Raw genomic sequence first — 113750 nt, 5'->3', positions numbered from 1 at the left:
GGGTGGCTGCTGCCAGTGATCTTCTTACTAAAAACAAAACTTCAAAGGCTGTTAGCATCTTTCCAAATGTGCCTATCACTTATCAGAGCCATTCAGAGCGGTCTCCAAAAGCGCTCTGGAGAAATGGAGTAGTCACAGCTTATTGCTTCTGCCAAAGTTCAAGATGTTTTGGACTGACAAAGCTGATGTCACCATAGCCAGTATGATTTCTTTACTCCTAAAGGTTTTAACCTCATTGTCCATATGATGATATATTTTGGTCTTTGAGTCTTTAATTGTTTGTTTTTCTTTTCCTTCATTATTTAAGTTGCATTACAGGTGCTGGACAACAACCTTTGCGTATAACTATGTTTGGGTACAGCCAGACATTGACTCACCTCAACATAAGAGAATTAGTTAGGTCTGAATGTATTTGAACAAATCAATCTCAGTATCTGAGAATAACAAGTGTGTACGTCTGTGTTAGAGCTATTGCAATGTCAATAATATGATTGTGTGTTGCCAGCCACATACAAAAGAGTTTGCTGAAACACTGAATATGTGAACGTTGTGTTGTTTCCAATGTAAAGGTATGGCGTACCTGAAGAATCATCTTGACACAATCCACCTTTATGGATTTTGTTGTGTTTCTTGGTGATTTTTTTGGTTGTTTGCTTTAGCATCTTTCAACACCCTGCATTATCACATTCATGCATGCAAAACACTCACTTACACGACTGATTACTGATTACACACACCATTGTATATTATACTTAGCATCTTATTTATTAAATAAGTAACTAAAGCCAACAACCCAAAATTCACCAAGAAACACAACAAAATCCATAAAGGTGTCTGCATGGAGAGAGTCTCCCCCATGAATGGGGAAGTGGTGTATTTATCCTGGGAGACACCGGGCCCAGGTGTTTCCAATGTAGCTGACGACACTCCCAACTCCGCCCACCTGCATCCTAATAAGGAAACAAGAACAAAGAGAGAATACGGCAGACAGAGTGGGAGGGTCGTCACATAAGTGTTCGATAGGTAGTTCCACATGAAATATGCCTTTTGAACATTTGTGTATGTCAAGTTGAATATTTAATATTAAAATCAGCTGTGCTGGATCTTATCTTTGTCACGTTCTGGCCTGGCTACGGGGAGCATTCGACCAGGTAAGGTTGGGCAGGTTCGGTGCCCAAGAGCTCCAGTGCGTCTGCACGGTCCGGTCTATCCGGTGCCACCTCCACGCACCAGCCCTCCTGTAGCAGCCCCCCGCACCAGGCTGTCTCTCCGTCTTCTCCCTACAGGTGCTCCCGCCTGTCCAGCGCTGCCAGAGCCTTCCTCCTGCCCAGCGCTGTCAGAGTCTCCCGTCTGTCCTGAACCGCCGGAGTCTCCCGTCTGTCCTGAGCCGCCGGAGTCTCCCGTTTGTCCTGAGCCGCCGGAGTCTCCCGCCAGTCAGCCAGGAGCCGCCGGAGTCTCCTGCCAGTCAGCCAGGGACCCGTTGCGAGGGTCCCCAGTCCGAGGTCGTGGCGAGGGTCCTCAGTCTCCCGCCAGTCAGCCAGGAGCCGCCGGAAACTCCCGCCATCCATTCGGGACCCATGGTGAGGGTCCCCAGTCCGAGGTCGGCGGCGAGGGTCGCCGCTCATAAGAGGCCACGGGGGCGGTTGAGGAGGCGGACAAAAACTATGGTGAAGTGGGGTCCCGCGCCAGAGCCGCCACCGCGGAAAGACGCCCACCCAGACCCTCCCCTATAGTTTCAGATTTTTGCGCCTGGAGTCCGCACCTTTGGGGGGGGGTTCTCAATCAGAGGCAGGTGTCGTTAGTTGTCTCTGATTGAGAATCATACTTAGGTAGCCTGGGTTTCACTTTTGGTTTGTGGGTGTTTGTTTTCGTGTGAGTGTTTGGGCCTCACGGTACTGTTTCAGGTTTTGTAAATTCACGTCATCGTTTATACACCACTTCCCCATTCATGGGGGAGACTCTCTCCATGCAGACACCTTTATGGATTTTGTTGTGTTTCTTGGTGAATTTTGGGTTGTTGGCTTTAGCATCTTATTTATTAAATAAGTAACTAAGTATAATATACAATGGTGTGTGTAATCAGTAATCGGTCGTGTAAGTGAGTGTTTTGCATGCATGAATGTGATAATGCAGGGTGTTGAAAGATGCTAAAGCAAACAACCAAAAAAATCACCAAGAAACACAACAAAATCCATAAAGGTGGATTGTGTCAAGATGATTCTTCAGGTACGCCATACCTTTACATTGGAAACAACACAACGTTCACATATTCAGTGTTTCAGCAAACTCTTTTGTATGTGGCTGGCAACACACAATCATATTATTGACATTGCAATAGCTCTAACACAGACGTACACACTTGTTATTCTCAGATACTGAGATTGATTTGTTCAAATACATTCAGACCTAACTAATTCTCTTATGTTGAGGTGAGTCAATGTCTGGCTGTACCCAAACATAGTTATACGCAAAGGTTGTTGTCCAGCACCTGTAATGCAACTTAAATAATGAAGGAAAAGAAAAACAAACAATTAAAGACTCAAAGACCAAAATATATCATCATATGGACAATGAGGTTAAAACCTTTAGGAGTAAAGAAATCATACTGGCTATGGTGACATCAGCTTTGTCAGTCCAAAACATCTTGAACTTTGGCAGAAGCAATAAGCTGTGACTACTCCATTTCTCCAGAGCGCTTTTGGAGACCGCTCTGAATGGCTCTGATAAGTGATAGGCACATTTGGAAAGATGCTAACAGCCTTTGAAGTTTTGTTTTTAGTAAGAAGATCACTGGCAGCAGCCACCCCATATGCGTGTTGTTCTCAGACTGTAGATGACTGTAGATGAAAATGGACAAACTAAAGGGTGTGCAATATAGAAGGGTAGTCAGGGGACATTCTGAACCTTCTTTGAATCCAGTAAGTGACATGACCAAGGAGCTATTGAAATGTGAAAGTTTACCATTTTAATGCAAAAACGTGTGAGATGAAAATGGACAAACTAAAGGGTATGAAATGTGTAAGCCCACGGAGTGGACATTCTGAAACTTGTTTGAAGTCAGTAGGTCATATGACCAAATTCAAAAATGTAAATAAATTATTTAAAATAGTGCGAGATGTAAATCGACCAAAAAAAAGTGTCTAATGTATGTCTATACCATCAGGTTAGCTACAACCAATTTAAAATTTTAGGAGTAATGGTTAAAGAGCTATTGAAATTTGAAAATGTGATTTATCACTATGTTGATGGTCCATAACTGCTATTGGTGGAGGTGAGGAAACTACAGGCGAATATCCAACCTGAAACTGTCTTTACCTCGGTTCAGCATCGTGGCTAACTTGGCCAGGTTGGCCTATGAGAAAACCTTGTAGCTAACCATTTTAGACCAATGTTTTTAAAACCATGGTCTCTAAGCAAACGTGCTCCTTGGGATGTTTAAAGCTTGGGAAATCTTTGTATCCAAATCCGGCTTTAAACTTCTTCACAACAGTATCTCGGACCTGCCTGGTGTGTTCCTTGTTCTTCATGATGCTCTCTGCGCTTTTAACGGACCTCTGAGACTATCACAGTGCAGGTGCATTTATACGGAGACTTGATTACACACAGGTGGATTGTATGTTATGAACTTGAGTGAAGACCCAAAAGCGGTTTTAACAGAAAACAGAGTTCTTTAATGAAAAACAGGAATGGCATAAATCCTCTTCCAACGTTGTCAGCGGAACAAAAAGAACGTTAGTATAGTGCAGGATGCACCTGCCAGGCAGACTCCGACAGGACAGGACAAGGTGGAAGCAAACGAGACGACAGCTTGCTTCTGGCATCAAAAACACAAACAAGAATCAGACACTGAAAGTAGCAGGAACAGAGAGAGAAATAGAGACCTAATCAGAGGGGGAAGAGAGAACAGGTGGGGAAAGGGTGAATGAGCTAGTTAGGGAAGATGTAGAACAGCTGAAGAATGAGAGACAGAGAAGGTAACCTAAAAAGACCAGCAGAGAGAGACAGAGTGAAGAGAAAGGACAGACATAACAAGACATGACAGTACCCCCCCACTCACCGAGCGCCTCCTGGCGCACTCGAGGAGGAAACCTGGCGGCAACGGAGGAAATCATCGATCAGCGAACGGTCCAGCACGTCCCGAGAGGGAACCCAACTCCTCTCCTCAGGACCGTACCCCTCCCAATCCACTAGGTACTGATGACCACGGCCCCGAGGGCGCATGTCCAAAATCTTACGAACCCTGTAGATGGGTGCGCCCTCGACAAGGATGGGGGGGGGAGGGACGAGCGGGGGCGCGAAGAACGGGCTTAACACAGGAGACATGGAAGACCGGGTGAACGCGACGAAGATAGCGCGGGAGAATAAGTCGCACTGCGACAGGATTAATGACCTGAGAAATACGGAACGGACCAATGAACCGCGGGGCCAACTTGCGAGAAGCTGTCTTAAGGGGAAGGTTCTGAGTGGAGAGCCATACTCTCTGACCGCAACAATATCTAGGACTCTTGGTCCTACGCTTATTAGCGGCCCTCACAGTCTGCGCCCTATTACGGCAAAGTGCCGACCTGACCCCCTTCCAGGTGCGCTCGCAACGCTGGACAAAAGCCTGAGCGGAGGGGACGAGGACTCGGCGAGCTGAGATGAGAACAGCGGAGGCTGGTACCCGAGGCTACTCTGAAAAGGGGATAGACCGGTAGCAGACGAGGGAAGCGAGTTGTGGGCGTACTCTGCCCAGGGGAGCTGTTCTGACCAAGACGCAGGGTTACGAAAAGAAAGACTGCGTAAAATGCGACCAACAGTCTGATTGGCCCGTTCGGCTTGACCGTTAGACTGGGGATGAAAGCCGGACGAGAGACTGACGGAAGCCCCAATCAAACGGCAAAACTCCCTCCAAAATTGAGACGTGAACTGCGGGCCTCTGTCGGAAACGACGTCAGACGGAAGGCCATGAATTCGGAAAACATTCTCGATAATGATCTGAGCCGTCTCCTTAGCAGAAGGGAGCTTATCGAGAGGAATGAAATGAGCCGCCTTAGAGAATCTATCGACAACCGTAAGAATAACTGTCTTCCCGCTGATGAAGGCAGTCCGGTGATAAAATCTAAAGCGATGTGAGACCACGGTCGAGAGGGAATGGGAAGCGGTCTGAGACGGCCGGCAGGAGGAGAGTTCCCAGATTTAGTCTGCGCGCAGACCGAACAAGCGGCGACAAATCGACGCGCGTCACGTTCCCGAGTGGGCCACCAGAAACGCTGGCGAATGGAAGCGAGCGTACCCGAACGCCGGGGTGGCCGGCTAACTTGGCAGAGTGGGCCCACTGAAGAACGGCCGGACGAGTAGGAACGGGAACGAACAGAAGGTTCCTAGGACAAGCTCGCGGCGACGGAGTGTGAGCGAGTGCTTGCTTTACCTGCCTCTCAATTCCCCAGACAGTCAACCCGACAACACGCCCCTCAGGGAGAATCCCATCGGGGTCGGTGGAGACCTCAGAAGAACTGAAGAGACGAGATAAAGCATCAGGTTTGGTGTTTTTTGAGCCCGGACGATAAGAAATAACAAACTCGAAACGAGCGAAAAACAGAGCCCAACGAGCCTGACGCGCATTAAGTCGTTTGGCTGAACGGATGTACTCAAGGTTCCTATGGTCAGTCCAAACGACAAAAGGAACGGTCGCCCCCTCCAACCACTGTCGCCATTCGCCTAGGGCTAAGCGGATGGCGAGCAGTTCGCGATTACCAACATCATAGTTACGTTCTGACGGCGATAAGCGATGAGAGAAAAACGCGCAAGGATGGACCTTGCCGTCAGAGAGAGAGCGCTGAGAAAGAATGGCTCCCACGCCCACCTCTGACGCGTCAACCTCAACAACAAACTGTCTAGAGATGTCAGGTGTAACAAGAATAGGTGCGGATGTAAAACGATTCTTAAGAAGATCAAAAGCTCCCTGGGCGGAAACGGACCACTTAAAGCACGTCTTAACAGAAGTAAGGGCTGTGAGAGGAGCTGCCACCTGACCGAAATTACGGATGAAACGACGATAGAAATTAGCGAAGCCCAGAAAGCGCTGCAGCTCGACGCGTGACTTAGGAACGGGCCAATCAATGACAGCCTGGACCTTAGCGGGATCCATCTTAATGCCCTCAGCGGAAATAACGGAACCGAGAAAAGGGACAGAGGCGGCATGAAAAGTGCACTTCTCAGCCTTCACATAAAGACAGTTCTCCAAAAGGCGCTGGAGGACGCGTCGCACGTGCTGAACATGAATCGAGAGAGACGGTGAAAAAAATCAGGATATCGTCCATGTAAACGAAAACAAAAATGTTCAGCATGTCTCTCAGGACGTCGTTAACTAGTGCCTGAAAGACAGCTGGAGCGTTAACGAGGCCGAAAGGAAGAACCCGGTATTCAAAGTGCCCTAACGGAGTGTTAAACGCCGTCTTCCACTCGTCCCCCTCCCTGATGCGCACGAGATGGTAGGCGTTACGAAGGTCCAATTTGGTGAAAAACCTGGCTCCCTGCAGGATCTCGAAGGCTGAAGACATAAGAGGAAGCGGATAACGATTCTTAACTGTTATGTCATTCAGCCCTCGATCGATAATCCACGCATGGGCGCAGGGACCCGTCCTTCTTCTGAACAAAAAAAAAACCCCGCTCCGGCGGGAGAGGAGGAGGAGACTATGGTACCGGCGTCGAGCGAAACCGACAAATAATCCTCGAGAGCCTTACGTTCGGGAGCCGATAGAGAGTATAATCTACCCCGGGGGGGAGTAGTTCCCGGAAGGAGATCAATACTACAGTCATACGACCGGTGTGGAGGGAGAGAAGTGGCCTTGGAACGACTGAACACCGTGCGCAGATCGTGATACTCCTCCGGCACCCCTGTCAAATCGCCAGGCTCCTCCTGTGAAGAAGAGACAGAGGAAACAGGAGGGATAGCAGACATTAAACAGGTTACATGACAAGAAACATTCCAGGATAGGATAGTATTACTAGACCAATTAATAGAAGGGTTATGGCGCACTAGCCAGGGATGACCCAAAACAACAGGTGTAAAAGGTGAACGAAAAATTAAAAAAAAGAAATGGTTTCGCTATGATTACCAGAGACAGTGAGGGTTAAAGGCAGCGTCTCACGCTGAATCTTGGGGAGAGAACTACCATCTAAAGCGAACAAGGCCGTGGGCTCCCTAACTGTCTGAGAGGAATGTCATGTTCCCGAGCCCAGGTCTCGTCCATAAAACAGCCCTCCGCCCCAGAGTCTATCAAGGCACTGCAGGAAGCAGATGAACCGGGCCAGCGGAGATGGACCGGAAAGGTAGTGCGTGATCCAGAAGGAGAGGCCTGAGTAGTTGCGCTCACCAGTAGCCCTCCTCTTACTGATGAGCTCTGGCTTTTACTGGACATGAGGAGACAAAATGACCAGCGGAGCCGCAGTAGAGACAGAGGCGATTGGTGATTCTCCGTTCCCTCTCCTTGGCCGAGATGCGGATACCCCCAGCTGCATAGGCTCAGCATCCGAGCCGGCGGAGGAGGGTGGCAGTGATGCGGCAGGTGGCAGTGATGTGGAGAGGGGAGCAACGGAGAACGCGAGCTCCTTTCCACGAGCTCGGCGACGAAGATCAAACCGTCGCTCTATGCGAATAGCGAGAGCTATTAAGGAGTCCAGACTGGAAGGAACCTCCCGGGAGAGGATCTCATCCTTAACCTCGACGAGGAGACCCTCCAGAAAACGAGCGAGCAAAGCCGGCTCGTTCCAGTCACTAGAGGCAGCGAGAGTGCGAAACTCAATAGAATAATCCGTTATGGATCGATTCCCCTGACATAGGGAAGACAGGGCCCTGGAAGCCTCCTCGCCAAAAACAGAACGGTCAAAAACCCGTATCATCTCCTCCTTAAAGTCCTGATACTGGTTAATACACTCAGCCCTCGCCTCCCAGACTGCCGTGCCCCACTCACGCGCCCGTCCGGTAAGGAGAGAAATGACGTAGGCGATGCGGGCTGCGCTCCTGGAGTAAGTGTTGGGCTGGAGAGAGAACACCACATCACACTGAGTGAGGAATGAGCGGCACTCAGTGGGCTCCCCAGAGTAACACGGCGGGTTGTTGATCCTGGGCTCCGGAGACTCGGAAACCCTGGGAGTGGGCGGTGGATCGAGGTGGAGTTGGTGAACCTGTCTTGTGAGGTCGGAGACTTGGACGGCCAGGGTCTCAACGGCATGTTGAGCAGCAGACAATTCCTCCTCGTGTCTGCCTAGCATCGCTCCCTGGATCTCGACGGCGGAGTGAAAAGGGTCCGGAGCCGCTGGGTCCATTCTTGGTCTGATTCTTCTGTTATGAACTTGAGTGAAGACCCAAAAGCGGTTTTAACAGAAAACAGAGTTCTTTAATGAAAAACAGGAATGGCATAAATCCTCTTCCAACGTTGTCAGCGGAACAAAAAGAACGTTAGTATAGTGCAGGATGCACCTGCCAGGCAGACTCCGACAGGACAGGACAAGGTGGAAGCAAACGAGACGACAGCTTGCTTCTGGCATCAAAAACACAAACAAGAATCAGACACTGAAAGTAGCAGGAACAGAGAGAGAAATAGAGACCTAATCAGAGGGGGAAGAGAGAACAGGTGGGGAAAGGGTGAATGAGCTAGTTAGGGGAGATGTAGAACAGCTGAAGAATGAGAGACAGAGAAGGTAACCTAAAAAGACCAGCAGAGAGAGACAGAGTGAAGAGAAAGGACAGGAACAGACATAACAAGACATGACATTGTATTTATCATCATTAGTCATTTAGGTCAACATTGGATCATTCAGAGATCCTCACTGAACTTCTGGAGAGAGTTTGCTGCACTGAAAGTAAAGGGGCTGAATAATTTTGCACGCCCAATTTTTCAGTTTTTGATTTGTTAAAAAAGTTTGAAATATCCAATAAATGTCGTTCCACTTCATGATTGTGTCCCACTTGTTGTTGATTCTTCACAAAAAAATACAGTTTTATATCTTTATGTTTGAAGCCTGAAATGTGGCAAAAGGTCGCGAAGTTCAAGGGGGCCGAATACTTTCGCAAGGCACTGTATATAGAATGGTGTCGTCTGCGTAGAGGTGGATCAGGGAATCGCCCGCAGCAAGAGCAACATCATTAATATATACAGAGAAAAGAGTCGGCCCGAGAATTGAACCCTGTGGCACCCCCACAGAGACTGCCAGAGGACCGGACAGCATGCCCTCCGATTTGACACACTGAACTCTGTCTGCAAAGTAATTGGTGAACCAGGCAAGGCAGTCATCCGAAAAACTGTACACTTTATGTTCTTCTTCCTCCAATCAAATAACACATATGTGACAAAGTAGATGATTATAAAAAATACATTTAAAATATTGTAATATGTGTACACGTTCATGTAATATAGTCCATGTAATATAGTCCACGTAATATAGTCCACGTAATATAGTCCATGTAATATAGTCCATGTAATATAGTCCATGTAATATAGTGCACGTAATATAGTCCATGTAATATAGTCCATGTAATATAGTCCATGTAATATAGTGCACGTAATATAGGCCATGTAAAATAGTCCATGTAATATAGTCCATGTAATATAGTCCATGTAATATAGTCCATGTAATATAGTGCACGTAATATAGTCCATGTAATATAGTCCATGTAATATAGTCCATGTAATATAGTCCATGTAATATAGTTTATGTAATATGATTATTAGGCCATAGCAGTATGTTTGTCTGCAAGGCTGAAGAAAGAGGTATCTCCTTATTAAATTAATTAACAATCTTCCTTTTCAAGCTGTAGGCTACGTCTGTTCTCAACACACGAACACAGTAAATGTATAGCTACATTTCAACAGCGGACAAAAACTTGAGTGAGATTTGAACCCTTGCCACAAATCTACACAGAGAGCAATTTGACCAGTCATTCAAACACTCGTGATGTAGTTTCTTTGATTATCTGTAAGCGCTGTTGTACTTCTGTCAAGTGCGCTTCCATGAACAAGTGTTGGAACACGTCCAACTACATCAACGATTTGAATTGGCTGATAGGGAATGTCCTACAGGTAATTATCACGATGACCTGGTGAGGTTAGCATAGTGCAAAATGTGCAAAGTTACTGTATGTAATGGGAACAGTTAATATGTAGCCTTTGATCACTTGCCACTATGTCAGAGATTTTAACTGGCTGAAGCTTCTACCTAACCTTGAACTTAAACTTTTTCCAATGTTCACAAGTATGGCCTGTAGTGTTTATGCAGTTTAGCCTGAAAAATAAATAACATATTTTGCCCAAAGATATGTGGTCATCATTTTATTCAAACACTGTTTGGGTTTTGTGTTTGGAACAGAAATACTTCACACATACAGTAGCCCTGTATGTATTCTGAGTTACTTTATTACAATGGTATACCATAGATATGCCTCAATACCCTAAGAAACAAGAGTTTTTCTTGAGCAAAATACCTAACTAGAACAATATTTACATAGTAATATCAAACGATTAACCTTGGAGTAGGTAAGTGTGCGTACAGCCTCTTATCCATTTACTGGTGATGCATGAAATGTATTTTCTATATTAACTTGATCTTGTGATTTTCTTGCGCAATACTGACCTTTGTCCCACTAGATGATGAACAATGGGTTAACTCTTTCATTAACCCAACAACTGGTCACAGGATGTCTTGTTTTGTGGTTAACCGTTAAGACTGGGGTTATGTTGCAATGGATACAGTATAAAGAAATACATCATACCATTCAGATAATCTCATATACATTTGCTTTAAAAAAACAACAACTTTATTTTGTAAATATTCAGATTATAAGGTTCAAATCAATGCTTCATCAGGAATAGTCCACAAACTGTGTTCTCAGCTTCAGAGTAAACTTCTGTAAGAAACAGGACAAAGAGAAATAAAAACACTCAAACAAAGGAGAAGAAAAGGAGAATCATTCCCACCACAATGACAGAGCGGTGACTGAAAACTCACTTTAAAGTCGTGGATGTAGGTGAAGAAGAACAAGATGAAGCTGAAGGCCACGATCCACTCACTCACAGCACTCACCAGATGGAACACATTGTCCTGTAGTGACAGGGAGAGTCGGATAGAGACTGATATGGTCACGTATAGATTATCTGGCCTATGAAGCCTATATGGATCCAGAATGTCGTCCATCTTTGTTGTTTAAGTGAGTGGTCTTCTTGGTAAAGATGTGCTCATACTGTACCTCATCTTCTGTTTTTCTATGCAGTGTGGTTTGTGTCACAAAGACAGCACAGACAACAGCTGAATGGTAAATGAAGGAGATATTTTCTTTGATAAAACAATGATCATTCATGATTAAAATCCTTCAGGGTTACTATTGTTTTCAAGGATACTGGGGAAAACTGCCAGGAAGGCAATGGTTGCCATTCCTGTGCGCACACGACACAAGGCCAAGGAACATCCATAGGGGAAGGCCTTATAGGATATGATGGACTGGAGGATGGTGTACAGAACACCAGAAATGAAGAAGAGTAATGCACCTGCATCATGAACTGTTGTAATCGTTGTCTCCTGGGAAAAAGAACACGCCAGAGAGATCATGTATAGAATATCACACTGTCACTTAATGGTACCCCCCCCCCATCTTCTCACTAAAGGGGTGACAACCCACTGGGCAAAAACTGGTTGAATCAATGTTGTTTACATAGAATTTTAACAAAGAAATTCAATGTGATGATATTGAATAAACATGGAAAACTGATTGGATTTCCCCCAACTTTTATCTTAAATCCTATTACATCCTACTGGGCACACACTGGTTGAATCAAAGTTTAATAGGCTAATTGAATTGACGTCTGTGCCGTGACATTTCTTGTTGAATTGACGTTAATTGACAACTCAGCCAAATGTGAATCAAAATTAGTTGTTGAACTGATGTTTGTGCCTTCGTGGCAACCTACCTGGAAGGTAGCGACAAAACACATCCCCAAACAAGAAAGCATTCCAATCCAGAAAGCAGCCTGGTTCAGTGCTGGGGGCACACCACCCGCCTTCTCATTGAGCTTCTCCACAAACTTGTATCTGGCATACATGGTGGCCATACCTGTAGAGGATTTGGCATGGCATATGGAGTGAATGTTTTTATTTGCACTTTTCACATTTAGACAGTATACGCTCACAGTAGGCTATTGTAGGCCTATGTGAAACCTGCTGCAATATTTATTTATTTGCACCTTAAAACAGAGGTAACAAAGAAAGAAAAATATAGTGAAGTGAAATGTAATACTCAGTCAAATGCAATATCATATCATTTATCGCAGCCCTGGCTGACCATGCATTTTAGCTTTCATTTTCTAAAAAATGGGAAGTGTGAATAAAGCTCTTGGCACTGTCTCTGACCTGGAAAAACCCATGAGGTTTCTTACAGGAATAGTTCACCCAAATTACTAAATAACCCTGTAAGCAGTCTATGGACAAGCTATGGCAGCAAATTATGCTTTGGTTTAGTTTCGCTAGCACAGTTTCCACATGCTAACATTTTAGCATTTGTGGCACAAATCCCATTTAAATCATGAGACCAATATCAACATTTTTTTGTTGTCCAAATCATCCAAAAGTATCTCAAATTAAGTGTGAAGCTCAACAAAGTCAAATAGATGATTTGAACATGATGCATGAAAAAATGCTAACATCATCCCATGACATTAGCATGTAGAAACATTGCCAGGGAAACTAAACCAAAGCATGGATTGCTGTCATATATGGTTCATAGACTGCTTAAAGGGTAAGGAAACCAAATATATAATTTGGGTGAACTATCCCTTTACATTAAGACAAAAAGCTCTTTCATGGTTTTCGTGTCTTTCTGTGCTCACCTGCAAATGCAGTGATGACCGTCATCAAGCCAAAGACACAGCTCTCTGGGGGTTCAGCCCCAGTGTCACTAAAGAAAGAATAGTTCAGGGTTAATGTGTGTATTAATGCCATGTCTGGAAGTAATTTTAAATCATCTGGATTTAATTTAAACAATACATTATATTAAAAATTATTATACACATTAAAGTATAACTGAACAGAAAGTGATACAATTTGTTATTTAATGAAATCAAAAAATGTAATCAAAGCAAAATCATACCATTGGCATAATCTATTAACCAAATAGATAATTGCATTTCAAACGTAAAATCATACAATTTGATGACAAACAAATAATCTACGGAACATATTACTGAATAGAGGGCTTTAATTGTTTGAATAGAGCGCTAATTAGTTAAACCCTTATTACTTATCTATGCCTATTAATGTTGAGTTTGCATATGTGTTAAATATCTATCTGCTCAATAAATAAGCTGTTTAAATGTCAAGTGAGGTCACACACCGGACATTAAGTAGTTCACAGGCCCCTACACTGTAGACTACACAAGTGGGAACTGGGAACCAGCCAAGTACAGCGTTCAACTGTGGTGCGGAAAACGAAACTGAATTATTTTTGTTGCAAGAATGCGATATGATTTACGTTAATATCGCCGGTTTTGATGAGTAGAAGTAAAGAAACATTATTTCCATTACCCACACGGATTTAAATAATAAGAAGTAAATGTTATTATCACGGTTTAATGAAGAACGGCAAGTTCGTGGAAAATAAAAGTTCGTGGAAAATAAAAATGCTCAAGCTGCTGATAAATAATTATAATCTTACCTTATATACGGGAAGATAACATCCACATCATGCTCGAACAATGCAATTAGGTAGGAAACAATAAACGTGCTAGATGACATGATTACCAAAGAAATTGGTAAAAAGCATATTCCCTCCATGAACCAAAGCATTTTGTCAGCAATAAGGAAAAGTTACCACGCAGACAGACCGACCTAAGTGCAATTAATAAAGAATAAATACGTTGCAGAATATTGACAGGTAAAATCCCACTGTCAATATTCTTCAGAGTTGAGATTTGAAGTAGGATTATAATTTGGCTAATCGGCCACCTAAAAAGTGACATCCCTCACTGAAAACTATACCGTAAATTTATATTTTGCAGTCACGTGGTACAGACAGTATTGAATTTCAGTCATGTTGAGTGTGGGCTGACTTCGGTACCTCGTCCCATAATTTCTGCATGTAACAGAAACTAAGACGCAAAGCTTTACATAAAATGGCTACACATCCTCTTCTGAACCTAAATGTATTTCTTTATTTCTAACTTCATTGTTTATTATTCATTCTAATCTGTGTTGTAGGCCTGCAGAGGGATGCAACCATTCTACACTGAGTATACAAAACATTAAGGACACCTGCTGTTTCCATGACATTGACTGACCAGGTGAATCCAGGTGAAAGCTATGATCCCCTATTGATGTCACTTGTTAAATCCACTTCAATAAGTGTATATGATGGGGAGGACGCGGGTTAAAGATGGATGTTTTAGCATTTAGACGATTGAGGCATCAATTGTGTTTGGATGCCATTCAGAGGGTGAATGGGCAAGACAAAAGATTGTGTCTTTGAACTGGATATGGTAGTAGGTGCCAGGCGCACCAGTTTGAGTCAAGAACTGCAACGCTGCTGGGTGTTTCACGCTCAACAGTTTTCCGTGTGTGTCAAGAATGGTCCACCACCCAAAGGACATCCAGCCGACTTGACACAACTGTGGGAAGCATTGGAGTCAAAATGGGCCAGCAGCACTCTGCGGAATGCTTTCATCACCTTGTCAAATCAAATCAAATTGTATTGGTCACATATACATATTTAGCAGATGTTATTATGGGTGTAGCAAAATGCTTGTGTTCCTTGCTCCAACAGTGCAGTAATATCTAACTATATACAACAATACAGACAAATCTACAAGTAAAAGAATGGAATTAAGACATTTTGAAATATTAGGACGAGCAATGTCGGAGTCCGGAGTATAGACATTATGGACAGTATGTGGAGAGAATATGTAGTATATCTGAAGAATATGTGGATAGAATAGTATCTGTACAGCACTAGTTGAATAGGATGGCCTTGACTAGAATACAGTATATACAGTATATATGAAATGGGTAGAACAGTATGCAAACATTATTAAAGTGAACAGTGTTCCATTATTAAAGTGAACAGTATTCCATTATTAAAGTGAACAGTATTCCATGATTAAAGTGAACAGTATTCCATGATTAAAGTGAACAGTATTCCATTATTAAAGTGAACAGTATTCCATTATTAAAGTGAACAGTATTCCATTATTAAAGTGAACAGTATTCCATTATTAAAGTGAACAGTATTCCATGATTAAAGTGAACAGTATTCCATTATTAAAGTGAACAGTATTCCATGATTAAAGTGAACAGTATTCCATTATTAAAGTGAACAGTATTCCATTATTAAAGTGAACAGTATTCCATTATTAAAGTGAACAGTATTCCATTATTAAAGTGACCAGTATTCCATGTCTATGTACATAGGGCCACAACCTCTAAGGTGTAGAATTGAGTAACTGGGTGGTAGCCAGCTAGTAACAGTGACTAAGTTCAGGCCAGGGTACTGGGTGGAGGCCAGCTTGTGATGGTTATTTAACAGTCTGATGGCCTTGAGATAGAAGCTGTGTTTCATTCTCTCAGTCCCAGCTTTGATGCACCTGTACTGAACTCGCTGGATGATAGCGGGGTGAACAGGCCATGGCTTGGGTGGCTGAGGTCCTTAATGATCTTCTTGGCCTTTGTGTTGTTGACATAGAATCAGCAGCATACCATCCTGCATCCCACAGCTGGCTTGCCTCTGAAGCGAAGCAGTGTTGGTCCTGAATGGGAGACCAGATGCTGCTTGAAGTGGTGTTGGAGGGCCAGTAGGATGCACACTTTCCTTTGTCTAAAAACATATTCCAATGCCAGGTGTCCTGGCTCTTTGTGGTCGCTAAATTCTCCTCTCTAGCCCTCATGCCATCATGGCCACCTAATCAATTTCAATTGGCTCATTTATCCCCCCTCCTCTCCCCTGTATAGGACACACCACGCTAAATGTAGAGCACAACTCCTCCTCGTCGATAGAGGGCGGTACTGAGTTGTTTTCTTAAAGCAGCACCCGGAACATTTGAGACAAGGCGCATATCACCATAAAGGAAGTGCAATGGTTGGTCATATGTTTTGACAGTTTTTGCTAGTTGTCATGTGACAAAGAAGACGTCGTTCGTTTTGTAGTGTTTATTTTATATTAACATCCGATATGCTCCCGCGTCTTCGGTGAATGACTGAAGAGATATGGATTGCAAAGGAGAACCATGGTGATAATCAATTCAGTACTGAAACTCTTGCAGAGACAGACCTACACCTGTCTGTCCCATCGCTATGGACTGTACCTCTGCTTTGGAGGGATAGTCCTCATGATCATCTCTGCCTTCCAGTTTGGAGAAGTAAGTAGCCTAGTTAGCTAACAAGCTAACCCTTGTCAAACGCAATGATGCAGCAGTTAACTTATCCCTCTCTCTCTCTCTCTCTCTCTGTGTGTAGGTGGTGGTAGAGTGGAGTAGGGATCAGTACCATGTACTGTTTGACTCGTATAGAGACAATGTAGCTGGGAAATCATTCCAGACTCGGTGAGAAACCCTCCCTGCCCAAGTGCTATCCACTACAGGGATAACCAGTGTTTCACTGTCTCAATTCACTATTCCAAATGGTGCTTTTGTCTGTCTACTGATTTGAAATGGATGTGTATCTTCTCTATGGTGTTGTGCCGCTGTAGGCTGTGCCAGCCCATGCCCATAGATGTGGTGTACACCTGGGTGAATGGCACGGACACCGACCTGATGAAGCAGCTACGTGGTGTGAGAGAGCAGCTGGAGGAAGAGCAGAGAACATTGCGGTACTTCACATGGTCACAGAGACTTCAGTTACACGTCACACACATTAGGCTACACAAATAGTATTACGTGAATGCACGCTGAACATATTTGTTTTGGACGGCGAGAGGGTTACTGTGGTCCACTGGGTGTTCTGAGAGGCGGTCATTAGCACGTTAAGGAAGCGGGTGCTTCTTCACATTACATGATTACTGTGATTGAATCATTCCCATTCATCCTGTTGTGAAGACTAGGGGACACCAAATAAGTAGTTAACTAATATTGCCAGTGGGAGATTGTGTTAGCTCAAAGGTCGATTGTCAATCACAATACTAGAACATTCCCCAACAAAACATTCCATGCGTTAACGGATCAGTGCGTTGACTTTCTGGACTGTTTCTCACCATAGGGAACGGCTGGGGAAGAATGCAAGTGATCCGACTGAATTGCCAAAGGACAGGTGAGTGACAAGATAGAAACACCTGTACATTACTGTAGATTTACTGTGGTTTTCATACTGATTCTTTACATCTCTAGCTCAATATGGATGCTTCCAAACTCTTAAGGGCAGGGAGCTGATGATGAACCATCTTATTGAGACACAAACTGCGGTCGTCTTAGATCAAGGGTTTTGACATTTCCTGTTTCTCGCTCAACTAAGTGTTTGGGAGAGAGGGTCTCAGTGTAGTCGACCAACCTGCAACAACAGTTGGCTTCTGCCAACAAACATTAAGGCATGAGATGCAACCACAGCACAAAGGAAGCCTTGTGCAAGGGGTGCAAATTGCAGCAAGACGGAGCGGGGTTTTTCACAAGCCATAGTGGTTCGGTAGAAGTAGAGACGTTGGATTGGCGTTGTTGACACCATCTTGGTGTTTTGTGACCTTTTTTTGACTGTTTTATCTCCCTTTTTCTCCTTAAACGTCTGTGTTTCTGTTTGCAGCGTGAAGCTAGAATGTCTGCTGTCCCATTGTATCACAGCGCCCATGCTAGCCCTGGACCCGGCTCTGCCAGGCAACGTCACTCTGAAGGAGCTGCCGTCGCTCTCGCCCTCCTTCTCCACCGCCAAGCTGCTGCTGCAGGTGGCCAAGCCCCTCCACCCCTCCACCACGGTGTCTGTGGTCGTCTTTCACTCTCAGGCTGATGGTAAAGAGTCATTGAAACTAACACTCCTAACTGGCACTCGACACACATGCTATTTCAGTTCACAGTTCTGCTACCCACTCAGTGCGAGAACACCAATCATGTCACCACAGCAGAATCTCTCACGGTCTCTCTCTTTCTCTGTCTCTTCTCCCCCCTCCCTTCCATAGCGGACAAGGCCTACACAGACGCTCCCCGTGAGGCTCTGAAGCGCTCTGTCTCTAGATGTTACTTGGTGAGTTACCTGACTCTGTATGCTATTAGAAGTTCTGTTGCACCAGACGCAATCAACACTTCCGAGACCTTTCTGATTCCAGCACAATTATATGATTGAGCATTTACCCCAATTGGATACACTGGTCCTTAAGGATGAATAAGCAAATGGACACACGGTCATGTGGTAACGATAAGCTACTGTGCTGTTGTTCATCCTGTAGACCACAGATAAGGAAGCACCGGGACTGGTCCGCATGCAGAGCCTGGCCTACCTCAGTGGCTTCCCAGCATCCTTCAAGGAGACCGAGCAGCTCAGAGTCAAACTGCCATCTGTTGTCACTGGCAAGATCAAGCAGGTAAGACTAACCTGGATGGAAGAAGGAAAACAAATGGCATAATCTAGCAGGAAAACACAGTGCTAAGTCAAATACTGTATTATTTTAGACAGGGAGAAGGTATCTGTTATTTCACTAGAGGGCAGTGTTTGACATGATACAGTATGCCATTTTATCATATGAACACGTTCGTTGTTTTCTTAACCAGGCACAGATATGCCACAATGTATTTTATTTACATTTAATGAGAAATGCAGATTTTTAGGAAAAAATATACAATTCCAGGAAAAATGAATATAATATGTAACTATATGCATATAGCCACAAGATGTCACCCTTGCTGTACCTCAGAATCATGACGTGAAAGATGGGCTAGTCATTGCCGTGCTCCAACCGTTGGTATATCAGACAGGATCAAGACAGAATCTATTGTGTTCAAACTGAACACGGACACTGTCTGTCTGCCATAACCACAGACCTTAAACAATATAATTATACCGGATTAAATAAGTAATAACACTTCAGCAGATGAGGTCTCCATCTATTTGAAGTTATTATGGTAGTAAAGAGCCCAGGTTTAGTTTGGCCACGGGTTGTCTATCTAATCATTTTCTCTAATCAGAACTGAAATGTTTCGGGGGACGAATGCCAGTAACAAGCCAGATTACTCTTGAGATAATCAAAGAAAAGAATCCAGTCATAGTTTACTGTAAAATAAATAACTGTAGTTCTGTCTCACCGCAGGCATTGAGACAGGCTATTACAAAGCTACACGGAGTGTACAAAACATTAGGAACACCTTCCAAATATTGTGTTGCCCTCAGAACAGCCTATTAGTCAGGGCATGGACTCCACATGGACTCAAGTTGGATGGATGTCCTTTGGGTGGTGGACTATTGTTGATACAAACGGGAAACTGTTGAGCGTGAAACACGCAGCAGCGTTGCATTTCTTGACACACTCAAACCGGTGTGTCCGGCACCTGCTACCATACCTTGTTCAAAGGCACTTCAATATTTTGTCTTGCCTATTCAATATCTCAATTGTCTCAAGGCTTAAAAATCCTTCTTTAAACTGTCTTCTCCCGTTCATCTACACTACAATAGAAAGTGTCTGTGATCTGCAGACTCCTGACTACAGTGAGCCCTCCTTATCATCCTACTGCCTCTCCTTCTCTTTTCTCTGTCTCTGTCTCGCTCGCTCTCTCTTCTCTCTCTCTCTCTCTCTCTCTCTCTCTCTCTGTCTCTCTCGTCGGGGGTCATGTGATAACAGAAGGGTATTAGGGTGAAACCCTATCTTGGGGAGCGGCCATGAGGTGGTTCCAGACAGCACACTGAAAGGTCACCAGGATTTTACTGACCTTCCCTTCTCTATCCCCCCCCCTGTTTTATCTTTCTATTCTACCCACTCACCCCCTCTGTCTCACATAGACCTTTCTACAGCCCCACAGGTGAGGTAGCCTTTATAAGCAGAGTGTATGGGGACAGGAGGTTCGGGGGGGGTGTCCATCCATCCATCCATCCATCCATCCATCCATCCATCCATCCATCTGTCTGTAGCACAATGCAGGGATCCAGTTTCAGAGAGGGGCAGAGAGAGAGGCGCAGAGAATGTGGAGAGGGGGAGAGAGAATGCAGAGAGACGGGGGAGAGGGAGAAAGAATGTAGAGAGATGGCGAGGGGGGGCATGGGGGAAGGGGGGAGAATGCAGAGGTGGCGAGGGGGTGGAGAGACAGGGAAAGAGGGAGAGAATACAGAGAGAGGGGGTGGAGAGCAGAGAGACGGCCAGGGGGGCAGCAGAGAGACGGCAAGAGGGGGGCAGCAGAGAGACGGCCAGGGGGTGGAGAGCAGGGAGACGGCCGGGGGGCTATAGAGAGACGGCTGGGGGGGGCAGCAGAGAGACGGCCAGGGGGTGGAGAGCAGAGAGACGGCCAAAGAGGGTGGGGGAAGCAGAGGGACGGCCAGAGGGGGGGGGCCAGAGAGGGGGGAGGGGGATGGCCAGAGGGGGGGGAGCAGAGGGATGGCCGGGGGGAAGAGGGATAGAGAGACGGCCGGGGGAGCAGAGAGACGGCCGGGGGGGGCAGAGAGACGGCCAGAGGGGCGGGGGGGGGAGCAAAGGAACGGCCAGAGGGGGAGAGACAGGGGAGAGGGAGAGGTGGAGGGAAGGGAGACGGCTGTAGAGACGGCGGGGGGAGAAAGACGGCGGGGGAGATGGAGAGAGAGCGGGAGAGGGGAGAGAAGACGGGGGAAAGAGACGGCGGCAGGGGGGAGACGGTGAGAGGGAGACGGGGGAGAGAGAATGCAGGGAGACAATGCAAAGACACGGCGGGGGAAGGGGAGAGAGAGAATGCAGAGACACGGAGGGGAGTGGGGGAGACTGCGGGGAGGGGAGCAGAGACACGGAGGGGGAGAATGCAGAGACACGGAGGGGAAAATGCAGAGACACGGAGGGGGAGAGAATGCAAAGACACGGGGGAATGCAGAGACATGGAGGGGGAGAATGCAGAGACACGGAGGGGGGAGAATGCGGTGACATGGAGGGGGGGAGAATGCGGTGACACGGAGGGGGGGAGAATGCGGAGACACGGATTGGGGGAGAGAATGCGGAGACACGGAGGGGGAGAGAATGCGGAGACACGGATGGGTTGGAGAATGCGGAGACACGGATGGGTTGGAGAATGCGGATACACGGAGGGGGGGAGAATGCGGAGACACGGAGGGGGAGAAGCGGAGACACGGATGGGGGAGAAAGCGGAGACACGGATGGGGGAGAATGCGGAGACACGGAGGGGGAGAATGCGGAGACACGGAGGGGGAGAGAATGCGGAGACACGGATGGGGGAGAATGCGGAGACACGGATGGGGGAGAAAGCGGAGACACGGATGGGGGAGAATGCGGAGACACGGAGGCGGAGAATGCGGAGACACGGAGGAGAATGCGGAGACACGGAGGGGAGAGAGAATGCGGAGACACGGAGGGGGAGAGAATGCGGAGACACGGAGGGGGAGAGAATACGGAGACACGGATGGGGGGAGAATGCGGAGACACGGAGGGGGAGAATGCGGAGACACGGAGGGGGAGAATGCGGAGACGGGGAGACTGCGGAGACGCGGAGGGGGGGAGACTACGGAGACGCGGAGGGGGAGACTACGGAGGGGGGGAGACTGCGGAGATACGGGAAGGAGAATGCGGAGACACGGAGGGAGGACACGGAGGGAGGGAGACACGGAGGGAGGGAGACTGCGGAGACACGGAGGGAGGGAGAATGCGGAGACACGGAGGCGGGGAGAATGCGGAGACACGGAGGCGGGGAGAATGCGGAGACACGGAGGGGGGAGAATGCGGAGACACGGAGGGGGAGAATGCGGAGACACGGAGGGGGGGAGAATGCGGAGACACGGAGGGGGGGAGAATGCGGAGACTACGGAAGGAGGGAGAATGCGGAGACAACGGAAGGGGGAGAATGCGGAGACTACGGAAGGGGGAGAATGCGGAGACTACGGAAGGGGGGAGAATGCGGAGACTACGGAGCGAGGGAGAATGCGGAGACTACGGAGGGGGGGAGCATGCGGAGACACGGAGGGGGGGAGCATGCGGAGACACGGAGGGGGGGAGCATGCGGAGACACGGAGGGGGAGAATGCAGCGGAGACACGGAGGGGGAGCATGCGGAGACACGGGGGGGTAGACACCGGAGGGGGAGAATGCGGAGACACGGAGGGGGGTAGACACCGAGGGGGGAGAATGCGGAGACACGGAGGGGGGAGAATGCGGAGACACGGAGGGGGAGCATGCGGAGACACGGAGGGGGTGCGGAGACACCGAGGGGGAGAATGCGGAGACACGGAGGGGGAGAATGCGGAGACACGGAGGGGGGGAGAATGCGGAGACACGGAGGGGGAGAATGCGGAGACACGGAGGGGGGAGAATGCGGAGACACGGAGGGGGGAGAATGCGGAGAAACGGAGGGGGAGAATGCGGAGACACGGAGGGGGGAGAATGCGGAGACACGGAGGGGGGAGAATGCGGAGAAACGGAGGGGGAGAATGCGGAGACACGGAGGGGGAGAATGCGGAGAAACGGAGGGGGGAGCATGCGGAGACACGGGGGAGGGAGACACGGGGGGGAGAATGCGGAGACACGGAGGGGGGAGAATGCACGGAGGGGGAGACACGGAGGGGGAGAATGCGGAGACACGGAGGGGGGAGAATGCGGAGAAACGGAGAGAGGGAGAATGCGGAGACACGGAGGGAGGGAGAATGCGGAGAAGACGCGGGACGGAGGGAGAATGGGAGAATGCGGAGAAACGGAGGGAGGGGAGAATGCGGAGACACGGAGGGGGGAGAATGCGGAGACACGGAGGGGGAGAATGCGGAGAAACGGAGGAGAATGCGGAGACACGGAGGAGGACACGGAGGGAGGGAGACATGCAGGAGACACGGAGGGAGGGAGAATGCGGAGACACGGAGGGGGGAGAATGCGGAGACACGGAGGGGGGAGAATGCGGAGACACGGAGGGGGAGAATGCGGAGACGCGGAGGGGGAGAATGCGGAGACCACGGAGGGGGAGAATGCGGAGACTACGGAGGGGAGAATGCGGAGACTACGGAGGGGGAGACTGCGGAGACTACGGGGAAGGGGGAGAATGCGGAGACACGGAGGGAGAATGCGGAGACACGGAGGGAGGGAGACACGGAGGGAGGGAGACTGCGGAGACACGGAGGGAGGGAGACTGCGGAGACACGGAGGGGGAGAATGCGGAGACACGGAGGCGGGGAGAATGCGGAGACACGGAGGCGGGGAGAATGCGGAGACACGGAGGGGGAGAATGCGGAGACACGGAGGGGGGAGAATGCGGAGACACGGAGGGGGAGAATGCGGAGACCACGGAGGGGGAGAATGCGGAGACTGGGTTGGAAGGAGGGAGAATGCGGAGACTACGGAAGGGGGAGAATGCGGAGACACGGAGAGGCGGAGAATGCGGAGACGCGGAGAGGCGGAGAATGCGGAGACGCGGAGAGGCGGAGACGCGGAGAATGCGGAGACATGGAGAGGCGGAGAATGCGGAGACACGGAGACACGGAGAATGCGGAGACGCGGAGGGGGAGATGCGGAGACACGGAGGGGGAGACACCGGAGGGGGAGCATGCGGAGACACGGGAGGGGGGAGAACGGAGGGAGACACGGAGGGAGGGAGACATGGAGGAGAGACACGGAGACACGGAGGGAGAATGCGGAGACACGGAGGGGGGAGAATGCGGAGACACGGAGGGGGGAGAATGCGGAGACACGGGAGGGGGAGAATGCGGAGACACGGAGGGGGGGAGAATGCGGAGACACGGAGGGGGAGAATGCGGAGAAACGGAGGGGGAGAATGCGGAGACACAGAGGGGGGAGAATGCGGAGACACGGAGGGGGGAGAATGGGAGAAACGGAGGGGGGGGAGAATGCGGAGACACGGAGGGGGAGAATGTGGAGACACGGAGGGGGGGAATGCGGAGACACGGAGGGGGGGAATGCGGAGAAACGGAGGGAGGGGAGAATGGGAGACACGGAGGGGGGAGAATGCGGAGACACGGAGGGGGGGAGAATGCGGAGAAACGGAGGGGGAGAATGCGGAGAAACGGAGGGAGGGAGAATGCGGAGACACGGAGGGGGGGAGAATGCGGAGACACGGAGGGGGAGAATGCGGAGACACGGAGGGGGGAGAATGCGGAGAAACGGAGGGGTGTGAATGCGGAGAAACGGAGGGAGGGAGCATGCGGAGACACGGAGGGGGGGGAATGCGGAGACAGGAGGGGGAGAATGCGGAGAAACGGAGGGAGGGGAGAATGCAGAGACACGGAGGGGGGGGGGAGACACGGAGGGGGGGGAGAATGCGGAGACACGGAGGGGGGGAGAATGCGGAGACACAGAGAGGGGGAGAATGCGGAGAAACGGAGGGAGGGAGAATGCACGGAGAGACACGGAGGGGGAGAATGTGGAGACACGGAGGGGGGGAGACTGTGGAGACACGGAGGGAGGGAGACTACGGAGACACGGAGGGAGGGAGACTTCGGAGGGAGGGAGAATGCGGAGTATACGGATTGGGCGAGAATGCGGAGACACGGATTGGGCGAGAATGCGGAGACACGGAGGGGGGGAGAATGCGGAGATCACGGATTGGGCGAGAATGCGGGGACACGGAGGGAGGCGAGAATGCGGGGACACGGAGGGAGGGAGAATGCGGAGACACGGATTGGGGGAGAATGCGGAGACACGGAGGGGGGGAGACATGGAGGGGGAGAATGCGGAGACATGGAGAATGCGGAGACACGGAGGGGGGGAGAATGCGGAGACACGGAGGGGGGGAGAATGCGGAGACACGGAGGGGGGGAGAATGCGGAGACACGGAGGGGGGGAGAATGCGGAGACACGGAGGGGGGGAGAATGCGGAGACACGGAGGGAGGGAGAATGCGGAGACACGGCGTGGGAGAGAGACAGAGAGGGGGGAGAGAGGGAGAGGCCCCACAACCCCCATCTGCTCACACTGTCGCCTAGAAAATACTGCCCTCTGTTTGTGTGTTCCTCTAACTGACATGTTGTTATTAATGTATAGCTAACTTGTATAGGATAGCCTATTGTTTATGTACTCGAGGTTAGAATGTGCAGCTAGTGTGTATGTAGAGAATATACTAAAATAGTAAATCAATAGAAGCAGTAAAGTATAACGACATTTAAAGCCATGATAGTCACACAGTCATACTATTTTGTTGCTTTATGTGTATCATTTATAGGTATTTCAGATTTGTATTGAACAGACCGTACGAGATAATGACCGTGGGAAAAGATGGAGAGAGATTGTATCAAAGGGAAGTAGGCTGTTGATATTGAAGTCGTGTGCCAGAAGCTGCCACATACCCCACGGGGAATTCATAGATTCCACCAAGACACATCATTTCCCCGTTCACCTCACTGGCCTTCATCATATGACTGGAATGACCCCTGGTTATATTGTAGACCAGCGTTTCCCAACTGGCGGCTCGCAAAATATTATATATATTTTTATTTATTTATTGTTGGACAGAAAATACTGTTAAAACAGCAGGAAATGAACTCCTTGTGATTTTTTGGGACTGCTTGGGAAACCTGTTCCCAAGCAGTCCCACTCTTAATAGAGACACGTGATCGTATACAAACGTAGGCAAGGTTTATAATAATGTTTTAGTCAAATATTCCATCTGTTTGGGCTTCTTTCGATCAACTTTCAGTCTACAAATGATTTGTCACTCTGTTCCGGGCCACCAGCCATCTTCTCGAACAAAATCAGCTGAATCTAGTTGATGATCCCTGCTGTAGAGTTTGAGACGTGGAGGGATGATGGATCGACGATCATATGACGTTATTTACTGGACTCTGGTGTGTGTTAGACTCTCGTGATACACGCAAGATTTGGTTTGGGCTACCCAGGTTAGGTATATTTAGGCTTCAGTTTTTTGCTTCCGGAGCATGTGGTTCAAGGTTTTACTGTATTTGTGGTTTGTATGTATACACATCTTTGTCTCAACTGACTAATGACGTTTTTAAAAGTAATGAAGTAGTTTAAATGTCAGGAGTAGGAACAACAGTTGATGTTTGGATCCTCTGGTCACTATTGCCATTGGCTCATGATAATGGGTACGACGAGACCTTATACAGTGCCTTGCGAAAGTATTCGGCCCCCTTGAACTTTGCGACCTTTTGCCACATTTCAGGCTTCAAACATAAAGATATAAAACTGTATTTTTTTGTGAAGAATCAACAACAACATGCCCAATTTTTCAGTTTTTGATTTGTTAAAGTTTGAAATATCCAATAAATGTCATTCCACTTCATGATTGTGTCCCACTTGTTGTTGATTCTTCACAAAAAAATGCAGTTTTATATCTTTATATCTTTATCTTTCCTAGTAAAGCTATATAAAGCCATGTTTACTATTGTCTTTTTGTTACCGTGACATGGAGGTGTGTGTGTTTGTGCACTTGTACAGACACATGGAGCTGTGTGTTAACAGATCCTATAAAAGGGGCTAATAAAAATGGAAGTGTGATCTCCAGTTGGCTGTCCTTGCCTCATCTTCGGGATTTATATAACAACAGGAGCAGAGAAAAAACGCGAAGGCTGAGAGGGAGATCAGCAGCAGTAAGGTGTTTGGGTTCTGGCTCAGTGGTTTGTCTGGAAGGCTATGGACTAAGGAGATGAGGGAGTCGGGACAGATGGTTATGAGAGGCAATGACTGAGATGAGACACGCACACAACGACTGAGATGAGACACGCACACAACGACTGAGATGACCCACGCACACAACGACTGAGATGAGACGCGCACACACACAACGACTGACTGAGATGAGACACGCACACAACGACTGAGATGAGACACGCACACAACGACTGAGATGAGACACGCACACAACGACTGAGATGAGACACGCACACAACGACTGAGAAGACCCACGCACACAACGACTGAGAAGACCCACGCACACAACGACTGAGATGACCCATGCAAGGATACCGAGCCTGCCTTCCATTCCAACCATGAGATCAATACCAGCTCCCCCACACAGAAATGACATCACAGAACTTTCCAAGAGCCCGCCACACTCTTTCCTTCCTTTGAACCCTGCCTCACTCACTCACTCACTCACTCACTCACTCACTCACGTTCCCATATCCCCAGTGGCATGAATGTGGAGTATTCTTTCTTGAAGGGTACAGTAGTTGTGGTTGGTGGTGACGATTCCTCTGCTTTGATGTGGTCCATCCTTTAAACTGGCCACGGGTCAGAGGTTATAGGTCAACAAAGCAATTTGATTTTGATGAACCCAGCTCACGTTCAGCCTAGTAGTCTGTGTATGCACCCGTCATGTGGTGGCTCTGTCATCTCTGTCACACGGAATTCTTCCCTGGGACAGGAGCGGTAACCAAAGTCACAATAATGGATTTTAGGCCCAGCGCCATAAAACCTTTGACATGGCCACTACGTCTAAAGTGGTTCATAAAAATATCTCTGTTTTGTTGTGTCCTTGGCTCCAAATAAAGACTGTGATATTTAAGTTGTTTTCTCATGGCTATGCTGAGTAGCATCTGCTGTCTCTGGTGCCACACTGACATGTTTGTCTTTCTGTCTCGCTCTTTCCCATAGTTCCAGCTGTATACGGAGGCCAGTATCGCCCTGCTCCATCTGAACAGCCCTCAGGACTTTACTGACCTGACCCAGCAGGCCAAAAAGAACCTGACCCTGGACGGGAAAGAGCTGACCATCAGCGCTGCTTATCTTTTCTGGGACCTGACTGCCATCACACAGGTAGGACCCCACTCTGCCTCTGTCCCGTCACCCACTATCTATCAGGGAAGATCAACGGTGTATGTTCAGGATAAAAGACGAGAGTTAGCGCTCCTACTGCAGTTCCACTGTCCATTCATGGTGTAGTAAGTATCACTGAGTGGAACTAAACTGCTGGACTGAGAACTTCCATTGTTCTCTACCTATATGACCGTGAGGATAAAATACAATGACATGTAGTGCAAACATTTTGGATTGGTCTCTTTTCAGAGCACGATGAAAGCATGTCTCAGACCCCTCTGCTCTGCTCTCTGCCCCCACTAGTCGAAGCAGGACGAGGACGTCTCGGCCAGTCGATTCGAGGACAACGAGGAGCTGCGTTATTCGCTGCGCTCGGTGGAGAGACACGCCCCCTGGGTGCGGCACATCTTCATCGTGACCAATGGGCAGATCCCCTCCTGGCTGAACCTGGACAACCCCCGCATCACCGTGGTAACACACCAGGTACACCTGAGACCTACAGTACTACTCTCACATGATTGTTGACAATAACAGAAAATAAGGGATGTTGTGACCGGAGCAGGAAGAATTCTGGGCCTTTAGTTAGGAAAAATAATCCAAGTTGCCATATGATTGTCTCTCCTGTGTAGGATGTCTTCCAGAACCACACCCACCTGCCTACCTTCAGTTCCCCTGCCATTGAGACCCACATCCACCGAATCCCAGGCCTGTCTCAGAAGTTCATCTACCTCAACGACGACGTCATGTTCGGGAAGGACGTGTGGCCTGACGACTTCTTCAGTCACTCCAAAGGACAGAAGGTCCGGGTCTAGACTGAAATTCAAGTGTTACTAAATCCATAGTCTTGAATTTAGCTCACAAACTCAAGTTTGTGCTAATGTAGACTCTTGATCATTTCATATAAATATAACATGCAGTTGAAGTTGGAAGTTTACACCTTAGCCAAATACATTTCAACTCATTTTTTCACAATTCCTGACATTCAATCCTAGTAAAAATTCCCTGTCTTAGGTCAGTTAGAATCACCACTTTATTTTAAGAATGTGAAATGTCAGAATAATAGTAGAGAGAATTATTTATTTCAGCTTTTATTTCTTTCAGCACATTCCCAGTGGGTCAGAAGTTTACATACACACTCAATTAGTATTTGGTAGCATTGCCTTTAAATTGTTTAACTTGGGTCAAACGTTTTGGGTAGCCTTCCACAAGCTTCCCACAATAGGTTGGGTGAATTTTGGCCCATTCCTCCAGACAGAGCTGGTGTAACTGAGTCAGGTTTGTAGGCCTCCTTGCTCGCACATGCTTTGTCAGTTCTGCCCACAAATTTTCTATAGGATTGAGGTCAGGGCTTTGTGATGCCCACTCCAATACCTTGACTTTGTTGTCCTTGTACAGTGAATTATAAGTGAAATAATCTGTCTGTAAACAATTGTTGGAAAATTACTTGTGTCATGCACAAAGTAGATGTCCTAACCGACTTCCCAAAACTATAGTTTGTTATTAACAAGAAATGTGTGGTGTGGTTGAAAAACAAGTTTTAATGACTCCAACCTAAGTGTATGTAAACTTCCAACTTCAACTGTATCTCTTTAGCATGAGATTGGGTTATGTTTTGAGGAAAAGTTCTGTTATTTTGTATATTGTAATATTGTCTTAACATCCCTACTGTACCTCGCCTGTCCTCTCTCCCTACAGGTGTACCTCACGTGGCCGGTCCCTAACTGCGCTGAAGGTTGTCCTGGCTCCTGGATCAAAGATGGCTACTGTGACAAGGCCTGTAACAACTCCGCCTGTGACTGGGATGGTGGCGACTGCCTGGGTGACAATCTCTCCTTATCCCTCCCTGTACCAGTCTGCCTCTTCTCCTTCTTCCCTTCTCTCCTCCGTCACAACTCGTTGTTCACTGAGCTTGATATTCTTCCTCTTCTCCATCCCACCACACAGGAGCTGGGGGCAGCCGGTTTGGGACCGGTGTGGGCGGAGTGGGTAATCAGCCCTGGCAGTTTGCCGGAGGTCTAGGTGGCATCGGGGGCGTGTCCAGCTGTAACCAAGGCTGTGCCAACTCCTGGCTGGCAGACAAGTTCTGCGACCAGGCCTGCAACGTGCTCTCCTGTGGCTTCGACGTGGGCGACTGTGGACAAGGTGAGTGTGACCTGAAGTAGGGCCAGGAGTTTTTCTTAATCACCTGACCTGGAAAAGCTTTATTTATAGCTAAAATATTGATAACTAACCCAAGATATGTGATGTGCAGTTTACAATGGGAGCAAATGAGCACAGTGGGCAGAACAAGCAAAGAGGTGGGCAGTGCCAAGCACGAACCAGCCAGATCCTATTGCGCCTTTTAACATGTATTTACATATTTTACGTGAGGGAACGCCTACTCTGTGAAATGCGCATGTACAATAACTCAATTCGCCCTTGAGCTCCTTTTAAACAACGTAATTATTTTTGAAACTTTGGCAGGTTCAAGTCTCCAAATCTTACTGCAATTTGTTCGTAACAGATTCTACTTTTGTAAAGAGAAGACTGAGAATGTTTCATTGATGAGAAAATGCGCAGAATGTCGGCCAAGTGTGTTTCCTGGTCTGGTCACATTAGCTCATCCAGTGAGGTGGAAGAGCAGTGATAATCGTGTGTGTGTGTGTGTGTTGTAGATCACTTTAACCAGCTCTACAGTGTCACCCTGCTGAAGAACAGGACCCTGTACACCCTACCGGTGGGTGAGACCAGGCCGTACTTCAGCTTTGCAGGCGTGGCTCGCCGGGTGACCGAGGCCCAGGTCAGCGACAACCCGGCCGTGCGCCATACCTCGGTGGCCAACAAGTGGAAGACGGTCCACCTGCTCCTCCACTCGGGCCACAATGCCTCGCTGGTCCACTACAACCTCACTGTCCAAGGGGATGACGACAAGGAGTTCTCCCTGACCTTCAGCGTGGCTGTGGACACCCGCCAGCTCCCCCAGCCCAACGCGTCCGTGTCCGACCCACTCCACAAAGACGGATCCAAAGAGGCCAAGCCCACCACCGCCACCGCAGAGCCTGAGGTCCCTTTCGAGGATGTCCCTCTGGAGAAACAAGGTCCCCGAGTCCTGAAGAGTTCACCTGGGGAAAATGAGGTGATCGTGGAGGTGCCTGCGCTGAATGTGTCCCTGCTACCGGTGGCCTTGCAGAGTGAGCTTCAGAGGCTGCAAGGAAAGCTCCTGGTGGGTGACATCACTATGAAGGGTTATAACCTCACCAAGGCTATACTGCTGGGGCCGTACAAAGCTCTGGCCAATCAGGGCCCCAGGTTAACACCAGCTGACCAGATCAAACCCCAGGACAAGCCTTTTAAATACCTAGTAGGACATGTGGTGAGGAGAGAGGTAGACGCACCACAGCTAGTGGAGGCTAACCCAGAAGAACAACACACTCCAGAAAGAAACGGAGCAGAGAAGACCAAAGAGCCAGAGGGAACCGAGGCACCAGAGGAGGTGCCCAAGTCGAGCATCGTTGGTGAGAAAGAGAAACAGAAAGCACAAAAGACTCCAGCAACCCCCATCCCAGTTCTAGTGGATGGGGAGTTTCCGAAAGCCGCTAAAGCCCAGGACACCACCCCCACAGAAAAACCTCCACTGTCCTCCAAGCTGCTGAGCACCCTGGTGGGCAGCATGTCCAAAGCCAGGGGATCAGAGGACCAATCACAGCAGCAGCGGGCAGGGGCCAAGAAGGGACCAGAGGAAGGAGCAGAGGGAGCCCGCGGGGTTCCTTTTGGCAGGAAGCTGCACCACTACATCTCCTCAGATAGAGGCTTCCTGCCCTGGGAGAGACGGAAGTACTTCCAGGACCTGCTGGAGGTGAGCTGGGGTTGGGTTGTAATAATGTTACAAGGTCAGTCAGGAAGAATCCTGGCTCTTGAGATGAAGAACATAGAATCGAGAGCAACCATGCATTGGATTGAATCGCAAAAACTGTATGTTAAACTTTTAGTGTTTCAAATGTAAATGGGAATCTGAATTTGATCAGAATGTTAATTGTGTATTCTCTTGCTGCTTTCTGGCTCTTTCTATGGCTCCTATAGGAGGAGGAGCGTCTGGAGGGAGAGCTGGCGTACCAGGCAGACAGCGCCGCCGCTGGCCGGAGGCTCCAGGACACCTTCGCCGACTCCCTTCGCTACGTCAACAAGCTGCTCAACGGCCAGTTTGGCTTCACCTCCCGCAAGGTCCCCGCCCACATGCCCCACATGATCGACAGGCTCATCATGCAGGAGCTCCAGGACATGTGAGTAGCAGGAAATGTCTTCATACGGGAAATACTGGGTTAGTAATATAGAAGACCGAAGTAGCTGTTGTGAGTGCTTGTCTAACAACAGTAGCACTCATTTGTTTACCTCGTTAAAGTGAATTAGTTGCTGAACAAACTGATATGTGAATGTCTCCACCTTTCAGATTCCCACAGGCGTTTGACCTGACGTCGTCTCACCGAGTGCGTCACCCGGAGGACATGCAGTTTTCATTCTCCTACTTCTACTTCCTGATGTCGGCCCTGCAACCGCTCAACGTCTCGCAGGTGTTCGACGAGATCGACACGGACCACTCCGGCATTCTCTCTGACCGCGAGATCCGAACGCTGGCCACTCGCATCCATGAGCTCCCCCTCAACCTACAGGTCAGTAGAGAAGTCTGGGTGTAGAAGATCAGGTCCCTGCGTGTCCATGTTGTCTATCATCGAAGGCCAAAGTGATCATAGATTGACACGACTACTCTGAGACACTTTATGAATACCGACCCTGGTTTTACTCCTGTTTTAAAAGCTGATCTCAAACCAGTTGTACAGTGAGGTTAATGTGATAGCGTGTGGCGTGTTGCAGGATCTGACAGGTCTGGAGCAGCTGCTGATCAACTGTTCTAAGACTCTGCCCACCAACCTGACCCAGCTGCATATCGTTAGCCCTACACAGGAGGCATACTACGAAGCCAGCATGGTGACTACTCTACACGGCCTCTGTCCTGTGTCCCAACAACATTTATAAGGTGTGGTAGACTTGAGGTGCAGAGACTGATTCATGTATTTGAATCCACAGCCTCCCGTCACTAAAGGTCTGGTGGTCCACTGTAAAGCCGTCACAGAGCGCATCCACAAGGCCTTCAAAGACCAGAACAAGTACAAGTAAGTCCTGTTCTCCAAAAAAAAAAAATGTATGTCAAATGTGTGAAACAACAAAAGAAAATGCTGTAAAAATGTTTATTTTTGTCCTCCTGAAGAGGGGGTGGTTGGGTCTATGAAAATACAATAAATAAATAAAAGTCCTGTTCTCTACCATCAGCCACTGTCCTTAATCGATATATATCACCCATTCTACATTTTCTCTGAATATCCTGACCCTATTTAAGAACACAGTAAACATGGAAACCTCTCCTTTGACAGGTTTGAGATAATGGGCGAGGAGGAGATAGCCTTTAAGATGGTGCGGACCAACGTGTCCCATGTGGTGGGCCAGCTGGATGACATCAGGAAGAACCCCAGGTGAGGTTAGAGAGTTGGGCCAGTAACCTTTAAGAGGGTGTGGACCAACGTGTCACATGTGGTGGGCCAGCTGGATGACATCAGGAAGAACCCCAGGTGAGGTTAGAGAGTTGGGCCAGTAACCTTTAAGAGGGTGCAGACCAACGTGTCCCATGTGGTGGGCCAGCTGGATGACATCAGGAAGAACCCCAGGTGAGGTTAGAGAGTTGGGCCAGTAACCTTTAAGAGGGTGCGGACCAACGTGTCACATGTGGTGGGCCAGCTGGATGACATCAGGAAGAACCCCAGGTGAGGTTAGAGAGTTGGGCCAGTAACCTTTAAGAGGGTGCGGACCAACGTGTCACATGTGGTGGGCCAGCTGGATGACATCAGGAAGAACCCCAGGTGAGGTTAGAGAGTTGGGCCAGTAACCTTTAAGATGGTGCGGACCAACGTGTCACATGTGGTGGGCCAGCTGGATGACATCAGGAAGAACCCCAGGTGAGGTTAGAGAGTTGGGCCAGTAACCTTTAAGAGGGTGCAGACCAACGTGTCCCATGTGGTGGGCCAGCTGGATGACATCAGGAAGAACCCCAGGTGAGGTTAGAGAGTTGGGCCAGTAACCTTTAAGAGGGTGCGGACCAACGTGTCCCATGTGGTGGGCCAGCTGGATGACATCAGGAAGAACCCCAGGTGAGGTTAGAGCATTGGGCCAGTAACCGAAAGGTCACTGGTTCAAATACTGGAGCGGACAAGGTGAAAGATCTGTCGTTGTGACCTTGAGCAAGGTACTTAGTGACCCGAGCTGTGACCCCACTCCCTGCCAGTGTCTCGGGGAGTTGGGATATGAAAGACACATTTCCATTACATACCTGTGTGTAACAGGACAAAGATAAGCACCCCCCAAATAATTATCATTGTCTCTGTGCTTTCTGTAGGTGTCTAGCCTAGTGCCTGCCTAATTAATATGTACTACTTCTTCCTGTTTTATTGTCATACTACCTTTCCATATGACCATGATGTGGATTTATGATTTGACCACATCACTGTGTTTCCTCACAGGAAGTTCATATGTCTAAACGACAACATTGACCACAGCCATAAGGACGCAGGGACTGTCAAGGCGGTGCTGAGGGACTTCTATGAGTCCATGTTCCCCCTGACCTCCCAGTTCGAGCTGCCCAGAGAATACCGCAATCGCTTCCTCCACATGGGAGAGCTCCAGGAATGGTAGGACTGGGGTGGTTTATACTAGAGAGGGGAATGGTAGGACTGGGGTGGTTTATACTAGAGAGAGGAATGGTAGGACTGGGGTGGTTTATACTAGAGAGAGAGGAATGGTAGGACTGGGGTGGTTTATACTAGAGAGGGGAATGGTAGGACTGGGGTGGTTTATACTAGAGAGAGAGGAATGGTAGGACTGGGGTGGTTTATACTAGAGAGGGGAATGGTAGGACTGGGGTGGTTTATACTAGAGAGGGGAATGGTAGGACTGGGGTGGTTTATACTAGAGAGGGGAATGGTAGGACTGGGGTGGTTTATACTAGAGAGGGGAATGGTAGGACTGGGGTGGTTTATACTAGAGAGAGGGGAATGGTAGGACTGGGGTGGTTTATACTAGAGAGAGGGGAATGGTAGGACTGGGGTGGTTTATACTAGAGAGAGGGGAATGGTAGGACTGGGGTGGTTTATACTAGAGAGGGGAATGGTAGGACTGGGGTGGTTTATACTAGAGAGAGGGGAATGGTAGGACTGGGGTGGTTTATACTAGAGAGGGGGGAATGGTAGGACTGGGGTGGTTTATACTAGAGAGGGGGGAATGGTAGGACTGGGGTGGTTTATACTAGAGAGGGGGAATGGTAGGACTGGGGTGGTTTATACTAGAGAGAGGGGAATGGTAGGACTGGGGTGGTTTATACTAGAGAGAGGGGAATGGTAGGACTGGGGTGGTTTATACTAGAGAGGGGGAATGGTAGGACTGGGGTGGTTTATACTAGAGAGGGGGAATGGTAGGACTGGGGTGGTTTATACTAGAGAGGGGGAATGGTAGGACTGGGGTGGTTTATACTAGAGAGGGGGAATGGTAGGACTGGGGTGGTTTATACTAGAGAGGGGAATGGTAGGACTGGGGAGGTTTATACTAGAGAGGGGGGAATGGTAGGACTGGGGTGGTTTATACTAGAGAGAGGGGAATGGTAGGACTGGGGTGGTTTATACTAGAGAGGGGAATGGTAGGACTGGGGTGGTTTATACTAGACAGGGAAATGGTAGGACTGGGGTGGTTTATACTAGAGAGGGGAATGGTAGGACTGGGGTGGTTTATACTAGAGAGGGGGAATGGTAGGACTGGGGTGGTTTATACTAGACAGGGGAATGGTAGGACTGGGGTGGTTTATACTAGAGAGGGGGAATGGTAGGACTGGGGTGGTTTATACTAGAGAGGGGAATGGTAGGACTGGGGTGGTTTATACTAGAGAGGGGAATGGTAGGACTGGGGTGGTTTATACTAGAGAGGGGAATGGTAGGACTGGGGTGGTTTATACTAGAGAGGGGAATGGTAGGACTGGGGTGGTTTATACTAGAGAGGGGGAATGGTAGGACTGGGGTGGTTTATACTAGAGAGGGGGAATGGTAGGACTGGGGTGGTTTATACTAGAGAGGGGAATGGTAGGACTGGGGTGGTTTATACTAGAGAGGGGGAATGGTAGGACTGGGGTGGTTTATACTAGAGAGGGGGGAATGGTAGGACTGGGGTGGTTTATACTAGAGAGAGAGAGGGGAATGGTAGGACTGGGGTGGTTTATACTAGAGAGAGGGGGGAATGGTAGGACTGGGGTGGTTTATACTAGAGAGAGATGGGGGAATGGTAGGACTGGGGTGGTTTCTACTAGAGAGAGGGGAATGGTAGGACTGGGGTGGTTTATACTAGATAGGGGAATGGTAGGACTGGGGTGGTTTATACTAGAGAGAGAGGGGAATGGTAGGACTGGGGTGGTTTATACTAGAGAGAGAGGGGAATGGTAGGACTGGGGTGGTTTATACTAGACAGGGGAATGGTAGGTCCGGGGTGGTTTATACTAGAGAGGGGAATGGTAGGACTGGTGTGGTTTATACTAGATAGGGGAATGGTAGGACTGGGGTGGTTTATACTAGACAGGGGAATGGTAGGACTGGGGTGGTTTATACTAGACAGGGGAATGGTAGGACCGGGGTGGTTTATACTAGAGAGGGGAATGGTAGGACCGGGGTGGTTTATACTAGACAGGGGAATGGTAGGACTGGGGTGGTTTATACTAGACAGGGAAATGGTAGGACTGGGGTGGTTTATACTAGAGACAGAGAGAGGGGAATGGTAGGACTGGGGTGGTTTATACTAGAGAGAGAGAGGGGAATGGTAGGACTGGGGTGGTTTATACTAGAGAGAGATGGGGGAATGGTAGGACTGGGGTGGTTTCTACTAGAGAGAGGGGAATGGTAGGACTGGGGTGGTTTATACTAGATAGGGGAATGGTAGGACTGGGGTGGTTTATACTAGAGAGAGAGGGGAATGGTAGGACTGGGGTGGTTTATACTAGACAGGGGAATGGTAGGTCCGGGGTGGTTTATACTAGAGAGGGGAATGGTAGGACTGGTGTGGTTTATACTAGATAGGGGAATGGTAGGACTGGGGTGGTTTATACTAGACAGGGGAATGGTAGGACTGGGGTGGTTTATACTAGAGAGGGGAATGGTAGGACCGGGGTGGTTTATACTAGACAGGGGAATGGTAGGACTGGGGTGGTTTATACTAGACAGGGCAATGGTAGGACTGGGGTGGTTTATACTAGAGAGAGGAATGGTAGGACCGGGGTGGTTTATACTAGAGAGAGGAATGGTAGGACCGGGGTGGTTTATACTAGAGAGAGGGGAATGGTAGGACCGGGGTGGTTTATACTAGAGAGAGGAATGGTCGGACCGGGGTAGTTTATACTAGAGAGAGGGGAATGGTAGGACCGGGGTGGTTTATACTAGAGAGGGGAAGGGTAGGACCGGGGTTGTTTATACTAGAGAGAGGAATGGTAGGACCGGGGTGGTTTATACTAGAGAGAGGGGAATGGTAGGACCGGGGTGGTTTATACTAGAGAGAGTAATGGTAGGACCGGGGTGGTTTATACTAGAGATAGAGGAATGGTAGGACCGGGGTGGTTTATACTAGAGAGGGGAATGGTAGGACCGGGGTGGTTTATACTAGAGGGGAATGGTAGGACCGGGGTAGTTTATACTAGAGAGGGGAATGGTCGGACCGGGGTAGTTTATACTAGAGAGGGGAATGGTAGGACCGGGGTGGTTTATACTAGAGAGGGGAATGGTAGGACCGGGGTGGTTTATACTAGAGATAGAGGAATGGTAGGACCGGGGTGGTTTATACTAGAGAGGGGAATGGTCGGACCGGGGTAGTTTATACTAGAGAGAGGAATGGTAGGACCGGGGTAGTTTATACTAGAGAGGGGAATGGTAGGACCGGGGTGGTTTATACTAGAGAGGGGAATGGTAGGACCGGGGTGGTTTATACTAGAGAGGGGAATGGTAGGACCGGGGTGGTTTATACTAGAGGGGAATGGTAGGACCGGGGTGGTTTATACTAGAGGGGAATGGTAGGACCGGTGTGGTTTATACTAGAGAGGGGAATGGTCGGACCGGGGTAGTTTATACTAGAGAGGGGAATGGTAGGACCGGGGTGGTTTATACTAGAGAGGGGAATGGTCGGACCGGGGTCGTTTATACTAGAGAGGGGAATGGTAGGACCGGGGTAGTTTATACTAGAGAGGGGAATGGTATTATATATTGGAGTGTATCAGTTGAATATGTGATCTGCATTTAGTACATTATTTTTTCATTATACCATTAATTGGTGGCAGTGCAGAAGCACAATGTGCACACAATACAAGATGCCTGTACAGATGCTTTTTCAATTGTAGTATCTGTCCTAAATGATAGATGGACAGATACATTATCCTACTGTATCAGGGCCATGTGAGACAGAGGTCTCTCCCCATTTCTCCAAGAGAAGAATGAAGGATCCTGTCTGTCAGCACCTCCGAGTGTTCAGCACTGCCATGAATGATCGCTGGGAATCCCAGGGGGTTAGAGTGGGATCCTGCACTTATAGCGCCAGGCCTGAGCTGGAGGAATCTTCCCAGATACCGATACTTTAAAATTAGACTCATATGATCCACACACACAACACTCCAAGAGTCACAAGGGTGTTAGTGAAGTGACAGGTGGTTGGTAGCAGAGGTCCCCTGGTGTCTGGTCACATTGCCACCCCTTTACCCTGTCGTCCTTTCCCCTAGAACCACATGCATTTCATCATGACCTTTAACCCTGTTATCCAAGCCTAAAATATTTCATAATTGAGACTGGACTCTGAATATGATAGTGGTGACTTTTTTTGAGTTTCTGTTTTTGTATTCATTGATACTCCCCAAAAACATTTCACTATGTCCATCACCCAATCAAATGTCATATTGGAGACTGGGATCAGAATATGAGAGTGATGACTTTCAGCGAGCTATCTGCTTTGTCAGGAATTCATTGATGGCCCAAAAATAGTTTGTTTATTTTTGCTGTCTTACTGTCTTGTCTCTGTCTTACAGGCGAGTATATCGAGACAAGCTGAAGTTCTGGACCCACTGTGTATTGGTGACCCTGGTGATCTTTACTGTCGTCTCCTTCTTTGCCGAGCAGGTCAGTAGGACTTTACACTGTCATGTATATTTCCGCCTCGCTAATATAAACGGCACACTTGTAGCTTGATGATGTGCTATTTAGCACTTAGTTAGCCCCAGGGCTCTACAGGGGCACGTATCCCTCACTATCAGTTGAGCTTTGGAATGACTGAAATGAGACTGAAACCTGTCCCTCTTTGGACCGTGAGTAGTGGATTGTGGTTGCATGGTTTCTTTGTTGATCATGACACCCATTAGATCCGAGGGGGTCAGGGTAAAGTTTCTCCTTCAGCGGCCCTAATAAAGGTTAATCGCCAGAGCGACCGTGGAGGAACGTGCAATCCACACTGGGCCATGGAGGAATCTGATGGCGCTATCTTGTCTTTGTCCAAAAGAATCATCCCTCTCCTCAGGCCGAAGGCTACGCTCCTCCTTTTTTTCATAGGCATCAGGTGCTTTGTTTGTAAACTGCCTCCTGAAGTTGGAGAGCTGTTTACATCTCTGGTTTATTGGCTCAAGCTTGGACCAATAAACCAACTTTTGGTGACTTTACAGGACTTAAGTTGACTCTCCCGAAATGCTGTTGCCCTGATCTGTTCAAAGTCAAGAAAAATAAAGCTAAAAGCTTCTGCTCAGAGCCACATGCTGACAGAGTAATGTCGCTTCCTCCTTTTTCACTCATTTGTGTTTTTGTGACCGTTCCTTTTGCGGTATTTTCTTCTTCCCTCAGCTGATTCTACTGAAGCGCAAGCTGTTTCCCAGACGCAGGGTCAGCAACGATGTCAACCCAGAGCGTGTGTGAAGAACGAGGGAAAACGTCCTTATCCACCCCTCTGCATCCTCCCTCTCTCCACCCTGCTACCTGTCCTCTCCCTCCACCCTCAACCTCTCGCTGAGTTCAAAGTGAGGGCCATGCATGGGTAGGTGGAGAGTGAGGAGGGCTATCCCTAAATCTCGAAACGTCCTCACCTGGGATTGCGTCAGCATGGGTCAAGGAGTGGGGGACTCTGGTAAACAACGTAAATCATGTGTGGTGGGTAAGATGATTGACAGGCATCACCTGGCTGGGAGATGCTGTGCCAGCGGACAAAGCCAGAAACTTCTCTTCCCTTTCACCAGGGGCGCCAGAGGAACTTATCACCCACACGCCAGGCTGTGGAGAAGGACACTGACTGAGCCAACTATGTGCTAAACTGCTCCAGTCCAGTCAGTGTGGGCAGTGTGATTGATGTACTGTTAAAAGCATGATCTGGAAGCGATTGGCGGGAGACACCATCACTGGTGTGGGTTTACAGCACCTTTAACCATGAGAGCTGTAACCTTCCGAAGCGTTCGAGGTTAGGTTGGACACTATTTTTTTTAATTGAACCTATATTCCACAGAAGGAAAAAAGGGATCGGGAAGGGAAGGGGTTGATCAGAATAACAGGAATTATGCCATTTGACCTGTTTCATCATGTCACTGTCTACATTCAACACAAGTGCCTTATTTTAAAGAGTGTTACCTGAAGTATCAGACTGTATGACCGTGTTTACCCATTGTCCCTGCTTGCCTTTTTAAATGTCTTGGTTGGATTTGCTATTTACATGTCATAAGTGATTTATTTCAAAGGCATGGGGTTGTGGGTGAAAAATGGCGCACCGGTTGTTTTTTAAATCATGAATGTTTCACACAGTGTGTCTCTGTGGGATACTGTACATATAGCTCTGCCAGTATCTGAAATTCACATCTCTGCAGCATCTGATTGTATTGTTCAGTGAATGCGTTCCTAATGAATGCCACGGACTGTTAATTTAGCTCCACAAGTGTTCTACTACTGACCCTCAATTCTATGGTCTCTCTGTTGAGCCTTCGTTGCCTGCATTTGGTAGCTCTCCTCTCCGCTTACAAGTGATGCATTGATGTGAATGATTGCCAGCAGCAGTAGAACCATGATGTTTGCTACCTTAGTATTGCTGAACTGTGGTATGCAGTGTGCCAGATTTACACAGCAAGCGTAAATCTGGGACACTCAAATTAGGATATGTAGAAAGGTTACTTAAGAAAAAATTGGGGTGGGTGTATAATGCGAACATTAGTAACCCAAAGGTTGCGTGTTTGGCTCTTTGGCAACTAACTCATTTTTAAATACTTGGCAAATTGGAATTTGTAACATGTACTATATGGCGTGCCATGGATTTATGTACAGAATAACACAAAATGCTCTGAGACCAGGTTGAATTACAGCAATGGGTGGTATGCATGGCCATTTGAAATGAGTCTCTTGGGAGTGTCCAATTCACAATTTTAGTTTAGTCAACACTTTGGCTCATCCCAAAATCAAATAAACCTGAATCACTTGGTTATGCTTTAAATCATGAAATGGAATTTCTTGAATGGAAAATATTTCTTTATTACAATCATTTTGAACTTTAGTATAAAGATGTTTTACTTGTATTGAATAGTGCAATACCATGTTAAAAATTGAGCATGTGGCATTTTCAATGCATAGTTTAAGTTCACACCCTGATTGAACAAAAACAGGTGGCTAACTTAAGGTTGGCTGTTATTTCCAGACAAAGTTATTGAAATGTTACGTAATCTGAAGGCTCTCATTGGAATTCTACCCAGAAATATCTGCGAGTCAAAATGTCCTTTTTAGGGGCATTTTCTCTATGGTACGGTGGGCATATTCCTAGAGTAGGGGTTCTTGATTTACTTATCTTTGTTCCAATAGTTACATGACCGCAGAGGCAAAACATCCCCGAAATAATACATCTGCACCGTTGCATCCCTTTGTCTGTCTGTCCTAAAGTTGTCAAACAATGCATTCAGCTATGGGCCTGAAACAGTTCAGAATCATACCGTTCAACAATAAATCACAATGTACCAAATGCATTTAGCTATGCATTTTCTAAATGTGATGGAAAAAAAGATGGCTTCCAGTACAGAATTATAGTAAACAGTAAAATAAGTCACAGTACAACATTCTCAGTGTTACGTATATTGTCTGATACTTCAACCATAAATACTGGTTTCATAGTGATGCAGAAAAGACAAACATTTTAGTACTTGTTCCTAAACTGCTTCAAATTTTTAAAATTAAAACAAAGGATTCAAAAAACATTTAAGGCGCCAAACAGAATTCTGTACAATCAAAGAATTAGCCCTTTACGGAGAAGAACGTTGAAAGCAGATGGGACTCTGGTGTGAACACATCCACATGACTACAAGGACTTCAACTGGAGTAGAGGTTACAGAGGGTAAGTGGTGCTGGATACACTGGGGATTCACAGTCAGATGGAAGCCCTTGTAGAAGAAATGTCACTGTTTTCAGCGTTAACCCAGACCCTTGCCCCTTCACCTGCAGTCCTTGACAATTAACGTACCATACCTCATTAGGAATGTCTCATTCTACTTTTGGAAGTTTTCAGAGGTTGAAAGGTTGATTTATTTTGTATTTCCTAGCCCTGATCGAGTTCATTTCATGTCAGATTGGGACTCATTCATTAAATAAACATGACTAGTGAATGATTAAGAGCCTCTTGTTAAACAATGTGATAAGTAAAGACAGATGTGTCTAGTACTGTAGCCTCTAACTTTACAGCATTGAATATAGGTCAATTAGATAGGAATATGTATCAATTGTATGTTAAAACAATAATTGAGAGAAACCAAATTCAAGGGGGGAAAAACACAAAGCAACTCCTTTATCTGATCACTGAGAAACATTTGATCTTTGCCAAAAAAATGTATTGTAGCTTTTACCCATAGTGTAATGATGTAGTCTAAATTAAATGAGCTGAAAATAATGGAGGATGTTAAAACCGGTCTGATGATATTTATCAAATCTGAGTCTCAGATTACCTCAGGTAGTGATTACTTCCTATACGGAGACAAATTAAAACCAACCAACTTATTTCCATGCCAGCTACTCTGCACTCATCCAGTGAGACACAGAGGAGAGAGTGTTACCCTTGACGATGGATCTAATCAGGGGTGGTTACGTCGTTCCTGTCATTACTCTAGTGTTATTACAGGTGACCTTTAGTCAGAGGTCGTCACTGTGTCAAGGCTGCTGAGGTTTGGGGTGGAGGGGACCTCTTCATCATCGTCTGCTTTCAAGAGCGGGGCGGCGTCCTCCGCCTCCTTCCGCCGGGCAAAACGTCAGTTGCGTTTGAGGGCAGCTTGCGCCGTGATGCTGAACACGTGAATGCGCAGGTGAGAGGCGATCTGGATGCACACGCCTGTGCAGTAGCGTGTCAAGTCAATTAACGACAGGACCTGTGGAGGAAATACAAGGACCGGCATGATAAATGGACTTGATGCACATAGGGCAGGTGTTCCCGGGCAGTTTGCGGTTGGGGGAAATTCTGGACCTATTTATGTGGAAATATCAACTGAAGTGGGTTGAAAATGACACCAGACCTGTACGTAAACAGTTTGATGACAGAACTATGGAATAGTGAAGACGTGAGAACTCACCATTGCGATCCAGAGGACTATGTGCTCGTCGATGAAGCTGTTGAAGTACTGGTTGAGGAAGAGGAGGCCAGGCCCGATGAAAGCCGTGTCTGGGAGATAAAGCTCACTCTTGGTCATGTGGGCCACCTGACAAGGACAGAGGAACACAAAAAGGAACATAGAGATATTAGAGGAGGAGCAGAGCTAATGAATGAGCCAAGGTAAATACTGGTACGGCTTTCACTGTTACATATGGAGGTCCCATTTATGGGAGGAAAAGTATTCATTGCTTGCTTGATAAGACACTCCAGAAAGACAGAAAAATATTTTTTTTTTGTATGAATTTCCCATCAGACAGACTAGAGATATTAATAGATTGAGAGATTACAGCAAAGTAAGAAAGTGAAGACTATTATATTAAATGGAGCGCTCACAACTAGCTTGTTGGCGATCTTGGCGGCGACCATGCCGAATGTCAGGATGTAGAGGCAGGGGTGCAGCTCAAAAAGCTGGTTGGATGACTTCTTAAAGATGATGAAGGCCAGTGTGAGGATGAGGCCGATGTGCATACCTGGTGCCAGCACACTGGTGTCCTAAGGAACACACGGCAAAATAGTGAATAACTTTGAATTGTTAACCTGGAGTATAAGCCAAAAAAAGTGTTTATTGTCCTAAAATGTACAGTGCCTTCACATGATATCCAATTTTATTTATACAGCACATTTCAGACATGGAATGCAACGCAATGTGTTTTACAGAAAAAAAACAAATGAAAATAAAATGCTGAAATATTTACTACATAACAAACAGAACTACTAAAAAGCACCATAAGGAAAATCAAAGCTAAAAATATGTTTTAAGACCTCTTAAATATGTCCACAGTTTCGGCCTCCCTCAGGTTCTTTGGCAGGCTATTCCAGAGGCTGGGGGGCATAATTCCTAAAGTCTGCCTCTCCATGTCTCTTGGTCATAGGATTTAGGATAGTTGAAAGGTCAGTACCAGAGGACCTGAGGGACCTACTGGGTACATAACTTAAAAGCACTCAGAAAAAATTGACACCGCTTGAATTTTTCCACATTTCGTCGCTACGAAATTTCATCAGCCGGTGATTGTCAAGCAAATAACTGCAGGCCTCACGGAAATTGACTGTTAATTAAACACATTTAGCATCTCCTGGCTTCCAAACAAGCCACTGATGCAGACCTTTGGAACATTTACATTTTAAATATTCTAATAAATCCATGTAATATAGCCTACACATTCACAATAAATCCATTATTTATTTTAGACAGGTCTAAAGAAACATGATATGAAGAAAATGTAGTCTATTTCAGAAGAACATAATACACTGGACTTACTTACCAAGAAGACCGTGAATGTTCCCGAGTGGCCGAGTTACAGTTTTGACTTATATCTACATGAAAATCCATAGCAACACCTGAAAATGGTTGTCTAGCAATGAAAAACAACCAATTTGGTAGAGCTTGAAGAATTTAGAAAATAATAAAAACGGGCAAATGTTGCACAATCCAGGATTGGAAAGCTCTTTTAAAGGTGCTTCTACAAAGTACTTGACTCAGGGGTGTGAATACTTATGTAAATGAGATATTTCTGCATTTCATTTTCAATACATTAGCAAAAAAAACGCAAAAACATTTTTGGGGGAATTCATTTAAAAAAACACAATGTGGAATAAGGGGTATGAATACTTTCTGAAGACACTGTATATGCAACGTTTTACTACTACGTTGGATGTTAAGGCTTAAGCGTAATAGAAAAAACACTAATCAACCCAAATATTTAGCTAAACACGCCATTACATAATAATACTTACAGCCACGGTGGAGCCGTTCTTGCCGACGCCCCCGTTGAGGATGACGTGGAAGTAGTTATAGCAGGAGTACACGGCTCCCCCAATGATGCCCATGATGGGGAAGGCGTACAGCTTCACCCCAAGGACGGGCAACTACAAGAGGGTAAAACAACCAAGAGTTTCAATTAATAGAACTTAACTTTGTCACAGCAGCTAGCGTTGTTTACACCAGTAAGCTGTGGGTGGGCGGGGCATGCTGCTGAGGCCAAGATGGGAGGAGAAGCCAATAATATTGCGTGGTGACATCAGCTGTTTGCTAGCCAGATCATGTGATCATGTCTACGCCACGATGGATTAGCTACCCATAATTACCTTCTTACTTCTGATTGTGACGTTTAGTCGTTAAGCCTCCACAGGCTGCACAGAGTGAAAGTGAAACAAAAGGACTATTTAATAACTAGTAGATTGTTGTTGTGGGGTTGGTTGGTTGAGTGGTTATACAGTGCATGTTAAGGATTGGTTATGTTGCCTTAAAGTACCAAATGTTGGGGTAAACTTTGTGTCATATCGTGCCAAATGTTGGTGTAAAATTTCCAAGTCTCCAAATCCTACAGCTTAGTTGACAGAAAAGGAAAGGAAGAGTGTATGAGTGGGTATGGGAGTGTGTGTTAGGTTTGTGTGCATGGATAGAGAAATGTATTGAAACCATACCCTGTAGTCCCAAAGGGCCACGCCACCAAAAGCTGACATCACATACATGACAACGATGGCAATCTGGACCTCTGTCACATCAACCCTGGGTGGAGAGAATTTATAGAACTCATAGATCAAAACAAGACTGTATATTTTATGAAGCACGATGGACTAGACTTAAGTACTATGTCAAAAACAAAAAAGTTGTTATCTGTCCAGCAACATGTCAACAAATTATATAATTTGTTGACATCATTTCTACTTACAGGCCAAAGCGCAGCGTTCCGGAAACATAGGTTTGCCAGTGTGCACAGAAGAACATGAACATCCCCACAAAGCCACAGAAGAACATCCAATCAGGGTAGCTTCCTATCCCACAGGACATACATGTTCCCACGGAAACAAAAACTGGAGAGAGAAGAGAGAGACAGAACTAAATGAGCAACAATGTGTCATACAGTGGCTTGAGAAAGTTCACCCCCCTTGGCATTTTTCCTATTTTGTTGCCTTACAACCTGGAATTAAAATAGATTTGAGGGGTTTGTATCATTTGATTGATACAACATGCCTACTTTGAAGATGTAGAGCCCCTTCTGCAGCAATTACAGCTGCAAGTCTCTTGCAGTATGGCACATCTAGTCACTGGGATGTTTGCCCATTATTCAAGGCAAAACTGCTCCAGCACCTTCAAGTTGAATGGGTTCTATAGGTGTACAGCAATCTTTAAGTCATACCACAGATTCTCCATTGGGTTGAGGTCTGGGCTTTGACTAGGCCACTCCAAGTGTTGCTTTAGCAATATGCTTTTGGTCATTGTCCTCCAGGAAGGTGAACCTCCATCCCAGTCTCAAATATCTGGAAGACAAACAGGTTTCCTTCAAGAATTTCCCTGTATTTAGCACCATCCTTCAATCCTGACCAGTTTCCCTGTCCATGCCGATGAAAAACATCTCCACAGCATGATGCTGCCACCACCATACTCTACTGTGGGGATGGGGTCCTCGGGGTGATGTGAGATGTTGAGTTTGTGCCAAACAGTGTTTTCCTTGATGGCCAAAAAGCTCAATTTCTGAACAGAGTACCTTCTTTCATACATTTGAGGACTCTCCCACATACCTTTTGGTGAACACCAAACGTGTTTGCTTATTTTTTTCTTTAAGCAATGGCTTTTTTTCTGGCCACTCTTCTGTAAAGCCCAGCTCTGTGGAGTGTACGGCTTAAAGTGGTCATATGGACAGATACTCCAATCTCAGCTGTGGAGCTTTGCAGCTCCTTCAGGGTTATCTTTGGTCTCTTTGTTGCCTCTGATTAATGCCCTCCTTGCCTGGTCTGAGTTTTGGTGGGCAGCCCTCTCTTGGTAGGTTTGTTGTGGTGCCATATTCTTTCTATTTTCTTTTTTTTAAATAATGGATTTAATGGTGCTCTGTGGGATGTTCAAAGTTTCAGATATAAAAAAAATAACTCAATCCTGATCTGTACTTCTCCACAACTTTGTCCCTGACCTGTTTGGAGAGCTCCTTGGTCTTCATGGTGCCCCTTGGTCTTCATGGTGCCCCTTGCTTAGTGGTGTTGCAGACTGGGGTCTTTCAGAACAGGTGTATACAGTTGAATTCAGAAGTTTACATACACCTTTGCTGAATACATTTCAACAATTCCTGACATTTAATCCTGGTAAAAATTCCCCGTTTTAGGTCAGTTAGGATCCCTACTTTATTTTAAGAATGTGAAATATCAGAATAATAGGAGAGTGATTTATTTCATATTTTATTTCTGTCATCACATTCCCAGTGAGTCAGAAGTTTACATACACTCAATTAGTATTTGGTAGCATTGCCTTTAAATTGTTTAACTTGGGTCAAATGTTTCGGGTAGGTGACCAAATACTTTATTTCCACCATAATTTGAAAATAAATTCATTAAAAATCCTACAATGTGATTTTCTGGATTATTTTTTTTCATTTTGTTTGTCATAGTTGAAGTGTACCTATGATGAAAATTACAGGCCTCATCTTTTTAAGTGGGAGAACTTGCACAATTGGTGGCTGACTACATACTTTTTTGCCCCACTGTATTTGCACGCACCACTTCAGTTTTTTATTTTTTGAAACAAGTTATTTTTTACATTTCACTTCATCAATTTGGAATATTTTGTGTATATCCATTACCTGAAATACAAATAAACATCCATTTAAATTACAGGTTGTAATGCAACAAAATAGGAAAAACATCAAGGGGGATGAATACTTTTGCAAGGCACTGTACTTCTGATGCATAGAACAATGCATGTTGTCATTCAATATGATACACTGATTGCTATGAAGCTAAAACACTAAATTCAGTCCAGTCCAGACTCTAGAAAAGTACAGGGGAGCCCCACTGCTTGAAACGCACTTGGTCAGGTACTGTAAAGCACCACAAATTAAAACAGGCAACAACAAAAATTATTTGGCCCGCACCTGTGGAGACAGCATCACAGCCGTGGTCAAACAGCTCCCCCAGCGCAGAGCTGCTGTTTGTCCTCCGGGCCTGCTTCCCATCGATGGCATCCAGCGACTGATAGATGAACAGGCCCAACGCACTCAGAATGAAGGCCCATGCTGGAGCCTGGAAAGAGGTAGGAAGACAGACAGGAGGGAAGGAGGGAGGGAGAGCGAGAGGGGGGAAGGAGGGAGAGCGAGAGGGGGGAAGGAGGGAGAGCGAGAAAGGGAGGGAGAGAAATTTGATTAAACAAGACTATGGAATGACCTGGTTTCAATTTCAAATAGGACAAACTTTTCCTCCACCATCCCCCGTTGAAGAGAGAGATCTCGGTCTTTGTTAACTCCAAGTCAGAAGACAAACATACTTGTTTACATGAGATGCAGGGTGTATTACCAAATCAGTGAAGATTGAAGAATACCATGACACATCAGGGAAAGTTGTTTCTTATTTTGAGTCACTTCTTGCAAAACTGAGAGTTGCTTGTGTTGGACAAGTGTCCTTCAACACGGGTTTGCTTTCTCTAACAGACATGTTCTAACATTTCCTAAACCGTATGCTTACTACAGCTGTTTTCTAGAAAATGATTTGAAAGGCAAAACAGCATATTGCAGGCCTGGGCAATTATTTTGACAGATATATCTACTGTAAATCACATCCAGATATGCCACTTATTTTACTTTTTTTTAACATGCACAGAAATAAACCACATCATGTTCTCATTTTGGTAGGTATTTTCATTATTAAACATGCAATGAACTACACGGAGGGAGAAATACTGTGCATTCAGCACCACGGACAGAACTCTTGTTAACAGGTATGCACAAAAACACGAGCTCAAAATTACATTTAAAAACTAGCCAGTGTGAGGAGTGAAGTCTGATGGGCTTTGACAAGAGCAGTGAAGTCAGGTATAGTTTCTGACGTCGCTATGCGCAGGATTGCTGAGAGGTGAGAGTCACTAAGAGATGATCTGTGCCTTGACTTGTTATATTTCATCACTGAAAATGTCTGTTTACATTCATAGGTTGACCCAAACAGTACAAACATATTCTCAGCATGACTCCTAACCTTTGGAAAGTGTTGTTCATCGAAAGATGCATAGAACCTCTTCAGTGACATCGTTTTCAATATTTCTCCAATCACTGCATCAGACTGAAGATCGATAAGCTCAAGTTGCAGGTCAGTGGCAGCGTTATCCACATTGAAGGTGAAAGGAGAGGAAACCAACACCATGTCATTTTCCAACACTTTGAAATCCTCAAAATGACGAGAAAACTCACCGTTCAAAGCACGCAGCAGCGATGTATACTTCTCCCGCTGGTCATCTGATAGGGAACAGACTAGTAGTGTCGGAAGGTGGGTGAGATTGTTGGCTTTTACTTGGTGGGTCAGGAGGAGTAATTTTCCCTTGAAGGCTTTGACAAGGCTGTACATCGATGTGCAAAAAGGCCTTTCCCTTGTAGTTTGGAATTCAGTTCATTCATGGAAGGCCATGATGTCCACGGTGAAGGCAAAGTCAGCCAACCATTCTTTATCTTCCAGTTGAGGGAAATCCACATTATATTTTCCTTTGTTTAGTTTTTGCAAATGAATCTCTACTTCAGGTCCCACACCCTTAACACTTCAGCCTGAAATGTTAACGGGATGATATGACAACAGCCAGTGAAAGTGCAGGGCGCCAAATTCAGAACAGAAATTTCATAATTAAAATTCCTCAAAACATACATATATTTTATACCGTTTTAAAAGGTAATCTTGTTTTTAATCCCACCACAGTGTCTGATTTCAAATAGGCTTTACGGCGAAAGCACCACAAACGATTATGTTTGGTCACCACCAAGCCACAGAAAAACAGTCATTTTTCCAGCCAAAGAGAGGAGTCACAAAAAACACAAATAGAGATAAAATTAATCACTAACCTTTGATGATCTTCATCAGATGACACCAATAGGACTTCATGTTACACAATATATGTATGTTGTTTGATAAAGTTCCTATTTATATAAAAAAATCGGAGTTTACATTGGCGCGTTACGTTCACTAGTTCCAAAAACATCCAGTGATTTTGCATAACCACATCGATTCAACAGAAATACTCATCATAAATGAAATACTCATCATACACATGGAATTATAGATATACCTCTCCTTAATGCAACCGTTATGTCAGAATTCAAAACAACTTTACGGAAAAAGCAAACCATGCAATAATCTGAGACGGAGCTCAGAAAATGAATCAAATTAGCCGCCATGTTGGAGTCAACAGAAACCAGAAATTACATTACAAATATCCCCTTACCTTTGATGATCTTCATCAGAATGCACTCCCAGGAATCGCAGTTCCACAATAAATGCTTGATTTGTTCGATAATGTCCGTTATTTATGTCCAAGTATCTACTTTTGTTATCGTTAGGTAAACATACCCAAAAGCTCATGCGTTTGGACAAAAACTTTAAAAAGTTATATTACAGGTCGAAGAAACATTTCAAACTAAGTATAGAATCAATCATTAGGATGTTATCATAAATCATCAATAAAATTCCAACCGGAGAATTTCTTTGTGTCTACAGAAGCAACGGAACGCAAGTCGATATCATGTGGAATGCACGTGACCAGGAAATGGCTCTCTGCCAGTAAGCTGACTCATTCAGCTCTTACTCAGTCCCACAACACAGCAGAAGCCTCATTCAAGTTTCCAAAGACGGTTGACATCTAGTGGAAGCCCTAGGAAGTACAACCTCATTCATATCCCAATGTGAATTCAATAGGGCCTGGGTTGAAAATATACCAACCTCAGATTTCTCAGGTTTTTGCCTGCCATGAGTTATTATACTCACAGACATCATTCAAACAGTTTTAGAAACTTCAGAGGGGTTTCTATCCAATACTAATATGCATATATTAGCAACTGACACTGAGGAGCAGGTCGTTTCCTCTGGGCACCTTTCATCCAAGCTACTCAATACTGCCCCTGCAGCCATAAGAAGTTTTAAGCACCTTCCCCAAACTCAGCCATCTCACGTTTGTGTGGTAGTGGAGATCTGCATGACCTGACTGTCGCTTCCAACAGGGAGACAAACTGCATGTAGTTTAAAGATTTTGCTCTTATGAAATTTACCACTTTAGTGAATGTATCCACAACATGGCTCATTTTCAGAACACATTGACAGAGAACCTCCTGATGAATAATGCAATTCAAGAAAATTATTTTCTGATCTGGGTTCAGCTCAGCTACTTGATCTTGTGTCCTCTCCAAAATGCCAATGTTTTTTCCTGTCAAGTTTGGACACCCATCAGTGGTCACGCTGGATAACATTTCAAAACTCAGTCCCAGCTTGGCCACACACTTATTAACCTCCTTCAATAAATATTTCCCTGTGGTTGTCGTCTTCATTGACTGCACTGAAGCAAGCTCCTCTGTAATTTCAATGTCTGGTGTTATGCCTGGTAAGAACATCAACAACTGCGCCCTGTGTCGCATTCATCACTGCTCTTATCCAGGGCCAAAGAGAAATAGGTGAAATCCTGTACCTTGTCTTTCAACTGTTTTTCCATATTCTCTGCGATGTCCTCACACTATGTCTAGGGTTGCAAAGGGTTTGAATTTGGGGTATTTTGCTTAAATTCATTTTTTTGTGGGATACACAAGGCAATTCTAGGTATTGTGGCATATTTTGGTTAAACTATCCCCAATTCAATGGAATTGCAACCCTCTACATGCACAGTGCATTCTTCCATCACATGTACAGCTGATTCTCAAGATCTTGCACACTAATGAGATACTATTGAGCCCACACTACAACACTGTCTGAGCCAAAGACTACATGCTTTCTGGTAAGTTTTGATTACAATACTGGGTGGGATGAATATATTTAATATGACATACATGATTTTTTGTTAACTAGTAAATAGTAGCCTACATCAAAGTGTGTTTAATCATTGCTAACAATTTCTGCTAGTTAGTTTTTGCTACCATGTGGGTTTTAGTTTGCTTGAGCCTGCTAACTGAGGAGTGTTAATTCACCGGTTTCCCATATATGTTTCATTTTAAAAACAGTCATCTTACAAAGGAGTTGTTTAATCTAACTGCTTAACTATTTATCTGTACATGGAATTGTATTTGGATTTTTTTAAACTCATTTTTTCCTAATCATTATCGGAAAATGCCACGGGCACTATTTTTCACTGCAACTAATATAGAAGGAAAATATGTGTACATTTACAAATACTGTGCCAAATCATATATGAAGAATGCAACAAAGATGCAGAATCATCTGGCCAAGTGCATAAAGTTCCCTCAGCGCTCACAAGCAACCTCTGACAAAAGTCCCTCTACTTCTATTCGAGGTGAAAATGATGATGAATCTTATCGATAGCAACAGCTAATTGTCCTCCTGGAATCAGAACTTTTTTTGACTCAAAGGAGGAACGTAGTAAGAGAAGTGCTGATGAATGTCTTGCTCGAGCTGTGTATGCAACTGGTTCACTTCTGATGCTCACAGGCAATGTGTATTGGAAGAGATTTCTGAATGTTCTTTGCCCAGCATACTCTCCTTCAACCAGACATGCTTTATCTACTCATTTTCTGGATGCAGAGTTCAACTGAAGGTCAAGCAAATCACAGAGAAAGCAGATTGTATTGCAATCATCTCTGATGGGTGGTCAAATGTTCGTGGGCAAGGAATAATTAACTCCACCCCTCAACCAGTATTCTAGAAGAGCACAGACACAAGGGACAACAGACACACCGGTCTCTACATTGCAGGTGAGCTGAAGGCAGTCATCAATGACCTTGGACCACAGAAGGTATTTGCACTGGTGACAGACAATGCTGAGAACATGAAGGCTGCTTGGTCTAAAGTGGAGGAGTCCTATCCTCACATTACACCCATTGGCTGTGCTGCTCATGCATTGAATCTGCTCCTCGAGGACATCATGACACTGAAAACAATGGATACACTCTACAAGAGAGCCAAGGAAATGGTTAGGTATGTGAAGGGTCATCAAGTTATAGCAGCAATCTACCTCACCAAGCAAAGTGAGAAGAACAAGAGCCCCACATTGAAGCTGCCTAGCAACACCTGTTGGGGTGATGTTGTCATCATGTTTGACAGTCTCCTGTCAAAGGGGAAGGAGTCTCCAAGAAATGGCCATATCACAGTCTGGCGATATGGACAGCCCCATCAAGAGGATCCTCATGGATGATGTATTTTGGGAGAGAGTGGCAAGCAGCCTGAAACCTATAGCAGTAGCCATTGCACAGATTGAGGGAGACAATGCCATTCTGTCTGATGTTCAGACTAGAGGATGACCGATTAATCGGAATGGCCGATTAATTAGGGCCGATTTCAAGTTTTCATAACAATCGGAAATCTGTATTTTTGGGCGCCAATTTTGCTGATTTTTTAAATGTATTTATTTTTTACACCTTTATTTACCTTTATTTAACTAGGCAAGTCAGTTAAGAACACATTCTTATTTTCAATGACGGCCTAGGAACGAGGCAGAACGACATTTTTACCTTGTCAGCTCGGGGGATCCAATCTTGCAACCTTACAGTTAACTAGTCCTACGCTCTAACCACCTGCCTCACGAGGAACCTGCCTGTTACACGAATGCAGTAAGCCAAGGTAAGTTGCTAGCTAGCATTAAACTTATCTTATAAAAAACAATCAATCAACGGCTGTCGTTGCTCCAATGTGTACTTAACCATAAACATCAATGCCTTTCTTAAAATCAATACACAAGTATATATTTTTAAACCTGAATATTTAGCTAAAAGAAATCCAGGTTAGCAGGCAATATTAACCAGGTGAAATTGTGTCACTTCTCTTGCGTTCAGTACAAGCAGAGTCTATATGCAACCGTTTGGGCCGCCTGGCTCTTTGCAAACTAATTTGCCTGAATTTTACGAAATTATGACATAACATTGAAGGTTGGGCAATGTAACAGGAATATTTAGACTCATGGATGCCACCCATTAGATAAAATACGAAACGGAATAAATGTTTTGTTTTCGAGGTGATAGTTTCCAGATTTGACCGAAGGCTCGTATTTCTGTGTGTTTATTATAGTTAAGTCTATGATTTGATATTTGATAGAGCAGTCTGTCTGAGGGGTGGCAGCAGCAGCAGGCTCGTAATAGTCAAAGGTATATGGTTTAGAGAGAAATAGTTGATGCGTTATAATTCCTGTAATAACTTGCGGCTGAACATGAAAGGGGTTCCTTTGTTATTTTACCGTTCATGAATAATTTTGCACGCCCAATTTTTCAGTTTTTGATTTGTTAAAAAAAGTTTGAAATATCCAATAAATGTCGTTCCACTTCATGATTGTGTCCTACTTGTTGTTGATTCTTCACAAAAAAAATATACAGTTTTATATCTTTATGTTTGAAGCCTGAAATGTGGCAAAAGGTCGCAAAGTTCAAGGGGGCCGAATACTTTCGCAAGGCACTAACATACATACATACATACATACATACATACATACATACATTAAAAATCAGCCGATTAATCGCTATCGGCTTTATTGTCCTCCAATAATCGGTATCGGCGTTGAAAAATCTTAATCGGTCGACCTCGAGTTCAGACTCTACTTGCAGATGTAAAATAAGAAATCCATAATGCCCTGCCCACTTCACTGTTGCTCCAAGCAGAGGAAACTGCCGTTCTGAAATACATCAAAAAGCGTGAAGACTTCCGCAGCGAGCATGTTGGACCCCAAGTATGCTGGCTAGAAGACGTATTCCTATATTTCTCTGCTTCGTCAAGTTGTACTCTTTCAAGACAGCGATGCTCTTTGCACACAGCATTCCCTGATACCTCAAAGACATTTCAATAACTTACTCATTTGAATGACCCTCCCACACGTGTGAGTGTGTAAGAAACAAAAAGTGAAAGTATGGTAAAGGAAAGTAGATGACCTAACTGTGAGTTCCTACCACTGGGACTTGAAGTATTCCCAGCCATCTGGACATTAGGGGTGAGCCAACAATCAGTGTTTATCATCTCTATACAACAATGTACAAGTAGTGTAGCCAGAAATGTGTTGGTGGGTGGGCCTCAAGAAATTTGGGTGGGACATTTTTTTCATATACATACATACACACATACACACATACTCACATACACACATATATATAAAAAAAACGGCTTTCTGAAATTCTACAAAATGTTACCATGGGGCAAAGAGAAATGGGCATTTTTTTATTGCCCAATCTGATTTGATGGGCCTGGCTTTCCAGTAGGTGGGCCCGGGCCCACGCAGTTGCAATGTACTGTGCTCTACTGGTCTAACTTCTCTCTGCACTGTACTTGCCTGTGTTCTCAACCCAACACTACTGTACTTGCCTGTGTTCTCAACACAACACTACTGTACTGGCCTGTGTTCTCAACACTACTGTACTGGCCTGTGTTCTCAACACTACTGTACTGGCCTGTGTTCTCAACACTACTGTACTGGCCTGTGTTCTCAACACTACTGTACTGGCCTGTGTTCTCAACACTACTGTACTGGCCTGTGTTCTCAACACTACTGTACTGGCCTGTGTTCTCAACACTACTGTACTGGCCTGTGTTCTCAACACAACACTACTGTACTGGCCTGTGTTCTCAACACTACTATACTGGCCTGTGTTCTCAACTGGCCTGTGTTCTCAACACTACTGTACTGGCCTGTGTTCTCAACACTACTGTACTGGCCTGTGTTCTCAACACTACTGTACTGGCCTGTGTTCTCAACACTACTGTACTGGCCTGTGTTCTCAACACTACTGTACTGGCCTGTGTTCTCAACACTACTGTACTGGCCTGTGTTCTCAACACAACACTACTGTACTGGCCTGTGTTCTCAACACAACACTACTGTACTGGCCTGTGTTCTCAACACAACACTACTGTACTGGCCTGTGTTCTCAACACAACACTACTGTACTGGCCTGTGTTCTCAACACAACACTACTGTACTGGCCTGTGTTCTCAACACAACACTACTGTACTGGCCTGTGTTTGTCCACCACAACTATTTTGACTGTTTTTTTTCTCTTTCTAGATATCCTGCTGTTTTCCAGTCCCTTCCTCTACCAACAACAAACTGCTCTTCTGCAACCCCTGCCCCAAAAAGAGCCCTTTCTGTACACAGGTAGTCATCTTAGTCGCATGGCTCTCTCAGGCAAGTTCGGTATTGAGTATAGGCGTACAGGATGACCCTTGACATATTTTTAGTTGGTCAGTGACAGTGGTGTATGCTGCAGCTTATGTCAAGGCCAGGTAGCCCTTTTTATCTAGTTATTCAAAGCTGTACTGAATGTACAGAATGCAGATGGCGACAGGTTACATGTGAGTCCATGGCTGCATTGACACAACAGCTTGTGCTGCATATACAATGCCCTTGTTGTATTGTCTGCTGCACAAACCTGCCTGGAGCTTGATGGAATCTGGACTTTGTGTCCGTGGTGAGATTCCAATCTGTACTCTGGGATGGGTGGACAAAGGTATAGTACTCATAAACATACTGTAACTAGTCTCTGAATACCCGAGACACGCACACTATACAGGACAGAAAAGAAGCCAGACAGGCAAAGGGCAGGTTCACCCACACCCTCTCTCTCTTCAGAGAATCGACCTAAGTGGATGACAGGTCACAGTATGAACACGTGTCATTGTTAAAACCTACGTATTCACCCTGTTATTGGTTTGCTGACTATGGTTGAAGTTGTGTACCTATTGTTATCCATTTGCTTATTTTACATGATCCAATCAAAGTTCAAACTTGCAATAGGTAAAGTTGATATTACTTTAGTTTTCCTTGAACAAACATTCAGCCAGACTTTCTCCCAGTTACCTTAAAATTACTATTCACTTGATTTGTGAGTGGGTAAGCAAACATGGTGGCTGCTTTGACACCAACTCTTGTTTGGCACTTTAATCAAGCAAATGCATTAAGTCAACAACCATAGGCTATTAGACAAACTTTCGAGGAACAAAACATTAGATAGTGGACTGTGCACATTGTCCACCAACTATTCTGATGCTTTGAGCAGTTGTAAAATAACAAAAGTGCTGTAAATGGATTCGAGTTGCAACAATGTTACACATGATCTCAGAGAGTTACAATGCTGTCATGGGGTGTTGCTACATGGCTACTCGAAAGTTTCTCCCCCCCAAGGTCGCAAAGCACTTACCTCCTCTGTTGCAGTTGGGCAGTAAAACACCAACACTACAGTTGTGACTATATTTATTACCAGTCCAATTATAGTCAGAGTATTAGGCGCTACCCAAGTTGGAATTTGTTGGACCAGCCAATTCCAATATATCTGACAAGGAGGTTCGAAAAGGGATCGACCCGACGCGCTATATTTGTGCTCCTCTAGCCGCTTGAGTTGTGCGGCTGACAGCGGCTCCGGCCACAAGAAATGTGGCATTGTTTTCAGCTTCGGCGCTACGAAAAGTAGCCAATCACCCAGCGATACTCTTGACGTTCCTGTGGGTTTCAGGCACTGATATCTTCTCGCGATCGTCCAGAAAATACTTGCTCATTGGCAGTTACGTGTGAATAGTAATTTTTCTAGAGCGGAACCATGAATGTCGATATTTTTTCCGTTTGTGATTGAGAATTGCGTTTCAGCAGGAAGCAAGTCTCCGGAAGGGAATGAGGCCGGGAATTTCAAATGAAATGTAGTCATTTGACCACTAGGAGCAGTGAACTACAACTGCAGTAGGTTACTGCAGCTTCATAGCTCCATTGAACGTAACATTGTAACATTTTATTCTGTAGTTGGAACATTTGAGTGCACTCAAGTTAATATGACGTGTTCTTTAAGCATCTTAAAACTGTAATTTCACGCTGCATGAGCTCAGAGAAGGTAAAGCCTCCCGGGGGAGAAAGGATAGACTCAATTTGTTGTTAGGAGGTAAAGAGAGAAAGTAGAAGAGAGAGCGAAGACTATCAATCTTTAACAGAAGAAGATCGTAAGAGTCCAACGTTTAAGTTTCGAGTGCACTCTGAAGTTATTATGGCGTGTTCTTTAAGCATCTTAATACTGTAATTTGTTCCTATTATGTACTGAAAAACACTTAAAAAAATATTTACACATAAAGGATGCTATGTTACATGTTTTTCTTTTATTCCAGGAGTCATAAACAAAAAATTGAAGATGAATGCATGCGCAGATGGCCTGACAGCTAAGAATATACTCAAGCCTGAAGTACAGTATGGGCAGAGAAAGCACAGCGCCATGCAGTGTAAGGCTTAAACAAAAGGTGGATAACTGTCTGTTTGAAAGCCCAAATCAAATTTTATTGGTAACATACCCATGGTTGGCAGATGTTAAAGCGAGTGTAGCGAAATGCTTGTAAGAACGCGAAATACTGTCAATTCTCATTGTAAATCACCTGATCAGAAATGTTTTAATATTTGTATCTTTTGAAGTTCAATCTTTAATCACAAGACATTGCATTACAGACATCAAGCCATATTGTTTATACATTTCAACATTAGCTCCCTCCCCCAAACACAGTTCCCAAACCCAACAGAGACAAAAACATGTCCAGATAGGTGGAAATTACAGTTTGTCCTACTGCACATTTCCTGCAAAACTCATCTAAAATAAAAAGCTACAGCCAAAACACTGCCAACATGCAACTGAGCTTAAACAGAGCCTTGTGAATACTAGGAGATGACACAAAGCTGGTGATGAATTGGCTTCTTCTATGGTAACTAGCTCCATAGCCGCACACAGCATGCCATGTCAAAGTCCAGTACAACCCTCCCTCCCCCTCCAGCCCCTCCCTCGACTGCTGGTGAGTAGCAGATCACTAGTGGTGTGACGACAGGTTCCGGGCAGCCTAGGCGTATCAGTGGTTGCTCAGTCCGACTACTTCTCTGGCTGCTCCACGGCCTTGGTCTCGCTCATGTACTTATCGATCAGGTGTAAAGGCACTCCACGCTGCATGAGCTCAGAGAAGGTAAAGCCCCCTGGGGGAGAAAGGAGAGACACTCAATTTGTTGTTTGGAGCTATACAGAGAAAGTGAAAGAGAGAGCGAAGACGATCAATCTTTAACAGAGAGAAGATCGCAAGAGTCCAACAGGAAAATAGCAGAGGGTCAGTGTGCAACATCAAAACAGACACTGAAACAGCGAAAATAGGGTGAGTCTGCAACAAAGAAACAGAAGAGAGACACCATACAGTACAAAAAAGAAGAGATACCAAAGTGGACAGCAGTGAGGAGAGAAAATAGAGACAGTGTCAGTAAAGGACAGGTACATCACTTTTGAGTCTGTGAGTAAATCTATATCTGCCTAGGCTTACAGTGGCAGAGCTATAGGAGCCATGACATGGCCATTCACTAAGTAGGCCCAAAATGCGCCAAGAAGCTCAGGAACATTAACTGGATTAAAGCCTTCTCTAGTACATAATAGATGGTGCATTGACACAAATGATAATAACCCTATTGTGTCAAATATAGGTCTACTACAGATATATCATCTACAGTGGGACAAAAAAAGATGCCTCCCTCATCTTTTTAAGTGGGAGAACTTGCACAATTGGTGGCTGACTAAATACATTTTTGCCCCACTGTATGTATTAAATCAGCAGAAAGTGATCTATGGATGAATTATATCTTATCACACCAGTAAATATAACACGTATGTACAGGACACCATCCTGGAGTAACGACTTCTGGAAAATACTGTAAACATAATGTCAACCTTTAATCTTCAATAAAGAGCCATGCTCTGCAAATGTTGGTATTTACTCTGATGTCACAATCAGGCCATTTGCACTACTTTGAAGGTTACTCACCTTTTGTGTGTGGCATATGTTAGATGAGGAACAAACACGGTTACCAGGGAAACACAGGTCATACAAGCAGGCACGTCACACCAACTGTTAAAATAGACTTCTGAAATGTTAGGGGTACGCTTGACTTTAGACAGCCACCCTAGAGTGTTATTGGAAAGTAACTGGCTCCAATGAACACTGTCTATACAGTGTCTAGAGCAACATACACAATCTATTATGTTACTGTACATATCACACATCCATTTGGACTAAAGCAGGCAAGCCCTGAACTCTTGCATTCCTTCCCTTGGTACTCTTTCAGACGGGTGGGCGTGAACTTAAATAGACCACCTAGTACTGCTGAGAAAAGCTGTATTATTGGCATTTGACAGATGCAGAATGAATGACATAAGCTTCATATGCCAAAACCATATGAAAGCTTACCTTGGATGAGAACATACATTCACTATTCCTGAGTGGGGACTGGGGGGAGAGAAGAGAAGAGGGGTTATCCAAATGTTTACATGGGGGAGTTATGTGTTCTCCAGGGAATACTGGTCAGTTATTGAACTCATTTTATATGAGGAGTTAAACACGCACTTGAAGGAACATCACCATCTGTTGAGGGGAGACACTAAAACATGGAGCCACAAGATAGTATTCATCAAACAAGGGAACTACATCTAGAACAATACGTATTGGTGCGCGTTTGAGTTATGAGGTGTTGATGTGTGATGACGCCTTAGGAAGAATTGGACCATGCTGTATTGGTGAAGCATGCTACATTTGACGATGCGACTTTGAAGTTGTGGTAGGAAATTCAACAGTGGTAGTCAGATGAACAGGATTTGGCTGAACACAAGTGACATTATTGAAGTCTTGTATGAACACCTGTAACTAGATGAACATGTTTAAAATGAGGAGGAAATTCATAGATTGAGTTCAGCCATGTGATGTAATACGTTGTTCCTCATTGGAGTAGCAGGGGTGATGTAATGACAAACCCCCTGGATATTGTATATGACAATATAAGCATATATCATATACGATATATGTACGACGGATACTTACAGGACCACAGTTGATACGGACGGGCCTTTGGTGGTGTAGTCACTGAAACAAACTATGCACTGATCTACGTCACCAAAGAGTCTAGACACCTAATACTGTACACATGTGGATAACATACACCGCAGGTTACCAGGTACCCCTAACAGCACAAACTGACCTTTAACCTCCAGTTTACACTCCACTAGTGCATCACCCAGGTAATTAATGGCCTTGCAGGAGTACATGCCCCCGTCGTAGGGACTGGGTTTCCGGATCTCCAGGGTGCAGACCCCTTGGTTGCTAAACATGCGGTAGCGTGGGTCGTCAATGATGGCTATCTTATTCTTCATCCAAATCACTTTGGGCTGAAGTCAAAAACAGAGAAGGTTAGCCCGTTTCCCAGAGAAGCCTCTAAAATATCAATACTCAATTAAGTCAGGGATGTTTCGCAAGTTACTCCCCATAATGTTTATCAAGTAGTATAAAAGTCCTCGCCACTGTATCATTAAAATATTTGTCAACTCAATATGTTGTAGTACATTATTTCAGAAGCATTCAATACATTGCAATGTTTTACTGGTCTGTTGATTTGTACTATTTTCTCAGTGAGAGGGCCAATACACTGGTCAAGTTAGAGGTACACTGTTATGAACAGTCATATCTTATAACCAAGAGTGCATTAATCAGATAAACCCTTATATTTACATGGTGCCCATGGTCTGTTAATTTAAGCAGTTTTTCAACCTCTCAACAAAAAACTTCTGTCAGCTGACTAGAGATGTGTTGTTAGAGAGAGGATAGCTGTCAGGTGTAAAGGCTGCCGTGATTGAGAGGCGGTCAGAAATAGCAGGCTGCAGGTGTAAAGCTTTCAGCATACAGCTGGGGGCCTGGACCATTTGGACCTCATCCATCCTGGAGGGGTATGGGGAACAGGCTGGAGGGGTATGGGGAACAGGCTGGAAGGGTATGGGGAACAGGCTGGAAGGGTATGGGGAACAGGCTGGAAGGGTATGGGGAACAGGCTGGAAGGGTATGGGGAACAGGCTGGAAGGGTATGGGGAACAGGCTGGAGGGGTATGGGGAACAGGCTGGAAGGGTATGGGGAACAGGCTGGAAGGGTATGGGGAACAGGCTGGAAGGGTATGGGGAACAGGCTGGAAGGGTATGGGGAACAGGCTGGAAGGGTATGGGGAACAGGCTGGAAGGGTATGGGGAACAGGCTGGAAGGGTATGGGGAACAGGCTGGAAGGGTATGGGGAACAGGCTCGAAGGGTATGGGGAACAGGCTCGAGGGGTATAGGGAACAGGCTCGAGGGGTATGGGGAACAGGCTCGAGGGGTATGGGGAACAGGCTGACCTAAGGCCTAAGATGACCCACTAGGCCAGGACATTGGATGTCCCAGCTTCATGGCTGCAGTCTTTAGGTTTGATTCTTAATTTATCAATTCATGCCATTGATTGGCCACAGTCAAGAGAAGACATACGGTTTCCCATGTCTAAATGAATTACTAATTAATAGGCAGGACTGAACATCAACAGCAATGATACCACAACCATGTCCAGGAGTTTAGTTGGACAGAACATTCCCGGAGAATTGGTGTAGGCACTGTCTAAGTAAGGTCCTATACACCTAGCCTGAGTCCCAGATCTGTTTGTGTCGTCTTGCCAACTCCAATTGCTGAAATGTAGTTGGCAAGACAGCACAAACAGATCTGGGACCCGGGCTACACCTACCCGTGGGTTGGCGCGGACGCTGCAGTTGAGAGTGGCGTTGTAGCCAGCGATGGCAAAGGTGTTGATGAGGGGCTGGGTGAACTTGGGAGGCTCTTTGAAGTCGTGGTCGATGTACTCGGGGTTCTTCAGTTGCATGCCTGCAGAGGAAGGAAGGGAGGAAGAATGGGGTTGTACATGATACAGGCGCTGAGCTGTATCATGGGGGAATTTCCCTTGTGATCATGATTGAAGGAGAGACAGTATTTTAATTCATCATCTGCGGTCAGAGACAGCAACATCGGCATTAACAGTACAATGAAACATGATATGTAGTGTATAAGCCATCTTTGAATTAAAGCAACTGGTCCAATTCTGTAAAAATGAATATTTTATCACTATGTATTGTTACCTTGTGACAAAAAAACAAAGAAGAAAACGAAAAAAGAAGTGACTGATGTTCATGTCCATCTGCTTTTTGAATGAGTTGGTCCATAATATTAGAAAGTAGAGGGGATGACATACTGGTCATATTTTTCATTGCTCTCCATATGGTATCCCCCCCACACACACACATACAGAGGAGCTCACACATACCTTCTTTAACGATGAGGGCGCTGTCCTTGGTCTGGGTGGCACCCTCGCTCAGGCCCACCATGTTCTCAGAGTAGATTCTGAAGTAGTACTCGTTCCCCACCACCAGCTCTGTGATGGTGATGCAGGTGCGGTGGTAGTGCTCAATACACGTGTACCACTCCTGTCCCATAGAGAGCAGATTTGTTTAAACATGCAGGGGATCACATTGAGTAGCACATACACTTGAATTCCATATGCATAATACATACAGAGGTACTTTTCCTGTAAAAATCTCTCCCTCATACTGATTCCATATAGTACAGTACCAAGTGATGCATTCAGCAGACTCATACCATGGTCTTCTTGTCTGCTTTCTGGATGGTGTAGCCTGTAATGGCGGCGTTGCCATTGTCCTTTGGAGGGGACCAGTCCAGAGCCACGTTTCCCCCCCAGACCTCATCTATCTTCACACACTGTGGAGGCCCTGGGAGGTCTGAGTAGAGAGATTAATCCGTTAACATCATTAACATCAGTATGGGTCTTATTTATGTGCTAGACATTAGCTGCTGTGAAAAATTTGATAGGGAATAAAGGGCAGAACAAAGCTAAAAACATTCAACTCGATCAACTCTTTACAATGAGATCTTTCCCTCTTATAGTATTTTTTCCTTCTACTTTCTGTTTGATTCAATCTGTAAAAATGACCGATACAAGTGCTTAATTGATCTATGTCTAAACAACTTTAACCATGAGATCAGGATATCCTTCCTGTCAGTGTCCTTTGACCCACCTACTATCTGGATGTCTACGATGGCCGTGTCCACGTGGTTCTCCACCTCCACCTTCATATCGTACTTCCCAGAGTGCTTCCTCTCTGCTTTGCGGATGAAGATGATGCTGTCACAGTCTGTGTTGCGGATAGTGACCTGTGTGGGGTCCACCGCCTGGCCCTCCTTCAGCCAGCTCACCTTTGGCCTGGGCTTTCCCTACATGTCACATATTGCATAGAAGCATGAATCTAACGACATATGATTTACTAAAGGGCTTTTACTGGAGGTGGTTCAGCCATTTTCTGTTATTGCCTTACCATGAATGGAATAACAAGATTGACGGCTTCTCCCACTTTACGAGTGTACGTCTGCCTCAAGTGACGGGGGATGCGGATCTTAGGTGGTTCTAGGAAGAGGACAGGTCAGATAAGTGGATGTAATGTGATTACTTACATTTTGTAATTATTTTTTATCTACAGTGCCCTTCGGAAGGTATTCAGACCCATCGACTTTCCATATGTTGTTACATTTACATTACATTTAAGTCATTTAGCAGACGCCTTATTCTAAAATTGATTAAAAAATATAAAAATAATCCTCATTAATCTACACACAATACCCCATAATGACAAAGAAAAAAACAGGTTTGAGAATTTTTGGATAATTTATACCAAAAAAAAACAACTGAAATATCACATTACATAAGTATTCAGACCCTTTACTCAGTACTTTGTTAAAGCATATTTTGCAGCGATTACAGCATTGAGTCTTCTTGGGAATGACACTGCAAGCTTGGAACATCTGTATTTGGGGAGTTTCGCCCATTCTTCTCTGCAAATCCTCTCAAGCTCTGTCAGTTTGGATGGGAAACGTTGCTGCACAGCTATTTTCAGGATGTTGTCCTGTTGGAAGGTGAAATTCCGCCCAGTCTGAGGTCCTGAGTTCTCTGGAGCAGGTTTTCATCAAGGATCTCTCTGTACTTTGCTCCGTTCATCTTTCCCTTGATCCTGACTAGTCTCCCAGTCCCTGCTGCTGAAAAACATCCCCACAGCATGATGCTGCCGCCACCATGCTTCACCGTAGGGATGGTGCCAGGTTTCCTCGAGACGTGAAGCTTGGCATTCAGGCCAAAGAGTTCAATCTTGGTTTCATCAGACCAGAGAATCTTGTTTCTCATGGTCTGAGAGTCTTTAGGTGCCTTTTGGCAAACTCAGAGCGGGCTGTTATGTGCTTTTTGCTGAGTAGTGGCTTCCGTCTGGACACTTTACCATAAAGTCCTGATTTGTGGAGTGCTGCAGAGATGGTCGTCCTTCTGGAAGATTCTCCCATCTCCACAGAGGAACTCTAGAGCTCTGTCAGAGTGACCATCGGGTTCTTGGTAACCGCCCTGACCAAGGCCCTTCTCCCCCGATTGCTCAGTTTGGCCGGTCGGCCAGCTCTAGGAAAATCTCTAGAAAAAACTTCTTCCATTTAAGAATGATGGAGGCCACTGTGTTCTTGGGAACCTTCAATGCTGCAGAAATGTTTTGGTACCCTTCCCCAGATCTGTGCCTTGACACAATCCTGTCTCAGAGCTCTACGGACAATTCATTTGACCTCATGGCTTGGTTTTTGATCTGACATGCAGTGTCAACTGTGGGACCTTATATAGGCAGGTGTGTGCCTTTCCAAATCATGTCCAATCAATTGAATTTACCACAGGTGGACTCCATTCAAGTTGTAGAAACAACTCAAGGATGATCAATGGAAACAGGATGCATCTGAGCTCAATTCGAGTCTCATAGCAAAGGGTCTGAATACTTATGCAAATACGTTATTTTATTTTTTATATTAATACATTCACATATTTTTCTAAAAACCTGTTTTCGCTTTGTCATTATGGGGTATTCTGTATAGATTGCTGATTTTATTTTTAATCCATTTTAGAATAAGGCTGTAACGTAACAAAACGTGGAAAACATCAAGGGGTCTGTATACTTTCCGAAGGCACTGTAAATATTTGATGAACTGTTGTCTTTTGGACTTGTGTATCAAATGTCATGTTCCTAGCCCTGTTGCTTAAGCCTTGCTAATAAATAATACATACAGACATCAAAAAGAGAAGTGGAGAGTGGCTAGGACTCACCGATGACCTCTTTGACCAGGATAGAGTGCTGAAGTGTTCTGGGAGTGCTGGCGCCGGCAGCATTGATAGCCCTTACCCTAACCAGGATCTTAGCCTCTGGAGGGAGGCCAGTGATGGTGTACTTAGTCTTCTCTGTCAGCTCCTTATTGGTTACTCTCCAGTCATCAGCTGTGGAGAACATGTCCATAGACTTAACACAGCAGGTACTTATTAACAGGCCAGGAGTTTCTCCTGATCATGAAAAGTCAAGTGGGTTCTAGTTATAAAAGAAGTCTATTCGTCGATGGAGGCATGTCAATCGAATGCTTCTTACTTCCTTCGATGCAATACTCCACCAGGTAGCCGTCTAAGCCTGCAGCTCCGATGGTGTCTGGGGGACGCCACTTCATGGTCACCGTGGTGTCTGTGACATCATCCACCACCAGCATGGTGGGCTCGCTGGTCACAGCTGAGAGCAATCAGTGTGAGAGTGTTACAACGGTTGGACTTCACGCAAACATTTCCTTGCATGTATAGTATGCCTTGTCAAAAGTTGATCTTCAATTGCCATAATAACAGTATAATGCATACAATGTAAGAAACACCTCCATGCCCATGTGTGTGGGACACCCCTCTAGCTGGCGCTGGTATGTCATCAATCTGTTCACCAGATCTGATTAGGGGTGGCTCTTAACGTCTATTCTTATATTCTGCATCACGTTTAACTCCTATTGAACCCTGTGGGAGGCTGATCTCCTAAACCTATAAGCCCTAGATGATTTGGCAGCCATTATAAAGACATATTTAATATCTCCTAAAGCCCCGGCCACGTCCAGTAGAGGTCACAGTCAGAATGCGGAATGCTTGGAATAGTTGAGTATCAGAGGAACAGCTGCAAAAGGCAAGGGCAGCCCACACAATGGCCTGCACTATCACACAGTATCACAGCACCGGCTCTTTCATTTTTCTCCCACTATCGTGATATGATATAACCACAGGAGAAACCGTATTGGCTTACGTAAGAGGATAACGCCTTTGTACTGTAAGTGTCACCTCACTGGCTTTGTCACAAAGATTACATTGCCAAGCGAACATCGCATACTCAGAACTCACCCAGCGGCACAAAGGCTTTGGATGGCTCGCTGGGTTTGGACACGCCGATGGCATTCACAGCAAAGACGCGCACCTCGTACGGGACACCCTCAATCATCTTTTTAGGCTCAAATGTGGTCTCTTTGTTCAGGTCAAAGTTCAGCCTCATCCATCTGGAACTCTGCTTCTTCTTCCTTTCGATGAAGTAGCCTTTGGGGAAAAGCATAGTTCTATATCACATACACACACCAGAATATCCAACTTGTTAGCATAAAGCCACCCACACACACCTACCTAAGATGGGTGAGCCTCCGTCATAGATCGGGGGTTCCCATGTCATAGAGCACCAGTCTCCTCCCACCTCCGTGACCAGGGGAACTTCAGGAGGGTCTGGGATATCCACCACCTTGACTTTGATGCTAGCCCCTGCTTCCCCAGCCTCGTTCTGCAGGACTATCTTGTAGTTTCCTGTGTCCTCCTTCTCTGCTATGTCGATGGTGAGGCTGGTGTGGTCCGAGAAGGTTTCAGCTCGCACACGGTGGCCCGAGTCAAGGATTACCTACGATGGCAAATAGTAGATTGTACTGTACCCATACAGTACAGTATGTATACTGTACTTATGACAACAATTGAGCACAATGAAGCCTATTTTAAAAAACATTTTTTTTACCCCTTTTTCTCCCCAATTTCATGGTATCCAATTGTTTTTAGTAGCTACTATTTTGTCTCATCGCTACAACTCCCGTACGGGCTCGGGAGAGACGAAGGTTGAAAGTCATGCGTCCTCCGATACACAACCCAACCAAGCCGCACTGCTTCTTAACACAGCGCGCATCCAACCCGGAAGCCAGCCGCACCAATGTGTCGGAGGAAACACCGTGCACCTGGCAACCTTGGTTAGCGCGCACTGCGCCCGGCCCACCACAGGAGTCGCTGGTACGCGATGAGACAAGGACATCCCTACCGGCCAAGCCCTCACCAACCCGGACGACGCTAGGTCAATTGTGCGTCGTCCCAAGGACCTCCTGGTCTTAGCCGGTTACGACAGAGCCTGGGCGCAAACCCAGAGTCTCTGATGGCACAGCTGGGGCTGCAGTACAGCGCCCTTAACCACTGCGCCACCCGGGAGGTCCAATGAAGCTTATTTTGACCCAGGTCAGCACTCACCCTCTCTCCCTTCATCCACACCACTCTGGGTGCTGGTTCTCCACTGATGGGGATCTCCACGCGGAGTTTATTTCCTGCCACAATGGTCACCGTGTTGTCAGGGAAGTTCAAGCTCTCCAGTGCACCCTGGGAGGATCTGTAAGAACGGGACAAGGAAGAAAACAAGTAAGTGCTCTATAATATTCCTATCAACCCACGGATGGTTTTGTATCATTAAAATGACTGTACCAACAATATGAACTTTGGCACAGAGGCTCTGAGTGTATCCCTCTGGCACAAAGGTATAATCCCCGGCATCGTGAATGGTGCTGTTCACAATTTCTAATCGGTGGTTCCTGTCAAAACAAGAAAACAAGTGAATACTGTAGGCTTGCTCCTGAGAAGACAGCTTAAACATTATGAAAAAGACAGGAGGACAGAGGGAAGGGCTAAGGCCCAGAGTTTTTCTTGCTCAGGTTACATGGGCCTAATGGTGAATCCGGATTTGGGCCCAGAAATCTTTCCTCTGTTACTTGACCAGGTATGAAACCCCCATGAACACAGGTATGGGGCTGAGGAGATAGGCGAGTGGGAGGGAAGTGACATACTTGGCTCTTTGCAGGATGTTGATGCGGTCGTTGGACTGGATCAACTGTCCATTCCTGTACCAGCGACCTGGAACATTCCCAGGGAAGATCTCACAGTGCATCTTCAGTGGCTGGCCCAAAAGCACTGTCATGTCCTGCAAATCCTGAATAATCTTCAGTGGCTTCACTGATGAAGGGAAGAATGGAAAGAAATAAGAGGATAAAAAAAAATAGTCATCAATTTAGTTGATCTACAGTTTCTCAGTAAGAGAGAACGTGTGAGGAAAGGAGAGGGAAGTGAAATACACACATTCAACCTGGACTTTGGCTTCAGAGGTTCCCCCAGAGGCCATGAGGGAGAAGGTTCCAGTGTCCTCCTTTGAGGCATCGTCAATGATTAGCCAGTGTTTCAGCCCCTCAGACTTGACACGGTAGCGTGACCGGGGCCCGGTCGGGACCTCCACGCCGTTCTTACACCTGAGGGGGAAGATGAAAGGTTAGAGGCTCACACACACACACACGGAGAAAACACACAAACAGGGGAAAAAACACACACACACACAATAAGTTGACATAGCCCTACCATTTTACTTGAGCTCCTTCTTCAGACACTTCACACGCCAACTCAATCCTCTCGTTCACTGTCGTTTTCACCGCCTCAATCTCTTTAGTAATCTTCACTGGTAACTCTGCAGCAAGGTAAGATACAAATCATAAAAGGCATCAATATAATTAGAAACAGTGAAGTGTGAAATTGTGGAGAGACCACATTCTGGTCCCACTAATGTCTCAAAGAGACATTAAAATGAAGAGAGAATGATGATGGAATGCAGAGGGGTACCTTTGACAAACAGCTCTGTGGTACACTTCTCTTCTCCCGCGGCTACGGAATAGGCAGCGTCATCATTCAGGCCGCAGTTGTTGATGACCATGATCCGCTGTGTGCCTTTTTGCTCAAAGATAAACCTATGCAGCAAGTGCATCAATCAATCAAATCACTGGATATCAACATACAGTGACTGACTATATGTGCTTGGAGAGAAAGTTATATTATACCATATATGCTTGTGAATGGCAATTATTTCAAGACTTCATATCATCCACAGACCTACCTGCTTACTTGTGTCTTCCAAAAGCAGAAATAGATGTATTATTTTATTATTTTATATTTGATTATTTTAAGAATAAAATGTTGTGCTAGTTTATTAATCAAAAACCTTTGTCATTGAAATCATAGTAATGTGAAGATATACAGACAAATTCATATACAGAGACCCGCCCCCATTCACAAATAAACACATCCCAACATGCATCAGCGTGGGTTGTCAGTGCACACCCAGAGGAATAGAGTAGATAGAGGGTTGGGGTCACACCAGAGGTCAGGGATGTAGGACGGGTGGACTTACTTCCTTTGACTTAAGGTCAGCAGTGGAGCCGGAATGGAGCCAGAGGAGGAAGTGGTTATGGCAGAGGAAAGGGATGAGCACCACGGCATGACAGACAGACAAATAGGACAGAAGGATAGAGGAGGGGACTGTAACAGCCAATAGTGTTACAACAAAATGAGAGAGAGCGAGAGATCTTCATAACAGGGAATCCTGGGAAATACACCACCGGAGACCAGGGAACAGAAAACTGCAATAACCTCCCAGATGGCTTTAACTCGGCTTGGCTTTGAACAACCTCTACTGAGAGTAGCCTGAGATTGACCCTTCACTTTTTAGAATCTAAGTACACACCTGCCATTTTGAGAGTACATAGAGGTCTTGTAACATCGAGTAATACAGATGTTAGATTGAGTGAGGAGATTAACTTTCAAAAGTATGTGTATTAACAGTAGTTATACAATGGGTGGGTCTAATTCCATCCTGTGTCTGTTCCACAAATCACCAATGGCTAAATCTATGATGTTAAAATGCCTGTTTACTCTGTTCCATCTGACTGCACAATCCACTGTCTCATCAGCCCACCAGGCACTTTATAAACTTGATCTCCACTATAAAAAGCATCTAGACATTATCTCACATTTATTTTAGACTAACACTTAGTTTTTAACAGCAGAGATTTGTATAAACCTTGCCGTCTGTCTCTCTGATATTTGCAACATTGAATTTGAATATTGAAACAATCTCCAGCTGTTACATAGTAATGAACGTGTCGGGAGTTGGCACGAGACAGACAGGCAGGCAGTGTTTCTTAGCCAGTCGAAATCATGAATCAGCTGGCATCATTTTTATGGATTTATACAAAAAAATGTCAACGGAGTGCAGCTAGTTTGCAGTCTGTTGTTGGCTAGCTCCTCTGAACAACAGTGTCCTGACAAGAGAGCACATTTTCTATGCCAGGCGAATCGCGCCTCATTAGCTCAGTGTTATGGTTGTGTCTGAATAAATGTCACTAGAAAACAGCTTAAACAAATGCAAATGCAGCTACTGTTGTTATTCTGGCTGCACTGTTTGATGTGACTGTAATTTAGCCGTAGTTAGTTAGCTAGCAAGCAAGGGATAAGAACTTTGCCAGCCAGTATGGCAATGGAACATTTAGAACGAACAACTGGGTCATGTCCATAGATACAGAACAAAAAGACTGAACGACTGGGTCCAGTCTCTGGCAACCAAACCAATAGAACAAACGACCAGCCGGCTTGGGTAGCAACCCTAGATTTGTGTCGGGACTATATCTAGTGGAAGGATGAAATAGTATGAATAAATTCATCAAAATAACGTTGAAAATTAAAATATGTCAATCATTATTTGAATATATTGGTAATCCGTTGTATAAAAATGATAATGCCCTCGAAGCCAGTTTGCACAACACCCGTGCCAATATATCCTCGAAACACTGGCTTCTCGGGCATTATCACTTAATTATACAAATGATTTCCAGAGAGAGCTAAGAAAACAACACAATGTGGTAAGATCAATACACTTAAACTACACCAAATTATATTTATGGTACACTAACATTAGTGGAGTACACAGCTATCAAAACAATAGATCATCCATTGATTGTTACAAAGCCAAGTGTTAAAGACCTGTGGAGAAGGTACCGCCATTTCCCTGTACAGAAAAGGACCTGTAGTTAATAGCAAAGGACCATTATTTAAATCATCAAACAGTGCATTTCCACTCAAATGTAGCTCAGTGCCACGCACTGCCCAGAAAACAAATAACGTTCTTGATGCGTTGGTGAGATGCATGTGGCATCTTATCAACACCACATTAGTGTTGAGAGAACGTTATTTGTTCACTGGGTATCAGCTGGCAATGGTTTACAGTGCAGAGATCTGGGCTGGTCCTGCAGCTGTTTGTGTCTGGACACAATGGGAGCTCTGTATAGGTGTAAAGGGCATGTAGGGTCAGACTTGTCCCTGGTTGACAAGAGCTGAGGCAGTAGAAGAAAACCCCTGTTCATAACAGGGGTCACACAGGGCTGTATGTGTGTGTCATTATGTGAAAGCAATTATTGGTGTAAGACAATGTGTGTTTTGATGCGCACATGTGGGTGTATCCGTCCTTACTTGCACGAGACCATCAGAAACACTAGCATGTGAACCATTGCTTTTCAATGCTGAGAAATGTGACAAGGAACAGATAAAAACTACAAGTGCCAGGGGACTGGCAATGAGGACCAAACCACGAATGAAACACATTTTATGAGGAACTCCCAAAATGCCTTTCATTTGTGAGAAGATGAAAGAGAGGAAAAGATATAGAATACTAACACATGGAGAAAGAAGAAAAAGCTTGACGTACTTTGGAGTTGGACGGATCTCCTGGCCGTTCTTGTACCATTTCAGCTCTACTGTGGGGTCTGCAAGATCCACCACTAAGCGGATCTTCCCTCCTTTGTCCACCTGGTATGCTGGATCCAACTTCTTGGCAAAAGCTTTACAAAAAAGATAATATCCCATGACAATGGTTATGCATCCTATAGAAAACCAGTGAAACGTGAGCCTTTCCCCTGAAATCACAGATTAGCTGATTATGAGCTAAACAATATAAATCCATAGTGCAGCATAATCCCAACAGTGATACACAGTCGCATGTACAAACACTCAATTCAGCACCTTCACTCTTCTTCTCCTCTTTCTTGGTCTTCTTCAACCTCTTGAGCAGACCCCGCAGGTCTGTTATGCCGTACTCAAAGGCGATCTTCTCGTACTGGTCTGGCCTGGCCGACTTCAGGATCTCCCACACGTCCACTTCGGGGGTCTCATCCTGCTTGGGCTCCCTGGGGCAGGACACGAGGGGAGGGTGTGAGGGCTGGGGCCACGCTCTGGGCTATCGCGACGTGTCCTGAGGAACTGCTCCCTATGGGGGGTATTGGGTGGGGAAGGAGGTTCTGGAGAGGGTACTAGAAAAGGGGCCGTGACTGCGCTGAAGGAAGACTACTCTCTGTTGTATCTACTATAGATAGGGACTTCCTACTGACTTACTTTTCAAGAGTGTTTTCCCTCTGCTGTCCTACTGATCTGCTGTGTTTCTAAAAGTAATTTCTCTTCTCTCTCTCTCTCCCTCTCCTCTCTCCTTATATCAGGCACACGTCCTCTCCCTCCCATCTCTTTCTCCCTACAGAGTTCCTCAGGACATGTCACACAAAGGGATGGGCGTGGTTTGAAGCCCTGTACCTGTCCTCTGACATCCTCTCTGGATGAGGCGTTACAGGGGGAGAGGATGAGGTGTTACGGGGGAGGGGGGGGGCTAGCCTATTATATGTATTATATCCTATAGGAAGGGTTTTACTGCTGAGGAAAGTAGAGGGATCAGATTATTACAAGGGAGTTGAATATGTTTCAGGTAGGGGTTTTGACCAGGGTCGAGTTCCTTTAGTCTGGACATTGTTACTTGCCTTTAGGGTGAGATTTTGCAAGAGAAAATACATTTTAACCAGTGCTGTGTTAATGAATAACAAAAAAGGTCATAAATGGATAAATGCTATTAGGCTACTTTTATTCCTTGGGGAAGGGGGGGGGTAAACAGAATGAAACAATTTGAGAAAGAACTACTGATCTAGGTTCTGCATGCAGGAATATAGGGAGATCTTACTCCGAGATGTGCTGCTGATAAAGTCTACAGTCCTCCTCTTTCTATTCACATTGCCCATCCCTTTGCCTTGTGTCTCAGCATGTTCACTCATCACCACTTCAGAGACGCTCTGACCGTGTTAGAGATGGAAGGCTAGGCGTCCATAGGGGATGTTAGATCTGTGAGATCCAGGTTAATAAGCATGTTGCCCTGGGCGTGAGTAGATCCATTAGGCAGTGAAATAAATATCATTCAATCAGGCCGTTCTTTCATGGACATTTTCCCAAATGTCGGAAAGCTTTGGAGGTAAAAAAGCATGGAATTATTATTTCATTCTTATGCATATCTCTTCTTGTTTATTTTCAGGCAATTACTTTGTAGACTGAAATAAACATTGTAATATGTGTCTTGTATTTCTAAGTTGAAATAAAATGACAATGTAGTGATAACACTATTTCACAGCATCATTTATAAATGGTCCACTAGCAGATCATTAATGATCCGAAATGGGAGTCCTTTTGCCTCATAAACACAGTATTACTGACCCCTACTGTTGATCAAAAAAGTGGTCATCCCAAACAGCAGAGAGACGTTATGACGCAAAGTCCATTTCCATCCTTACTGATTGTTAATGGAGCATTTGAGAATGTCGGCTGTAAATGAAGTGTTACCGTACTACAGTAGGCCAACACTCTTGCTTGTTCCAGATCCTAGAACTACATTCCATGCTGGGGACGCTACAGGATTATAGTACTTACCCCGCAGTAAGGTCTAATCGTTTAATTACCTAGGTTATTCTCTCTACTAACCTTTGGTTTCTGAATGTGTAGGGAAGAAGAAGAGACAAGCCCAAATAAATGTGTAATTTTACCTCAGTGATGTGTCACGGTCTGACTAGGTCTATTGTACTTGGCAGTACATTGAAAAAACATGCTGTTGTCTTGATGTTTGAACCAAGAAAAAAATGTAGATTTGTATTTACAAATGAAAAAAGAAACTCAAAAATACAGTTATCAATATGTGAGAGTAGATAGTGTGCTAGATAGTAACTTTGTATGTGATTCACTGTAAAGCCTAATATTAATGAAATGATGTACTCTTACCGTACATGTTACTTCACCTATGTACTAACTAATATACTGTACTATATTATATTTCATATATTATATTTAATACACTTTAATATAGTATACTATATTGTAATACACATATAACCATGTAACAAAATAAGAAAGCAATTTGGAAGAGTAAAAGATTCAATGGTGGTTGCTGGGGCAAAAGAAAAGAGGTCAACACCCAAAACAAGGGCATAGTAAAAAAATACAAAAATAAGACTGTCCCCTTGAGGACGGACAGTGACTCTCACCTATGTTTAAGAAGACCACTAAAGTCAAGATCCCCTGCATCCTCGTGTCCTTCACTGCTGTTGTTAACAAGAAGAGATTAATCGAGATTTAATCATAGTAGAAACAGTAACAGGCAACTAGATAAACAATGCTAAAAGAACAACGCAAAGCAATGGCTACTGACTTCAATCAAATGCATTAGGTCCAGACTAACACATGATTGGTAGCTTACACAAAAACCCTTTCGATTCATTTCCAATTAAATGCTTCTAACGAACTGGTTTGTGTAAGGAGTATTGAGAGCGATCCCAGCCAGCATATGACAACATTTCCACAATGTTTCTGCTGTGTTGCAGGAGCATCACTGAGCAGCTACGTTGGGATAATGCTATGGGGCTGGGATGTTTTGCGTTGCTTTCTGACACATTGTTGGGAGGGAGTTTCAAATGCAAGCATTGGCCTTTGTGCTGTTCAACACGTTGGTTGGTAATTACCTTAATAAAGGTTAATCACATCCGATTTCATGGTCATTATGTTTCAGACATTATGCTCTCATGTTGGTTTGTGATAAGAGCCATGGTTTTCCTACTGAGCCACAATGTCCCACGTATCTGATGCTCAAATGTACATTTTCAGGTTTATTTGCCATGTGTAATGAATCTTGCTCGAAACCAGTGAAGTTTGTGTTTAATGTTACTTTTGTCATATTTATCATTATGAGAAAAAAGGATACTCATTATTCAAATGCTCACTCTAACCACTAACTGTAAAAATATCATTTTGTTGTTGACTCTGAAAACTAGTCTACTAACTGTCTGTTTTCAAAAATCGAAATAACATGGTCAGATTGTGTTGCTCTCATTACCTTCTTTTGAAGGCTGATCGTATATCAACACTCTGTGACTGTTCCAGTTCTGAAAGACAATAATGCAAAACAATAACACAGTATATTACTGCTCGTGTTTCAGTGTGTGTTCTTTGCTGTACGACGGAGACTCAAATAGTGCAACAAACCTTTCACTTCCAGGTCAAAGGAACAGCTGTCAAATTTGTCCTTGTAGGTGACCTCACACCTGTAGTTTCCAGCATAGTTGTCTTTGGCCTTGATGATATGCATCTCAAATGTGTGAATCTGCGGGGCGATACATAGGTATTGGAAGACAGCTAGGGGACCAATGTGTGTGTGTGTGTTAACATACAGTACATAGAGCTATACATGGGAGGTTGTCTACCTTGGTGCGTCGGTCAAAGGTTTCTTTCAGTTGCAAGTGCTTTCCGGTCTTGCTGGCCAGGTCCATCCATTTCCCTTTGAACCACTTGATGGTGGGTTTACGGAGCAGGTCTTGGGCCTCCACCTTGGCAACAAAGGAGATGTCTCCACCTTGTGAACATGTAAAACACAGCATGTCCATGGTGGGAATAGCCTTTGAGGTGGAAAGATGTCCTACACATGGTTACCAGAGGTCCCTTCTCTTGGAGAGAATAAATACAATTGCAAGTGCGAGAAAGAGAGAGAGAAAGAGATGGAGGCAGAGAGAGAGAGATAGAGGGAGACAGAAGCATAGAGAGAGAGAGGCAGTGAGAGATAGGCAGAGAGAAGAGGCTATTTTAACAAGGGAGACAGCCAAATCTAAAAGACCTTGGCCAGTACAAATATAATACATGTAAGGGTTTTAAAAGGTCTCTACGAGTATATCATCTCTGGTTTACAACAGCTGTGAGAGGAGAGCTCACTCTGCAGGCACTCACCCACAGTGATGGATCCGCCCTGGGGTCTTTCTATGAGCAGGCTGGACAGCGGTGGGGTGTCTACGGGCTTGTCAAGGTCCTCTGGAGCCTGTCCCTCTCCCAGAGACCACACTGGTCGATCAGGAGAGACAGATACACACCATCACACAAAGACTCAACACCAACAGACCAACACACTCCTCGTATACTGTACTCAATGGCTTCAACAATCCGTCACCACACTTCTCTGTATTCATCTGAAAGTTATATACTTCCCAAGGTAGATAGACAGACAGAAATACATTCATACTGTTCCTCAGCTGTTCATGGCAGCTGCAACATGGAAAGCATAACATTTTGCAACATGTAAAGCATAAGAACATGGAACATAGAACAAATACCTGTACTGGGAAAAGCGTTACGGGTTTTGAATGAATACCATATCGGAAGAGACTCCTTTACCGTGTGCAAAAGTGTATCGATTGATACATTCTTCAATTTCTAGATGCTCCGGTCTTCTTTGAGATCTCAGAGGACTAAGTGGAATAGGACTCATGCCAGCAGTCGCCATGCTCAACATGTGATGAAACTGCTATAGACAGACCTACATAGGGAGTCCCTTCAGCCCCACCCCTCACTACCTACTGTAAAGAACCAGCTACCCTCCCCCACTTTACTTCATCCCTGACTCAAAGACTAACACTCAACTAGGTCACTTAATTAATTGAATTGACTTCTTCTACTTACGTGAAATGTCATTCATTTTCCCATGTTTGAAAAAGATGTTGACGTCCAAAAGCCCCATAGCTTCCTACAAGCATTGGAGGGGAACGTGGGAGTTGAACTGTGACATTTTAGGAAACCAGTATTTTTCATGGAGCAGAACATCCAAATGAGTCCGAATGAACCCGAGCTTTTAAAAGTATGCCAAGCCAGGTTCCATTGGACCAGCTATGCGGGGAAAATGAAAAGAGCCAGCTAAGAGACTAACACTATTCGTGAGTGGGCTTGCTCCAGAGAGGATACTGCTATTCTGGAGCTCTGCTATTGAAAACTAACCTCCCAATAGGATGGTTATTACTACTTTTGTTACATAGTATTACCTGAGTCTTTTCTCCCCATGGCTGACACATGGACGCTATCATCTGAACAAAGACAGAGAGAAATTTACAGCATATTATAAGAAATAGTACTGTAAAGTCCACAGAAGCAAGCACACACAAACATTCAGGACCAGCAAGCAATACAAGACACCTAACAATAAGCAAGCTGAGCCCTGACGAATTCTGACATAAAGATGCAAGCTGCCAATCAAAAGCTGTAACTATGTACATTGTTGTATATTGTTAGGTTTCACCAGTGAGGAGAATCAGTTTTGAATCTTCTTTCAATGCCTTTGTATTTCGTAAAATAAAGTTTTATACAAACTGTATCATTGTATTACGATCAGAATTCCAAATGTGTGCACATAAAATATGTATAACATTCATGTGCCAGACAGAAAATATCAGAAAAGGAGACCCTTAAAATCCTTAAATTCGTATCTTAATTGATGTTTTTGCAACATGTTTCACCGTTGACAATCTGACCTCTTAAGGTTGGAAAAATAATTAACTTCAAAAATCACACAAAACACCTTCTAGAAATATACATGTCTCCGAACATGTTTCTTACATCCAGGCAGTTGTAACATTCTGAGCAAAAAGACCAGTTTGGTCAGAGAAATAGTTGTAATAATTAACAGAGAGATCTTACTAGGCAGCTCAATAGAGAGTTTCTTGACTGTATTGGCATCCTCTGTGAAAGAAAGCATAGTATTACTGAAATTAATTTGTGTTTTTATCTAGTCAATTTATTTGACTCTGGTGAAGAATATTGCTATTGACCCTTTGTGATGATTGACAAAATAAAGTATGACAAATTGTCCTTAATGGCCTTGTAATTGGAAAAAGTATGAAATGAAACTTCCAATTACTCTTACCAACAATCTCCAATGAATTAAATATGAATACATATAAGACAATTCAAGACACGAGAACCGGTATGATATCAACATAGTTGAGGTCTAGAACAAACCAAAACATGTATAATATCATCATATATACATAACATATAATATACATGCAGTATACATGATGAGCATGAGTGGCATGAATGGATCTTATGTGTGTATATTCCAAGCCTCCAGAAAGTATTCACACCCCTTGACTTATTGCACATTTTGTTGGTTTACAGCCTGAATTCAAAATGAATTAAATGATTTTTTCACCCATTTACACACAATACCTCATAATGATAAAGTGAAAACATTCAATGTCATCTTGGTAAGCAACTCCAGTGTATGTTTGTCCTTGTGTTTTTGGTTATTGTCCTGCTGAAAGGTGCATTTGTATCCCAGTATCTGTTGGAAAGCCGACTGAACCAGGTTTTCCATCTAGGATTTTGCCTGTGCTTAGCTCTACTCCATTTCTTTTTATCCTAAAATAACTCCCTAGTCCTTGTCGATGACAAGCATACACATAACATGATGCAGCCACAACCATGCTTGAAAATATGAAGAGTGGTTTTCAGTGATGTGTTCTGTTGGATTTTCCCCAAACATAATCCTTTGTATTCAGAACATTAAGTTAACTTATTATCCACATTTTTTGCAGTTTTACTTTATTTTCTATTATGTAAGGCTTCCTTCTTTTCACTCTGTAATTTATGTTAGTATTGTGGAGTAACTACCGTAATTTCTGGACTATAAGCCCATACTTTTTCCCCCACGCGTTGAACCTCGCGGTTTATACAATGACGCGGCTAATTTATGGATTTTTCCCGCTTTCACAAGATTCATGCCGCCAAAAAAACTGAGCACCGTCACATTAGGTGACGTAAATCGAGCGCGCTCAAACTTCCCATCATTCTGATTACGGTAGTCATTTTGTCACCCTCATCATGGCAAAGACACGGAGAAATGCATATGATGCAGCTTTCAAGTTGAAGGAGATCGATCTGGCTGTTGGAAAAGGAAATAGAGCTGCTGACAGCGTGGAGCATTGTCAAAAAAATCCACTATCATCAACGGGTTTCGAAAGGCTGGACTGCTGCGTGTGGAAGAGTGCAGCGATCCAACATCGGATGAAGCAATTCTGAGGCTATTCAACTCCGACACCGAAGGAGATGTCTTCAGTGGTTTCAGTGCACAGGAGGAGGAAGATAGTGACCATTGACTTTCTCGGTAGGCTACTGTTTAATTTTTGTTACAAGCCGTGTTTCGTTAAAGCCTATTTATTTTTGTTACAATCCGTGTTTCGTTAAAGCCTATTTATTTTTGTTACAAGCCATGTTTCGTTTAAAGACTGTGTAAAGTTAATTTGTTTCGATGTACCGGTAGGTACCTGCGGCTTATAAACATGTGTGGCTTATTTATGTACAAAATACATACTTTTTAATAATTCAGTGGGTGCGGTTTATATTCAGGTGCGCTTAATAGTCCAGCAATTACGGTACAATGTTGTTAATCCATCCTCTGTTTTTTCCTATCACAGCCATTCAACTCTGTAACTGCTTTAAAGTCACCATTGGCCTCATGGTGAAATCGCTGAGCAGAATCCTTCCTCTCCGGCAACTGAGTTAGGAAGGATCCCTGTATCTTTGTACTGACGGGTTGTACCATTGATACACATCCAAAGTGTAATTAGTAACTTCACCAGGCTCAAAACGATATTCAATGTCTTTTCTTTTTTTTACCCATCTACCAATAGGTGTCCTTCTTTGCAAGGCATTGGAAAACGTCCCTGGTCTTTGTGCTTGAATCTGTGTTGTAAATTCATTGCTCGACTGAGGGGACCTTGCAGATAATTGTATGTGGAGTACAGAGATGGAGTAGTCATTCAAAAATCTTACAAAACACTATCATTACACACAGAGTGACTCCCTGCAACTTATTATGTGACTTATTAAGCACATTTTTACTCCTGAACTTATTTGAGCTTGGCATAACAAAGGGGTTGAATACTTATTGACTCAAGACATTTTAGCTTTCCATTTTTAAGTAATTTGTAAACATTTCAAAAAACAACTCCACTTTGACATCATTGTTTGTATACCAGTGACACAAAATCTCAAGTTTATGCATTTTAAATTCAGGGGGTAAGACAACAAAATGTAGAAAAAGTCAAGGTGTGCATGTCAGATGTGATCTTCACATCCATACTTTTATTTTAAAATTATAATAAATAAAGGTTTGTGTGCTTGTAGGAATTATGCTTTGCCATTTTTGAATTGGCATGCATGTAAACAACATATGTATGTGATATGCACAAACATATATTGCAATAGTTTAGGAGATGATCCTGAATATTCTAACCAGCAATATTCTAACCACTTGCCATGTGCAAGTATTAAATGCATATCAGGAATATATTCCAAAGGTTTGAGAAAAACCTTGTGTTTAAAAGACAGGTAAGAGACCCATCCACCATCTAGCCATAGTGTTCTCTATAGTTAGACTCTTCCCCACAGTAACTGACTCCTGCAAAATGTACTTTTGGGGTGTTGATGGGAGCACTGTCCTATAGTGGAGTCTCCATGGTAACCGACTTGACAAGATGGGAAAGGGGGGAGAAATGAGGACGGTTTGTCATGGTTACCAACCTGGTGGGGGTGGTGGTGATGGGGTGTTGGTTGTAGCGTCATCATCTTTATCTGCAATAAAGGTGTGATTGACACAGACCCACCTATTAAAAGCTCCAAGTTCATCACCGGCAAGGCAGGCCAACAAGACAAGCCACAAGACAAAGCATGCAAGACAAGACAAAACATGGGACCGACACAACACCACCACATATGCATGTCTTTGAAATGGATAGATGAAGTGTACGAGACCATAAATGTGCTGATCGTGAGATTGAAGCGTGTCCTGTGAGAGATCACACCAGTGTCTATGAGATGGGAGTGGACGGTGATGTGAGAGATCACACGTGTACGTAAGATAAAGGAATTATGCGTAACACCACAAGCTTGGTTTAGGAAAGCTGGAAGCACAAGTAAGAAGCACTGTGAGAGGAAGAGAGAGATTGAAGTTGACAAGCAGCGGCCAGAAGAACACAAGAATGTCCACAAGGGTTATGAAAGATTAAAGACCTAACTATCCAAGAAAAGCCCCGTTACTTGAGAAACCCTCTGCTTGTCGTCGATCAAAAGAGTAACTGAGCTCAGCTTCCCCTCCAGAGACGTTATAGAGAGTAGTGTTGGGCGGTATCCAGATTTTTATACCGTTTTTGTAGAATACCAGTGTAAACGATAATACCAGATGTCCACACAAGGGGTGCTATTTCTTAAAAATAAGGGTCTCATAGAGAGAGCGTTCAAGGGGGGTGAGGATTGAGTAAAACAGAAGCGACATATGAAACTGGACCTTTGTTGTGGTAAAAAGGCTCTGGAGCAATGCTGAGTGATGAGTGACAACTATCGGAGAGCTATAACCTTCCATACATCTAAATCAGCTGCTTCTGCTGTAACCGTCAACAACACTGTGCTTGTTGCTACAGTATAGCCTCACTATGAATCCTAGACCCTCAGCTATAAACTGTCTGTAAACTGTACTGAGAAGAATAGACACAGAAAACACACACACGCACACAATAAAACACACACACAAACATACATACACACACACCAACACGTTTGTGCATGCGCACATAAACGTAGTCTACCTACAGTGGGGCAAAAAAGTATTTAGTCAGCCACCAATTGTGCAAGTTCTCCCACTTAAAAAGATGAGAGAGGCCTGTAATATTCATCATAGGTACACTTCAACTATGACAGACAAAATTAGAAGAAAAAATATCCAGGAGAACACATTGTAGGATTTTTAATTAATATATTTACAAATTATGGTGGAAAATAAGTATTTGGTCAATAACAAAAGTTTCTCAATACTTTGTTATATACCCTTTGTTGGCAATGACAGAGGTCAAACGTTTTCTGTAAGTCTTCACAAGGTTTTCACACTTTGCTGGTATTTTGGCCAAATTCCTCCAAGCAGATCTCCTCTAGAGCAGTAATGTTTTGGGGCTGTTGCTGGGCAACACGGACTTTCAACTCCCTCCAAAGATTTTCTATGGGGTTGAGATCTGGAGACTGGCTAGGCCACTCCTTAAAATGCTTCTCACGAAGCCACTCCTTCGTTGCCCGGGCGGTGTGTTTGGGATCATTGTCATGCTGAAAGACCCAGCCACTTTTCATTTTCAATGCCCTTGCTGATGAAAGGAGGTTTTCACTCAAAATCTCACGATACATGGCCCCATTCATTCTTTCCTTTACACTGATCAGTCGTCCTGGTCCCTTTGCAGAAAAACAGCCCCAAAGCATGATGTTTCCACCCCCATGCTTCACGGTAGGTATGGTGTCCTTTGGATGCAACTCAGCATTCTTTGTCCTCCAACACGACGAGTTTAGTTTTTACCAAAAAGTTATATTTTGGTTTCATCTGACCATATGACATTCTCCCAATCTTCTTCTGGATCATCCAAATGCTCTCTAGCAAACTTCAGATGGGCCTGGACATGTACTGGCTTAAGCAGGGGGACACGTCTGGCACTGCAGGATTTGAGTCCCTGGCGGCGTAATGTGTTACTGATGGTAGGCTTTGTTACTTTGGTCCCAGCTCTCTGCAGGTCATTCACTAGGTCCCCCCGTGAGGTTCTGGGATTTTTGCTCACCGTTCTTGTGATCATTTTGACCCCACGGGGTGAGATCTTGCGTGGAGCCCCAGATCGAGGGAGATTATTAGTGGTCTTGTATGTCTTCCATTTCCTAATAATTGCTCCCACAGTTGATTTCTTCAAACCAAGCTGCTTACCTATTGCAGATTCAGTCTTCCCAGCCTGGTGCAGGTCTACAATTTTGTTTCTGGTGTCCTTTGACAGCTCTTTGGTCTTGGCCATAGTGGAGTTTGGAGTGTGACTGTTTGAGGTTGTGGATAGCTGTCTTTTATACTGATAACAAGTTCAAACAGGTGCCATTATTACAGGTAACGAGTGGAGGACAGAGGAGCCTCTTAAAGAAGAAGTTACAGGTCTGTGAGAGCCAGAAATCTTGCTTGTTTGTAGGTGACCAAATACTTATTTTCCACCATAATTTGCAAATAAATTCATTAAAAATCCTACAATGTGATTTTCTGGATTTTCTTTTCTCATTTTGTTAGTTGAAGTGTACCTATGATGCCAATTACAGGCCTCTCATCTTTTTAAGTGGGAGAACTTGCACAATTGGTGCCTGACTAAATACTTTTTTTGCCCCACTGTATATACACACACGTTCTTGCATATGCACATACACATGTTTGTGCATTTGCACAGACACACACTCTTCCAGACCTGCTGGAGGTGGGGGTGGGGTAACCTGCACCGTAACAACTGGTTCTGGAGGTGGGGGTGGTGGTGGGGTAACCACTGTAACAACAGGCTCTTGAGGGAGAGGTGGGGGTGGTGGTGGGGTAACCACTTTAACAACAGGCTCTTGAGGTGGGGGTGGTGGTGGTGGTGGGGTAACCACTGTAACAATAGGCTCTTGAGGGGGAGGTGGGGGTGGTGGTGGGGTAACCACTGTAACAACAGGCTCTTGAGGTGGGGGTGGTGGTGGTGGGGTAACCACTGTAACAATAGGCTCTTGAGGTGGGGGTGGTGGTGGTGGTGGGGTAACCACTGTAACAACAGGATCTGGCGGTTGTGTAACCTCCGTAACAACTGGCTCTGCTTCCTCCATCACGGTTGCTGAATTGGGACAAGGCTCTCATAGATTAAAGTTACCGTCCATCTCCTCCACTCACACAGCACTAAGTTTCTTTCAGTCATCAATTTTTAATACAAACAAACTGCTAACTCCAGCTGTATGTGCCGTAAAGATGTTGTACTAAACCATGCACACAGCAGACACGCTGTATTTACATGTAGCCTATATGTGCTGTTTGACCATGACAAAGCTATCAGACACGACTTTGGGGGCACTTTCACCTTAGAAGAATTAGGGGAAAAAATGCACTAGTCAACACTCTGCAGAAAGCAAAGCATGAACCAATATATGTCTGTTGTAGTGTAAATGCCAATGAAATTCATCACATTGGGTCATAGCAGCATTGGGTCATAGAGGCAAAAGGTGTCTCTGTCTGTCATGACAAACAGCTCTTCAATCCAAATAAAACCCTGATTCATACAGACTATCAGTCCATTGCCTGATTTGAATGGAACTTTGGCCCATATGATGATTTATTGGGAGAAAATAAAAGGCTTTAGTAAAGACCAGAACTATGGATCTGACTCTATTACAGACTAGAGTCAAACTGCTTTAATGCTTCAATGGTTTGAGTGGGACAATTGAATGGAAGCTCTTGTTACTATTTATGAGTAGGGCATGGAGTTTTTCCTAACCACATGACCGGATTAGGAAAACTCTGGGACTTCAGTTATAGCTTTAGTTATAGTAAACAGCATGCACTTTTACTGTGAATGGCTTGAGACTGAGTGAATTTGACTTACCAGGCGGTTGGGGTGAGCAAGGGGACGGGGCCTCCTTTACTTCAGAGTTCACAGACTCGACTTGCTCTTTAGCCCCGACCACAACCACCTCTGGTTCTGGTTCTTTAGACCCATTCTCTACTGGTTCTGGCTGTACAGGCTTAATCACCTCTATGGGCTGTGGATCCTTCCCCTCAGTCTCTACCGGTTGTTCTGTACAGCAGATAACAGTGCCAGGCTGGAGCAGCAAGCCTTGAGCAAAAGCACTAGCAGCCTCTCAAAACACATATGAGGTGCTGGCTGGACATGGATGAGCATAGATAGCCAGCAACCAGAATGGGTCGTTCCATTGACAGTCATGTCTGAATGCTTGACAGGCAATCAAAATTGATAGAAATTAAGTAAAATTGAGGGATGTTACCAATCTGGTCATTGCATATCTATAGCTAGTCCTGGAGGCTTCAAGGAAGTATAGTTTTACTTATTCAGCAAGTTTGAACAAGACTTCATTACAATGTACCACAAGCTAAAAAAATAAACGATTTTCATTTTTTCACATAGCCAATCATAACAGTTCCCAGAAATTTGAACGTGACAATATCATCTGAATCTATTATAAGTCTAATGACGGCTACCTGCTGAATGTAACAATTAAAGCTATACTTCCTCATTCACACTGAATGTACTTCCTGTGGATGACTCCATATTCCAAAACAATACTTCAGTACCTCATACAGACACACACACACACAACGGTGACATACTTGGTAGAGAAAGCACAAGCCAGTATTGGGGACAGAGCATCACAGCAACGCAGAGCACGGGACTGTGTTACAGTAGCAGCAGTACAACAGTGCAACTACAGAATGATGTGCATCATATGGGCTGTTTATCAGGAAGTTGACTTATTTGGATCGCACGTAGACTATTTAGACTTAAATGCGTTATGTTTGTGTGTGTCGTAGAGGGAACAGTTGAGAAATCCCATTGAAAGAAGAAAAACAAGAATGGTGGACACACAACAACAAACACGCGTGTTGGAAGGAGAGAAAAGAGGGGCATGACACCAGTGCATGGTTACCCACCTGGGGGTGGAGGTGAGACCTCGAGGGATATCTCAGGTGTGGGCATTGGTACCTCACTACTGTCTGGGGCAACACTCTCTGAGTATGTGACAAATATAGCAGGGATGGAAGAGCTACATTTAATAGCGCAAAGCCTCCACATCTATCCTTTAACATACTCACTCTCACACCAATGGGCAGACTTACTCACTGTATGCTCAACCTCACTTGCCATTTTCCATTCAGTCACACACAGAATGGGACACATACAGTAAATCCACTGTATTTGTTTGTATATATGCATGCACAATATCAAGTGGGATATTTTCTGAATGTAGATTTATTTTTACAGCCATTTCCCTTGAATCAGATTCATTGTTCTGGTGCTTGACTATGAGGGAATTTATTTAAATTTGATTTTAAATTGAACCTTTATTTAACTAGGTAAGTCAGTTAAGAACAAATTCTTATTGACAATGAAGTCCTACCGGGAAACAGTGGGTTAACTGTCTTGTTCATGGGCAGAACAAAATATTTTTATCTTGTCAGCTTGGGGATTCAATCCAGCAACCCTTGGGTTACTGGCCCAACACTCTAACCACTAGGCTACCTGCCGCCCCAAAGTTGATGGATGAAATATATTACAGGGTTCAAATGTGTCCTTCACTTACTGTATGGCAGGTTCATTCAGAATTCATCTCTTATGTAAATTGCAATATTTATGGCACAATTACGATTGAATACTTTCATATAAGTACATAAAATGAAATCAGTGCCCGGCCAGGGATACATTTGGCCTAAACCTGTGTGTGAGCAGAGCTATTCCCTCCACTGTGCGAAGCCACAGGCCCAAGACACTGCTCCCAAGGTCAAAGCCTGGTGTCGGCAGGCGGCCAATAACATGCCAGCGACCTGGTCACATGGGGGGGGGGGGGCAGGAGCGTCAGCTGAATCAACAGGCCTGGATCAGCCGGTCCGCTAGGGGGAATGTGTAGATTCTGACCACTCGGTCGTCACCACTGACCACTAAGCCACAGTAGTACAACAGTTATATTGCCAAGGACATGTAGACCCTTCACATTTACACTTTTACAGTGTTTAAACCAGCGACCGTGTTTCCACATTCACACTGAAGTCAAAGGTGGAATGGTCACATTACATGCAGCCTCAGTAGTACCTTAATGTGCCTTCACATGTTGCACAAACATGGTTTCCACCATCCAATAGATCAAAACTGCCAACATAATATGGGATACATTCTCTCCTGCCTGACATAACCAAAGTATCCCATAATAATACCAACTTCTCTGATCAAAGCCAGTGCTGTGTGAGGTGAAAGAACATTGTTGGGCATCACCCTTTACTGACCTTTCTCACCATTGGACATCTCATCTGCAAAACAGAGACAAAAGAGAACAATTCAAAAGGGGGCATTTTTGATCTAGTCAATTTGTTGCGCGCCAAAGCGACTATCAAAATGTTGATACTGCAAGTGGACAAATCAGAGTAGCATGTGACCGTTTTTCTGAAAGTATTGAGAAGGTCCGATATATACCTGTGTCATGACGTTGGCCTCTTCGGGAAGAGCAAGCCCATCCCCCTCTCCCTGCCTCCCCCTTGCCTCCTTCAACTAGGCTGTTGTGGTCAGAGGTCGTAAATTCCTGAGAAGACCCTGCCACATGGCCACATAGTAGAGAGAGGGTAAACTTTCATAGAGGACAAATGAAATCCTTCCACCTCACAGAACTTGAGGTATGAACACATTTCATGTTCCGGAGAAAGTATAAAAGATCGGTGAAGAATCCAGCTACGAACTGGTCCGTTTGTCACAACTTTGGGAAGCTCATAGGAGACGGTGTGGCCACATTACCATAATGTTGTTTATATAATAGCCTCAGATGAGATTTACATCTAATTGTTGTATAAGATGAATAAGTGAGTATGATACTGTATAAATTGTGTAATATGATTGTGGACTGTTTAATGAAGAAAAATACAATTCCCTTTTGATTTGAACTAAATCAGAGGACCGCCCCTGAGCCCAGTTAGGGTCAGGCCTCCTGGGACAGCCCCTTTTCTGCCATTCCGAATAAAAACCAACTTTGAGAAATTATCAGCAGACTGAGCTTACCTCAATTACAAGATGGCTAAAGGATGCAGACCATGTTTTTCTCCATTAGGAGGGGAAAAAGGTTGTAGACCATTGCTGATTCTTTTAACCATACCACGTGGTTAAACTCTTAGACTATCGATACCGACAGAATAAGAACAAGTCTTTGATATTGATTACTAGACCGCAGCTAGGAATTTGGCATCATTAAACGCGAAGAACGACAACCACCGAAACATCCATTCTATAACAAATCTGAACAATCCCCTCTAACCACAACCGAGAGAGAGAGGGAGAGACGGACTATTCTACAAAATAAATAAACTTTTCACCAGCGATCAAGACAACACACTGAGCGTAAATGTACATATTGATTGCAATTGTTCCCGAATGAGTGAGAGTTCATGTGTAAAGGATTAGCATTTCAATTGTTATAATTATCACTCTGCCGTGACTTCTTAGTCGACCCCCACTTCCCCTTTTTGTCTAACAAGCCGCCATGCCGGTTTAGCCCACTAGGGCGCATTTTCCTATCATTACATTTACCTTGTTTGTTTGTTTGTCTGTTTATGCATTTCTGTGAATTACTTGGTTTGTAATAAATAAATGATTTAAGACAATTGATGTATGGGTGACTCATATTGAAGACTGGGTTCGTGCAGATAACCAACAATTTACGACGTTTGGAATGAGACTAACGTGAGGTAAAGTAAATAATTAATTAATTCGAAGACTAATTGATCAGATAAAATATCTGAAAACTTATTTTAGGAAATGATAACTTTGTAATCTGAATATTTTTCCTTGGTGCCCCGACTTCCTAGTTAATTAGTTACGTGATTAATCAGTTGATTGCTTAATAACTAATTACAGAGAATCTTTGATAAAAACTATAAGTCTTCAGTTAATGAGAGTAAAGACACGACACCCGCTACACAGTTTAATGTATAGTATCATGACTAGGATGCTACTGCTATAAGCCTATGTCTATTGTCCCCAGTGAGCCACATCATCCCTGTGGTGCACAGCACCTTGTGTCTGGACACTATATAGTAGTAACTGATTATAAAGGTACCAATTGACACACATTGTTTGAACTCTGCACTGTCTGGACTGATCAAACCCGCACAGCGGGTCATGACACCTATTTGGACACTACAATCTTAACCTATTACTGGACCTAAAGCTAGGCCTCAGTGGATCAAAGTCTCTATACATCCCTTGGTTCGCCCTAGCCTATCGGGTTTAAACATTTACCTTGTATGTTATTAATGGGCTAGTGAAACAGAGTCACGTGTGTTCCCGTCTAGTTCTTACCAGAAGGTTAGATAGAAAATATCCACTTTTGCACAACACAGTGGTTCTTCCTCTTTCCTCTTCCTGTTGAAAGTTAATGCAAGTTTCACAAAGTCCCATTCTGATGTCGTGTGTCAATATGCAAACTGGAGGAAAGGGAATTCCACCCAATCGTCACATTAGCCTGGTAGACTGAGGATGGATTACATAGTAACAGGCAAACACAGACATGGAGACTCCAGCAGACAGTGACAGATAGAGGCTACAAGAAGAACACTTTCACCAAGAGTGATATCAAGCCCACAGGGACTTTGGCATCAAAAATAACTACTTTGAGCCTGATAACCACGCTTATACCACTCACATCTGCATACAGTACAAGAAAACACAGACCTTTTGTGTGTGTGTGGGGGGGGGGGGGGTACTTGCGTCACACAAAGTAGTTTGGATGGTTAAAATGGTGGAGTCTTAGTAATTGACAAAAGGAACTATGAGAGTGGCTGTGTCTGAATACCCGAATGTCGTGTCCGCAACAACATGTTCCCAACTATTTCCTATGCTTCACTGGCACATTCATGTACTGTAGATGTGAAGATATACATATTAAGTGCAAGTATTCCAGAGAAATATACTGTAATTGGCATAATACATTTTACAGGCTTTTACATGTAATATGTTAAATGCCTGAAGCTATCCTTTTCCATATTTTTCAGGAGTTAAAAGTTCCAGGTGCATGGTAACAATTCAATAAGTTGAAAGAAAAGAGAAACCCGCACACTGATCTCACTAGTATCACGGTTATGATGAAAAAAGAAACCCGCACACTGCTCTCGCTAATAGCACTTTTTTTTATTGAAGCTTACGTGTCGGCCTCTCGGCCTTCGTCAGAGGTTTTTGCTCTATTAAACTAAATAAACCATCTTTCGTATAATAATTGATTACATTTCAATAGCGCTTTTCATAATCTCAAAGTGCGTACAAAGTAAAACACAAAGAAGCAATACATCATGAGTTGCCTAGCTACAGTTGGCTAGGTCAACCAATACATCATCATGAGTAGCCTAGCTATAGTTGGCTTGGTCAACCAATACATCCTCATGAGTAGCCTAGCTATAGTTGGCTAGGTCAACCAATACATCCTCATGAGTAGCCTAGCTATAGTTGGCTAGGTCAACTAATACATACATCATCATGAGTAGCCTAGCTATATTTGGCTAGGTCAACCAATAGAGGCCAAGTGCATGCATCCTTCAAAGATGGAGGGAAAGTTCATGGCTTGATCAGAGGAAGGAGGTCAGGGACATGGTTGATGAAGATAGTCTGGTAACGATCTTGTTGTGGGCTGCTCTGGGAGTCGGGTAGCTACTGGAATTCTCCTTCACAATGTATAGCACCCACTTGGGTGATGCCTCAGTCGCTCTGTGCCAGAAATCTCACCACACACCGTTCCCGAGTAGTAGCCAGTCGTCCTTATTACGAGCCATCTGCCCCAGCACTCCATTCCTCTACTGCATCTCTCATTGCTTTCAAGCTTCAGGTGACTCTTCCATTAATACATGCATAGGCCTACGGTACACTAAAAGGTTACTCCAAATACATTGTTCCAAATGCTAACTTTTTAGCTAACGTAACCCCAAAACAACAACACGGAAAAGTCACTGGGTGGGTCGACAGACGATCCTTTCCAGTTCATGTGAAGACGTAACTGACGATGCATTCAAGACAGTGGGGAACGTGAGAAAAAACCTGCTACGATTGGGAAAAATATTTTTGAACAGTCGTGCAACTCGGAATTACAAGTCAGAAATTCTGGCATCAACTTTGAGCTCCGACTTCTTTGATCTGAAGATCACCGATGTTCCGATTTTCCCAGTCAGAGTTTATTTAGTTTCCGTATTCCCAGTTGTTTTGAACGGACCAAAAGTAGTACATTTCGGCCATGGCATACTGCATACTGTTTACCAAACAGTGCGTGCAAAAGAGTGTGTGGTACAATTAGTACGCAGTTTAAACAAGTAGTAGGTAAGCCAGATATTGGACATGGCCACTGACTGACTAAGGGATGGAGAGGAAAAAGGGGGGGTGTAGGGGGATTTTTGGAAGGTGATGACAGTGTACTTGCACAGCTCTGTTGCTAGCCTGTCCATTTCCACAGAGAGGGGCACTCATCAATGAGCACTGGGCCTGGCACAACAGCCTGTGAATTCCGCAGGGATGCCAGCCTTGCCACTCTGCCCTGTGGCAGGCATGACGGGTCCTTTGTTAATGATCCAGAGGAATACTGTGCATTACTGTGCCATTCCTGTCCAAAGTCCTAGGACCATTGAAGCGTCTCTCTCTCTCTCTAAGACAGTCTGCCATGGCCCATTGTGACTTCTCTGTCCTCTCCCCTCTCTCTTCACATCTATTGCCTTTGCCAATTTCCTCTCTTTATAATATACAGTAACTCCCATCCATATCTCATTCCTAAATCCCTGTATGCCTAATTACAGTAACACTGTACATACTGTAATCCAAAGTCCATACACTATTAGAACCATAATGTCCAGCCAATCTTTCGTGATTCCCATCAGACACTCCAGTTCAAATTTAGACATTGTCACACCTCACCAAAAACTTGATGTTGGTTCATCACATCAGAATCCTATAGGGTCTCACAAACACACACATCAATGTGCACTACAGGGAGGCATTCTTTGTCTCCTCACGGAGATCATGACCGCAGAGAAAGGTTTTGTTTCACCTCAGTGAACTCCCCAGTGCAGCTGACCACGCTGCAGGTATCTTCAGCTGTCACCCCTGTTGCCGTGCAGACAGATGGGCTCATGGTGACCCCAACGAGAGCCAGGCTGCCGTCTCTTCTTAATATAGACCCCCAGAACTTTTGAATGCACACCTTTTATCAACACCCCTTCTTTGTGACTATTGTGTGTCAGTCGGACCGGCGGTCCCACATAAGGGAAAGTGTCTGTTCGTTGCAGAATGACACTCTTGATTCCTAGGAGCGCTGAGAATGAGTGCTGCTAGAAGTGAAGAGGCCACAGAAAGGAACTGCTGATGACCTCAGTGTGGATGTGGGGCTGTGGTTTGAAGATTAATAGCCGACAGGGTCTCCCTGTGTTGTTTACCTAAAGGCTTGATTTATGTGGAGTGGAATTTGGAAAACGAAGACCATGCTGTCTGAGGTAACGGAGCAGGGAGAATGATGGGGGCTGAGCGGTTGTAAATATATCGAGGTGAGGATGTGGGCTTTCTTCCCACTGAAACCCAAGACTGTTGCTGAGAGCAGGCAGTGTGGTGGATGATGATGGTCTTTTGACTTTGGGTGGGAGTGGGAGTGGCCTGAGTGAATCATCATCTAAAATGATGGTGTGACAATGGTGGGTGTTGAGTGGGGGAGTGAGAGCGCAATAGAGAGAGAGCGAGAGACAGCGAGCGAGAGAGGATTAAAAGTCCGCTCATTATGAACTATTTCAGGGACCAAGGAATCCAGGTCCCAGGAGCTCCAAGGGTCACTCAGAAAGCCAGCCAGCCAGTCAGTCCGTCATCTCTCATCCTGCTTTTTAAAGACTTGGGTCTGCAGTCTAAACCAACACCACATCCAGCAGCCTCTTCATATTCAGCTGTTCAGAGTAATTTATAACAACAATACTTTTTTTCACAGTCGTTTATCTAGTCTTCTGCAACAGAGCAGCTATTTATGGAAGGCAGTTGCGGTGGACTGGCATGCAACTGCCTCCCCTTCCCCTGTGTGTTTGTCTCAGACGGGATGATGAATGTTTATTATAGTGGATAAACGTTCTGCAGGCATCTCTCCTGTACTAATAAACCCCACTTTATAGTAAAGTGTGTGTTATACATGTACAACAGGAAGCTAAGCTGTCCAACAGTCTCATGGTACCTCACCCCAAAGAGATGTCGTAGATGTTAAACTTCTCCTAGCTCACCCAGCCTCTGCTACACCACATTGAGATGTTGACATTTATCAAGAGCCCTATCAAAGCAACACGGGCAAACAATAAACTGGTACTGAAATCTGATTTAGGCCAGTAAAGTGAATGGTATGTTTTTGTGCTCACAGCTGACTGTTTAAAGATGCCAAAAGGTGGATTGGACCGGTTGCTGCATAACTGGTCTCGTCCTCAAATTTATTGCCACCATATTTATTGAATAACTTCCATGAACGCAATCTTGCAAAGCCCTCTCATTCCAGCCTATAAGCCCCATTGTCCTGCAGGGGAGAGAATACACAGGTAGAGTGCCTTGGATGTATGTGTGGAGAGAAAAGAGTGTGTACCATTCCTGATGTGCGAGTACTGCTGCAGATAAAGCTACAGTCCACCAGAAGGTAAACGGTTTATAATAAAACGTTTTATTCCCTCCGTTGTGGTGGTGTCCAAGCGATGAATATACTGTTCTGTTCCTGTACATGGGCATATCTTACTAAAGTTCCCAAAGACCTGAACTAATGGAGAAGAAGTACTAGCATAGCAGAATTACAGAGAAGACGGACACCGAGTGATTAGGTCTATGCAGACAAGCAGCAATATGCTATTGAGGGGTCTGCCATAGAGAGGAGGAGTGAGATGAATATGGAGTTGAATATGGGGGATGGGTTTGGGATCTTGTTTGGCTTCTGCTGCACAATAGCATGTCATCCACCCTGCCATCTATTCATCAGTCATCAGCAAGATCGAGGACAGAATGTATCCATCACCCGGAAGGCATCTTCATTCCAACACGATCCCAAGAGTCCATCCAGATTGCATCACCCTTCAGGGGTCTTCTTTGCTGGTGTCCAGCTCAGCACAGCACCAAGCACCAGGGATCATCAACATTCTCCCAACAGGGCTCATCACGTCTCCCTCCAGTGGGCTCCTAATCACCATGAGACCACTGTCCATCATGCCAACAGCAGCAACAACAGTTTTTTTTATAAACCTCCTGAATCTCCATCTCTACAAATGAGGTAGAAACATCCGAGCATAAATACAATACTGTTGTCGCTAAAGACACTTTCTCAATTACCGTGAGCAAACTCCTGGGAACTCTCAAAGTAGAGTTTGGAGAACTTATTTTTGTCTAGTGCTAAATAGCTAGTCAATAAGGCCAACAAACAAATAAAACAAACACCAAAATAAACCATGAAAAATCTATATTTTGCCCTTATTTACACAAGAAAAAGGAATGAAGGGTTAATGGAACTTTTCCTCATAGTATATGCCAGTAGAGAAAATCAACCAGTAACTACAACATGAATGTAAAAGAACATGTGCATTACAATTATCAGTCCCAGTTATCAGTTGTTGTTAATACGTTAAACAAGCAGGATCCTAGATGCAGCGTTGCTTCAGGACAGCTTGTACAGTACAGTTTGCTGAAATCCTGTCTGTACACTCAGTGACAAGAACAGGGGCACTCCTACCTTTCTTTGTGGGCTCTGGCATCTTGAGCCGGGTCCCAAGAAAAGCATCAACGAAAGAAAAGCTGCAGGTCGGTAGGTGCCTTCAGACCAGCGTGATTGTATGGGAGGCCAGGTGGGACGTGGGAGCCCTCAGTCCAGAGGGAGAGAGACAAAGATGGGCAACCACCAGGGAAATTCTCTGGGACCCTCAGACCTGAGTGATGGGAAGAGATGAGGAGGGCACAGTGTGGGACAGTATGGGAATCTCAATTGGGGAGAAGCGGCACAGTGACACATCTAGAAGAGTCGGGCTTCCTGTCTTTATATAGCAGGGCAGCTGGCCCCTCCTCTCTCTAGCTGACAGTACAGCTCCATCCTGCCCCCAGCATCACTGTCTTCACTGGCCTCTATGCCAGCTCTATAGGCTACTCTCCCAGGGATTCGGTGTGGTGCTGGGTGGGAAGACTCTGGCAGAGGTGTGGTTCTTATTCTAAAGGCTCTAATTCCTCGTCCAAGCAGTGGTGGATCCAAATGATTGGTTTCTAATGATTTCCTGAAGGTTGCCAGATGAAAGGATGCTGAGGTTAGCACTATGACATACATAACTGGCCAGCCGCCAGTATACTTTGAATTTCACACTGGCCCCTCAGGGCTGTGTGGCAACAAATGTCTTGCTGTACAGGTGTGATGTAATCTGATAGGGGTCCATACGCTACTATCCTGGAACTCTAAAATATCATGTCAAAACCCTTACAGATAACACACTGTTTGTGAAATAGATACACTTTTAGGAGTAATACATGTAGGCACGTTCAAAAAACAGAATTGGGACAGAACATTTCAACTGTGGCTTAATTAATTATTGTAATATATAGAAGGCAGACAGAGGCTCTTGGACCATCCGTTGCCTATACAATATCAAAATAAACAGCACATTGGGAATACAACATTTTGTGCCACCATTGCCCAGGCTATCAACCCTGAATGAGGTGGACATTGTGTGTGTGTGGCAAAAAAAAACGTTGGGTTGCCAAAATTCTGGAAGTTTCAATACATTCCCTGGTTTTCCCAGAATCTAGGTTGGAGGATTCCCAATAAGCAGGACATCTGGAACCCTCCAACCAGGATTTCTGGAAAACTGGGGAATTTATTGAACGTTCTAGGAATTTTGCAACCCTACGCATCAGTCAGGGTTCCAGAATGCAAACAGTAGGGAACAAAATAAGGCAATGAGGGAGGACACTGGTCAGTTAGGAACCGTGGTAAATAGGGCATAAAAGCCAGTGAGACATTTCAGGCGTGAGATTAATCTGATAGTTCCTGATGATTCAGTCACATTTGTTAGGCCTATACCAAGAGCTATTTGAGTGACTTTGTGGGTTCGCTGCACATAAAAAGATTGAGAAGACAAGCTTATATAGACTTTATGCCAAGTGTCAGATCTGTGTAGTCCTCGAGGGATGCTGTCCAAGTAAGTAGGCCTGCCTGCGGGGGCCAATAAATACTGGAGAGCTGCCTGGGTAGTGGTTATATGGCCTATAGATAGAAAGCTGTCATGAACCTTGACATTTGACATATCCGACATGGAAAGAGGGTTTGATAGAGAATTTTGAGATTGGTGCGGTTGCTAGGAGGCTAATTAACCTTTTAGCACATCGGGTGAGTGATAAATCAGGCAGTGGTCTCTAGAGAGGCTGTGACGATTCGGCCAACAAGGCTTAAAGCTGTTGGGACTTAAAAGGAGAGGTCATCTTTGAGCTTTTATAAAACACACAATGAGGGCTTCTTATTGTGGGCAGTCCCAGGGTCCTGCTGAGACTTAACATAACCACTCAACACCAGGATCCCATTTCCCCAACACTTCATTTGTTTGCTATCATTCACTGTATCAACAACATACCAAGGTGTGACCAATATCAGCGTAGTGCTGCCCCTGTCCATTGAACACAAAAGACCACAGAAGACTGTTGACTGTATCTGAAACAACATCTCTGTCTGCAGCCTTTCAGGCTATCCTATTGAAATGGGACAGTAAAGCCCTTCGTAAAAGAAACACTGCAACTAATTTGTTGAATCTCTGCATATGTCCTGCACCCCTACTACGCACATTGTCTCCTAATAACATGAAAGACTTGAATGATTCACACCAGACAGATTTCATGAAGAAAAAAATGTGTCCTTACTTAGGCCTAGTGTTAGGTGACTGCCTTCACAGATAGTTTTGAAGTATGTGGCCTTTCTTGGTAACAGACACACACATGCTCTGTACCCCATTTATAACTCAGAGTGGGCTCCAGTGGTAAATGCAAGGCTTAGGGCCGTATCATCTGGGTCTGCTACAAAGAGAACACAAAACCATTTGGAATTGCTTGGTCTGGGCAGGAGTTGGCATCACAGGGGAGATTTAGCCATGAGGTCACCCTTGAGAGCTGAACAACCAGGGGTAAACAGCGCCCCACAGTGGAACTACACTGACCCTTGCTGGTCTCACAAGGGCATAACAGCTCTTACCATTCTACCCATAAACACATGATGAAACTAACACCAACACATACACATGCAGACCAATAGTATGTAGACATACTCTAGTCAATGATTACATCAAATTATTAACCTCACACAAAAGGAGAGATGACAATCACACAGACCAGGCAAAGGATCCCACTCAACCAAGAGACTGCTATTGCAGTGATGCTCATTACCGCATAATTCTGTTCCCAGAGGAGAATGGCCCATTTTAAACGTTGAGGGTAGGATGGAAAGTCGACTATAAATAGACTCACTTCTTCCTCCTTATGGTGATGGAACTCCCCATGCTCTGATCAAATGTCTCTCTGACTTCAGGGCAAACTTTTTTAAAGGTTATATCTATCCGGATTTCAGCTATCGGATAGGATTAAATGCAAAAAAATAGAATGAATAGAAGGCGGGTCTCCATTCAAGACAATGATTAATCCATTTTTTTTATTCATTTAATCCTATCCGATAACCAAAATACTTTATTTTTTTAAAAACTGGGCCCAGGAGGCATTCCTGAGAGCAGTGGCATATGACCGTCTCTGGACTGGTTGCTGAACACTTTCCAAACCCTCCAGCTTTCCAGCTCTTCAGTCCATGGAGCTTGAATGACAAAGAAAAATGCTTTTTAGGCCTACTGTAGTAACATAATACTTCAATATGGGCCCCTCTAACCAACAGTATTTGGCACTTTTTAGGGCTATTGTACAAGTGGCGCAGCAGTCTAAGGCACTACAATCCCTGGTTCAAATCCAGGCTGTATCACATCCAGCTGTGACTGGGAGACCCATAGGGCTGTGCACAATTGGACCAGCGTTGGCCGGGTTGGGCCTAATGGACATAATAATTTTATTTTAACTGATCTAGTTAGATAAAGGTAAAAATCTATTTTTTAATGACACCTAGGAACAGCCACCCGTGTAGGCGTAATCGAACTTAAATCAGTCATATCTGAAAAAATTAGGCTAACAGCCAACCGAACTATTTTTATTCAGTCAATCGGCTCTATAATTTAAACCCTTCCTGTAGGGGCGTATTAATTCCGCCGATTCCGTCGATTCAAAACGTTTCTTGAACGGAAGCAAACGAAACGAAACGGGACATAACTGAATTTGTCCAATAGAAACTAGTTTAGCAACTGGCAGAATGAATACACTGACTCATCGCATACTCTTCATGAACAACTTCAGACGGAAAATGCCCATGAAGAAAATATAGGCCTATGAAAGAAAATGCAGTAGCTCGAACTCACCTCGGCACTCTGCAGCGTTGTCTCAACTGGTTTTTACGTATAAACAATAGGCCTACATTCCTTTTCAAAGAAACGTTTACATGGCGTGTATCAGGTGAAAACATGGCATATCTCCATCGTGTCAACAGTTATTATACCTCAGTGGTGTCAACAACTGGGCAGGTGAGATTAATAATTATGCACGCGCTCCACAGTGGCCACAGATTTTCCCCCGGGTGAATTTAGTTCCAATCATGCAAATGTTGAAATTTGACTCGAGAAACATAATTACATTTAGTTGAAAACGGAATGGATTATTTCATGAATTGAAAATGCATAAATACCAAACTAGTCCCCCCGACATTGTCACGACTCATGTGGTTTGGATATGTTTCAATTACATCATTTTTCATGAGATTTATTATACTTTATTAACATTTAACAAGAAAGAAACCTAAGTAAACATTATGAAACATAAATATTATTAAATATATATTATAAACTGGGGTTGTTCGATCCCTGAATGCTGATTGTCTGAAATCCGTGGTATATTTAAGCAATAAGGCACATGGGTGTGGTATATGGCCAATATTTAACTGCTAAGACATGTTCTTTTGCACAATGCAACACGGTGGGCCTGGCTGGATACAGCCCTTAGCTGTGGTATATTGGCCATATACTACAAACCCCAGAGGTGCCTTATGGCAATTATAAACTGGTTACCAACATAGTTAGAGCAGTTCAAATATTTGTTTTGTCATACCGGTGGTATACGGTCTGATATACCACGGCTGTCAGCCAATCAGCATTCAGGGCTCGAACCACCCAGGTTATAACAGACCTTATACCAAGGGTTTAACATTTATTTTTACTCTAATAATTACGTTGGTTTATGGCCAATTTACAATGGCTAAGGGCTGTATCCAGGGTTGCGTCATGCCTAAGAACAGCCCTTAGCTGTGGTATATTAGCCATATTCCACACCCCCTCGAGTCTTATTACCTAAATATACACTGAGTATATAAAGCATTAATTGATTTAGGCTATAGATTTGTATCAGTAGCTATGCCTGCCGTGTGAGATTTTACAGGTACAGTTGAAGATGGAAGTTTACATACACTTAGGTCATTCTTCAACCACTCCACAAATTTCTTGTTAAACAGCTTGGAAAATTCCAGAAAATTATGTCATGGCTTTAGAAGCTTCTGATAGGCTGATTGACATAATTTGAGTCAATTGGAGGTGTACCTGTGGATGTATTTCAAGGCCTACCTTCAAACTCAGTGCCTCTTTGCTTGACATAATGGGAAAATCAAAAGAAATCAGCCAATAACTCAGAAAATAAATTGTAGACCTCCACAAGTCTGGTTCATCCTTGGGGGCAATTTCCAAACGCCTGAAGGTACCACGTTCATCTGTACAAATAATAGCAAGTATCAACAGCATGGGACCACGCAGCCAACATACCGCTCAGGAAGGAGACGCGTTCTGTCTCCTAGAGATGAACGTACTTTGGTGCGAAAAGTGCAAATGAATCCCAGAACAACAGCAAAGGACCTTGTGAAAATGCTGGAGGAAACAGGTTTCAAAAGTATCTATATCCACAGTAAAATGAGTTCTATATCGACATAACCTCAAAGACCGCTCAGCAAGGAAGAAGCTACTGCTCCAAAACCGCCATAAAAAAGCCAGACTACGATTTGCAACTGCACATGGGGACAAAGATCATACTTTTTGGAGAAATGTCCTCTGGTCTGATGAAACAAAAATATAACTTTTTGACAATAATGACTATCTTTATGTTTGGAGGAAGAAGGGGGAGGATTGCAAGCTGAATAACACCATCCCAACCGTGATGCACGGGGGTGGCAGCATCATGTTGTGAGGGTGCTTTGCTGTAGGAGGGACTGGTGCACTTCAAAATATCGATGGCATCATGAGGGAGGACAATTATGTGGATATATTAAAGCAACATCTCAAGACATCAGTCAGGAAGTTAAAGCTTGGTCACAAATGGGTCTTCCAAATGGACAATGACCCCAAGCATACTTCCAAAGTTGTTGTAAAACGGTTTATGGACAACAAAATCAAGGCCTTGGAGTGGGCATCACAAAGCCCTGACCTCAGTCCTTTAGAAAATGTGTGGGCAGATCTGAAAAAGCGTGTGTCGAGCAAGGAGGCCTACTAACTTGACTAACTTGACTGTCAGGAGGAATGGGCCAAAATTCCCCCAACTTATTGTGGGAAGCTTGTGGCGGCTACCTGAAACGTTTGACCCACGTTAAACAATTTAAAGGCAATGCTACCAAATACTAATTGAGTGTATGTAAACTTCTGACCCATTGGGAATGTGCTGAAAGAAATAAAAGCTGAAAAAATAATTCTCTCTACTATAATTCTGACATTTCACATTCTTAAAATAAAGTGGTGATCCTAACTGACCTAAGACAAGGATTTTTTACTTGGATTAAATGTCAGGAATTGTGAAAAACTGAGTTTAAATGTATTTGGCTAAGGTGTATGTAAACTTCCGACTTCAACTGTTCTGACTGGCATGTAGTGTAAGCTTTTGCTATAGGATACTACACTGAGTGTACAAAACATTAAGGACACCTGCTCTATCCATGACAGACTGACCTGTTGAATTCAGGTGGAAGCTATGATCCCTCATTGATGTCTCTTGTTAAATCCACTTCAATCAGTGTAGATAAAGGGTAGGAGACAGGTTAAAGAATACTTTTTAAGCCTTGAGACAATTGAGACAAGAATTGTGTATGTGTGCCATTCAGAGGGTGAATGAGCAAGACAAAATATTTAAGTGACTTTGAACAGGTTATGGTAGTAGTTGCCAGGTGCACCGGTTTGTGTTAAGAACTTCTACACTGCTGTGTGTTTCACACTCAACAGTTTCCCGTGTATATCAAGAATGGTCCACCACCCAAAGGACATCCAGCCAACTTGACACAACCGTGGGAAGCATTGGAGTCAACATGGGCCAACATCCCTGTGGAACGCTTTCAACACCTTGTAGGCTGCAACTCAATATTAGGAGGAAGGTGTTCCTGTATAGTCAGTGTATATGTGTATAATATATGTACATGTATAAGTATGTGTAATACTTATGCTCATATATGTGTGACACATGCAGTATTCAAATGTTTATTACATATACACTGAGTATACCAAACATTAGGAACACCTTCCTAATATTGAGTTGCAGACCCTGTTCAAAAGCACTTATTTTGTCTTGCCCATTCACCCATTGAATGGCACACATACACAATCCATGTCTCAATTGTCTCAAGGCTTAAAAATCCTTCTTTAACCTGTCTCCTCCCCTTTATCTCCACGGATTGAAGTGGATTTAACAAGTGACATCAATGAGGGATCATAGCTTTCACCTGGATTCAGCTGGTCAGTCTGTCATGGACATGCTTTGTAAACTCAGTGTAGTATCCTATAGCAAAAGCCTACACTACATGCCAGTCACATACCTCTGTCTGTGTAAAATCTCACACAGCAGGCCTAGCTACTGATAAAAATCTATAGACTAAATCAAGTCAGTCTTCAAATGATTGATGATTGAATTGATGATGATCTAATTGATGATTGATATTTACAATAGATTACAGTTTTTCATGTGAAAATGTGTCCTTTACAGTTTTCCCTGATGGCACTTCCTCAAGGCACTCAATGTCGGTCTGCTGAACTGATAGGTCAGTTTCATCTTCACCTTGAAGATCTCTCCAGACTGGGTGTACTTCCTCAGCGCCCTGGACAACTTCTGGTAGGTCATTTGCCTCCTGTTGCCTTTCCTCTGCCCCCAGAGTGCTGCTACCTGTTCCTTGTTCCGGGAAGAGAAGCAGAACACTCCGTCTGCTGCCGCTGGCACCCAGGAAACGCAGTGGGCCATGCCAAGGTTCTCCAGCATCTCAAACAAGAAGTGAAACAGACGCACCTTTCTACCTGTAACCACAGTAACAATGATAAGATAGAGTGGAGCGGTTAACAATATCCCATCATAATTGATAATAAAAATCCCTTTTGAGATGACCAGCTGTGATGGTGTTCAGTGGTAAAGTTGTATGTATGTAAAACGTACAGAGATAAGCGGTGTATGGGACCATTGTCCTTTACAGTTAAAGGCAGGTCTCTTTAGGCATTGGTCCCTCAGGGCAGCATGAGCTCCAGTGGCAGTATCTGCTAACCACAAAAAGGGAAGTTGCCTCTCTCACCAGGTCCAGTGTGGTGTGTGGGTGCTGGTCTTGCTGGCATAGTATGTGGCAATGTGTGGTCTGTCCCTCTCTCAGGCAGTGTAGTGTTGTTTTGGTCCAGTAGTGTTGTTGTGTAGCCACCATGTGATTGCAGGGCCAGAAAAACATGTTTTTTTAACCAACTGAGTTGTATGACTGAGACAAGCAGAACATCGCCCAATAAACTATAGCCATATACTATGTATCTTTCACAGATCAAAGTGCTGTCTATGACATGCTGACCTAAGCCTCATGGGGAGGCTTATATCATTGAATGCGTACCTTTTCCTCATGGCACCAGTGATTGATCACAACAAGTTTCACCAGAGTTTCCTTCCATTGTCACTTTGTAGGCAAAGCACAGACGCCTCCCACTGCAATAGTGTAGAACAAGGGGTGGCATTAAAAATATACAATAATCCATTTATTTGTGTGATTCATAACGCTAATAGAGAATAACCTTTTTCTCTGCCATCTCCAGTGCCCTGTCTGTAGTGTTCCTCCAGAAAGTCCAAAATCACCTCCAGATCTGTCTGGTTGTCTTCGAAAGAATTCTGACAAAGATAACCGGTTCAAATTGCACAGCACTCACACATACAGTTCAGTTTGAAAGTGTGATGTCAATATACATCACTGTGCAGTTATCCTTAAGCTTATAACGGTCTCATATTTACCATTGTTGCCGGATGCACGTAGATTGCTGCAGTCACAGGTCCTGATCCCAGTTGTGTGTTAGATGAAATGCATGAAGGAACTGTGTGACACCCAGGCTTGTATTATGCCTCCTCAACATGACAGCAAGTTGGGGCTGCCTTGCTTATCGCCTGGCCTGCACACCTCACCACAACTAGGCTACCATAATTAAGCCTTCACCACAGGAACAATGACCACCACCAGAGAAGCACTCTCTCCCAGAACTGACCACATCCTCACCGCTGGGCAAGATAAGAGCAGCCATGGGCTCTCTTGACAAGAAAACAGCACCTATCACAATTGTTTGCCTTTTGGGATAGAGATACACCTTGTGTTCATGTCTTACAGAGTGTGGATTGATGAGGAATTGTGAGTGAGGGGTAGACAGTGTTGTTATTGCCGTTGCACAAGCAGACATATTTGGCTCATTCAACAAAGTTCATGGTTTTCTCTTTTTTTACCTCTTTTTTTGCTATGACACAACAAGGATGGACACTTGTTGGAACTCATGACATTTTCACCATTGTTAGGTAAGCAAGAATACCACAGTTATGTAGTCAGTGTTGAAGTCAGTGTTGAAGTCAGTGTTGATGCAGTGATGAATCATTCATTGCCTAAAATGTATACACTCATCCTGACGTGGCCCTCCAGCATGACAATGCCACCAGCCATACTGCTCGTTCTGTGCGTTTGTACAGTATACACAGTACAAACACAAATTATACAAAAATTATTTATTAAAATACATCAATGTGTGTGAGATACAAAGGATTTAAATTCATTATTTACAAAATGACCTGCAGTAATACATGTTCTTATTTGAATCCAACATTGTAGTTATTTCCCTTTACATGTACAGTACCCACACCGAATGCTTGTAACTGGTTCACAGTTCTCATAGGTAAAAAAAAGTTGATATATTTTCATTATTTACATATTCAATGATCCACAATACCTGATCAATGGTCATTACATTTTCTTTTAAATTGCATAACTAACGGAGAGTAAACATTTTTACATTTCTTTATGTTTCATTACGTTTCCTGACCCCCATAACACAATGGCTGCATAACAAGCCCCAGATGTTGACCTCCACAAAAGTATGCAGGAGTAGCTGTATGAATTGACAACTAGCTAAAGCAGCTTTTAACCTCTGTTATTTTCCACAGTGACATTACCTGAGTTCATACCTTGGTGACTGTGGATGAAGTGAAGCTTGTGGCAAGATCACAGTCTCCCTGGAGGGAGTAATGTCCATACCAGCTGTGCCAGTCAGCAGCAGAGCCATAGTAAGCCTGTTCAGCTGGGGAATGCTGCTGGTGGAGGAGCACCTCCCGCCCAGGGTGGCCAGCCTCGGTGTGCCCGGCGGGGGGAATGACGTGACTGATGCCCCCAAGCCTCTGGATGATCGACGGGTTGAACTGGTAGGTGAGTTTGCGGCGCACCTTTACGATCTCGCCCGTTCGGCTGTAGTTGCGTAGCGCCCGTGCCATCTTCTGATAGGTCATGGTCTTGCGGTTGCCCTTGCGCTTGCCCCAGCACTCGGCCAACTTCTCTTTGTTCTTGGAGATGAAGTGGAAGGTGCTGCTGCCACGGTCCGTCCACTGGATGGAGTCAGCCATGTTGGGATCGCCCAGAGCCTCATGCAGGTACTCATAAAGACGCAGCTTCTTGCGACCTGATGAGATGAAAAGGTTGACTTTAGTTATAATAAAATCATAAACAGGCAGAGATTCAGTTGTAACGATGTCAATTTGATACTTGCCAATCAACAATCTGAGGTAGTAGAAACATGTTCAATTCCAGCATGTGTAGTTGTACTCTCTGAAATCTCTTACAGACATTGTCAACACTCATCGCTGATGGCCAACCATTGCTCACCTTTGCCGTTCCTCGGGGGTGGTGCGATGGAGTAGAACTGGGGGTAGTCCATGGTTACAGATGGACCCAGTGAGTCGTAAGGTACAACATGAGGCCATGACTGGCAGGACGAGGAGAGAAAGACTGGTCAGGTCAGTCACATTCACATGAGACATGACACATACATGTACTGTAACCTTACATCACAGTTGTGCAAACTTGGAGAAGTCAGTCAATAGTACTTTACTGGTAAAATACAATCACTTGTTCTGTACACTCACCATCTGCTCATTCCAGTCATATGGACCTGGCACATCAGAAGGGTGGGTGATGGGGTAGCAGCACATTATGCTCGATCGCATTGGAGGCTCAAAGTACTTATACTCTAAGTAGTGGGAGAAAAATATAGTCATTGAATAGTCTTCACTGCCAGAACCAATGAGACTAAAATGTATTGAATAATTTTTCTGACATGCTCAATACAAAGAAAATATTAACAATAATGTCCGTGCCTAATATAATGATGGTGATTGTTAGCGTTCAGATTTAAATCTGGTTTTCTGGAATGAGTTTTGAAGTGTAAGTTTACCTGTATCACAATACGGATCGTCAGAGTGCCGTTGAATCACATCAATTGCATCCTGGAAGTGCTGGTTGATGTCATTATCCAGGGAGATCTAGGAAAACATCAATAACATGCAATCAACTACAATGTCGTAATTAGGAGAAAAGTTAAGCTACAGAATGAATAGGAATAAATGCCTTATTCAAAAACAACATGGAATGTATTTAAAATTAAACTAAATTGATCTTCAATCCGTCATGACTCACCATTTTGTATATTTGAGTGTAAACTTCAGACAAGGCAAGCAGTGTCTGACCACTGTCTGTGTGAGATGGATGTACTTGTGCAAGTGTATATATAGTGGTGTAAGCCCCAATATTCACCTTTCGGCTAAAACGAAGCGTCAGATAAAGAGATTGGTCTATTTAAATGTGTCAACGTCAATTCGTGGTTGGCAACACTTCTCTTTTTGGAAGAGCAGATCAGATACACCTCCCACAATCACTCTTTCACACTGTTACTAGATCAGATCACATGAAGATCACATGAACAACAATAACCTCTCTTATGACTTAATTTATCCAGGAATATCTTCCAATAGCATTCTAATTAGCATTTCTGGGTAGATATTTATTAACATACATATTATCTTATCATAAATGCTCTTCAGTAAATATAGCCTTTCCTGTAAATTGAAATCTGAGACCCTTGAACTGCTGGAGGAAATGTCTATATCATTTCCATTATATCTTCTGTGTTTTAAGTGTATTGTATGACATGGCTAACATTTACAGAGCCTATAGAAAGTCTACTCTCCCTTTCACTTTATTTTCACAATATGATGCGCTAGAAAGTGGGGTTGAAATAGATTTAATTGTCATTCTTTGTCATTGATCTATGCAAAATGCTCCATAATGTCAAAGTGATAAGAAAATTCTACACATTTTTACAAATTAATAAAATTGAATAACTAAAATATAGTTGTTGCATTTCAAGCACATATTCAAATACAAAGACCAGGGAGATTTTTGAAAGCCTAATAAAGAAGGTCAGTGCTTGGTAGATGGGCAACAATAACAAATCAGACATTGAATATATCTTTAAGCATGGTCAAGTTAATAGTAATGCTGTGGATGATGTATTAAACCACCCAGACACATCAAAGATGCAGTCGTCCTTTTGAACTGAACTGAGGACAGGAAGGAAACTGCTTAGGGATGTCACCACGAGGCCATTGATGATTTTTAAAACAGCTACAGAGTTCAATGGCTGTGATGGGAGAAAACAGGATGGGTCAACGTTGTAGTGACTCCACAATAATGACCTAAATGATAGAGCGAAAAGAATAATAAAATATACAGAATATACATCCTGTTTTCAACAAGGCACTAAAGTAATCCTGAAGAACAAAAACACTGCAAAGGAATACACTTTTGGCCTAAATGCAAAAATGTATGTTTGTAGAAAATCCTACACATCACTGAGTAACTGCCTCCTTATTTTCAAGCATGGTGGTGGCTGCATCATGGTATGGGTATGATTGACATTGGCAAAGACGGGGTTGTTTTTCAGGATGAAAATAAACAGCATGGAGCGAAGCACAGGCAAAATCCTAAAGGAAAACCTGCTTCATCTGCTTTCCACCAGACACTGAGAGAGGAATTCACCTTTCAGCAGGACAATAACCAAATCTACACTGGAGTTGCTTACCAAGAACACAGTGAGTGTTTTGACTTAAATCTGCTTGAAACCCTATGGCAAGACTTTAAAATCGCTGTCTAGCCATGATCCCCAATACCTTGACATAGCTTGAAGAATTTTGAAAAGAATAATGTGGGAATATTGCACAATCCAGGTGTGCAATGCTTTTATGAGACTTACCCAGAAAGAGTCACAGCTGTAATCGCTGCAAGAGGTGTTTCTAACATGCTTTGACTTAGGGGAGTGAATACTTATCTAATCAAGGTATATTAGTGTTTTATTTTTCATTCATCTTTTTTTAAATTACATTTTTCTTCCACTTTGACATTACAGAATATGTGTAGATCGTTAACAAAAAAAAAGTACAATTCAATTTTTTTTTTTTATCACACTTCATAACAATAAAATGTGAAGAAAATCTGAGGTGTAGATTTTCTATAGGCACTGTATCTGTAACCAAACTGCAGTCATTGACATCAAGTGATAAGAACCCTATTAGTTTCCCATTCTAAAGCCTGAGTATAAGCTCCATATAGCCTTTAGCCCATCTAGCCTTTTTTCATAGTAAGTTATTATGGACACACGGGATGGGTCCTGATCTATCAAAAGTAGTGAAAAGTGTTGCATCATGTCTGGTAAATAGTTGATCTGTATTTCAGTAGATTAGCAATCTGAATTGATACAATGTTGTTGATTTATCCTGACTTGTAATGGATATTACTGTATGCCTAAGACAAACACAATAAGGTGTGCATGATGAGTGTTGATTTCAGCAGGAGACTGAAAAGTAAATGATTAAAAACCATACTTCCCTAATTCTAATGATGGAATCATCTGCACCTGTTAAAACCTTGTGTAACATGATTGCACCCTCTGAACCACTATGGATTGCTAATGTACTCACCACAATTTCTATATTTTTTAACAGCATTTGTTGATTTAATTTTCACCCTTGATACTTCAAAGCATTAAACAAACTAAGTGATGATAAAAATAATAAAAATACAATACATAAGTACTGTAACTATAACTTGCTGTGAGTCGAATACATAGGTTGAACCTTTTTGAGATGATTAACATAATTATTAAATATTTCAGTAAATCAATGTGGGCCACACCATATGGTCACTGTTGCAACCATATGTTGTACAGCTATCACAATTTTTTATAAATAGATATGTGTTGCTTGACTGGAACTGTGGAACTGATCTATGCATTATGTCATAAAAGCTATCGTTAATGATTCATAGTTCAAGTATAAGTATTTGTCTTGTCCGCAAATCCCAACTCCTCCCTCTCCAAATAAACAAGGGATTTTTGAGAAGTTCATTTCTTAGATGCTGCCAACGTACGTTTTAAATATCAACGGATTGACTCCTGAAGTTCCCCTTTCAGGTTCGCTGAGTGTGAATACAGAGGTGATCTTGCCTGGATGGGTAGATTAAAAGATTATGGACACAATGCAATAAAGATGCACAGATTATATCTATCCGTATCCCTAGCCTACACAATGGCATACACTGTAAAACCGCTGTCTACACTCACTGAACTAGACCCTACATTTATATAAGTAGACAGTTTTTGGGTGCATGTGTGTGCGTGTGTATAGATGTGTGTGTGCTTGTGTGGGGTTTTCTCTCGGTGACTAGCATTACTCGAATGCTAGAAACCACAGTGCCTAAACGTTCTCCACCTCTAGCTTTCTTTCCATTGCACACATTAACATGGTCAAACTTCTGTCAAAAGTAAACTATAAATCAAAAACAACAACCATGCAACCAATAATGCAGGCTCTCTTGACTCCCTCTATTTACTAAATGTATTTGTATAGATTGTGATCAAGTGCATGTTTTCATTACAACATCACAGCTATAGTTCTAACAATTAACCCATAGCAGAAAGAATGGGGTTGAAATATTTCCCTGAGAGCGTTCTGTGCGTGCGTGGGTGTGTATGAGTGCGTGTCTGTGCCAAGGTGTTTACATTTAATCATAAAGCAGACACGAGGGCGCTTTATCTCTTCAAACAAAGAAGCATTTTTCTTCCCCTTCTCTGCAGGCTCTATTGAAAAGGTCTATTTATATCAACACCAATGAGGGAAGGGCAGTGTAACCGCAACACGGTCGACACCTATTCAACTTCTTTATTTACTGGCACTCAATGAAAATCAAGAAGTACTAAAGCCACTGACACAGATTAGATCTGTGGAATAAAGTTTGTGAGGCAACAGGGTTGTAATACTATATCAGTGAGATCATGTTATGGTCAGGGCATATATTTAGATTATGGATGTTGAGTTTCTTTTGTTATTTTGTATCATTTTTTGTTCTGCAAGAATGTCTTTTTCTCTCACTGTATCAAAGTAATTGTAGATGCCACTGGTTCCTATTAACGGAGAATGAATGAATTTGAGATAGTCAATGTCAAGTGTAGATAACCTTTGGCTTGTGGTCCAACAAGCATAGAGAAAATGTAATCACATGTACTATATAGAAAAAAATGTGATGTATATCTCTGAGATTGTTTTTAGATATCATTTCAAATGAAATAATACAGAATTAATAACGCAATTTCTACTCTTTCCATTTGAAGTTTTATCCTGTGAATCCATGGACATGGAAATGTGAACATGAGTCACTTATAATTATATCCACAACAGGAAAAACTGTTCCACACATGGCCACTAGGAGGTAGTAAAGACACATCACACTATGTCTAATTTAGTCAAACCTTCAGTTCAAAGAAAAAACGGTATATGTATGTACTTCATAGAAAGTGTTAACATTTATCACTTTTTATAACAGAGCGAGAATTAAGGTTGGGAATGTTTGCTGAGTAACCATAGTGTGTTTCACAAGGAATAAAATGCCAAAGAGACATTTGCTTATCAAATCTATTTCCCCCACAGTGGCCAATGTCGGAAAATATTGGAGCACAGAGCATAATCTGAGTGCATTCAATTCTCTAGGGCTTGCAGAAGACCTTTATTGATCTGCCATGTTAAACCGGAAATCCATCTCTACAGTGTGCCGACAAATTGCAGCTGTTGTTCTGTATTACAGCAAACTGAGCACCAGAGGGCAGTGCAGAGTCATTACTGTAAGCCCAGATATCCACACCTGCTACATAAGCTTTGGCCCTTTGCTGATTTGTAGCTGAGTCACTATACAGATGAATATCCACTAATACATTTGATCAATAACTAACATAGTCATTGAGTTTGCCCACAGTGACACAGAACAAGCAATTATACAATACCCCTTGAAGTGGCTCAACTATAGTCATAATTAGTATGTGTGTCTGTGTGTGCGTGTGTGCGGTTTTATTTTATAGTGCATTGACGGGGACAAAAAATAAACAACAAACAAAGTTCTGATTTTTAAGATATTTTAAGTGTAATTTCCTGTGAATTTACAGAGAAACCAAAATTCTTGCTCTTCCAAATCTCCTGAGCTCTTCCGTGAACTGAGTTAGCACAGGAAATAGATAAAAAATGCAACCAACCTTCATAATACTACATAGATGCAAAGAAATGCATTGTGTAAAATCCAGTATGTACTTGGTGGAATAGTTTAGAGTAGATTTGAAACGACCTGGGTTATATGGCTGCTGGGGCTCACAGGATAGGGGTTTGCTACTTTCTGCAGTAGGCCACTGCCCCATAAGCTAACACTCCCACAATAGCCACCATTGCAGCGCCCCCGCACAGCAGCACAGGTAGCTCAGTGGCAGGGAGCCATGTAGCAGGCTCAGCCTCTGTCTTCTCTGGCGGAACCTCCTGCGTCACTGGTGGGATTTCCTGTGTCTCCTGGGCAGCATGGAGCGAGACTGAGGACTCTGGTTGGCTGTTAGTTTGTCTCTCATCTGGTGGCTGTGGTGCTCCTGGTCCTAGGACCGGGGGAGGGTGGAGCTGCTCCTGCATAGAGTATTGGAGTTCTGAATGTAACTCAGCTAGTGTAGGTATTGAGGGGACAGGAGTAGAGGAGGCAGAGGGGGGCTCTAGCTTCCAAACTGGCATGGGCATAGAGACGGTGGTGGCGTGGGATACTTCAGCAGGCTCCTCTTGGACAAATAGCTCCTCAGCCACAGACATCATTAAATCCATAGTCTCTTGGTGGTCAGCTGACACCTCAGATGAAGGTAATAATTCCTGGGTGTCCAGCTCCTCTTCCCTGAGCTCAGCCAGTTCTCTTTCTCCCCCAAGCACACTCATCACACTGGCCTGCAGCTCCTCCTCTTCCCCCAGGCTCCCGTCCTCCTCCTCCTCCTCTGCCAGCATCTCCTCCTCCTCCCGCTCTAGGTGGACCATGTCGGAGATGGAGGAGTGGTTCTCGCTGCGCTCCTCAGCTAGGTGGACCACTCCGTCGCTGCTGTCCAGGCTCTTGGTGTCCTCGGTGTCGATCATGTCTCCCACAGTGGACCAGGACTCTACCAGGCTGCTCTCTGTCTGCCAGGGGCCAGACCCGCCACTGTCTCCCTGGTTCAGATGCAGCGTGGCAAGGCCCAGCCAATCAGGCTTCTGCTCTCCAGACATGGAACTGACCTCACCACTGTCATCCCCTCTGGACACTGCTGGGACCTTGCCCTCCAGACTGAAAACCGGCCACTAGAGAGACACAACAGACAACCAACCATTAACATGAAAACATATTGGATAATATTGTTCAAAAAAGAAAGTCAATTCCTAAAATCAACAATAAATTAATCAACTGTAGTGAGTTGAATATAAAACCTTTATAACTACTTAATAGTTGCTAGAACGATTGTGTGTTTTAATGACACAGAATCTCATAGGCAAGAGCACAAACCGATCTGGGACTAGGCTATCTCATAGCTGTGGACCCTGGAAAAGGTTAACCAACATATTAGAAGATGTCCTTCAGTGACGTGTACTGATAAAGTTCTGTGTGGAAAAAGTAGCACCCTCTGCTCCGTGTTGTAGCATTCTTTTCTATATATAGCCTGGCCCTCACATGTCTGACTATGTATAAGCCCTATATATGTATTTCCATTTCAGCCAGGAGCGGAAGCTATCCCAGAGATTTCACATGACGTGACGCGTGGTCGAGAGTGGGGATATAGAGGAGAAGGGATTTTTACAAACCCAGCACGAATGCTGTACTGCAGTTGTGTCGTTGAAAATGTCTCACACAGTAAAACAGAGGACACAATGCATTGCACTT

General features: G+C 44.3%; 6 protein-coding genes across 6 annotated transcripts in view; 1 reads left to right on the top strand and 5 right to left on the bottom strand.

Annotated features, from left to right (window-relative positions):
- Positions 1 to 10300: 10300 nt before the first annotated feature.
- LOC135514955 (DNA damage-regulated autophagy modulator protein 1-like) lies at positions 10301 to 14021 on the bottom strand. Its single transcript, XM_064938712.1, has 7 exons — positions 13685 to 14021; positions 12861 to 12928; positions 11946 to 12088; positions 11379 to 11556; positions 11228 to 11286; positions 10990 to 11082; positions 10301 to 10888 (listed from the first exon to the last, which is right to left on the bottom strand). The coding sequence occupies exons 1-7, from the start codon at positions 13813 to 13815 to the stop codon at positions 10844 to 10846; spliced, it is 717 nt and encodes a 238-aa protein (XP_064794784.1). The 5' UTR covers positions 13816 to 14021; the 3' UTR covers positions 10301 to 10843.
- A 2051-nt stretch (positions 14022 to 16072) lies between these two features.
- Positions 16073 to 41369, top strand: LOC135514951 (N-acetylglucosamine-1-phosphotransferase subunits alpha/beta-like). Its single transcript, XM_064938709.1, has 21 exons — positions 16073 to 16376; positions 16474 to 16559; positions 16706 to 16825; positions 17212 to 17262; positions 17746 to 17948; positions 18116 to 18180; positions 18383 to 18517; positions 27663 to 27824; positions 28128 to 28307; positions 28454 to 28624; positions 29520 to 29643; positions 29769 to 29966; positions 30479 to 31659; positions 31884 to 32083; positions 32251 to 32470; positions 32673 to 32786; positions 32886 to 32971; positions 33230 to 33328; positions 34370 to 34537; positions 38944 to 39034; positions 39746 to 41369. Exons 1-21 carry the CDS (start codon positions 16245 to 16247, stop codon positions 39815 to 39817), a joined length of 3858 nt encoding a protein of 1285 aa, XP_064794781.1. The 5' UTR covers positions 16073 to 16244; the 3' UTR covers positions 39818 to 41369.
- Positions 41370 to 41417: 48 nt separating this feature from the next.
- LOC135514954 (cholinephosphotransferase 1-like) lies at positions 41418 to 58103 on the bottom strand. Its single transcript, XM_064938711.1, has 8 exons — positions 57632 to 58103; positions 48422 to 48569; positions 46232 to 46373; positions 45984 to 46068; positions 45294 to 45425; positions 43893 to 44051; positions 43480 to 43605; positions 41418 to 43278 (listed from the first exon to the last, which is right to left on the bottom strand). Exons 1-8 carry the CDS (start codon positions 57869 to 57871, stop codon positions 43162 to 43164), a joined length of 1149 nt encoding a protein of 382 aa, XP_064794783.1. The 5' UTR covers positions 57872 to 58103; the 3' UTR covers positions 41418 to 43161.
- Positions 58104 to 58551: 448 nt separating this feature from the next.
- On the bottom strand, positions 58552 to 96065 carry LOC135514953 (myosin-binding protein C, slow-type-like). The gene is given in 32 exon segments (XM_064938710.1): positions 58552 to 59424; positions 61462 to 61648; positions 63018 to 63154; positions 63591 to 63750; positions 63923 to 64062; positions 64360 to 64555; positions 64657 to 64745; positions 66465 to 66632; positions 66778 to 66912; positions 67557 to 67745; positions 67830 to 68094; positions 68703 to 68824; positions 68827 to 68838; positions 68931 to 69037; positions 69290 to 69455; positions 69579 to 69745; positions 69852 to 69957; positions 70110 to 70234; positions 73024 to 73156; positions 73338 to 73501; positions 75662 to 75718; positions 76507 to 76555; positions 76656 to 76773; positions 76874 to 77022; positions 77391 to 77501; positions 78473 to 78514; positions 79125 to 79166; positions 82011 to 82061; positions 85895 to 86086; positions 86959 to 87036; positions 88306 to 88329; positions 95769 to 96065. Coding segments are annotated over 32 exon segments (3804 nt in total). The 5' UTR covers positions 95791 to 96065; the 3' UTR covers positions 58552 to 59323.
- Positions 96066 to 105158: 9093 nt separating this feature from the next.
- LOC135514556 (transcription factor Spi-C-like) lies at positions 105159 to 107240 on the bottom strand. The gene is made up of 5 exons (XM_064937982.1): positions 107133 to 107240; positions 106891 to 106978; positions 106583 to 106686; positions 106323 to 106422; positions 105159 to 106119 (listed from the first exon to the last, which is right to left on the bottom strand). The coding sequence occupies exons 1-5, from the start codon at positions 107133 to 107135 to the stop codon at positions 105626 to 105628; spliced, it is 789 nt and encodes a 262-aa protein (XP_064794054.1). The 5' UTR covers positions 107136 to 107240; the 3' UTR covers positions 105159 to 105625.
- Positions 107241 to 111976: 4736 nt separating this feature from the next.
- The window catches only part of LOC135514555 (bcl-2-like protein 13), a 5343-nt gene continuing 3569 nt past the window's right edge, over positions 111977 to 113750 (bottom strand). The window contains exon 2 of the mRNA XM_064937981.1: positions 111977 to 113173. Coding sequence (XP_064794053.1) covers positions 112202 to 113173 — 972 coding nt within the window. The 3' untranslated portion in view covers positions 111977 to 112201. The remainder of the gene's footprint in view (positions 113174 to 113750) is intronic.

Source organism: Oncorhynchus masou, chromosome 26, assembly GCF_036934945.1.
Source record: "Oncorhynchus masou masou isolate Uvic2021 chromosome 26, UVic_Omas_1.1, whole genome shotgun sequence".
NCBI classification, from domain to species: domain Eukaryota; kingdom Metazoa; phylum Chordata; class Actinopteri; order Salmoniformes; family Salmonidae; genus Oncorhynchus; species Oncorhynchus masou.
Note: the sequence above shows the minus strand (reverse complement) of the source record. Positions and strands in the feature narration are given on the sequence as shown.

Coding starts and splice junctions, on each gene's coding strand:
- LOC135514951 (XM_064938709.1), top strand. CDS start 16,245: ATGGTGATAATCAATTCAGTACTGAAACTCTTGCAGAGACAGACCTAC. Junction 16,826..17,211: donor GAAGAGCAGAGAACATTGCG/GTACTTCACATG, acceptor TTCTCACCATAG/GGAACGGCTGGGGAAGAATG. Junction 17,949..18,115: donor CTTTCACTCTCAGGCTGATG/GTAAAGAGTCAT, acceptor TCCCTTCCATAG/CGGACAAGGCCTACACAGAC.
- LOC135514556 (XM_064937982.1), bottom strand. Junction 106,687..106,890: donor CGATCCGTATTGTGATACAG/GTAAACTTACAC, acceptor CCCACTACTTAG/AGTATAAGTACTTTGAGCCT. Junction 106,120..106,322: donor ACCCCCGAGGAACGGCAAAG/GTGAGCAATGGT, acceptor TCATCTCATCAG/GTCGCAAGAAGCTGCGTCTT.
- LOC135514954 (XM_064938711.1), bottom strand. CDS start 57,871: ATGCCACATTTCTTGTGGCCGGAGCCGCTGTCAGCCGCACAACTCAAG. Junction 46,374..48,421: donor CTGTGATGCTGTCTCCACAG/GTGCGGGCCAAA, acceptor TTCTCTCTCCAG/TTTTTGTTTCCGTGGGAACA. Junction 45,426..45,983: donor TGGCCCTTTGGGACTACAGG/GTATGGTTTCAA, acceptor ACCCTCTTGTAG/TTGCCCGTCCTTGGGGTGAA.
- LOC135514955 (XM_064938712.1), bottom strand. CDS start 13,815: ATGCTTTGGTTCATGGAGGGAATATGCTTTTTACCAATTTCTTTGGTA. Junction 12,929..13,684: donor GTTATCTTCCCGTATATAAG/GTAAGATTATAA, acceptor TTCTTTCTTTAG/TGACACTGGGGCTGAACCCC. Junction 11,557..11,945: donor GTTTTGTCGCTACCTTCCAG/GTAGGTTGCCAC, acceptor TCTTTTTCCCAG/GAGACAACGATTACAACAGT.